The 132,095-nt window shown below is 44.6% G+C and overlaps 1 protein-coding gene and 1 pseudogene across 2 annotated transcripts; one reads left to right on the top strand and one right to left on the bottom strand.

Annotated features, from left to right (window-relative positions):
• The first annotated feature begins 47,931 nt into the window (after positions 1–47,931).
• On the top strand, positions 47,932–63,463 carry LOC136644151 (thyroid peroxidase-like; annotated as a pseudogene).
• A 7,222-nt stretch (positions 63,464–70,685) lies between these two features.
• On the bottom strand, positions 70,686–112,996 carry RAB3IL1 (RAB3A interacting protein like 1). 2 transcript variants are annotated; one of them, XM_066630013.1, is made up of 12 exons: positions 112,813–112,996; positions 95,687–95,936; positions 94,665–94,760; positions 91,578–91,655; positions 86,295–86,513; positions 85,693–85,818; positions 83,840–83,968; positions 83,590–83,702; positions 78,447–78,470; positions 77,658–77,757; positions 76,199–76,265; positions 70,686–74,540 (listed from the first exon to the last, which is right to left on the bottom strand). In XM_066630013.1, exons 1-12 carry the CDS (start codon positions 112,821–112,823, stop codon positions 74,458–74,460), a joined length of 1,296 nt encoding a protein of 431 aa, XP_066486110.1. In that variant the 5' UTR covers positions 112,824–112,996; the 3' UTR covers positions 70,686–74,457. The 2 variants fall into 2 exon arrangements, with proteins under 2 accessions (XP_066486110.1, XP_066486116.1); XM_066630019.1 differs by lacking the exon at positions 85,693–85,818.
• Between the last annotated feature and the right edge of the window lie 19,099 nt (positions 112,997–132,095).

Here is a 132,095-nt window from a genome sequence, read left to right as displayed (position 1 = left end):
ATCTTCACTCATGGTGGCTGAGCATTGACCCAGTAGGTTGAGATGTTTCTTCTGTTTGAAGGGTGGCAGATGTGGAAGTGAAGGAGCAAGTGGACGGAGATACACTTCTGTTCCTCTTCCTAAGACCTTACTACTCTAGTCTAAACCCAGTCTCTCAGGCACTTGGTTCACATGCACAAAATAATCAATCAGGGCAGCTTCTGCATCCTTTGGAATTGCAAACAAAATAAAGTAAAATAAAAGGAGCATGTCTGGCTCTTTTAAAAAATAAACCTTAAGCTATTTTAGGCCCTACTCCCCTTAATTATGCTGGCACAAGAGGGGAAGAGCCAAGGCAGGATAAGTTTACTATTAAGAATAACAATAATGTTTATTATTTATGAAACACCTGAAAAAAAAACTAGGTGCAGTTCAAATCTCACACACAAGACAGTTGCCCAGTGTTCCTCCAATTTAGATAATATACCAGAAGCCAAACTTACAAGTTTCCACTAGCAAACTCTCTCATCACTCATCTAAGACAGGATTCTCATGAGCAATTCTTTACTTTCCAGTCTCTGAAAGAGAGTTCAGAGACCCAGATATAGGCAGCAAGTCTCTGTCTGCTTTGCTTAGAGCCCTGTTGGGGCTTTTTGTACATTTCCTGACTTTTTCCTTTCTCTGATTACTGTACTGCCTAAATACATCTACATAGATGTACTTTTGCATTGAGCTTTCTGCAGACCAATTCTTATTATCTCCAGTGGGGATATTTCCTGTTCATTGTTTATTCACCCTGGCTCAGTCACCCCAATGCAACTGTGAGCCATGCATGCACAGGAACAGGCTTTCACATGTGTATTGCTAACTGGATAGGGAAGCATGAAGACAAATGCCTCTATGTGCTTGATTCACCAGCTTGGCTATACATATGCAACTCCAGTTGGAAATTCTGAACAGTGACAGCCAAGATGTTCAGAATGGCATGCAGGGGACGGTGTTTAGTTCAGTATTCAGAATCTCTAACCAGGGCCATTCATTTATAGGTTGGGACTGGGACCACTTAGCTTAGGTTGGAGGCCCATATCAGCCTTCTGTATGTAGTCTCAGTTTTTAAGGGTCTGGAATGAAACAGAACATTAACTCCAATCCAGAGAAAGACTTGTTTTAAAGAACAAGATTTGTTTCCAGATCAATTAACAGTAGTAGAATTCTTGGTAATTCATGTAGCATGTTATCATATGAGCAAATACTACAAGTGATTTCATTTCCTACTCTTTTGCAATTTTATCTAGTTTGCCATCTCTGTCAATGACTGCTTGGAGCACATGCCCCACAATGCTTGCAGCATACTTAGAATTGTGCCTCTCTCAGCTGAATGCAGAAGGCTCAAAGGGTTTTGAATAGAAAAGGTTTTGCCAGGCAATATTGTAGTCATTATATTTAGTTGGCAGCAAGCACTGTGGAATGCGTTCTAGAAAAAAGAACGGTTGCTTTGCCATCTCTGTTTGCATGTCAGTAATACCTGCAACCAAGAACAAGCCCTTTGTGGCTTTAGTCTTCTGTTAAATTCCAGAGACAGTTAAGAAATATTTTCATCATCAGTTTTCTTTGATATAGTTATGAGAGCTCAACCATACAAACAGAAAACAGTAATGAGCAACTGTTTGCAGGATATAAGACTTATTTGGCACAAAGACTGCCAAAGTCATTAAAAAAACAGAGGTAACCATATCAGGCTAGGCTATTCCTTCATCTAGTTGTCATTACGTTGCTTACATTTGACAATGCACAGAATTTCTGGGTATGGGAATTTACATAAAAGAAGGCAAAATATCAAATAACCCACTGCCCTGAAGGGCTTGCCTTTTGAAATCCTAACTGAGAGAGGCTTTTCTTTCTTTCTTTCTTTCTTTCTTTCTTTCTTTCTTTCTTTCTTTCTTTCTTTCTTTCTTTCTTTCTTTCTTTCTTTCTTTCTTTCTTTCCTTCCTCCCTCCCTCCCTCCCTCCCTCCCTCCCTCCCTCCCTCCCGTATTCTGCAGGATGAGTTTCTATATAGCCTGGATATTTTTCTGAGCTTTCACACTATTTCCTCTTCCTGTGAGCATTGCTAAGTTTTTTATCTTAAACTTAATGTGCTTCCCTACATGAGGTGTAATTGCCTTTGAGTCTCTCTCACACTGTTTATGTTAACCACTGACTGTTGGTCAGAAGAGAAAATGGAGGATTTGTAATGTGAATGAGCTTCTTGGCGTTACATTCTCATTTGAAAACTGATGAATTCCTGCCAGCCAGCACAGGAATTGCATGAGGCACTGCCAGGCCAGTGTGGGCCTTTGTGCTGGCCCAGCTGGCTCCTGGGTAGCCACAAATGTGCCTTATAGCATGTTTGTGACACTCTGAGCCATCACGGGGACAGCCGCACCAGCTCAACTTCTCCACAATTTGTGCCTTGCACCGTCCATCTGATTTACAGCCTATAAATAAAGTACATTATTCCTCCATTTATACTACTAATATCCAAATTCAAACCCAAGTGGACCATTAGTGGAAAGGTACCTTGCTGCATTCTCTCAATGACATTTGGACTAACCATTAAAGACTAGACATTAATAACTTAGATTGCAATAGAAGAATCTGCTCCTAATTCCTACTCAGTGCCTCATGACTATTTGGAAGTCTTACTTGTCACTGTGTACACAGCTACCACAGTAGTACTTTGGATCACATTCTGTATTTTGTATCCTTGGACAACATAGGAAATGAGTTAATATGATATTGTAGGTAACACAGCTGCATATTGCCTTAATGACTCTGGACATGACCTAGCCAAATGTAAGCAATTTTTAAGTCCAAATCATTCACATGTGAGAGAAATAACTATACAATAAACCATCCCATCAAAATCAATGGGACCTGTACAGGGAGAGGATTTGTTACATTTGGCCGAGTTGGGCCCTCTGACTCCTTCTGGTTCTGTGAATGTATTTCATTTTCTCTACTCCAATGGAAATGAACACAAAATATGTACTGTAGCATCTCCTATGCAACCCTCCAAACTGACAAATCACTTTATCTGAAGTCTACTCATTGTCATTGTTCCAGTCTTTGAATCCAGAATCTTTCTGTTGTTATTGTTGTGCTTTTTCCCTCTCAACCCACCCCAGTGACTCAATCTCCTTGCAATCCATCTTGTTGGAATATTTCCTATTGGCTTGGCAGTGCCCAAAAGTTGAGGAGTCAACCAGTCTGTCTCTAGTCCATAGCCTTATTCTCATCAGTTGATGGGAAGACTGAGTGTGTGATTAAAATAAAAATATCAGCAGAAGACTCTGCACTGACACTGCCTCTAGGAAATGACAATTGCATCTTCTGATAGCTATAGGTGAGCATTATGATTGAGAAGAACAGTGTTGCTGGGACAATCCATAGATGCAGGCGCCAGTATGCAGTTGCACAGAGCAATTCTTTTAGTGAAAATGTCATAAAAAGCCCAAAAGGGAACAATGTGTTACTGGAAGGGAATATGGTACAGAGATGTTTGTTTTCTCTCATCTATGACAAGTCCAACAGCTGCTTTCATTCTAATCACAGAGATGTTCTTATTCTTGGCAAAAAATGAAAAAAAAGCAAGCATGAGAGAGAATCAAGTAATTGAAATAAATGTTAGATTTGCATTTGGGAGATATTCTGAGTATTCTGTATCATTGCTCTTGTTGGAAGCCAGCATTTCTTTTCGTCCCAGAAGGTCAAGTAACTGATTCTGTGGTGATGGATGTGTTTTAATGGGAAAGCCCCAATGCAGTCGTGCCAATGCAGTCATGCCAGCAATGCTGGAAGTCAATGATTTGCCTCACACATTAATCACAGTGAATTATGCTCAAAAGCTGTGTGTTTCCCCTGGCATCAGCAGTCTTAACAAATAGTAGCATAAAGTATATCTCCCTGTACTCACCCACAGATGTGAAAACTATAACTGCTTGGTGTAAGTGGGTGAATATTTCTGCTTTCTTTTAAAGTCTTCAAATTGGGCAAAGTGGTGCTTTGAAGGGCAGAAATTAAATGGATGTCTATTTGATGTGTCTACTGTACATCTCTGTAGAGTATACAATATTCAAAAGGACCCAAATTGGTTTCTGGTTAATGAAGTCAGGGTAGATAAGAACCACATATAGCTTTCGCATTGAGTTCGACTTGCTAACTAGCAGCCCAATCCTGAGCTCCGGAGACACGCAGCTGCGGCGGCACCGAAAACGACTGCTGCCGCATCCTGCGCACCAGCGGCAGCCGTGGGCAGCACCTTGGGAGAAGGGGACTTTTGTCCCCTTCTCCTGGGTAAGGGAAGTAGCCCCACAATGGGGTTACTCAATTCACCGCTGTCCAAAAGGTCAGCGGTGAAGTAAGAGCATTCGTGTCAGGCACCAAGCCCCACACGAATGCTCTGGATCGGACCCACCTCCACTCTGCTCCACTGGACCCACCTCCCTCCCTCCCCCGGCATGCCTCCTCTCTGCCCTCTCCCAGCCTCCCCGGAATGCCTCCGCCCTGCTTTCCTCTCTGTGGCTCAGCAGTCCGTGTGCACGCCAAGCAGTGGAGGCCAGGCACTTATCTAGCGCTAGCTCAGCGCCGGCCAGCACTAGGTTTGCACAGGCACTCACCCAACAGTAAGCCTCATAAACATGCCTTATGGCATGTTTGCGACAGTGCATGCCAGCGGTACGCGTCGTCATAGGCACGTCGAGCCCGGGATTGGGCTCTAGGTTGCCTATGAAGCTCAATGAGATTCACCAGTAAAATTAGACCAGTATGATTCTGGGTTTGCTTACCCTTTTAGAATAGGAGCAAAGGCAGTGCTATCATTGGACTTGGCCAGTAATGCGGCAACACTAAGCCATTTCTGCTGCATTGGATTGTTGAATTTGTAAATTCAAATGTGGCATTCAAGCCACTTCAAAGTATGTTCCCACAGAAGCAACACATGCCTGGAAAGATCTAGTCCCTATCTGTCTTACCCTCCAGTTAGGGCAGATGCCTGAATATTTTTTCATTTAAAAGAAAATATTGTTTGAAAAAGGATATTGTGATTTTATGAATTTTGTAAGCCGCCTTGGGGACCCCAATAATCAGAGGAAGGTTAGTATAAACATTTTAAATAAATAAATTGGTAGATAATGGAGTATATTTTTGCTGTAGTTTTGTCATTTTATGAGGCAGGCAGATGTTCCTTCTGGATGACAGCAAAAAGGAAGACATATTCTAGGCATTGTTGCTTCAGTAGCAGTTGGAGGTTTCAAAGTAAAATGGAAGTAAATATGCCATTCTGAAACTAAGAGCATGTGAAAGAGGAATAGAGATGTGATGTGAGTGACAAAATAGTAAATATGAGAGAGAGAGAGAAAGAGAGAGAAATTCAGTCAAGAACTGACTGTACCATATTCTGGCCTAATCAAGCCAATTAAATAAGTGCATTATGAATAATGTTGCAATGATGCGCCGGGGAGGTGGAGAGGACATGTTTTCAGAGAGTGTCAGTGGCTTCTCCTACATGTTTGGGCCTAGATTCAGAGATCATTATGCAGAGTAGGCTGTATGTCTACTACTACCACTTTGCAGTTGATGAGCTCTGTCAAACAAATTCAGCCCTCTAATTCCTAAATAGGCAATCATCACTATCAGAGGTACACACCAAACTGAGTCAAGTAAAGCTCTCACTGACTTTAATTAAACTATGTGCATCTGACAACATGTCTAAAAGTTCATGAAAAATGTGGCATAATACTCAAAATGTGCCATCTCAGAATGCAGGTGAGGTATTCCATATTTGCATGTTCCTTGTTAAAAAAAAATTATTCCACATGGAAAGCTAGCACATTAGGGAGAATGTTGCTACACGCAGGACCCTTTTTTGCCTTCAGCTGTAAGATCTGAAACTACATAAGAAGACAAAAAATTATCATGTATTTGCATTAGATTCTTCAATATCTAGCACATGGCTAAAAGCATGTTCATTGAAACCAAGTGGAGTTTGGCAGACTGTAAATGTAACATGTTATATGATACTTGATTGTATCATGAATTATTTCAAATATATACAAACATCAGGTTTTAATTCACCAGTTTTTGAAGCATCTGCATGGGCAGATTCTGAGACAGGTGATGATTATTACAATTAGTTTCAGCAGTCATTGCATTTTAAATCTTTAGATGCTCTTCAAAGTAAGAGCTCATTTTTCTATAATAATTTCCCATCCCATTCTGGGCATATGGCTGGGCTGTTTCTCTGAGAGCTGCTCTAACAAAGCCCTTAAACCTACAGTGTAGTCTTTTGGTGGTCTAAACAGGCTTTATCCACACAAAATCTCCAAGTGGTATCAGTGACTTTGTTTTGAGGATATCAAATTACCTATTTTTAGTGTCTCTGTTCAATAAAAGCATAGCTGTTTGTTGGATTTAATGATGGTTTGTGTGTTAATTATCCACACTGAAGTATCTGGTGTTTGTATTGAAATACACAGGCGTACATGTCTCCTATGATTTCACAGTAAAACACAACCAGGTACATCTGGTGACAAGAAATGGATCTGTGGTACCTAGCTGACCTGGCTTCTTTATACCAAACTGTATTTGACAATCTGATTATGTGCATTTTTCATCATTTCAGTAAATATAAACTACACAGGAGTGTCTTTGAAGAACTTTAGCCTACAGCATGCAAGAACGAACAGTTCTATGATTTGTTACAAGCAGCAGCCAGAAGTAGGATCAAGGTCTTTAAAGATGCTTGCCATCAACTTTTGGTAAAGTTCTAAAAAAAATACAAGGAATGTGAAAGGTCACAACATACTGCAAGCTAATAAAAATCACATGCAACTACATTCTTCCACCATACATACTCACACACAGCAGTGAGAAAACTGATGAAAGACTAGTTGATCAAACAAGCAAATGCTATGCCAATGATGCTGAGCTGTATTGTAGCACCTAAATATGAAGTATGTGGGAAGTAAAGAACAATACAATTACGGCTGTTGGAAAACACTTGTAAAGGAAGACATAGGTTAAACAAAGCCTAGTGTAAAGGACCGTTTCTTGTTTTAAATTTGTTCTAGAGCAGTGGTTCTCAAACTTTTAGCACCCACTTTTTAAAGATCAGTAAGTCACCGGGCCTGGATGGCATCCACCCAAGAGTTATTAAGGAATTAAAGAATGAAGTTGCTGATCTCTTGACTAAAATATGCAACTTGTCCCTCAAAATGGCCACGGTGCCAGAGGATTGGAGGATAGCAAATGTCATACCAATCTTTAAAAAGGGAAAGAGGGGGGACCTGGGAAACTATAGGCCGGTCAGCCTAACATCTATACCGGGTAAGATGGTGGAATGCTTCATCAAAGATAGAATCTCAAAACACATAGACGAACAGGCCTTGCTGAGGGAGAATCAGCATGGCTTCAGTAAGGGTATGTCTTGTCTCACAAACCTTTTAGAATTCTTTGAAAAGGTCAACAGGCATGTGGATGCAGGAGAACCCATGGTCATTATGTATTTGGACTTTCAGAAGGCGTTCGACACAGTCCCTCACCAAAGGCTCCTGAAAAAACTCTACAGTCAGGGAATTAGAGGGCAGGTCCTCTCCTGGATTGACACCTGGTTGAAGACCAGGAAACAGAGAGTGGGTGTCAATGGGCAATTTTCACATTGGAAAGAGGTGAAAAGCGGTGTGCCCCAAGGATTTGTACTGGGACCGGTGCTTTTCAACCTGTTCATAAATGACCTGGAGACAGGGGTGAGCAGTAAGTTGGCAAAGTTTGCAGATGACACCAAACTTTTACGGGTGGTGAAAAACCAGACGTGATTGTGAGGAGCTCCAGAAGGATCTCTCCAAACTGGCAGAATGGGCAGCAAAATGGCAGATGCGTTTCAATGTAAGTATAAAGTCATGCACATTGGGGCAAAAAATCAAAACTTCACATATAGGCTAATGGGTTCTGAGCTGACTGTGACAGATCAGGAGAGAAATCTTGGGGTGGTGGTGGACAGGTCGATGAAAGTGTCGACCCAATGTGCAGTGGCAGTAAAGAAGGCCAATTCTATGCTTGGGATCATTAGAAAAGGTATTGAGAATAAAACAGCTAATATTATAATGCCGTTGTACAAATCGATGGTAAGGCCACACTTGGAGTATTGTGTCCAGTTCTGGTCACCACATCTCAAAAAGGACATAGTGGAAATGGAAAAGATGCAAAAGAGAGCGATTAAGATGATTGCTGGGCTGGGGCACCTTCTTTATCAGGAAAGGCTACGGTGTTTGGGCCTCTTCAGTCTAGAAAAGAGACACCTGAGGGGGGACATGATTGAGTCATACAAAATTATGCATGGGAAGGATAAAGTGGATAGAGAGATGCTCTTTACACTCTCACATAACACCAGAACCAGGGGACATCCACTAAAATTGAGTGTTGGGAGGGTTAGGACAGACAAAAGAAAATATTTCTTTACTCAGCATGCGGTCGGTCTGTGGAACTCCTTGCCACAGGATGTGGTGACTGGCATCTGGCCTGGATGCCTTTAAAAGGGGAGTGGACAAGTTTCTGGAGGAAAAATCCATTATGGGTTACAAGCCATGATGTGTATGTGCAAGCTCCTGATTTTAGAAATGGGCCAATGTCAGAATGCCAATGCGAGGGCACCAGGATGCAGGTCTCTTGTTATCTGGTGTGCTCCCTGGGGCATTTGGTGGGCCGCTGTGAGATACAGGAAGCTGGACTCGATGGGCCTATGGCCTGATCCAGTGGGGCTGTTCTTATGTTTTAGAATGAGAACCTGTCAGGACCCACTGGAAGTGATGTCATGACCGGAAGTGAGATCATCAAGCAGGAAAATTTTTAATGGTCCTAGGTTGCAATGCTACTCACACTTACCCAGGAGTAAGTTCCATGTACTATCATTGTTAAAAGCATATACACAGTAGCCTGCTAAAAGTACAGAGCTATAATTTCCCCAAATGCATTCACATACCATGATAGCATCAAGCCTAATATATTTAAAATAAAATATTGAAATGAATGGGGACCCAACTGAAATTGGCTCATGACCCACCTAGTGGGTCCCGACCCACAGTTTGAGAAACACTATTCTAGAGTAGTTCTAGAGCCACATCCACAACAGAGAGAAAGAGAGAGAGAGAATATATGCTCCTTGGTAGAGGCCCTGCATTACACTTCTTTTGGCTGAGGAGAACCTCACAATCAGGAAGTCCAGGAAACTGTTCCTACTTCATAATCACTTTGAGGAGATCCATCACATAGCTTGCTCTGACAACAAGCCTCGCACAGTTCACATGCTTGCATTTAAGTGCTGGTGCTGGTAAGCTCTACTCAGAGTCAGTTAAATTCCATTATAGTCAACGGATGTCTTGCCACTGATATCAACCACAATTTACATATTTCTAAATTGTAAAAAAAAAGGTATTATAATATTCTGCAAATATATTTATATTTGCAAATATAATAACTGCACTTTCTTGAGTTTGTCTCTGGGTTAGTGAGTGAAGGCCATCAGCAACAATTGGCATATATCTCCTCCTGACAGAGTGAGATGAGCTAAGAGATTTGGCTCAATCCTAACTGACATTTCCATTGAAAAGGAATGTCAAGGTTAACTCCTTAAGATGATTACATTCGAAATATTACTGTATTGTAGCAAGAGAGCTGAGGACAGAGGAAGGCTGTTCCCTGAACTACATTATTGCTGCCCTTTCATGAAGAAGGCTTGTAGAGTAAGAGTGTTGGAGTGGTAATTCCACAGGAAATATTGACCCTGGATACAGGCATATCCCCCATGGAAATGTGAAGACGTCACGTTTGACTTCGTTTGAAGAAGTCGCACAACTGTTTGCACAAAAATTATGTGTTCGTTTACCACTCCTACAACTGTTTGGAAGGTCTATACCAAGCTCTGAGGAATCAGCTGGATTGGAGCTGGATTGTGTTTGTGATTTTTCCTATCCAGCCCCCATACCTTTTAGCAAAGGAATGCATATGCCACAAATTAGAGAAATCTGCTCTTTGGTTTAGGCAAACTCCACTTATAGTTATAGACTTATAGTTCATATTGATGTTGTTTAAGTTATGTGAAATAGTCGGTTTGATATTGAGAACAATTTTCTTTTCTGAAACCCCATTTCAAATAGGAGATTCCAGTGATCTGTAAGCAAGCTTTGTACACATGTTAAATTTTATTATCTGGCCTATCTGATCTGTTTTGTTCAGAAATAATTTTCTTCTAGTTCAAATTGCTCCAAAACATTTAGGTTTGGGGTTAACCCCCCACCCTCCGATTTCCTTCTGCTGCATCTTATATGGCAAGAAGTTATGTCTTTGATTCATTTGGAGTTCTCTCATATAGTGCTGCTGGTTCTCTCCTTCAGTTTTCTTGTACTCCATTGTATTTCTGCACTGTGCTCTGGATGGATGATTGTCAGAGAATAAACAACCTCCCAGCCTTTCATTTTCATGAAAATTTTTCATAACCCAAATCATTGTGTGTTTTATCAGACCCCTTTTCATAAAACTTTCTTCTGAATTAGATTTTTCTGAGCTTACCTCTAGCAACAATCCTGAACACAGTTTCTAGGAACTAAGCCCTATTGAACTCAATGAAACTTATTTGTGAGTAAACATGTATAGGAGCAGGCCAACACTTTTCAGGAAGTAGACAAACACTGCTTTTCATTCCAATGAGATTTTATTATTTTAATTTGATTTTACTTCCAGGTTCCACGCTATGGAAATTTTTCTTCTTTTCATGTGCTTTAATGATTGCATTATTTTGGCTGCTTTATTGTACTTCTTTTAGGAATGTAATCCACCTTTTGCTCTCACCTGAGAGTAAAAACAGAAGAAAAATTAGGAACTGGCAAATAAAATGCCTAGCACTAAATTTCCCTACTTCTTGAGAAACAGCTGTCACCAGGTGGGTCTGTCAGTTTGTGTCATGTAAAGATTGATTTGTAGGTTACTGTGGTTCAGAGTCACCTTTCCCTCCCAAGGATGCTGTTGGCTAACTTTGGTGGGGTGACTGTACATTTACATAAGTTCCAGCTCACGGTTAACTTTAACTTCTGGTCTTTTGAAGAACGATATGTGACAGCACAAAGTCCAGCTGCCTTGACAGGGGTGACCTCTCTATTTCAGGGGTAGTTATCATTTTTTATCAGTCAGATAAATAACCTAATAGCCCTTGTTTAAACACTTAACAACTGAAACAACATCTCTAATCACAGGCAGAGAAAACCAATCCCTTAACAGATGTGGTGGTACAATGGGCAGCATCATCAAAACCAGTACTAGATCCTGAAATACCTTGCACATGAGCCTGGATCTGTATCTTCTTGCACTCCAAGCTCACATGTCTTTTTTTCTCATAGTCCTCTTCAGTCCATAATCATGTCTCTTTCCACTTTCCCTAGCCATTGCTGGAAATATTGGCCTATGTGTCCATCATAGTTCCTTGGCCTGGATCTTGAGTTTACCAGTGCTGATCTGGAGACAGTGTTCATTGCAATAAGAACTCTGGCACAGCTGTGTCACATCTCACTGCAGAACCTGTCATAGGCTACTCACCTGCCTTTCTGTCTCATCTTTTATGAGGCAAAACTAGAATTCTGTTTGCCACAGAGGATGGGAAAAAAGGGCAAATGAAGCACTGCAGCTTTGGAATGAGAGACGCTACTGCAAGAACTACACCATGCTCACAATCTACCCAAGAGCTATTAAAATCAAAGGTGCTGTCTCTGGATTGACAACTAGCAACACTTCCTAAGCAAAGATATAGAAGGAACTCTCCAGTACCGGACAGTAAATTACGAAAGATTCTTGTGAAGCCATTCCACAAAGGAGGTTGCTGCAGGAACCTTAACTCAACTGTACAGCAATGCTTTGGCTTGCAGAAGGTCCCAAGTTCAGTTCCTGACATCTCCAGGTATGGCTGTGAAAGACCACATTCTGAGATCATAGGGAGCAGCTGCTTATCAGTACAGACAATACTGAGCTAAGTGAACTCGATGTGTTCTGCATCGAGTGCCACATGTATGATTATATGCCTCTGGGGCATAAGTCATGGGTGTGTCCTCGGTGCAAGGAGCTCCAGGCTCTCAGGGAACGCGTCCGCTCCCTTGAAGCCTTGGTGGTCGACCTGGAGAAGCGCAGGCAGCCAGAGGAGGACCGTGGGGAGACTTCCGGGGACGATCAGGCTTCGTCCCAACCTCAGGCGTGCAGCTCCTCGGCTGCCCGGGTGGGAAGTCTCGGGACTGGAGGACGTCATCCTGGAGAGGAGGGAAACAATCCCCTAGGGGGGACCCCTTCTCCAGGGGATGGGCCCGTATCCGAGCGCACTTGGGATACTCCTCGGTGGGAGGGGGGTCGGGGGCTTCTTGTAGTGGGGGATTCAATTATTAGAAACATAGAGAGGGGGGTTTGCGACGGATGTGAGGACTGCATGGTGACTTGCCTGCCTGGTGCGAAGGTTGCGGACATCACTTCTCGTCTAGACAGGCTAGTAGACAGTGCTGGGGGAGAGGTAGCGGCTGTGGTGCATGTCGGCACCAACGACGTGGGCAAGTGTAGCTGGGAGTTCCTGGAGGCCAAATTTAGGCTTTTAGGCAGGAAGCTGAAAGCCAGGACCTCAAAGGTAGTGTTCTCTGAAGTGCTACCTGTTCCACGCGCAGGGCCAGCTAGGCAGGCGGAGATCAGGGGTCTAAATGCGTGGATGAGACGGTGGTGTAGGGAGGAGGGGTTTAGATTCGTTAGGCACTGGGGAACGTTTTGGGACAAGTGGGGCCTGTACAAGAGGGACGGGCTCCATTTGAACCAGAATGGAACCAGACTGCTGGCGCATAACATTAAAAAGGTGGCAGAGCAGCTTTTAAACTGATCCCTGGGGGAAGGCCGACAGGAGCCGAGGGGCATCCGGTTCGGGACTCCTCATCCCATAGGGATGAGGATGGGGAGATTAGAGAACAAGACAAAGGCAGGGTAGGAGAAGAAATTGGGAAAGGTAGGGTGGTGGGACAATAGACGGTTTGGCACAATGAGAGGATGCGGGGACAAAGGAGCAAATAAGCAGCCCATCCTGGGGCATTCCGTGTATAAATGCTTTTATGCGAATGCCCGAAGTCTACAAGCAAAGGTGGGAGAACTGGAATGTCTGGTGACAAGGGAAAATATTGACATAGTGGGCATAACGGAAACCTGGTGGAATGCGGAGAATCAGTGGGATACAGCAATCCCAGGCTATAAACTCTACAGGAGGGACAGGCAGGGGCGTGTTGGAGGTGGGGTGGCCCTTTATGTTAAGGAAGGGATAGAATCCAGCAAAGTAGAGATTGAAGGTGGGTCCGACTCCACCGTAGAATCTCTGTGGGTTAAATTACCAGGCTTGTGCAGCGATGTAATACTGGGGGCGTGCTATCGTCCTCCAGACCAGAAATCTGATGGGGACCTTGAAATGAGGAAACAGATCAGGGAGGTGACAAGGAGGGACAGGGTTGTAATCATGGGGGACTTCAATTATCCTCATATTGACTGGGTCAATTTGTGTTCTGGTCACGATAAGGAAACCGGATTTCTTGACGTGCTAAATGACTGTGGCTTAGAGCAGCTAGTCACGGAGCCCACCAGAGGACAGGTGACTCTGGATTTAATATTGTGTGGTACGCAGGACCTGGTTACAGATGTAAACGTTACTGAGCCATTGGGGAACAGTGATCATGCTGCGATCCGTTTTGACGTGCACGTTGGGGGAAGAATACCAGGCAAATCTCTAACAAAAACCCTTGACTTCCGACGGGCGGACTTCCCTCAAATGAGGAGGCTGGTTAGAAGGAGGTTGAAAGGGAGGGTAAAAAGAGTCCAATCTCTCCAGAGTGCATGGAGGCTGCTTAAAACAACAGTAATAGAGGCCCAGCAGAGGTGTATACCGCAAAGAAAGAAGGGTTCCACTAAATCCAGGAGGGTGCCCGCATGGCTAACCAGCCAAGTTAGAGAGGCTGTGAAGGGCAAGGAAGCTTCCTTCCGTAAATAGAAGTCTTGCCCTAATGAGGAGAATAAAAAGGAACATAAATTGTGGCAAAAGAAATGTAAGAAGTTGATATGGGAGGCCAAGAGAGACTATGAGGAACGCATGGCCAGCAACATTAAGGGGAATAATAAAAGCTTCTTCAAATATGTTAGAAGCAGGAAACCCGCCAGAGAAGCAGTTAGCCCTCTGGATGGTGAGGGAGGGAAAGGGGAGATAAAAGGAGACTTAGAGATGGCAGAGAAATTAAATGAGTTCTTTGCATCTGTCTTCACGGCAGAAGACCTCGGGCAGATACCGCTGCCCGAATGGCCCCTCCTAACCGAGGAGTTAAGTCAGATAGAGGTTAAAAGAGAAGATGTTTCAGACCTCATTGATAAATTAAAGATCAATAAGTCACCGGGCCCTGATGGCATCCACCCAAGGGTTATTAAGGAATTGAAGAATGAAGTTGCAGATCTCTTGACTAAGGTATGCAACTTGTCCCTCAAAACGGCCACGGTGCCAGAAGATTGGAGGATAGCAAATGTCACGCCTATTTTTAAAAAGGGAAAGAGGGGGGACCCGGGAAACTACAGGCCGGTCAGCCTAACATCCATACCGGGTAAGATGGTGGAATGCCTCATCAAAGATAGGATCTCAAAACACACAGACGAACAGGCCTTGCTGAGGGAGAGTCAGCATGGCTTCTGTAAGGGTAAGTCTTGCCTCACCAACCTTATAGAATTCTTTGAAAAGGTCAACAGGCATGTGGATGCGGGAGAACCTGTGGACATTATATATCTGGACTTTCAGAAGGCGTTTGACACGGTCCCTCACCAAAGGCTACTGAAAAAACTCCACAATCAGGGAATTAGAGGACAGGTCCTCTCGTGGATTGAGAACTGGTTGGAGGCCAGGAAGCAGAGAGTGGGTGTCAATGGGCAATTTTCACAATGGAGAGAGGTGAAAAGCGGTGTGCCCCAAGGATCTGTCCTGGGACCGGTGCTTTTCAACCTCTTCATAAATGACCTGGAGACAGGGTTGAGCAGTGAAGTGGCTAAGTTTGCAGACGACACCAAACTTTTCCGTGTGGTAAAGACCAGAAGTGATTGTGAGGAGCTCCAGAAGGATCTCTCCAGACTGGCAGAATGGGCAGCAAAATGGCAGATGCGCTTCAATGTCAGTAAGTGTAAAGTCATGCACATTGGGGCAAAAAATCAAGATATAGGCTGATGGGTTCTGAGCTGTCTGTGACAGATCAGGAGAGAGATCTTGGGGTGGTGGTGGACAGGTCGATGAAAGTGTCGACCCAATGTACGGCGGCAGTGAAGAAGGCCAATTCTATGCTTGGGATCATTAGGAAGGGTATTGAGAACAAAACGGCTAGTATTATAATGCCGTTGTACAAATCGATGGTAAGGCCACACATGGAGTATTGTGTCCAGTTCTGGTCGCCGCATCTCAAAAAAGACATAGTGGAAATGGAAAAGGTGCAAAAGAGAGCGACTAAGATGATTACGGGGCTGGGGCACCTTCCTTATGAGGAAAGGCTACGGCGTTTGGGCCTCTTCAGCCTAGAAAAGAGACTCTTGAGGGGGGACATGATTGAGACATACAAAATTATGCAGGGAATGGACAGAGTGGATAGGGAGATGCTCTTTACACTCTCACATAATACCAGAACCAGGGGACATCCACTAAAATTGAGTGTTGGGCGGGTTAGGACAGACAAAAGAAAATATTTCTTTACTCAACGTGTGGTCGGTTTGTGGAACTCCTTGCCACAGGATGTGGTGCTGGCGTCTAGCCTAGACGCCTTTAAAAGGGGATTGGACGAGTTTCTGGAGGAAAAATCCATTATGGGTTACAAGCCATGATGTGTATGTGCAACCTCCTGATTTTAGAAATGGGTTACGTCAGAATGCCAGATGTAGGGGAGGGCACCAGGATGAGGTCCCTTGTTATCTGGTGTGCTCCCTGGGGCATTTGGTGGGCCGCTGTGAGATACAGGAAGCTGGACTAGATGGGCCTATCCAGTGGGGCTGTTCTTATGTTCTTATGTAACCAATGGTCAGACAGCAGTTTAACATACAGTACTGCCTCCTTCCAATCAGGAGGCATGTTTAGAACAGTGACTCATAACTCATGCAGAGACACAATGGGTGGATTCTCTTAAGACCAGACATTCTTACTTTTTTTAAGCCTTTGGGGGATCCAAGAGTGAAGCATGCCTCTCATTGTCATTTAACAAAAGGTGTGTCTCCAAGATCAGATATTTGGAACCACTGAACTAGCAGACACAAGGCACATCCTTCAGTACTTTCCAGATTGAGAAGTATATACTGGCATTCAGTTCACTGATATGTTCTAGATACAGTTACATTTCAAAGTGAGGTTTGAGTGCATTCACAGTGCTGTATGATGCTTTTCTTAGTATATATGTCTGGTACTCAATTTCAACCTAAATGGCACCATGTTTCCTGATCTGGAATGCCCATCAGGTGAATGAGTCTTGTTCACAAAACAAGTTTATATCTAGCCTCTAACAACCCAACCAGTTCTAATCAAGATGTGGTTAAAATGTTGTCCATTGTTTCACTGATAAAAGGCAAATGATGTTTTCAAGCTTCGTGAAAGATTGTGCATATAATAGCCTCCATACTGGGAGCACACTGCTCAACCTAGATCACAGCTTCACCCCGCCTTTGAAATGAAGGGGAAATATTAATGTATGATACATCCCATTTAAAGAATGACAGCTTGTTTTAACAATAGGAGCAACTATAGTTAAGATAAAAACAAAACAATGGCAGTTTATGCTCCCCGCCCCCAACGCAGTGGAACTTCAGGCTCCATTCACCTGACCTGCACAGCTCTGCTAATTCAAGATATTCCTCTGGCTCAGGTGGGTTTTTCGTGACCACAATCATGTTTGAATACTTCAGTGATCTAGACCACCACTGAACTCCAATTCCACAGGTCTTCTGCTTCCCTCCATCTGCTTTTTCAAAAGCCAGGCAATAGCAACAAGAGCACCAGCAGCATGCTGGGTAGGGGGGAATGGGGTGCCAATCAGGCAAAGGGAACGGGCACCAATCCTCCTCCCAAGGCAACTGCCTCACCATACCTTATTAGTGGGCTTGTCATGGTGCTACCCAGGCATGTGGTTTCCAACCCTCACAACAAATGTTAGCAATGGCCATGCCACCATAAAACAAAGAATGCTCCTGACAGCCATACTGTCCAGAGAATACTGACTTTAGATTGACTTGAAGAATGTGATGATCACAGAATATTCCATGTCCACATCAAATTCTCTACCTAGCTGACACTTTTTTGCAACAGCTGTTGCTGTACGTTATTCAAGGTTCCCTGCCCCCACCCCATCTTTCTGATCCCTCCCATCTATATCACATGTGACACTTTGAGCTGATGCTTCCCTGTAACACAAATCTCTGATCTGCATCTCCAAGGACAACCTGACCTATTTTAGACTGCTCGCCTGCTTTAGAATCTATTTCAAATCTTCAGCGTCATTGAGCGAGGGAGGCCTGGGCAGCTAAGACAGTTCTGGAAGATTAGGGTCAATGATCAGCTACTACATCTGGACCTGAAATCCCACTTAAAATCTATATGCAATATACACAGTCACACTTGCATATGCTTTCTCAAACAAAATGAAATGAAGCAGCCTTCAAAACTGTTAATTTCTGATAGCCAAAAATACAGTTGTAAACCTCATTCTCCCCACAGCACTGTCAATGCATTTCTGGTGGCTCTCTTCTGCTATCTACAGTAGGAATGGCCAATTGATGTCAATGTTGTGACCTTAACCTGTGGAGAGGATTCCCTAAGGACATTTACAGGTTGCCAAGTTCAGAGCAGAAGATGTGCCTCTGCATACTTAAGGAATACATAGTATCCTCTGCTCTGAGCCCAACTTCCATCCTTTGATTCATTTTTCCCCACAGGCACCTAAGTGGTTCTCAATTAAGATATCTTTCAAGAAACAATTATACAGTGCAATTTTTAAAGATTTTCAATGATAACACTAGAGGAGATTGTCCATACTTTAAATAGGGAGAGTTTGCTGCTCCCATCTACCCCAGTGGAAGCTGGCTGCATCTGCTCTACAATGTAACATTTAATTCCCTGCTATGGCTATTAGGAAGGTTGTGTTCTGTTCCTTTGGCTCCCACTGACCTTGTGTGTGAGCTTCAGCAAGTAGTTTGCTTCCTAATATCTGCCAAAAATTTTTTGAAATGTATGGGTAGATAACTGGATCCAAAACCAAGGACCATATTGCTAATCTGTTTTAAGCTGGAGGATCAAGTTTGCGGTGTATTTGTGTCAATGTTTGACATGTACACACATAAGTTTGGCATCTACTCAAAAATTATAAGTCAGAAGAAGATCCCTAATTATGATGGCTTAAAAATAATAGGCATCACAAAGCACAATTAAGCTTGACAGCTTGTTTGCTTGCTAAACTCATCTCAGGAACCACAAGGAATAAAAAAATCACTCTTTGAAAAATGAAAACTATGATTCTTAAGATTCCAGGAAGAGCTCTTGAATCACACAAAAGTACATTAGAAAAGCTATGTGTGATTCAGAGCCTTTAGGTTGCCCATAGGCCATTGGTTTGCGTCAATTGATTCAGAAGGCCTAAGGGTTCAAAATTATGACCTTTCTTGCAAGGCTCCTATGCACTGGTGTCATTTTGCCTCAGCCCTGATGCCAACCATTGGATTTTAAATTAAAAACCATATACCATGTGTTATATATACTCAAAGATCTTAGCTTAAGATCATCCTGAGTGCAGGGGCATCGGTCACTTGATCAGCAGTTTTAGGGCCAAATCCTATTCAGTTTTCCAGTGCTGGTGCAGCTGTGCCAATGGGACGTACACTGCATCCTGTGGTGGGGAGGTAGTCACAGAGGCCTCCTTAAGGTATGGGAACATTTGTTCCCTTACATTGGGGCGCCATTACAGCAACACCAGTGCTGGAAAGTAGGATAGGATTGGTCCCTTAGGGCCCAATCCTATCCAATTTTCCAGTGCTGGTGCTGCTGTGCCAATAGGGTATGCACTGCTTCCTGTGTTAGGGAAGCAGTCACAGAGGCCTCCTCAAGGTATGGGAACATTTGTTCCCTTACCTTGGGGCTCCATTGCGGCTGCACCAATGCTGGAAAGTTGGATAGGATTGGGCCCTTATTCTACATAAATAGGTCTAACCTTTCTAATGTGCTGTTATATTTTTAACAGTGATTGTATGCCATGAGTTCCACAGGCTAAATGCAAAGATCATTTATGCCATTACTTTGCTCAGATGGCAGATTTTCAAAATAGTATGCTCCCCATTAATACGAAAAAGTTAAAAGGAGTAGCAGAGTTCCAACTGACCTAGTTTCCTCCATTGCCTTCAACAGCAGCTTGATCTGCAGAACAGATGAAATTTTGCACAGCATGGTAATGCTGGTATGAATTCTGCAAATTTAGTAGCAGTCAGTGACATAGGAGCAGGAACCAGTAAAAATTTGGTAACCCCATACTAGGTTTCATTTAATTGAGACTCTGCATCCCTGTCAATGCACTTTCTGGCTGCAATCAGGAGAAATGAGTTTTTGAGCTTACTCACATAAAGCCAAATTTAAACCTAAGGATCAATGCATTCCACTTTAAAATAATTTCAGTTCCATAAAATGAATGACTAACATATATATGCATCACATTCAAAATGTGATCTTTTTCCATGGGGACTTAAAAAAACATAATTTGTTTATAATTTTTTTCAAAAATCCTTTGCAGAAAACAAGACTTCTTTTGTTGAAATCAATTGCATGGATAATAAAACCATGGAACATTGCCTCATTCACATTCAGAATTGCTATTTTGCAATCTTTGAGAAATAAATTACTGCCCGAAGATCAAAAAGAGTGGATTAAGAACGGAAAAGACTGGGTATTTATGTGTTTTCCCCATTATGTTAAGCCTCCTAGATTTCACAAGAAAGGGAAAGTGTTCTCTGTTTGCAAACTGCATGTGGGGGTAGAGGGAAAGCCAAGCCAGGTGAGAGAGCATTGCATCCAGGCTCAAATGTGAAGTACACTGTATTAGCAACAACACCATACATAGCTTGCAAACTGCCTGAAGACAAAAACAGTACAGAGCAGGCAGTGGAAGAAACAATGTTATGAAACTGGCAGTCCAAATGAATGTTTATGAGTGGGGCAAATGTAATAAAAGTAATGATCTGTACTGTATTATGCTTTGGAATAAGCCTGCTTCTTGCTAATTTCAAAATAAAGGTTGAAAATTATTTCTGGGGAAAAACTTGCCTGGTCAGAAGGGATTGTTCTCACAGTTCTGTCAGCCAGTTCAAAGATCCATTGTGCATGACCCCACCTAAAAGCAAATGCAGCAAATAATTCGTATGAAGTTGCCATACAATGAATCAAACTATTAGCTTATCTAGCCCAAGGTTCTCTACTCTAACTAGCAGTGGCTCCAGCAGAGGCCTTTTCTAGCCCTGTAACACCACCGTCTCTTTAGCTGGAGCTACAAGGGATTAAACCCAGGGCTTTGCCAGGCAAAGCATAAACACACACCCTCAGTTATGATTCCATCTCCATCCAAATGTACATCAATTGGAACTCTTTTTACAAGGCTAATTTTCACATGTGTGATGGAACTCCTTGATTTCTCCTCATCTATCATCTGTTTTGGACTTCCTATCACCTAAGAGTCTTCTGTGATGCCTCAGCATACTAAACAGGCTGCTAAGATATCCAACAGCAGGGGCTATTGTTTCTTGGTTGCTGTTGATCTTCTCCTTCTTCTCCAACTGACTAATAGCAAAAAAAAAAATTGACTTAGAACCAGCTCATTGGACCATGAAGTGCACCTGATTTCCAGGAGTGGGAAATTCAGGGGCTCCTGTCACATATACCTCTGCATGTAATTCCCCAGGTCCAATATGTGAGCACCTGATGCTTCAAGGTGACTCACCTGCCTAAATTAGAGTGGGTGCAAGGACCTAGGCATGAGCACATTGAGTAGGGAACATACCCAGGGAAGTTGCATCACATTTCATTTTATTTGTTACTTGCAATTTTGGTCTGATAAATTACTCTGTTGCTACCTCTCATGCTTGAAACTCCCTGAAGTTCATAATACAAATATTTCAGTAGCATTTTCTGAGTATGCAAAGCATTTCACACATGTTAATACTGATGACCTTGCAAGGTAGTTAAGTATGATTATCCCATATTGCAGCTGAGAGGTAGAGACTTACCAATGGTCACAATGAGAATTCATGACAGAGGCAAAGTTTGTGCCAGGTAAATCTTCATTTACAGCAAAGTCATTCAAGGCTACAATCCTATGCACACTTTTCTTGGAATAAGCACCATTGCACACAGTGGGATATACTTCTGGGTAGATACATATAGGATTGTGCTGTCAGGTGCTATGATGTATCTGCTCTCAGTCCATGTAGCCACCTTTATATCTTCTTTCAAATTTCTCCTTGTAGTAGAGGATTTAGAGCTCCCCTGGAGAAAGAAACCTGAAGTTAAATGTAGCACCAGAGGCTATACAACATTACACCATGTTATCTGTACATTCAGAAGTGTTCATGGTTAAAATCTTCTCAGAAACTCCCTGTGAAAATCAGAGAACAGGGGACTCTGGTTGTATGGGGGTTAATCTGCTTCATGAAGGTTTCTCATCAAAAGTCAACTGTTAGAATGCCCATATTTGGACATGCTATCAGAAGTGTCTGAGGATAGTATATAAATGGCAGAGAGTGGATAACCTCAAAGTCTCAGTCTGGCTAAGAGCTTCTCAAAACTAGCTGGGTTCCAAGAGCTGATAACTCAGAGACTGGTCTTTCAAAGGCTGACTCAGGAGGCTCTTGTATATATGTTTGCCTTACCTAATAAATCTCCTGTTGCGTTGATCATACATACTTTGGTCTTCCACTTCCTTTGTTCCACCTGCATTTGTCTGCATTAACTCCTTAGGGCCTTTTCCTTTCCCTCCCCCACCCTCTCTGCTTCCCCCACTTTTGAATTTTAGCCTGTAAGTTCCTTGCAGCAGAGACTTGTATTTTTTGCTTATGAAATTGCCATGTACATTGATGATGATGCACTAAATGTAGTAACTGAACACTAACCTAACACACAGTAAATTGCTTCATGAGGCTTTTTCATGAATTGCTCAAACGACAGCTAAAATAAATGATTCTGTCTTTTGGCACTAGACTTCTTCCAGCTTTGCTCACCCTGGATCAGCCCATCCATGAAGCCTCAGGCAGCAGAATGATGGGGGCTGTCCATCTCTGTCTGCCTACTTGCTTCCACTGCTCCTCCTCCTACTTCCTTGATTGGAAAAGGAAGAGGGGGACAGAGAGGAAGAGGAAATGTAGAAGGGAAGAGCATGCTGAGCTAGACCATTGATGAATGAGAGGAGCAGAGACTGGCACATCATTGGGTAAGAGAAGGTTTCATTTCTCATGCTGCCTTAGGAGGTCTTGGGCTGGCCCTATTCTCACCTGTGTATGACAAGCTGCATCTGATAAAATCCTCTTTTCACAATTATTGAAATAACAATGAGCCTTGACTTTTGTGCATCTAGACATCCTACCAAAAACTCTAATAAATAGGCAAATATTTCTGTTATGCAGAGATATGAAACACTGTACATAGTGGTTTTAGAGACCAATCCTATGCATGTCTTCTCAGAAGCGAGTTTCATTATAGTCATTGGGGTTTACTCCCAGGAAAGGGTGGATAGGATTGTAGTCTTACACCACTGTGATGACTTTATGAGACAGAGGGCACAATCCTAACCAACATTTTAGGACCAAGGTAAAAGTAATGCAGTTCCAAGGTAAAGGAACAAACATTCCCATACCTTGAGGAGGCCTCTGTAACTGCCACCCAACTGCAGGATGCAGCACATGCCTCACTGGCACAGCTTTGTCAGTGCAGGAAAGTTGGTTAGGATTTGGGCCATAGTGGCTTTATACCAGTATATATGAGACTGCAGTGTAGATGAACTCACACTAGAAAGATCTGGATTCAAATCTCCACAGTCTGAAATCATGTCAGCTACAATCTCATGTATGTTTTCCTGGGAGTAGGCCCCATTGAACAAGGTGGGACTTACTTCTAAGTAATGTATATGGTTGCATCACTGGAGATCTTAGGCCTAACATACTTCACTAGTTTGATATGAAGAGGAAGACCACACTGTCTTGAGCTCCTTAGAAGAAGGGCAGAATAAAAATGAAAATATCAAATCCTTATTCTTTAGCACAGTGGTTCTCACAACTTTTAGACCGGGACCCACTTTGCAGAATGACATTCTGTCCAGGACCCACTGGAAGTGATGTCATCAACCTGGAAGTTATGGCATGGTCAGAAGTGACATCATCAAGCAGGAAGTGACATCGCTTTTCTCACCTAGTAGTTCATAAACTGCAAATGACAAGAGAAAATAGTCCAGCTCAGAAGCTTGTTTCAATTCTCACCGCACCCCCCCCCCCCATTGCTACCAAGCATCCCAGCTGTTCACTGTATTAAAGGGAGAGTATCTCATGGTGTTTTATTAGCTTGGGTTGGGTTATTTCTCAGCCATTTTCCAATAGCAAAGTATAAGGAGAAAAAACCCATTTAAATCTTGACACATATTTAAACCTATTTAAACCTCCCCCATTTCAGGGATCTGCAGAGGTTTAAGTGTCTGGAGGGGGGTGGGAAGGGCAGAGCTAGGCTGGATGCAAGTGGGGGGAGAGGGGGCTGGATCACAGGGCAGAGCTTGAGCTGGAAGGAGGTGGTGAAAGAGAAAGCAAAACAAACAAACCTGCCCCCCATTTGCAGGAAGAGGCTGCAGCTCACCTCAGGACAATCCAGCAGGGCTCCCTGAGACACTCAGCAGCCACACTCACTCCTGTGCGCCTGTGCAAGCCGCCCTTTTGGTCCTGGGAGGAGCTTTCACTACACACAGGCAAGCTGAGGCAAAGGCAGTTCCAGCTTCAGGATGGCTGCCTGCCCTGTTTGCCAGCCTCCAAGATGGCCACATACAGAGCATGCTTAGGCAAAGGCAGTTCCAGCTTCCAAGATGGTGCCAGCTGCCTAATTCACCAGTTTCCAAGATGGCCACCCACATCTTTCCACAACCCACATCTTTCCACTGACCTCCGTTCACGACCCACCAAGTAGGTCCCAACCCACAGTTTGAGAAACCCTGCTTTAGCAAAATATAGCCTTACATATAAAATAAAGATAAAGTTGCTACCACAAAGGAAGGGGTAATAGTTTTAGATTGTAACTCCTTGGGAAAGAAACCTTTTCCTTTTTACTTACTTTGTAAAGCATCATGTACATTGATGGTGCTCTCTCTCTCTCCACACACACACACACACCACAGTAATCATAAATTGTTATTAATAATGATAAAGTTAAGGGACACATTAATCAAGAAGAGGTTAAAAAAATCTCATACACTCACCTTTCTTAAGATGCTGAGCAGGGTGGCATAAAATAAGATTTATAAAAAGCAATAACCACCTCAATCTGAATGACAAATCTTGATAAGAATGTTCTTTATGGTAGGAAAGGAAGATTAATCTGAACTGGTTGAACAACACAAAGCAGCTTTTTCTGTTGGTTTTGCCTGCCGGCCACTGAACATATTAAGCAAAAGCTTCTCTGAGAGACAGCCCCCTCTGTACCAAATGTCAGGTAGCTGAAGGGAAGACAGAAATCTTTTTCTCAGTTAATGCTGAAGGCATGCATCATTCTTACGGCTCAAAATGTTTTGCTTTCAGGGCCAAACTGGATGCATTAGCTGTAATTTATTTATTTATTTATTTATATCCCTCCTTTCTGTCCCTGTAAAGGGCACTCATATTTAAACATGCAGAGGCTTCTTTTTTCCTGGTGGAGAGAGAAAATGATGGGGAACGCTTTACCTGCTTTAATGGGTTGCTGCTAGACAAGTACAAGAGTAAGACCTGTTTGGTTGGTTCTTATTTTAAATTGGCAACCTTATCACAAGTTGATGCCAAGCAGGAAGGAAAAATTCAATGCCCAAGTAGATTCAAAACTCTAGATGTCTTAAGGTTATCAAATTTGGTAAAATAAAATTGATTGTTATGCTTACATAACAACATTGCTGTACTGCTGAAGCATGCCTTTGGAACTGCAACAGAAGGCATCTATCTCTGGACCAGATCAGACAGAAAGCTCTTCAACCTCTTCAACCTCTCCAGACTGAGAGCAAAGTCCAAAGTCTTTGCTGATGATGCAGCTGTCACTACCCACTCTGCCAAAGATCTCCAGCAGCTCATGAATCGTTTTAGCAAGGCCTGCCAAGATTTTGGACTGATGATCAGCCTTAAGAAAACACAGGTCATGGTTCAGGATGTGGACTCACCCCCTGAATTACAATCTCTGTGCATGAACAATCTGTGCATTACAATCTCTGTGCATGAACTGGGGGTTGTCCATGACTTTGTGTACCTTGGCTCAACGATCTCTGACACTCTCTCTCTCAATACCGAGCTAAACAAATGCATCGGTAAAGCAGCTACCAAGTTTTCCAGACTCACAAAGAAAGTATGGTCCAACAAGAAGCTGACGGATCATACCAAGATCCAGGTCTACAGAGCTTGCATCCTGAGTATACTTCTGTACTGCAGTGAGTCATGAACTCTTCACTCACAACAGGAGAGGAAACTGAACGCTTTCCACATGCGCTGCCTCCGATGCATCCTCGGCATCACCTGGCAGGACAAACTTCCAAACAACACAGTCCTGGAACGAGCTGGAATCCCTAGCACGTATGCACTGCTGAAACAGAGACGCCTGCGTTGGCTCAGTCATGTTGTGAGAATGGATGAAGGCTGGATCCCAAAGGATCTCCTCTATGAAGAACTCCAGCAGGGAAAGCGCCCTACAGTTAGACCACAGCTGTGATACAAGGACATCTGCAGGAGGGATCTGAAGGCCTTAGGAGTGGACTTCAACAGGTGGGAAACCCTGGCCTCTGAGCAGCCCGCTTGGAGGCAGGCTGTGCAGCATGGCCTCTCCCAGTTTGAAGAGACACTTGGCCAACAGACTGAGGCAAAGAAGGAAGGCCCATAGCCAGGGAGACAGACCAGGGACAGACTGCACTTGCTCCCAGTGTGGTAGGGATTGTCACTCCCGAATCGGACTTTTCAGCCACACTAGATGCTGTTTCAGAACCACCATTCAGAGCGCGATACCACAGTCTTTCGAGACTGAAGGTTGCCAACAGTAATGCTTACAATAGTTGATTGTCTGCTCAGAATTCATGTTCATGCTTTAGCTCAGCGGTTTTCAACCGCTGTACCACGAAGCAGCCACAGGTGTGCTGCAGGGCCAGAGGAGGCAGGCAGCAGCCGCGGGTGGCTGCTTTGACCCTCATGCCGCAGGCGGAAAAGGAGCAGCCTCGGCTGTTTTGCATCTCCTGCTGCTGAGCAAGAGGAAGGCTGCAACCTGATCCTGTTGACCTGAGGTTTTCAAACTCTCTGGGAGTTTGAAACCCGCAGTAAGTCTTTGCGGGGGCAGGGGGGAGGCAGCAGGGGCAGGGACTGGTGAGTGCATCCCAGTCCCTGCAGCCCAGTCAGAAGGAAAAGCAGAGCGATTGTGCTCCACTTTTGCTTTTCCTGACCTGGGGAGCCCTGCCGAAGTTTGACATCACCGTTGCTGCCTTCCCCTTATCTCCTGGCTGCCCCTGCCCCTTAAGGGGGCAGAGGCCAGGACCCACAGGCTGGGGCATCCCGACACCACAGTTTGAATACCACTGCCATTGACTACTATGGGGCTTACTTCTGAGTAGACAGGCCTAGGATTGGGTATCAAGTCCGTTGTCTGCCCTGTGTGCTGTGTGCCCTGCGTGTGGAAAGAAGCCTGGAGGAGGTCTGGGTGGAGTGAGAACAAGGGAGCCGGGGCAGGCAAGCAGGTAGCAAGCAAGAAAGCTTCTTAAGGCCAGCAGCCTAAGAATGGGCTGGCTGAGGGTCCTTCTAAGTCCCTTTTCCTGGCCACAGTTGCCTGCAGGTCCCCAAAGCGACCCTCCCTGCCTTGCCTTGGACTTTCAGAGGAGGGGCGTTGGGCCACAATCCTATCCACACTTTCCTCAGAGTAAGCCCCATTGACTATAATGGGACTTCCTTCTGAGTAGACATGCCTAGGGAGGGACAGTAGGAGAGGTGCTAACTGCAGTTATGAGATGGGGGGAATATGCCTGTGGGAGGGGGTGGGGTGGGGTGGGGGAGAGGAGGAGAGAGAAGTGCCAATTGCCTGCTCCTGTATTTGAGAAAAAAGAGTGCAACCAAAAGCCCAATCCTAGGCATGTCTACTCAGAAGTAAGTCCCACAGGCACATTCCCCCCCAATGTCCCCTCCCTAGTCTTTGGCTGCAATCCTAACCACACTTTCCTGAGAGTAAGCCCCATTGAACAAAATAGGACTTACTTCTGAGTAGACCTGGTTAGGATTGTGCCCTTTGTCATGTAATGATTTAATTGTGTTAATTATATTAATTAAAAATTAATTGTAATATAGTAATTTAATGTAAGTAAAATAACTGGGAGTGTGTCTTCACAATTTTAGTGCCTTTACAGTGTGCCCTGAGCTGAAAAAGGTTGAAAATGGCTGCTTTAGCAGTTGATAAGGTATTTCTACAGCAATGGCTGCTCATAGCCTGCATTTTTATTTGGCCCAACTGCTGGACTGTCATTCAGGAGCTGACAAAAGCAAGCACACAGCCTAGTCCTATGGATGTTTCCTGGAAGCAAGTTCCCCAGTTTGTTCACTGGAATTTATTACCCACCAAGCATACGTAAAAGTGGAGCTGCTTTAACCACCAGAAGATCCAGCAAATAGTTTCAATCAACCAAGAGCAAAAGAGGAGGTTCAGAAAAGTTCTCAAGATTCAGGGAGGAAAAAAATTGCTGGGGAAAAAAATGGTTGTGTATGTTGTTCTTTTCACATACAGTAACTGCTTGTTACTCTCAGCCAAAAAACATGGGACTGCATTTCAACAGATCAAGGAGGGGAGGAACCAGGCAGATGATGGAACTATATATCACACATTACAAATGTAAAGTAGTTAATGCTCATATTAATACCAGAATAGGTTAAATGTTAGCCTTTTAAACCCATTATATACATCCCATGAATTATTTCGGTGGTTTCAATCCTATACACACCTACCTGAAAAAATCAACACTGAATTTATTGGGGTTTATGCTATGCTTACACCATATGTGAAGTACAAACAATTGTAGGTAGCAATGGGGGTCTATTAGAAAAAAATCAAAAAGTCTTACAGCTCAATTCTAGGCATGATTACTCAGAAGTAAGTTCCATTGTGTTCAATGGAGCTTACTCCAGGTAAGTGTGCATAGCACAATAAATATAGCAGAATAGTAATATCTTTATTAGGACTAACTAAAATTCTCACAAACTGTTAAGCAAGCCTTTTAAGGCTGCAATTTTATCCACATGTACCTGGGAGTAAGCCCTATTGACTATAATGAGACTTACTTCTGAGTAGATATGCCTAAGCTTGAGTTTCCCAGAACTCTTCATCAATCTGAATTTTAAGCAAAGCAGAAAATAAAAAGTGTGCTAAGAGGCAGGGCATATTACCATTGACTGTTGACCTGGTGCATCACCTTATTATTTGGTTTTATTATAAACTTAACTTCTTTGAACTCTGGAAAGGCAAGTTGTAAATCATTTCAATTAATTAATCTCCAGTTTTTAAAGTTAGATACTACTTTTCTTATTTACTTCTGTTCTTTTCCTGACAAGGGGCTTTTGTGCCTCTGCTAGAGTTGTGAACTGAATAAAATAATTGCCTTAAGTGGGGGCTACAGCCATTAATGCCTTGTCTTCTTCTCACCAGAAGGGCAAACTAAGATCATATTCAGGGCTGGACCATCTATAAAGCAGCAGATATGGGGTGCCTTTCACCTCAAGTCTCTCCAGCTCCCTCTAGCTGGCTGTAGATGAAACCAGGGCCTAGGAGAGGGAGGTAAAGGGGGTAATTTGTACCTGGACCTAGGGTCAAAAAGGGGACCCAGGAGCCTAAAGAGGGGGCCCAGAAATTTCCTGAGATCTTACATTTTCCTGTCTAGTCAGACTTGTTGCCTGCATGGGATGCTGGGGACACTACCATATCTGCTGGGCCAAGGAATGCATACATGACACTCCTTAACGCAGTGACAAAACTGGGAGGAAACTGGCCTGGTCCAGAAGCTCCTTGACTTGCAGATCTGCTTACCATGCAGGAGTGTATAGGAGCTCAGGGACACAGCTGCAGGGCTATGGCTGCTGCAGAAGCAAGTTTAGGTACACACAGGACATTTTCCATTCTAGTGTGAGCCTAAATATGATGATGCTAATTTTCTGCATGATTTTCTATATTTAAAAGATTTTAGAGAGACTTAGGAGTGGGTTTGGTTTTCCATATTACTGTATCTAGCTGTCAATGCCACATGGGTGGGTAGACCTGGGCTCCAAAGACTTTTCCAGCTGTCTCTACCCTCCCCTGACCCTGTTTTGCCCCTCTCTGCCCCCATTCTGCTCACCCATCACCACCCTCCCCCACTCTGTTTCACCTTTCCCCCATTGCAAAAGGGCCCAAAATAAATTTTGTACCCCTTGAAAAAAATCCTCTCTGAGGCCCTGGATGGAACTAAATTGTTCAACCCATTCATTAAAAGTGGGCAGGAAGGAAGTGGATCATTTGCTTCCTTATCTTGCTCCTTCCTCATGCAGTTCTTTTCCAACAACAGCAATGGGAGGACTCCCTGTTTTATTTAAAGAGATATAAAGCAGCCCCTTTCAGCTTTAAACCATGTAAAGAGGGAGCAATGTAAAAGTGCAGGGCAAGTGTTCATTCCTTGCACGGTCCTTTTAAGCTCGAAAGGTGTGAGGTAAAGTATGGTGAGATAGGGAAGAGAATTACTGCCACCTGCACCTGAGCCAGTATAGGGACTGTTAGTAGAGGATTTAGAGCTCTCCTGGTAAAGGAAATCAAAGGTAAAATTGTATCATTACACTATGTTATTTGTACGTTCAGAAATTTTTGTGGTTAAAGTCTCCTCAGACTCCCTGTGAAAATCAGAGTAGGGGGGATACTGGTGTGTAAGAGAATTAATCTGCTTCATGGAGGTTTCCCTCCAAAAGTCAACTGAAAGAATGTTGTACTGGACATGCTGCTGGAAGCTTCTGAGGGCAGGATATAAAAGGCAGAGAGCTGATAAGCTCAGTTCTCAGAGCCCAGTCCTATAGAGGTCTACTCAGAAGTAAGTCCCACTATAGTATATGGGGCTTTCTCCCAGGTTAGTGTGGATAGAAGTGCAGCCTCAATCTGGCTGATAACTCAGGAACTGTATTGGTCTCTTAGGAGCTGTACCAGGGTAAATTGGTCATCTGTATCAGCTCTCATATATGTGGTTGCCTTACATAACAAACCTGTTGTAATGATCACACTTTGGTCTGCTGTCTCCTTTGTTCTGCCACTGTCTCTTCTGTCTCTTTGTTCCACACACAGCCTTTGTGAACCATCATTAGGCCTAAACATCTCCCTGAGAAATTTGACCAACAGGCCTGTGAAAGGGAGGAGTGCTACCCTACTTCCTCACAGAGTCACTTTAAATAAAACAGGAAGTCCTAAATGTCCTGTTTTTGGAAGAGGACTGCACACAATGAGGAGATAAGGGGCTCTTTTGGAGAGGAAGGTATGTGCAGATGGTCAGGAGTGGCATCAGGCAGCAGACCCAGTAGTGCTATCCATGATCACAGTTAGCACCTAGTGAGGCTAATTGAAACAGAATCTAATTAATTCCTCTTGTGTTCCATTTTAGGACTGTTATTGCGCAATTCTAAACCCTTAAGTCAGTGCTTTCCAGCACTGACATAAGGGCAATGCAGCTCTGAGGTAAGGGAACAAACATTCCCTTACTTTGAGGAGGCCTCCATGAGTGACACCCAACTGCAGGATGCAGTATACATCCCATTGGCACAGCTATGCCAGTGCTGAAAAGCACTGACATAAGGGGTTAGGACTGCACCCTTAAAAACTTCAGATTTGAAGAGGGGTTTTTGCAATACCATACCCTGCCACAACCACCCCTTTTTCACTTTACTTAAAATCAAGCCTCATGAAGAATTCTGGAAGAACTCAAAAGCTTCCTATGATTTTGTTTTTGCTTTTGTCTTTTGGTTGGGCCTAATCTAGTATTACCAGATTTAGGGAGAAGTGCAATTTAGTTCACTTATATCAGGGGTGCCCAAACCCCAGCCCTGGGGCCACTTGCGGCCCTCAAGGACTCCCAGTGCAGTCTTCAGGGAGACCCCAACCTCCAATGAGCCTCTGGCCCTCTGGAAACTTGCTGGAGCCTGCACTGGCCCGATGCAACTGCTCTCAGTGTGAGGGCGACAGTTTGACCTCTCTCCTTAGCTGTGGGATAAGGGCTCCCTCCACCACTTCCTGTTTCACATCTGTGATGCAGTAGTGGCAGCAAAGAAAAGCCAACCTTGCTTTGTGCAAGGCCTTTTATAGGCCTTGAGCTATTGCAAGACCTACATTCATTCATATAAGTTCCACCTCTAGTATATTAATTTATGTAAACTTACGTAAATTTATTCAAATTTTAAATGTAAATTAATTTTTTCATCAGCCCCCAACACAGTGCCAGAAAGAAGATGTGGCCCTCCTGCCAAAAACATTGGACACCGATGACTTATATGATGAAAAATTATGCTCCAAAGTTTTTAAAAGGCAATTGATAACTCAGCTTAAAGTTGCTATGCTATGCATGCTTCCTGGGGAGTAAGCTCCACTGAACTTAGATTAATTGATTTTAAACATGTTACTTGACTAAAAAGGTGCCCCAATATATTGGGAAGCAGATTCTTATACTGTATATCTAATTTTTAAGATAGGTGCTTATAAAAACTGTAGATGGTAAATACTATTTTAAAAGGTATTCAGCATTTTCTCTGCCATAGGAAGTAATGCCTCTTTTAGATGAGGTCTGCTATGATATATAGGTGTATCATCTAAAGCAGAGATCTCCAAACCACTGGACCGCTGCATCTAGAAAATGCCTTCCCCACATGGTGCAGCACTTACCATTCCACGCTACAGCCACTTATCTTTCTAGCCTATCCCCCCAGAAACTTGAGCCAGGCAGCCACTTCCATAACCTCAGCAGGCTGTTCCCAGATTTCCAGGTGGAAATGGCTGCCTGGCTCAAGTTTCTGGGGTGATTGGCTGGAAAGATAAGCAGCTGCAGCTTGGAATGGTAAGCACCAGGCAGGAAGGCATTTTTTAGATGCTGGATCAGGCCTGCAAACTGGGTTTTGGTGCCCACTGATCTAAGCATGCTTGTAGCTTCCAAGCTATTGTTTTTACTCATCTGCACATTTAATTGATATATTAAGGCACTAAGATGTGTTTAACTGGGTAACACAGTACAAAGCCTAATAGAATTCTCTTCTGACTCAACAGAGATTGATTCAAGGGGTCATTTTTTCCCCACTGTAATCAGTGCACCTGATTTCTAAGTTATTGCTGCTGGAACCCTTTCCTCAACACTGCTTCTTGGGCACCTGCTGATTACTCTCATGGTCAAAATTCTGGGGAAGGGCAGGGAATGTGTTTGAGGCTGTTTCAGGTCATATCACCTGCGTGTTTGGCTTCCTCTTCAAAGAGGATGTTTCAAAAGGCCATTACCCTTTAATCTGAATCCAGGCCACATACCAGGGGAACGCTTAATTGGCAGGTCTGCTTCCTTCAAACTTGCTGTCATTCTCAGAGCTGTCCTCACTTGTAATTAACAGCCCTTTTCTTAGTTTCCAGGTTTCTGCTGGAGCTCCATTTTCTGAAATAGCTCAGTGACCTATAAGCCATATTCTAGCCCTGAGCAAGATTTAAGTTTTACATTCTGTTGGAGTGTATATTGTGCCCATTTGTACCTGTTGGGGACCCTATGCAGAAGTTTGTTTCAGAGCCCATAGCAACCTGGCATCAGCACTGAAAGGGATAGATTTGTTGCTGGATGATGCTTAAGAGGGGGAGAGGAAAAGATTACATAAGGTCCAAAGGCCTGTATTTGCATTTGTTCAAGGTTAAATGAATTTAACCTTGTGGTATATTCTAAAACAATTTGTTCTGATTGCTTTTTTTTTTCTATGTCAAAGTTTACCAGTTTTTTTATTGCTCTACTCCTATGCCTTTAATAATAATAATAATAATAGGTATTTATATACCGCCTTTCTTGGTCTTTATTCAAGACTTTATTCAAGGCGGTTTACATAGGCAGGCTGATTAAATCCCCGTAGGGATTTTTACAATTGAAAGAAGGTCCTGTCTTTCAAGAACCACAACAGTCCAGGTGTTTCACTCTGATCTGGTTTCACATTCTGGCCTCCATCCTCCCACGCTCAGAGCAGATGGAATCGCTCGGCTTCAGCTTGTCAGCTGCTTCAAGGTCGCACGGTGCCGGTGGCCTCGAACTGGTGACCTTGTGGATGTTATCTTCAGGCAGACGGAGGCTCTACCCTCTAGACCAGACCTCCTGCCCAGTTTAACAGTTCTATGACACACATGAATGTAGTATGTGCAACCTTTCCTGGCACAGAGATCAAGCAATGGTTAAAGCCTCACTTAGGGACCAATCCTATGGTTGCCCTGTGCTGCTGGAATTCACATTCTGGCAGCACAGGTTGTTTCTGGTGGCATGAAAGCTGGGCCACTGTTGTGCACTACCAGGGCACAGCCAAAAACAGGCAGCAGTGCACTCAGCAGTGGCTCCAGAGGCCTCCATCAGTGTAGGTAAGTTGTTGAGGGAGGTATGTCATAGACAGGAGGAGTTTGGGGGCAGTGTGGGGAGGGTGGGGTGGATCCTGGCAACAGCAAATTGTGCCAGGATCCTATCCCTCACACTTATGCCAGTGAAAAGGCCCACATAGGTCCAAGGAAACCCATAGGCTACTGGGCACCTTACTGGGTGATAAGTAAAATACTTTAAAAATATAAAAATATGTATACTTACTTCCTGTAGGTTGTCCAGTCACACACACACCACAGCATGCAGGGAAGTGTCCACTGGTGTACACTGTAGCTGCATGCTAACATGCAGTAGGGGATAGTATTGCGCTGTTAATTATTGCCTATTGGGCTGCTGCTAAGACTGCCAGAAGTGGGCTAGCATTACTTGTTAAAGATGTCGAGTCTGATAGCTAGCATGACAGAGTACAACTGGACAGGTTCATACTTAAATCCTCATTCAGCTATGTAGGCTACTGGGTGATTCTTGGCCAGTCACCATCTCAGCCCAGCTAATCTCACAGGGTTGATGTAAAACTGAAAGAGTAAAGAACCCTGTACATCACCATGAGCTCCCTGGAGGAAGGCCATGATGCACATTTAATGCAATCCTGTTTTTAACTCACAATATTTGTAGCAGTCCTCTCCAGACTGAGAGCAAAGTCCAAAGTCCAGCTGAAATGTCTGCGTGACTTCCTCTTTGCCGACAATGCAGCTATCACTACCCACTCTGCCAGAGATCTCCAGCAGCTCATGAATCGTTTTAGCAAGGCCTGCCAAGATTTTGGACTGACGATCAGCCTGAAGAAAACACAGGTCATGGTTCAGGATGTGGACTCACCTCCCTGCATTACAATCTCTGCACATGAACTGGAGGTTGTCCATGACTTTGTGTACCTTGGCTCAACGATCTCCGACACTCTTTCTCTCGATACCGAGCTAAACAAACGCATTGGTAAAGCAGCTACCAAGTTTTCCAGACTCACAAAGAGAGTCTGGTCCAACAAGAAGCTGACAGAACATACCAAGGTTCAGGTCTACAGAGCTTGCGTCCTGAGTACACTTCTATACTGCAGCGAGTCATGGACTCTTCGCTCACAACAGGAGAGGAAACTGAACGCTTTCCACATGCGCTGCCTCCGACGCATTCTTGGCATCACCTGGCGGGACAAAGTTCCAAACAACACAGTCCTGGAACGTGCTGGAATCCCTAGCATGTATGCACTGCTGAAACAGAGACGCCTGCATTGGCTCGGTCATGTTGTGAGAATGGGATGATGGCCGGATCCCAAAGGATCTCCTCTATTGAGAACTCGTGCAAGGAAAGCGCCCTACAGGTAGACCACAGCTGCAATACAAGGACATCTGCAAGAGGGATCTGAAGGCCTTAGGAGTGGACCTCAACAAGTGGGAAACCCTGGCCTCTGAGCGGCCTGCTTGGAGGCAGGCTGTGCAGCATGGCCTTTCCCAGTTTGAAGAGATACTTGGCCAACAGACTGAGGCAAAGAGGCAAAGAAGGAAGGCCCATAGCCAGGGAGACAGACCAGGGACAGACTGCACTTGCTCCCAGTGTGGAAGGGATTGTCACTCCCGAATTGGCCTTTTCAACCACACTAGACGCTGTTCCAGAACCACCTTTCAGAGCGCGATACCATAGTCTTTCGAGACTGAAATAGACTAACTACTATTTGTAGCAGTGGTATCACTTTAGGATGAAAAGCTAAATTTCTGCTTGTTTAGAAGAGGATCAAATCTCTTATTTCTGTATGCAAACTGAAAAGGGGAGACTGAATTTTAGTGCTGGAACTGCTCAGCCCAGTCACCAAAGGAATGAAAATAAAACATGTTGAAAAGAATTAAAGAGATAACCGTTCACAAAATATAATGGCCTGGGCAGCTATGTTAGTATCACTGTCTGTTAGTGCTGATCAGATTGTTAGTGATCAGAGAGCCAACTATAACTAAGAAACAATAGTGGTTGATAATACAGTTGTTGAAACAATGTTTCTTTTGGGGGCAAGAGCTCACCCTGCTGGCTGGCACTAAGGTAGTACTCCAGAGCTCTTTCACTTGTAGACTTCATGTGAAAATTGACACTTTTCAAAATGCCTTGCAGTTTTCAGGAATTGTTTGACCTTGAGATGCTTTGCCCTGTATTAAGAGAAATGAGCTTTTGCTTCCTTTGAGGGGGAAAAAAATTGGATCAAGATAAAATATCCTTGTACTTCATAAAATGAATTGGGTCTCTTTGAAGTCATCTTGAAAGGGTTTTTGTTCTGGCAAGGTGATAACATTCTGGAAATGCCTCCTAAGAAGTCAGGAAATAAAAGAAAGGCAGCTAGGAAGAGCCTCAGACCTTGCAAGGCCTTTAGGGGCTTTGGGGAACATACAAGCGAGAGGACACAAGGCATTGGTAAGTCACGGGGAAGATGGCACTATAAAGCCTTAACCACATTTTTATGGACAGGCATTTTGTCGTCTCATCACATGCACACAACGTGTAGACACAAACATTTAGAAGGAGATTAGTTGGAATTTGTAGTGGCTGACCTTATTCCTGGCCTACATGTGTTGATCTGAACTTCTGCACTGGGGCATATGCGCACAAACCCCTGCAAGTGTAGGCTCTGAACATGCCATCTGTTTCCTTCATTTTTGCAAGGTACATATGATGACTTCAGAGCATACACAATGAATGTGTAGAAGCTGGGGACAAGTTCAGAAGGTGCAATCCTGATTTATTTCCCTTTCACATGTTTGTTTATGCACACTTTGGCCAACTGCATAGGTAAACAGGCAAAACTATTCAGGTGAAGCTTTTCTATAAAGATAAAGCAAGGAAAGTTGCATTTGTTGAATTTGTGTGTTTTGCAGGTGTCAAAGACTGCAGTTTACTGTAAAACACCAAGCACAATTTGTAGTGCATTGATTTGTGTCTAAAGAACACTGAATGTAGGGGGGCTGATTCTTCTCCTTTTGTTGGTTCAAGTTCTGGTTTTGGTCCTCTTTTCTTCAGAGATAGGAGAAAGTGTGAAGCAGTCCCTCCCCCTATTCCTGCTTTTTTAAACATTGCAGAAATGTACATGCCACTATGCACCAAGTCTGTCTTGGACGTAAATCTGCCTAAGATTTGTTTTCGGCTCATTCATCTTGCACTTTCTTTAATTTGTCCTTTGATTTCATTATGGGTGAATTGTTACTGGTCCTTGCTTGTTACTTTGACCTGTATCTCATCTTAGGCCTCTTCTTTTTCATTGTTCTGCTCATTTTACGTAGCTTGTAAATATAATCCTGTTTCTCTTTTTCTTTGTTCATTCCCTTTTGCCTAGTCAGTTCACGATTTTTATTATTAACTTGTAAGTGCTCTGTTCCATCACTACTGGATAGCTTCTCCTTTGCTTCCACTTTTTCTTCCTCCCCTTTCTCTTTGATCCTTAGGTTATTTTTCTTCTTCCTTTTTGCTTTGAGACTTTTTGTGCTTTCGTTCTTGACCTCGTGATCTCATTTGCTTTCATTGCCCCCATTGTTTGGAATGCTCCAGCTCTTGAGATCTGATCACTTGAACCCTCCTAGCCTTTTAGAACAACCTTCAAACACTTTTGTTCCCATTAACATGTACTTGATTTTACTGTCAGATATTCTCCCCTACATTCTTTTCTTTTAATTTCATGTTGTGCCTCTATTGAGAGATTGTGACAGGTCCAGGTCATCCATGGTAAGAGATCTGATGGTAGTGTAGTAACTTAGAGACTGAGCTGTGAATCACTTCTACCGCAAATAATAATAATATCATCAGGCAAGCAAGTCTCTCATAGCCTCAACTTCCCAGCTGCGCAATGGGGATAATAATACTTAGACCCCATCCTATGCATGTCTACTCAAAAGTAAGCCCCATTATAACCAATGGGGCTTACTCCCTAGTAAGTGTGAAGTCTTAATTTTACAGGATTGTTGTAAGGTCCACCTCAAGATAATTCACATGAAGGACTTGTATGCTCTGAAAACTCTATATCAGTATTATTTTGCCTCAGACACCATCTGAACTTGGGTTTTCTTGTTGAAAACCTTCTTTAAGGAGGATAGAATGAATGCAGGACTGTCCTGCATTGCTTGCCCTTTGATATTACAAAGTCTGTAGTACCAAGTCTGTACAAAGCCAATGGTTCCCAAACATTTTCAGCTGATGGCTGCCTTGACCTACTGGGCCATTGACCATTGGCTCCCCATTAGGACTACAATTCTATACATTGTATAGGGTGGCAGGTTTTTCACAAGGATACTGTGGCTCCCCTGGCTGATTTTCAAAACTCCCCAGAGAGTCACGGCTCACAGTTTGGGAACCACTGCACACAGCCAATCCTTTGTCTCAGCCCAACAGGGAAGCTCCTTGACTCAGGCTGCAACCCTATGCATGTCTACTCTGAAGTAAGTCCCATTGTGTCCAGTTGGGGCTTACTCCCAGGAGAGCACCTGTAGGATTACAGCCTAATATGCTTCTGTCTCCTTTGCTCTACTTGCCAACTCACTTCCCCATGTCAGTTCACCTGCACTCTTTGACTTCCCAGCTTTAAGCACTTGACAGCATCTACCATTGATAAGGAATTGATAATAGTCAGACAACCTGGTGAGAGTGACTGCAATAAAATGTACTCAACTGAGATTATTTTTCATTTCAGCATGGCTCAGGGTGCTCTGAAATCACTCTCTTTAATGCAATCTAACCTAGCAAATTATCCATGAGATAGGAGATAAGGAAACCTTTCAAGAAGGGACAGTGGGGACACATGTAGTTCAGTGAGTTTCTAATAGTAACTTTCTAGTTAAAAAGTAAAACCAGAAACAGAATGCAGAAATGTCAGCTGAACTTTGTGGACAACGTGTGTGTGTGTGTGTGTGTGTGTGTGTGTGTGTGTGAGAGAGAGAGAGAGAGAGAGAGAGAGAGAGAGAGAGAGAGAGATGAAGTATCAAGATCAGTGTTATGATGCAATTAATTGAAAAATCCAAATATGTCAATAAATATTTATTATTACCACTGAATCCAGCAACATCAATCCACACATGAAAACAGGCTTTTCTGCACATGGAGTTGATTTTCAAAATGTGCAAGAATCAGTTGTGCATCAAGCAACTGAGCAGTGGGGGGGGGGCCCTCAGGCTCAGTGGCTACCCCAAAGTTACATCAGTGTTTATATAACCTGCTGTTTATATAGTGTTTACCCCTGCTTATTGGGTAAGAGGCACTTTTTCAAGTGGGTGCTCCTTTTTTTTTTTAGCAGGGGGAGAGTAACTGGCCCACCTCACCCCAGCACTGTCTGTTCTAGTGGCTGTCTGCTGGTATTCATATGCATTTTTTTAGATTGTGAGCCCTTTTGGGACAGGGAGCCATTTAGTTATTTGATTTTTCTCTGTAAACCGCTTTGTGAACTTTTAGTTGAAAAGCGGTATATAAATACTGTTAATAATAATAATTAATAATATAAAACTACTTGTTAAGACTTCCAGGTGTCTGGGGCAGCAGGCCCAATGCTGTCCTTACCTTACCTTGTGATATGCAGGGATGGGAACTTGAGTCAGCTAACTTGAGTCAGGTGACTCAAGTCCGAATTGTGAAAATCAGCATTTTCCGCTGACTCATGGAGACTCAAGTCACCTATGCCAATGACTCAGGAATTGATTCAAGTTTGAGGCCACTTGACTCAGCACTGATTCCCCATGCATGTGCACTTGAGTCTGTCTGGGTGTGCTTGCTTGCTTTTTTCGTGGCATGAAAGACCTCATGGAGCCATCATTCAGACCAGGCGAGCAGCAGGGAAGTTCCAGCCAGGAGGCAGGGAAGGGTTAATGCAGCGGTTTTCAAACTCTCTTGGAGAGTTTGCACCACTGTAAGTTCTTGCAGGGGCAGGGGGGACGTGGCGGGGAGAAGGCAGCGATGCAATCCCCAGGATCACGCCGCTCAGGGGGTTGCAGGGGCTTGGCTGTACTTACCAGAGCCTCTTGCAGCCTCCCAGGGGTGCGGGGAGCCCTGCGCAACTGTCTGCAGGGCTCCCTAAAGCTTCAAAAGTGAAAGTGGAGCGATCACACTCCACTTCCGGTTTAGCGGAAGTGGGGTGCAATCGCTGCACTTTCACTTCTAAAGCTTTGGGGAGCCCTGCCAAAGGTAGCAGCAGTCCATCCCACCCCCTCCTGCCTTGTTTACAGATGGGCAGGGACATCAGGGGAGTGTTTAAAGAGAACTCCAACACATACATGTTCTGGAAGCAGCCTTGTTTTTTCCCCCCACAGAGGGCTTTTTAAAGGGAATGACTTGAGTCTTTTTGAGTTGTGAAAATGCTTTGGGTGACTCAGACAGTTCCACTGTTATGACTTGTTGAGGTGCACCGGGGGGGGGGGTGCGGCAGAAAAGACTCAAGTCAAGCTGCACCTGACTTGCCCATCCCTGGTGATATGTCTGCTCCTCCTGGATTGGAAGAGGAAGCAGTGGTGTAGCTAAGGGGATGCAGAGGTAGCAACTGCACTGGGCAACAAATTTTAGGAGGGCAACAACCTTACCTTGACACTAGTGACCAAAATTGTGAAAACCTTGGTATTTTTGAATAATACCGTCATGTTATATACCATCGATGCAGAATTTAATGTAGAATGCAATTAAACAAACTGCATCAAAATATCTCTATTCTATCAAAAGTTATAGCCAAATAACCAGAAAATAAAAGCATAACTACATTATGTAAAAAAAATGGGATTTTAAGTCAAAACTGACCAATGAAACTGATTGTTCCGAGAGCCAGTTAGGTTATAACAGGGAACCAATAAAGTGTTAATGTGAGGGGGAGCCTGGGGGAGGCAGCAGAGCAGGTGGATGGAGAGCTGCCAGGAGGAGGAGGTGGATTTTCCCCCATTTTCACTTTTTAAAAAATCTGGGCACGATGTCATTTCTGGGGCATCATTTTGAGCTCGCCACCAGGCTACATGATCATTAGCTATGCCAGTGAGAGGAAATGTGGAGGAGAAGAAAGTGGTGGAGTGTCTCAGCCCACCACTGTCCTCTCCTCCACACTTCCTCTTAGTCCCCCCTCCTTTTCCATTTCAGAGAGTGGGAGGAACAAAAGCCAGCAAATCACCACGTAAGGGGGGCAGCATTTGGCATGGCATGAGGAGGTCTTGGGTCAGCCCTGCCTGTGTCAGACAGATCTACAGTCTCCAAATTGGAGACAGCAGTGCACCAGCAAAGCTTTCCTGGCATGGGCAGCGCTTACCATTCAGCCAGGCAGCCTGTGCAAAGCACCTCTGTGCACCCCGACTTTTCACCGCATCCAGCTGCTTCTGACTGGAAATCCAGGTGCAAAGCTTGCTGGGGCGTTGGAGATCAGAAGTGACTGATGTGACAAAGAATGGGGGTGCATGGAGGTGCTTTGCGGAGGCTTCCCGACAGAACAGTAAGCACCATTCATTCGGAGGAGGGCCTAGGAAGGGTGCTGGCTCCAGCCCACATGCCAGAGAGCCCTGATCTAGGCTATAAGTACCTTGGGCAGGACCCGTCTTTTCACTGTGTAAAGCACCATGTGCTTGGATGACAATTCTTTATTCAATAATAATAATAATCACCCATTTCTTTTTTTTTTCTAGTCTTTTAGGTGTTGCCCTCCCTTGTGTAGCAGTTTCTTCTAGATACAATACTTCATGTTTTGATTTTATTGTTTCAGTACATTGCCTTTTAATATTCATCTTCATCTGCATATCTTTGGGCGCAATCCTAACTCCTTATGTCAGTGCTTTCCAGCACTGACATAAGGGCAATGCAGCTCTGAGGTAAGGGAACAAACATTCCCTTACTTTGAGGAGGCCTCCGTGAGTGACACCCAACTGCAGGATGCAGCATACATCCCATTGGCACAGCTATGCCAGTGCTGGAAAGCACTGGCATAAGGGGTTAGGATTGCACTCTTAATGTACTTAAAGTGGAGTTTTAAATCATTCAGATAAAATTCACATAACCTCTTGTTGCTATTTTATTTTCAGCAGTAAATAATCCATATCAGATCCAGCCCACAGCACTTCAGGGCAGTTTTCCTATTTGAGACCATGGTATCCAGAGATGTGCCAATCATAATTTTAACAGCATTTGCTTTTCATGCTCATCACACGTACGCAGGTAACTCTGTGTTATTAACACATTCCTAAACAGTTTATTCACATTCATGTCTAGTCAAATAGCTGATACTTTCTGCAGATGCTCTTGCCTTGTTTGTAGGCCACTTATAGTGCAAGCCTATGCATGTTTACTCAGAAGTAAGTTTCACTGTGGCTTACAGCTCAATCCTAACTAAGCTTTACAACAGCAGAAAAGAGATTCTGCTGTTGTAAAGGGCTATACGACTGTGTATTATGTATGCTGCTGGCAGCCATTTCAGATCCACCATCACAAATGGTAGTGGGTAGTTGGCAGCTGGCTACCTGCAGGAGTGCAGGTGAGCCAGTACAGGGGGCAGGCGGTGGGAGGAATGAAGTGGAGAGGGAGAGGAATGGGGGAGTGTCTAGATAGGGAGGAGAACAGGTGGGAAGCGGAAAGGGGGATAGAGGGAGGGGTCCTACCAGCACTGGAGTACACCAGGATCCTATCCCCAATCCCTCTCCTCTTTCCTCTCCCTTACTCTCCTCAGTTCTGTGCCAACAAAATGGCTGCTGTAGATCTGAGGAGACCTATGTGGGCAATGCAGGACTGCCTCAAAGTAAGCAAATGAAAGTTCCCTTACCTTCAGGAGACCTCCTCAACACCCCACCGCTACAGAATGCAGTATGTGCTCCATTAATATGGCTGCATTGGCAGGATGATGGGTTTCATTAATATTGGGCTGTTAATCACTGGTAAGTTTGTATAGGCTTGCAGCCTCAGATGACAGATACCATGCAAATATCTAAGCACACTTAGAACACAGGTCCTTGTACCTCCATTCATTCTGTGGATTACTGTTTTTCCTCAGCCTCCGAAAATGAATGTGTGCCTGAAAGCCCATTGGTGAAGGAGGCCTTGGAACAGGCAAAGCAACTGGTCTCTTTTGCTTACAATCACTCGAAAAACAGGTATGATTCCTCTGATGAAAGCTGCACAATTCTTTCTTGCCTTTCTTGCTGGCTTTTTTGCTCATCCTTGTCCCAGATCTTGTAGGGTTTTTTTCCAGCCCTCCTATGTATAACAAACATGCATGTCTTTGATTTTGCAACCGCAGAAGGAAAGCCATGTTGGCCAAAGAATCACTGAGTGCCAGTGATCTTCTGAGTCTGTTTAAGCATCCAGAGGTTGAGACCAATGTGGCAATTCAGGCAGCTGAGTTGATGGACACAACGGTGGAACTCATTCGTCAGGTTGTTTACACACAGGAGAAGCAGTACAGCAATATAACAGGTTTGAATGACATTCCCTCTCCACAAAGTGGCCCCAATTCCCTTAATTACCACCTCAACTAGCAGTTTTTTTCCTCCCTTCTGTAAGGGGTCCTAAGTGGTCACGATCTCTCCATCCTGGCAAAAGTCACTGGCTGTGCTTCCCAGCTCCGCCCCATCACATGCTCAGATACTTGTTTGAGTGACAAGTACAGATCCGTAGATGGGACCTGCAATAACAGGTATATCTGATCCTGTTCTTAGACTTGCAGCTTGCAAAACGTTTGGCAGCATTTTTTTTTTTTTGCAACAGATCTAATAGAACCATGGCCACCTCCTGACCCCAGATGACATGCTAAATGTTGCCCCTTCACCTGATGATGTGCCAGCTTCTGTTCCTTTCGCTTTCTCAAGCTCTAGCTCAGCACTGTCCTCTCCTCCACATTTCCTCTTCCTTTTCCAATCCAGGGAGTTGAAGGAGGGGCAGTGGAGGCAAGTAGGCCAAGAGAGGTGGGTGCCCACAGCCACTCTTTTACCTGAGACAATCACTGCAGTTGGCTTCATGGATGCACAGAACATACAGCATGCTCCATCCTGTCCACTTTCCATTCACATTAGGATGTTCCATTTGCATCTTGATAGGATTGTTAGTTCTCCTGTGAAGTGAGTGTACTGGAAATAGCTGGGGGTGGGTAGCTGGGTTTCAATATATTAGTATTGCCTTGTTATAATTTAGTGTGCATGAGTGGGTGCCTGAGTGTTTAAGATGTTGAAGATCCAAAGTTCTGAGTAGAACAGAATGTTTAGAGAAGATTGAAATCTTAAGGCCAATGCTGAAGGAACAGTGGAGGCGGAGGAATGAATCAGGAAAAAAAAACACATATGTATGTCATTTGAGGCAACTATTTCTTGATATACATGTTTTCCTCAAACTTAATAACATATAATAATTTATTATTGCTTCCACTTGGTAAATGGATTGGATACCACTCCCAAGTCCTCTTGTCAAATCTTTAAGCACCTCAATAAGGAGAATAGTAATAGTTTAGTTTTGACATGGACAGAAATTTTCCATCTTTCCTCTTTTTTTTCATCGTCTTTACTATTTTGTGGCATACACAGGCATTTATACAGTATTGGCCTACCTGTCAGTTGTTCAGTTAGGTTTGTGCGTGGTAGCAAAGGAGCCCATGTGTCCAAAACTTTCTTCTTTTGTAGGCCTGTAGTTGCCTGAACTTTCTCAATTGATTTTTTTTAAAGGATTGTCATATCCCAGAATTGCTGAGATCCATGTGAGATTGTTGGGGCATGTGGAGATTTTTCAGATTTGTGGATGCTCAAAAGTTCATGTTCAGTTTTTAAACTACATCACAGAGGGCTGTCATTTATGCCGATTCCCATTTTGTATTCCTCTTCTCTGGGTTGATTTCTGTGACAGAGAAATATATGCTGTGGGCTTATCTGGCATCACTCTCTACCTTTTATTTGCTGCCAGTTTCTGAAAGGAAGGAGCATTTCATCATGTGATTCTCCATCTTTAGTCTCAAGTGCTAGAGTTCAGAAACAGTTTACTTCCCCCCACTTCCTGGTCTCCTATTTATGTCAACTAAATTGCCATCTTCTCATTTTCTGCTATTTGTGCTATGCAATATATCCTTCCTTCTCCTTTTCAGGAAAAACCCTCTTTGGGGAGCAGCAAATACAGCCTATGCTCGCTGGCTTCCTGCAGAGTACGAAGATGGGTTCTCCATACCAAAAGGATGGAATGAATCCAAGACTTATAATGGCTTTCCATTACCTTTGGTATGTAACAATGAGTGAGACTTGCACCACAATCCTATGCATGTCTATTCAGAAGTAAAACCCATTGTGTTCAATGGAACTTACTCCCAGGTAAGAGTGTATAACAATTTGAGAACTGAGATAAGTCATTGTGAGTGGGGGAATGACAGCAACATGAACACCAGGATTGTGCCATGACTGGAGACATTGGGGCTTTTTTACTTACCTCTTTCTGCACCAGCCTCTGGTGGGTATGGGGAGCCCTGTGAACCCCTATGCAGGGCTCCCTGTGCCTCAGAACACTGTGACCCACTTCTGGTTTTGGCGGGTCTAATGGGTTTCATATGGGTCCATGAGGCTCCCTGCACACCCCAGAGGCTGGCACTGACAGACATAAGTAAAAAGAAAGCCCCTATGTCCCCATGCAATCTTGGTGATCACATCACCGCCACACACCCCCACCCCTTAAAGGGGCAGAGACAGGGCTTCTTGGGCTGGTGGATCGCAACCCACCAGTTTGAGAACCACTGGTGTATAGTATTGCAGCCTCAGTATATTGTGGATGGTGATGCTGTGAGGGTTTGCTTATGCCAATAGATAGCATTTTGTAAAAGATAATATGAAAGGCCCTCTTTTCCTTTATCTCCTCTCTAGAGGATCTGACAACCCAAAACTTTCCTCCCCAGCATTTGCTTTACCAGAAATGGATAAATGAAACAAAACCTTTATTTGTATGAGATACATTGAACTGGATGAATATACTGAGTGGGCATGGAAATCTCTGTGCGTTTGTATGCAGGCATGAAAAAATAATGATAAATTTGGTAAGCCAGCTGTAACAGTTTTGTAATTTTATGTTATTTGCTCCTTAGACTAACAGATGGAAAAGACTGGACACATAATTCTAAATACAAATTTCACTTCTAAAAACGATGCAAAAATAATTAAAAGAAAAGCACATGCAAATTATTTGAGACTTGATAGTTGTTAGATCTGCTTTTTAAGGTGCGTCAGGTATCCCATGAAATCTTGCATACAAGAAATGAGAACATCTCCCTGGACAGCTCCTATACCCATATGCTGGTGGAGTGGGGCCAGTGGATTGATCATGACATGGATCTCACCCCTGAAAGTGCCAGTACGATTTCTTTCATGGATGGAGCAGACTGTTCCCAAGCTTGCATCAACCAGAATCCATGCTTCCCCATTCAGGTAACAAAAAGAGGCTTGGTCTTCAGGTAGGAAAAAAGATAAGTCTGTGTATTCAGCCAGGCTTATAATAAAGTCTGTTACCTTTTCCTTTTGCTGGTATGTGCAGCAACACCCCCCTTTTAGTGCCTCAGCAGTCTATGGCCTCATAATTAGGCCAACATTGTTGTGGCAACTAATGCCTCTATTTAATTTGTTAAATGCAAATACCCCAATTCCTGTGATGCCCATGTCTCTTTTTCAAGCTGCTGCCATCCCAGAAATTAGGGTATTTGCATTCAGGCAAACACTATGGAGTCATGGCCTATGAGAGGAATTTTAGCAGGGGGTACAAAGTTTCTTCTGGGCCCCTTCCCAAAGAGGAAGGGGGGCAATGGGGGCAAGCAGAATGGGGGGGCAAAATAGGGCGGGGGAGGGTGCTGACAGCCCCAATAGACTTTGGAGCTCAGGTCTACTAGGCTTCTTGATGCAGAGTCCAGGTCTACCTGACCATGGGGCATCAGCAGCTAGATAAAGTAATTTGGAAAACCAAACACACTCCTAAGTCTCTTTAAAAATTTTGAAATGCCAAAGAGCTATTGTAGCAGGGCAGTTTCCTCCCAGATTTGACACTGTGTTAAGGAGGGTCATGGATGCTTTCCTGGGCCTGGTGTGTATTGCTTGCAGCAGTAATTAACACTGCATGCACATGGTTGTGCCCCAGCATTATGTGCTAGCAGTTAGTTCAGGTAAGATAGGAAAATGTCAGGTCCCAGGAACTTTCTGGGCCCCCTCCTTTGGCTCCCGGGCCTCCTTTCTGACTCTGGGCCCGGGTACAAATTACCCTCTTTACTCCTCTATCCTAGGCCCTGTATGGAGTCACTAGTTCACATAAGTCTACACGCCTAGCTGATGTATAATGGGAGGAAAACTGGCTTTAGTCCTTGCTTCACATGCGCATGTTCAGTGATGGATTGGAGGGTTGGAACTGGAACAGAGAAATAGGACAGCAGTGTGGTAATGCTAGGAGAATACTGTGACTGTTGAAGGAGTGGGTTCTCCATTTCCTCCTCTGTGTCCCACCTGTCACATTGACATGTCTTGATTAATAACTTTTAAGCAGCAGCTATAGAGCTCTTTCCCTCAGAGTTAAAAACCCAGAACCCAGGCCAAGGATCCAAAAATATTAACCCCCCAAAGAGTGATCCCAGGAGAGCAAAAGCAAGTGCAGCGAGATACACTCTTGCTGCTCAGACTTTAGATATGGGTCTTGTCCATCTTGCACACATCCATGTTTTTTCTTTCATTGTTTTTCCTGATCAAGCCAGTTGTACAGGATTTTGAAGTGACACAAAAACGGGGACAACCTGTGAGCAGGGATTATAGCGGATAGATAGGTGACATTATTGTGCTCCCTGACTCTCTAAAAAAAAAAAATACACACACTTTGTCTTTAACCTGTGATTCTGTGAGGAAAACTATGGGAATTTTATCAGGAAAATGTGCTCTGACAGTAACTTCTCTATCCCCCATTGCCTCTCAATAAGGAACAGGATTTTTACTCCCTCCTAACATGTCTCTGCAGCGCTAGGCAGCAAGGCATTCACCACTGTGCTTCTCCTGTGCCAGATCCCTGCTGGTGACTTCCGTCTGGGTGGGGGGGAAATGGAGTGCCTGCCCTTTATCCGCTCCTCACCAGCTTGTGGCAGTGGTGAATCCAGCTTTCTCCTGGGACAGCTACAGCCTCGGGAGCAGCTGAACAGCCTCAGCTCCTTTGTGGATGGCAGCATGATCTATGGCAGCACAGTCTCATTGGCCAGGAAGCTCCGCAATTTCACCCAGGAGCTGGGGCTCCTGGCCGTCAACCAGGAATTATCTGATGGTGGCCTCCCACTCTTGCCCTTTGCTGAGAAGAAATTCCCAAACCCTTGTGCCATGACACGGAACTCCTGCCTTGCCAACACTTCTGAAGTGCCTTGCTTTTTAGCAGGTAAGAGGAACCTTATGAGTTGTGTGTGGAGAGATCATCCCAGTGGCTGTGTGCTGTATAGCTATCCAGATGTCAAGGGAGGCAGGACTCCTGTTCCTTTAGAAGAAGGGATTATGACACATTCAGTTTTTCTCATCTGTCATGACAAATTGTTTCTGCCCAAATGCCTTCTTTTACACAACTATTAAAGTTGCAGAAACCTTGCTTTCCTTTGCAACTTAGCCCTGTAGAAGGCTTGACTATGTGTGCTAACAATAGAAATATCCATGGCCCTGTGAGGAGGAGGAAGAGGAGTAAAGAAACCAGCAAGGAGAAGAACCACCATTAGGTCTTTCTCTTCCCCCATAGACACTGGCCCCATAAACACCAACTGCCTTGTAAGGAAGAGGATGAGGATGAGGGAACAGACAAACTTTGGGATGAAATGTATGCTTTATCATTGTACAGTGAACCCCCAATTTAATTGACTAATAGGGGAAAGTCCATTAAAACTGAAAGTCTGTTAAAACTGAATCCATTGGAGACATGCACAAAATGTATGTGACTAGATTTTAATGATGCTGGGGGGAAAAACTGTTTCCAAAGTCTGTTAAATCAAGGACTGTAAAATAGAGTTCACTATATTTGTAAGCTTCCATTGGCCTGAAATACCTTGGAGGCTTCTTCAGAGGCCAAAAAACAGAATAAGAATTGAATACACAAACAGCTGGGGTGTTTGTGAATGTGCTGATACAGCAACCCAAACCCCACCACATCAATTTTTTTCCAATCAATTTGATTTCCTGAGGACCAGAATTTTGAAAGATTCTATCACCAGGTAGGATTTTTTGAAACACTGAAGGTACATCCAAAGGGTACAATTTAAAGAAAGGTGGTATATAAATGTTATAGAAATAAATGACATTTGTCAAATGTCCTACCATGTGGTAGCCTTTTGTTGTCGTTGTTGACTTAAGAGTCAGAAACTACTGTTAGTTGAATAGGAAGAAGAATGCTTGATCTCACTTTTATTTTCTAGGTTCTAATAAGTTAAATAGTGCCATTTATTGGTTGTAGCTGTTTTTCCTCCTAGAATGGACTCTTGCTTGTCCGCAAGAGAGGTTTGCAGGCGAGTCTTCAGCATGGCAGCATTGGGTATGAGGAACAATGTGACAAAGGAGGACAACAGTGAGAAAAAGTGGCTTCTGCATCAAAGCATGGGGCAGTTGTTGGAGCCAGGAAAATTGACAGGCTTAAAAAATTCAGGGCGCAATCCTAACGTGCCCTTGGGCTGGTGCAAGTCCCTTAAGCTGGCCCAGGAGGGTTGCAAATGTGCCTTAAGGCATGTTTGCACCTCCTTGAGAATTGGCTAGGCCGGTGTGCAGAGGCGTGCCAGCCCACAGAGGCTGAATTCAACCTTTGTACTGATAGAGGGAGCAAGACTTGTGTCGGTGAAACTTGGCCGACACAAGGCTGTGGGGTGGGCAGGGAGGAGGCGGGAGCAAGGTGTTCTGGGGCGGGAAGAGGGCAGGTGGAGGGCAGTCCCAGGGGCAGGCAGGAAGCTGGAGGCTGGACTGGGATCCAGCTGTTATGCCAGATCCTAGCCCCCATACCTGAGCAGCGCGGAGCGGCTTCAAGCTGCTCCACTCTCATTGGACTTGTGCCACCTCAGGAGGTGGAACAAGTCTGAGGAGACCCATAGGGGTTGCAGTGGCTTACCTGGGGGTAAGGGAAAGAGTTTACACTTACCTTCTGCTGCGCCACTTTGCAGCCCTATCTTGCGCTGGATACAGCACAAGCCTCTTGGCTTGCCTATTCCAGCGCAAGATAGGATTGCGCTGTAAGTTGTGTTACCACCACCCAGAATATTTAACATCTTCTGTTTTTGAAGAATGCTTAAAAAGTAGTAAAGAACATTTAAATTTTGTCTCATTTACCCTGTGCATTGAAAGTGAGGTGTTTATGTGCGCTTCCTTTCCAGGAGACTCACGGTCCAATGAGCATTTAGGAATGCAAGTCCTGCACACAATATTCCTGAGGGAGAGCAATAGAATTGCTGCCACTCTGCACGAACTGAACCCCCAATGGAGTGGGGAAATTCTTTATCATGAGACACGTAAAATCATCAGTGCATACCTCCAGGTCAGCACATCAAACATTGCACTGCTTCATTCTTACAGAAGTGGCACCTCACAGGTTTCAATTCCCAGTGAGGGCCAAACTATCCATGAGGCTCAGGGCCTCTGAGAGGAATTTTATCAGGGTGGACAAAGTTTCTTTTAGGCCCCTTACCAAAGGGGGAGGGGATGAAACAGAGTAGGGGAGGGTACTGACATGGGAAGGGGGCAAAATAGAACAGGGGAAAGGTGGAAACAACCAGAAAAGCATTTGGAGCCCAGGTCTTCTGGGTTTCCCAATGCAGAGCCCAGATCTACCTGCCCGTGCAGTGTCAGCAGCTAGATACAGTAATATGGGAAATCAAACACACTTCTATGTCACTCTAAAATCTCTTAAACATATAAAATAATTGCAGATAATTAGCATTATCTGCATTGGAGGGAGGAGGTGCAACAGTCATGGAGAGGGGCGAAACTGCATGTTGCCCCTCCCTGCAGCCATGATTGAAGTTAGTCTAGCTGGTCGCTTCCAGCAGAACACACAGAACCACAGGTCTCGGCCGGCAGGAGGAGCTGGCCCTCTCCCCCTCCTGCAGCTGAGATGCTGGCAACAGACACAGACCTCCTTGGAGTCTTCCTTTCATGCACCTGCCAGCCCTCATTCCCTCGGTGATTTCCTCCACCTGTCCTACTCAACATGCTGCCCCCTGAAGCTCTATTTGGCTTAAATGGCAAGAGAGGTTTATGGGGAGCGGAGCAGAGCAGTGCTTGATTGTGTTTAGAGAGGGAGGAAGAAGTGTGTTGGTGAGTGGGGGCTGTTGGGTGCTGTTCAGGACACTGGATGTGTGTGTGTGAGAGAGAGAGAGATGGAGCCCCTGATAGGCAGGCATAGCCCCCAGAGACCCTTGTGGAGCCCAGCCTGGACTGAGGAGGGGGTTCCCCTTGTGCAGCGGGACCAGTTGCTCACCACTCCCCCGCCCTGCACTGCCTACTCTCCTCTGCTTGTCACAGTCCTCTCTCTACTTGCCTGTTCCCTTATCCTCCTCTCTCCTCCTGGCAAGGCTGCAGCAGCCCAATTGTCTCCGAAATCTAAGCCAGTAGGGCTTGCTCCTGAGTAGACATGCAGGAGATTGGGCTCTGAGGCTGCAACCCTATCCACACTATCCTGGGAGTAAGCCCCATTGACTATCATGGGCTTGCTTCCAAGTAGACAGGCAGAGGATTGGGCTCCAAGGCTGCAATCCTCTCCCCACTTTCCTGGGAGTAAGCCCCATTAACCAGTCTGGGCTTGCTTCCAAGTAGACATGCAGAGGATTGGGCTCTGAGTTGGCTGACTGTGATAGGTTACCTGCGCATGTGCAGGAACCTGAAGAGGGTAGCAAGCAAGGCACAGCAACCTGGGAGGCAAGTTGCAGCAGGAGCACTGAATAGCAAGTGGTTTGGCCTCATCATTTATTCACATAATTCCTCAATTCCACTTCCTAAAGGTAAGCTGCTGGCTCTTATGATTGTCTCCAGTCCCCTCCTGCACATCTCAAACTGTGTAAGGCTGCAATTCTACCTTACATCACTTACCAGGGAGTAAGCCCCATTGAACACAATGGGACTTACTTTTGAGTAGACATGAATAGATTAAGAACATAAGAACAGCCCCACTGGATCAGGCCATAGGCCCATCTAGTCCAGCTTCCTGTATCTCACAGCGACCCACCAAATGCCCCAGGGAGCACACCAGATAACAAGAGACCTCACTCTGGTGCCCTCCCTTGCATTGGCATTCTGACATAGCCCATTTCTAAAATCAGGAGGTTGCACATACACATCATGGCTTGTAACCCATAATGGATTTTTCCTCCAGAAACTTGTCCACTCCCCTTTTAAAGGCATCCAGGCCAGATGCCATCACCACATCCTGCGGCAAGGAGTTCCACAGACCGACCACACGTTGAGTAAAGAAATATTTTCTTTTGTCTGTCCTAACCTTCCCAACACTCAATTTTAGTGGATGTCCCCTGGTTCTGGTGTTATGTGAGAGTGTAAAGAGCAACACTCTATCCACTTTATCCTTCCCATGCATCATTTTGTATGTCTCAGTCATGTCCCCCACCCCCAGGCATTTCTTTTCTAGGCTGAAGAGCCATAGCCTTTCCTCATAAGAAAGGTGCCCCAGCCCAGTAATCATTTTAGTCGCTCCCTTTTGCACCTTTTCCATTTCCAATATGTCTTTTTTGAGATGCGGTGACCAGAATTGGACACAATACTCCAGGTGTGGCCTTACCATCGATTTGTACAATGGCATTATAATATTAGCCGTTTTGTTCTCAATACCTTTTCTAGTTATCCCAAGCATAGAATTGGCCTTCTTTACTGCCGCCGCACATTGGGTGGACACTTTCATCGACCTGTCCACCACCACCCCAAGATCTCTCTCCCGATCTGTCACAGACAGCTCAGAACCCATTAGCCTATATATGAAGTTTTGATTTTTTGCCCCAATGTGCATGACTTTACACTTACTTACATTGAAATGCATCTGCCATTATGCTGCCCATTCTGCCAGTTTGGAGAGATCCTTCTGGAGCTCCTCACAATCACATCTTGTCTTCACCACTCGAAAAAGTTTGGTGTCGTCTGCAAACTGAGCCATCTCACTGCTCACCCTGGTCTTCAGGTTATTTATGAAGAGGTTGAAAAGCACCGGTCCCAGGACAGATCCTTGGGGCACACTGCTTTTCACCTCTCTCCATTGTGAAAATTGCCCATTGACACCCACTCTCTATTTCCTGGTCTTCAACCAGGTGTCAATCCAGAAGAGGACCTGCCCTCTAATTTCTTGACTGTGGAGTTTTTTCAGTAGCCTTTGGTGAGGGACTGTGTCGAACACCTTCTGAAAGTCCAGGTATATAATATCCACAGGTTCTCCCACATGCCTGTTGACCTTTTCAAAGAATTCTATAAGGTTTGTAAGGCAAGACTTACCCTTACAGAAGCCATGCTGATTCTCCTTCAGCAAGGCCTGTTCATCTATGTGTTACCATCTTACCATAGATGTTAGGCTGACCAGCCTATAGTTTCCAGGGTCCCCCCTCCTTCCCTTTTTAAAAATTGGTATGACATTTGCTGTCCTCCAATCCTCTGGCACCATGGCTGTTTTGAGGGACAAGTTGCATATTTTAGTCAAGTGATCAGCAACTTCATTCTTCAATTCCTTAATAACTCTAGGGTGGATACCATCAGGGTCCGGTGACTTATTGATCTTAATTTATCAATGAGGTCTGAAACATCTTCTCTTTCAAGCTCTATCTGACTTAATTCCTTGGTTAGGAGGGGCCATTCAGGCAGCAGTATTTGCTTGAGGTCTTCTGCTGTGAAGACAGATGCAAAGAACTCATTTAATTTCTCTGCCATCTCTAAGTCTCCTTTTATCTCCCCTTTCCCTTCATCACCATCCAGAGGGCCAACCGCTTCTCTGGCGGGTTTTCTGCTTCTAACATATTTGAAGAAGCTTTTATTATTCCCCTTAATGTTGCTGGCCATGCATTCCTCATAGTCTTGCTTGGCCTCCCGTATCACCTTCTTACATTTCTTTTGCCACAGTTTATGTTCCTTTTTATTCTCTTCATTAGGGCAAGACTTCCATTTATGGAAGGAAGCTTCCTTGCCTTTTACAGCCTCTCTAACTTGGCTGGTTAGCCATGCGGGCACCCTCCTGGGCTTAGTGGAGCCCTTCTTCCTTTGCTGTATACATTTCCGCTGGGCCTCTATTACTGTTGTATTAAGCAGCCTCCATGCACTCTGGAGAGATTGGACTCTTTTTACCTTCCCTTTCAACCTCCTTCTAACCAGCCTCCTCATCTGAGGGAAGTTCGCCCATTAGAAGTCAAGGGTTTTTGTGAGAGATTTGCTGCGCAGAGAGATCCAGATTACAGATTGCGCTGTAAAAGTGCAGTAAGTTCTTTCAACAAGTGTTTGCTATTTTAATATATTAGCTAACATTTCTCACTCACTTTAACAAATAAAAAGACCCAATGTAATTAATTAAATCTGATGTCATTACTGGGAGGGGGGGGCTACAGAATTTTTTTTGCACCGGACAGCTACTTGGTTAGCTATGCCACTGACTGCTGCTGTTACCTATGCTGCAAACTTGTCTTGCTTTGCAGATTCTGCTCTTATCAGAGGAGAGTTGGTAACACTGAAAACACTCTACCTTGTTAACACACACGAATATGTTTATATAAGAGCAATTCAAACTCTGGAGGCCTCTTGTGAAGATATGCAAGAGCCACAAGCTAATGCCAGGGTCAAAGTGCAGTTGGCAAAGCACTAGAAAAGCTCTTCCCTACAGAAGACTGACTCTCTCCTTGAACTCAAGACTCTTCTATAGAGATTGCAGGCAGATCATGTGAGGAATGGAAAGAACATTTCCAAGAAAATGTTTTCTCTAATGCACAGTGCAGCTTCACCAAACGTGTCAGACCTTGAAAGAAAAGAAAGGCATGAAATACTTTTATTCTCACAAATCCAGATGTCTTTTTTTAACAATTCAAACAGATCAGTGGTTCTCAAACTGGTGGGTCTTGACCAGTTTGATGGGTTCTCAAACTGGTGAGTCGCTTCCCCTGTTAAAGGGGTGGAGGAAGGGGGAAGGAAGACTTGATCCCCAGGATTGCATTGTTAAGGGAGGGGGCGAGGGGGGTGTTTTTACTTACTGTGTGTTAGGACAAGCAGCAGGAGGTGCGGGGAGCCCCACACACCCTTCCACAGGGCTCCCTGAGGCTTGGAAACTTCAGAAATAGCAAGCACAAGCAACTTCCGGTTTGCGAATGCAGACAGGAGTTGGCTTGTGCTTGCTATTTTTGAAGATTCTAAGCCTTGGGGAGCCCTGCGTCGGGATGCACAAGGCTCCCTGCACCTCCTGCTGCTTGTCCTAACACACAGTAAGTAAAAACACCACCCTCAAATGATCAAATCATTTGAACTCAAGCAAATACCTCTTTTTAATTTTGTTGTTTGAATGTTTGATGTAGATTATAAACTGGAGAGATTATATTCCAAAGATCCTTGGCCCAGAAGCCACCAAGACCATGCTGTCTCCATACTCTGGTTATAATGAGTCTGTTGACCCCCGGATCGCCAATGTCTTTGCTACAGCTGCATTTCGCTTTGCCCATGTTACCATCAATCCTTTCCTTTCACGCTTGGATGAGAACTATGAGGAGAGCCCCAATCACCCTAGCATCTCTCTTCACCAGTCCTTCTTCTCTCCATGGAGGATCATTGAGGAAGGTACAGAATGGGGTGTTGGTTGGAGAGAAAGGGCATGTCTAGGTAAACATTGAGATATTTATTTTTAATCAAGGTTGAAATTGGCCAATGCTATTTCCACTGAGACCAATCGTCCCAAGGACTAACCCATTCAAAGACTGCGCTGAAGTCTAACGTTTTCTCAATTGTATGAATTCCAGAAGAATAGCCTTCTTGGTTTGCTGCAGCAAAACCAACAAAAAATTGTGTGATGTTGAGCCTACAGCTAGCTCATCAAGCCTATGGAAGCCTGTGCCACAACAACCAGAAAACAAACTAGGGCACAATCCTAACCACCTTTCCAGCATCGAGTTAAGGGCAATGCAGCTCTTGAGATAAGGGAACAAACATTGCCTTACCTTGAGGAGGCCTCTGTGACTGCCTACCAACTGCAGGATGTAGCACATGCCCCACTGGCACAGCAATGCCAGTGCTGGAAAGTTGTTTAGGATTGTGTCCAAAAACTCTCTAGATGACAGAACTTTTGCAAGTTATAAAGCTATTGCAGAGTTAGCACCATTTTATGAAATTTTAACATTTTTAAAAAAATTGATGTTCATGTTTTTAAATAATTTGGAAAAGAAATTAGCCAGAAAGTCTACTAGGCTGCCACTGTTAGATGTTGAGTCCAGCAAGCTAAAATAGTCAGTATGTCTAGGACTCCCCATCAGAGGGTAGGACTGAGTAGTGTCCTGAATGCAGGACCCATTCCATGAATGATGCTGTGAAGGATGTTAAGAGCATAGTTTCTAGAGTGGCAACATTCATAAATGTGAATTTCCTAATACCGTATTTTTCGCTCTCTAAGACGCACCTGACCATAAGAGGAACTTAGTTTTTAGAGGAGGAAAACAGGAAAAAAAATATTCTGAACCAAATAGTGTAATAAAATATGTCTCTCCGCTGCTCTGTTTCCATGCTCCTTAGCATATTTTACTACCTCTAGTTTAAAAGGAATTTTATATGCTAGCCTTTTCTGCTTTATCATCCTTGCACTGGTAGAATATATAATAATAATAATATACAGTATTTATATACCGCCTTTCTTGGTCTTTATTCAAGACTTTATTCAAGGCGGTTTACATAGGCAGGCTTATTAAATCCACGCAGGGATTTTTACAAATTGAAAGAAGGTTCTTTCTTTCAAGAACCACTACATTCAAGGTGTTACACTCCGATCTGGTTTAACATTCTGGCCTCCATCCTCCCACGCTCTGAGCAGATGGAACAGCTCAGCTGCAGCTTGCCAGCTGCTTCAAGGTCGCACGGTGCCGGTGGCCTCGAACTGGCGACCTTGTGGATGTTAATCTTCAGGCAAATGGAGGCTCTACCCTCTAGACCAGACCTCCTGCCCTGCAGAATGAGGTACTGTAGTATTTTTCTGCAAGTGCATTGTCACTAAGCTCTGAACATTTGCATTACCGTTAAGCGAAGGCATTTGCATTACCATTGCATTTGCATTTGCATTACCATTGAGCGCAGGCAGGACCCTGGTCAGGGGCAGAAGCACCTGCCAAGGAGGCTCTGCTGCCCTGAGAACGCCTGCAGCTTTGCAGTATTCGCTCCATAAGACGCACACACTTCCCCCCCCCACTTTTTTTGGGGGAAAAAGTGCGTCTTATGGAGCGAAAAATACGGTAAATGAGGAAATGTGCACTATTGTTTTAGGCTATTTAAATCTTTCCCAGACATTTTTCTTACTTGTGAATTCTGTGAGCAAATAAAATCAACCATTTGCTATGTGGTTAGTTAACAGGGTATAAACTTCTTAAGGCCCTCCTACCTGGGGGCTCTCTATGCTTTTGAGCATGGAACGTCAAAAGCCCTGGGTCTAGTGGGAGGATGCCATACTTCAGGTATGCTATGACTGTTCCCCACAACAGAGTTGCCCCTACTGCGGGGGCAATACTGGTATGGAGAGAGCTGCAGCCCATGTAACATGAGAAAGGCCTCTTATTTAGGTAAATTGGTTGTTAGTAATATCCTCTCAACAGATATGCTGGGCACAAAAGATCTTCTGCAAATGCCACATACGTACATAGATAATGGAGGTGCAGCACATTTTTGCCTATTTTGTGCTTGGGTGTTTCTACCAGAATACCAAAGATGCCATCTTTATTCTGCATTCTAGAGCTTTGTCACTGTGTCTGTTCATAGCTTTATATTCACAGGGTCTGAGCTCCTCAATTTTATCGCCAACTGTAGGAGGGATTGATCCTATTCTGAGAGGAGAGATAGTCGGCCTTGCGAAGCTCCAAACACCCACTCAGATGATGCCAGAGGAGCTGACAGAGAAGCTGTTTCATCCCAAGAGGGCTCTGTCCCTTGACCTGGCTGCATTGAATCTGCAAAGAGGCTGAGACCATGGACTGCCAAGTGTGTAACTTTTCAAGGAAGGGTGAAAGAAAGCTATCAGAAGTAGTAGACCTCTCCATTTAGAACTATCACTGAAAATTCAAATGCTGTTTTCTGGTGCCCTCTGCAGGTTACAACTCCTGGAGGAGATTCTGTGGTCTCTCAGAGGCTCACACACTCTCTGACTTACAGCATATCCTCAACAGCAGCTTTTTGGCTAACAAACTGATTGAGCTGTATGGGACACCAGAAAACATTGATGTCTGGATTGGTGCCATAGCAGAACCTTTTCCACCTAGGGCCCGAGTGGGAGAACTGCTTGCTTGCCTGCTGGGAAGGCAGTTCCAAGCTCTTCGAGATGGGGACAGGTAAGAAATAGTTCTAAGATCCAAAGTGACTTGAAACCTTCAACTGCTTAAGGGCACAAGCCTAACCAGGCCTACTCAGAAGTAAGTCCTATTGTATTCAATGGGACTTACTCCCAGGAAAGTGAAGTTAGGATTGCAGCCTTAAGCTGTCAAACCATATCCTGCTCTGGTATTACAGTAAAGAGACCCAAAAATAATCATTCTTCATGGCTGGGGAAGTGTAGTTAAAAGCATGCAAAGAAAAAAAACCTGTGCTAAAGTAAAGCTATTACTAGAATATCTCATTAGTATGATAAAGAAGGAAATCTGCCAAAGGCCTGCAGGTATCTTTAGGATGCACAACATGGGTCAAAATGGTAGTAATTTGGTACACTCATCAGCGTTATCTTGTGACAGTGGCAACACTACCAGTGCAATTAAATGTCTGAAGGTGTTCATAACCCCTTATCAGGGACTGATTCCCCCAAAATCAATGAAAACTTTTCAGGCATTTCAAGTATTTAGTAAGGCTTGCTCTTTTGTTCTGTGGGGAGGTTCATGGCAGGGAGAGGGGAGGATAGGGGACTGGAGGAGATAGGATAATTTTAATGAGGACAGGTTGCCATTAGCAACATTTATGGCCTAATCGTATTTGCAAGTTACAACTTATGTTCCACTGTCGTAAACTGCATGGGGCTACTGTAAATGGTGCATTGCTGCTGAGTGTGAGGGTGCCACCAGCGGAAACAACGGGCAGCTCCCCACATGCACCAACAGCCCACTCAGGCTGTAAGGTGGCAGAGGGGATGGGTCATGGGTGGGGATGGGAGGTTCACGGCAGGGAGGGGGAGAATAGGGGGCTGGAGGGTGTGAACTTCAGTGGCAGTGACTTGTGCTAGGCTCTTATCCCCAGTTTGTTACCCTGCCCCAGCTCTTTCCTCTCCTCAGACTCCTGCCCACTCATGGACCTCTTGGCATGGGTCCAAGAAAACCCATAGGCAACCAGAAGGCCTACCAAGAGATAAGTAAAAATGACTTTTATTCACCTTTTGTTGGCTTTCTGGTCCCCCCGTCCAACCATAGCATGTAGCATGTAACCCTCAGAGTTGGTTAAGAGTAATGGGAAAAACGGGTTTTCCCATTTTCAACGCCTGATTATGGGTGGTCTTTTTATTTTTCACACACCATGTGGGTGTTTGTAAATATACAACCAGGGACAAAGTTTATTTTGAATTAATGCGTGCTGCATTTAAAGGAGTAATCTTAAGTCATCTAGAGCAATAATTGATGGTTGATTCAAAATACCGGTAGTTTGAATGGGAGGGAGGAATTTAAAAATGAGGGGGAAAGTCATAATAAGAAGGGGCAAAAAAATCTCTGCAACTGGAACAGCCAAAGAGTTCATCTGAAATGGACCTAAGAAGCAGCCCTGGCACAAATTTTACCCCCTCAATGAGAGTTAGCATGCCAGTGCATATGTGTCAGCTTTATTACAGTTGGCAGTGAAGATTAACAGCCCCACTTTTGCTCCTTGTCCACTGGCAGAATGCACACTCAGCCAGCAGCAGTGCAGTGGCAGAGAGAGACCACGTTCCACTAGCACCAGTGAGTTGGTGGGGAGTGGGGGGAGTGGGAGGAACTGTGGCATTTCTGGGTGGGTAGAGGGGAGAAACTAGGGGCAGCGCAGGAATCTGGTGATTCCTGCATTTGAGAATGCGAAAGGATCCAGCAGCCATGGCACATGCTGCATACCCCCTTTTGCAAACCTCCCCACCCTTTTTCTCTCCTCATACATACACCACCAAAATAGATGACATATGTACAAGGGGACCTATTGGTAGCCTGATGGCTTACTTGCTGGCAAGTGAAAATGTCCAGTTTGCTTTCAGATTGCCTGCCTCCCCACCATAAGATGCATCACATACCTTTTCAGCAGGGCTGCTTCAGCACTTGTGGCAGGGGATATGTTTGAGCTGTAATAGGTTAAGACCTCATGGAAAAGATGCATTTTGAGGAGAAACTTGTAGGAAGATAGAAAGCAAGGTAGACCCAGATGCATGTTTTGGAATGAAGTTCAATGTATAGGGACCAGTGAGGAAGAATAGGTAATGCATGAAGGTTTGAGCATCCAAAGGTATACACCTGCATCAGGCACACAAAGAAGTCCTAAGAGAGCATTTGCACCTACCTCATCCTGGCAGTACACACCACAAAAGGGACCATCAAGGCATCATTATGTGACTGGTTACCCAGTTTCAAAAGGGGAAAGGTCCCTTCCTACTGTACTATGCACTTCCTTGGCTTTTGGTTTAGTCAGGTGTAACATTGCTAATCTGACAATGTGAGAAGCCACCATTTGAGCTTGGCAAATAAATGAACACTCTTTTATCTGGATGCTGCTGCATACATACAAAGGTTTTGCTTTCCAATGTTTTCGTTTGCAGATTTTGGTGGGAGAATAAAGGGATATTCACCCCACGTCAGCGAGAAGAGCTAGCAAAGGTGACTTTGTTCTGGATCCTCTGTGAGAACACTCACCTCCATCACCTCCCAGCAGATGTTTTCTCCAGCAGTCGTTTCCCAGATGACTTTGTATCCTGCAAGAGCTCCCCAATTCCAAGAGTGGACCTGACTGCATGGAGAGAGGATCCAGCAGGTAGAATGAGGAGTGACTGGTTTCTGAACTAGTGGGAAAAGCCGATTCTCAGCAGCATTCAGACACTTGAGAGGAATCTAGGAGTGGGGAGGGAAGTTTCCTTTCACATACCCTGTAGCCCAGGGACCTTTCCCACTCTGCTTTTGTTTTGTAGGCAGCAACTTGGGAAAACTCAACAACAGTATCCTTTTTACTGTTGTCTGTACAGGAAGGCAGTGTTTTGGTATAATGTTTTGTATATTCAACTCAGCACAGATGCTGCCCTTCCTTTGAGAAGTGTGTCTTACCTTCAGTTTGTTTTTCACTTTTTCTTAGTGTAAAATAAAACTCAGAGATTCACTCACTCCATTTTGGAACATGATTCACTCCAGCACAGTGCCACCTTCAACCTGATGAATTCCCTGATGAATCCCCTTGCCACATGCTTCTGTCTCTGCAGACACACCGTGTGGGCCAGTCCCTCTGGTCAAAGGTGCCTTCTTTGTTCACTGCAAAGCCTCTGTGTTCTTTGAGTGTCAGCCTGGCTATGTACTGGAGGGGCCATCCTCTATAACCTGCAATCTTGACAGTGGGAGATGGAGCACTGTGTTGCCTGTTTGCCAAGGTGAGGCCTACCACAGAAATAGTAGCAAGAGGGGGCAATCTGTAAAGTTTGTCACACTTCTAAATGCATCTTTAATCCTTCATTCTCACTGCTTTGCAGCTTCTTTCCTCCTCACCTGCTCTCACCTTGATGCATGACATACATAATGGACAGTTCCTTATACAACAATGTAATGAAGAGATGGGTGTGTGTAAGGCTGCTGGTGCTTGATTTGTGATGTATTCTGTGGAGATGTGTCATACAGATGTTCTGTGCATCATGGAGATGTTCTTTAGGTGCAACTTCTGCCATCACTGCAGTCTCTGTCCAAATCCTTCAACTCATCTTCAACTTTTTACATGCCACAATCCAAATAAATAAATAAATAGACTGGAGACCCATCATCAATTCCACCTCCCTCCCAGAACCTGCCCCTATCACTGTTCACTCCCTGTCCCCACCTGTCCTGCTTCCCCACCTCTTGCATCTTCACAACAACCCTGTGAGGTAGTAGCCTTAAGAGGGCTGACCTTAGGAGTCACAGAGCAAGACAGCAAGAAGAAGCTGTGCAGGATTATATCAAGCACTATTTTGATAAGGCAGTACCATTATTGAATTGGATTCAAGCCCTCTCTTACACAGGCTTTGAAAGTTTGCCACAACCCCCAAAATGAGGCTTCGTGACCCCATTGGGGTCCCAACCCACAGGTTGAAGAACACTGCTCCATGCCATGCAACTATTAAAAGTACAGAAGTCTTTTAGTGCATAGACTGTAGCAATATTTGCATGCAAAATTCTAAGAATATCAGACACCCGCCGGGGTAGGCATCCTACAGCTTTAGGACAGTGTTCTTCAACCTGTGCCTTTGGCATGCATGCCTAGTATATAGGCCTATTTTCTTGTTTATAAAAATTGCCCCTCAATGTGCAGAATCTTGTTGGCTAGAAATACAAATGCTCCCAAGAAATACTCAGATGTGGTCTGAGAACCCTACAATAAAACTATGGTCACAGCAGCAGGAAAGACAGCTTCTCAGATGCCCAGCATTTGTCCTGGCCCCTCTTTCAGTTGCTCAGGCCCCACTGTTGCCTTACTTACTCCCACGATTGCCTTAGGGCCAAATCCTAGCCGACTTTGAAGCACTCGCATCTGGCATTCTGAGGTAGCCTACTTCTAAAATCAGGAGCTTGTAACCTGTGATGGAATTTTCTTCCAGAAATTTGTACTATCCCCTTTTAAAGGTATCCAGGCCAGGTGCCATCACCACATTCACAGACTAATTACATTGTAAATTACAATTACAATGGCTAGGCCCTAATTTAGAATGCTTTTGTAAAGGAATTGGCCTAGCAGACTACCGTATTTGCTGGCGTATAAGACGACTTTTTTGCCCTGAAAAACATGCCTCCAAGTGGGGGGGGGGGTCGTCTTATACGCCGGGTGCACTTCAGTGGCGCTGGACCCACGCGACGGGAGGAGGGAATCTGCAGCGCAGAGGCGGGGTGAGTGCAGCGCTGCTGTCAGGCGCTGGAGGAGAGCCGCCGCTGGGTCTCCCCCGCCCGCTGCTCTGATGCCGGGGGCGTCCGAGCAGCCGGAGACCCAGGAGGAAGAGCTGCCGCCGCCGCAGGAGCAGCCGGCCAGGGAGGAGGAGCGGACTGAACCGCAGCCGCTGCCGAGCGAGGGGAGGAGTCTGGCGGCAGCCGAGTTCTCCGGGGGGCCGCGAGCGGGGCTGGGCCGCAGCAGCTGCCGCGGTCGCCGCCTCCCGCCAGCGGAAGGCCGAGTACCCGTGCCGGCACCGCAACAGCCCCGGCGCCCGGCGGAGCCAAGAGCGCGAGGAGCCGCCGCCCGCCACCGAGGCTGAACAGCTGCCTGGCACCGCCTGCAAGAAGGGGACCCCGCGCGGCGTGTGAGTCTCTTCCTCTCTGCTCGCTCGGGGCGGGGCTCATAAGACCTTCCCCCGAAGTGGCACCGTCTCTATTCCCACGTTCGGCAGGCGGATGCTCGTGGCTCGTGAAGGCGGTGATGTGCCTGGTCCGCTGTTTGACTGGCGTTCAGGTGCAGCACTTCCTGGCCTCGATAGAGGTTTATCTGCTGCTGTGCTGCCCCTTGCCAGGCCTCGCCGCCTGTGGGTTTCTGACCAGCCTCTCCAGTGTTGTTTTCCTTCCACATGCATTTCCTTGGCCTGCACCACAGGCAGGCCCCATATCCGCAGGTTCTGTGTCTGCAGCCACCATCATCCACATTTAGAAGTCACTCCTAAAACTTGAGTGAGGCTGGCTTCTGAGTACAATCCATAGGATTGCCATTTGGATCCAGATGTTAGTTTGCTGCACAACCTGGCAGGGTTGTCACTTAAGCTACAAGGAGAGTGAAGGAGATGAACCATAAGGCTGCCTGCCTGTGCTCCTGAGAAGCATCTACCCGTCCATAGGGTCCACTTGGAGTGTTGCTTGCGCTGAGGAGGAGAGGAGTGTGTTGTCTTTAGTGAATTACATTTAATAAACTTGCACTGTTTTATGTTTACTGTACATGTTTGATAACATACAGCCTTGTGACAGTTTTCCTGCATGTCATAAGCATTTGAATATAAATTAACATGTTGAAATCAAATCTGATGTTCTTTTACCTTTTATTTGGTGTGTGGAAGGTGTGCGGAAGAGGGGGTAGTCTTATACGGCGAGTATATAACAAACTCTATATTTTGAGTGGAAATGTTGGGGGGTCGTCTTATACGCCCAGTCGTCTTATACGCCGGCAAATACGGTACTTTAATTTTTTCTGCCTTGAAGATGGTACCAAGTTTTTAAAAGGGGGGGTGTCTGATTTTAAAGGGGGGGTTGATTTGCCAAGAAATGGCAAATCAGGACATTCACTGTTTTCTCCAGCTTTTCTCTTGCAGGATTTTTTTTTTGTGAGCATTTTTTTTCTTTCTCCTATGTCACACTATTTCATTTCAGACATTGATGAATGTGACCCCAGCTGGGGGAATCCATGCCCCTCCTCACTGATTTGCCGGAACATACCAGGAAGCTTTGAATGTACCCGTGATGGTTCTCTGACCCTGGCTCACAGTGGCACCACATGCATCAGTAGGTTGCAGGTCAAGGGGCTGCTGGGCTATGGGGAAGGAGGAAGCTTTTGCAAATTGAGTGCTCAAGTGAAACCTTTGGCCTTCTTTCATCACCCAGAGATGCTGATGTAAAGGATTTGGGCATCTCAGTGGATATTGGTCTTCTCATCCAACACTGTTTCTTTCAGTTTATTTGTGACTCTATATCCACTATACTTGGTTGCATAAAGGTTCAGCTGTTCCTTACTGTTACCATAGCAAAAACTTCCAGAACCTTGTAAGGGTTGTCAGTATGGTTTAGTAGTGGCAATGATAACAGTCCAGAATTCAGATGCCTTCACACATTCACTTTAGATTTTATTTAGTCTCTGCATGGTGTTCTCCTGATGTGCCTGAGAGGCATAAGTTTAATACAGGGGTCTCCAAACCATGGCCAGGTGCAACCCGTGGCAAGCCTCTATCTGGCCCATAGCCAGCCTCTTGTCCCCTGAAAGGCTCTGGCCCACTCAACTGAACATGACCAGAGCTGTGCTCTGGTTGTGTCTAGAGTGTTCTGAGGGCCGGAGAGGTTGAATGAATGACCCATTCATTCATTTATTCACTCATCTAAGTTCCATCTCTAATTTATTTATTTAAATTTTATATTTAAATTTTTTTTCCAAACCTCAACACCACACCAGATATTTGATGGGCCAAAATGTTTGGAGACCCCTGGTTTAATAAAACAGGACACCACATTCACTTGTCTCACGCTCCTGTTTACAAAGTCAGCATAAAGTAGATGTGAGATGTGCCACTTTATGCTGGCATGGTTTGCTGAAGTGTTTTGATAAAAGTAGGCATGGTTTGCTGCCTGACATGCATATCTGCAAGGCAAGGAGGTCAATGCAAAAGCCAAAGAAGCGAAGCTCCCAAGTGAATGCACAAAGTGTCTTGAGAATTCAGCTGCATCCAAGAGGACTAATGGTTCTGTTTTAAGTCCACTTCCAGTCAAATGTCACCTCTCAGAACATCCATTGCCTTTCTTGCAGTGATCCTAGACGTATAGCAATATTGTTCGATACAACAGTGTAGTTTGGGTCTTGCTTGGTCAAATTTTCCTTTGACGTCCCTGTGCTGTAGATCTGTGAAAGGTACACATGATCCACCCTACTAGTATGGCTATTTTTTCTGTTTTAGGGGACCCAGGTTTCTCTTCCACTTTACTGGCTATAGTGGCAGCTAGTGTAGCTGGAGTAATCTGTCTCATCGCTATAGTGGTGACACTATAGAGAAGGTATGATTAAATTCACCTACAGAAGTTTCCACTTTTTGAGTTTTCTTCAGTCATATCTTGCTCCTGTCAATTTCCTAGTGCAATAAATACAGGAGTGACTTGTGTTTCCTAGGCCTCATGCTAAGTGGAAAGATGTATGCCTCCCCCTCCCATCCTGATAAAACCCAGAAGACTGAAGAGAGGGCATATAATCCATTTCCTCTCTCACTGCTTCTTGGGAGTCCTAGATGCTACACATATTGCTACAACTTTCATGCACTGATTACATAGTTAGTTAATACAGTTATTAAATTTTGCAGCAACACATACGTGCAAATTTACTCTTAAATCTGTTTTCTTGAAGCAACAATGATTTCAATGGAACTTGTTTCCCCTATGTTTAATATTACAACCTTAGGTGCAAACTACAGTGTGAAAACTAAATGACTCCCAGTGATTTGTATCTCATTCTCTCTCCTTCCTCCATTGTAACATTTAGGCAGTTTCTCTGCTCCCATTCCATATCATTGGCTGCTCTTGCAAGGAGTAGGGTAGTTTTGATTGTTACAATGTTACTGAGAAGGCATGGGAAGAAGACCAGCTGCTGCTCACCAGTTACTGTGCCTCCTCCTGCATAGTTTGGATCAGAAAGGATGGGTTGTGCACAACCTGTGAAAGGGGCAGTTGTGTTTGTGCTTGCTCTCTGGGCTGATAGAACCAAGACTATGTGTAGTTCTGTTTTTAACACAATGGAGTCTTTGTGATATTGCAAACAGTGCATAAAACAAACATTAAGGCACAATATGGATCATTCTTCTCCCATTTACAAAATACAGTGCAGTGGCTGAGGATAGTAGCTGTCTTTTCAAGACAACATCCTTAGCCTTGCATATCTTTTTTTCCAATCAAAACAGAATGTCCACGTCAACGTTTACTTCTTTTGTTAGTCATTTAGAAAGAGCTTTTATTTATTGACTTATTCATCCATTTATAACCTGTCATTCTATCTCTGAAGAGGCCCCTGAGGCAGCTTATAATGTTTCAAAAAGTACAACTGTAATAAAAGTCTCAGGCCGATGCTGGCCTAAAGGTGCTAAAGGTGCTAAAGGCTCCTTTTGGCCTGGACACATCATCTTTCCTTCCATCAGGGCATGCAGTCACTGGGAAGGTGGGGGGAAAGTGCAAATGCTTTAACTGTGCAAATACTTTGCAAGTCCATTCCTGATTTACTCTGAAGTAATTGACCTTACTGCCTGCTAAGCAGTGTTTCCTTTAAGCTGTGTGGCTATGCAGCTCAAAGCCCTGAAAAGCTGCATAGCTTGGAGCTCAGCCTTCCCAGAGGTCTGGTGATGACATGTGATGTCATCAAACCATGTAGCAGCCAAAGGGGTCTGTGCAGTAGAGCAGTAAGGCAGCACTGTACCAGCTTCAGTCCAAGGTGCTACAGTCATGTAATGTCCAACACCATGTCTTGGACTTCAGGCTGAGTTTAATGCATGGTGCTACATTTCAAGCAGGAACATTTTCTCACACATGCCAGCATTTATCAGCTTTTAGAAACCTATCTTTAAAAAAAAACAAAAAAAAGGAAAAGGCATTGCAGAGTCTACAGGAAAATGTGAGCTGCTACTAAATCTGTGGCTAAGCGAGGAATTTAAAACCCATATCCACCCAATGGTTCATAAATGACCCACAGTCCAATCCTGAGCTGCCTGGGGTGCTCAGGCTTGGCAGCACCAAGGAGGGCTGCCACCGAATCCAGCCCCCTTCCTCCAAGTAAGGTAAGTAGCCCCACAATGGGGCTACTCACTTTACCGCAGACCAAAAGGTAAGGAAAAGGCACTTGTGTAGGGTGCACAGCCCTCCCCGAGCACCTTAGATCCTGTGTAGCGGAGCTCTGCAGATCCTCCTCCCTCCCTCCCCTGGCACGCCTCCCTCTGCCCCCCACCAGCCTCCCCAGAACGCCTCCTCCCCGAGAGACTGCCGAGCCATGGAACCTGGGCGACCACCCCATGCTAGCCCAGCACCGGCCAGCGCTGGGCTAGCACAGGTGGGAGCCCAGGGAACGTGCTTTATGGCACATGTGTGACTGTACTTGGCAGCACAGAGCCATGCCGCCGACCACAGGATTGGGCTCCCAGTGGGTGGAAGTGAGCTCACCCCCCCCCAAATTGTCTGAATTATTTCTGTGAAAATAGTGCCCAATATAATTTTTTTGAATTTTTTCAGAGCATTAATGTCACACCATTTTTGCAGCAAAGATAGCTGTTTTTGGTATTTTGAGCTTCTTGAATTGTTAGCAGGGTATACCCCTCCCCACTGTCAGTAAAAACTAAACTTTGGCTTATTTTGTATAATAAGGAACTACACTTTGAAATCTACTTTGTTTGCAACTCTTCAGTTGTAGGTAGGTACCTATAATCAGCTGAGAAACATAGTGGTTCACAAACAAACCACTAGGAGCAGAGAACAAATTCAGCCCTATTCAGTAATATATTTCACTTTTCATCATTCCACCCCCCCCCCCAAATTCTGAAATCAGAGTAGCAACTTGGGGGGGGGGTGTTGTTACAGAGTTGAATTGTCTCTCTCATACAAAAACATCTATAATCACCTCCTGAAGGTGCTGATGCATGAACCATTTTTGCCAAAGTATTATCTTTTGTGTTGCTGCAGGCTCATTCAGTCTCTTTTAACAACTAAGGGAATAGTAAGGTGGAGCCCCTTATCACTCCTATCACAGCACATGACTTCTCTGCACCTCACAAAGCCTCCCAGACACATCTGGAAGTTTTGGAAATTTGCTGAAAAGAGGCAAAAACCCATGTTTTGAAAACTTGCCAAAAACGGGCTAAAACTCATATTTTGGAAACCACCCATGTTTCAGAAACTTGCCAAAAGGTTGAGTTACAGGAATTTGCCAAAAGCAGGTGAAAGACTGTGTTTTGGGAATTTTCTGAAAGTGGGAAATGCCTTCCAGGCACCACTGGGAGGCCTTCGGAGAGGTGGGGAGGCTATTCACAGTCTCCCCCTGCTTCAGAAAGCCTTCTGGCCAATGTCTGGAAGACACTTCCTATTTTGGCAAAAACAGGAAGTGCCTTCCCAATGCAACTAGGAGGTCCTTGAGGCCCTCCAGACATGGGCTGGCCCCCCACATTGAGTCAAATCTGCTAGTCCAGAATCCATGGTTAAGGAAGTCCCACTGTAGCTGTTTTTTTGGTAAGCCTCAGGTGCTCCTCAACTGCAAAAAGGATTCTTTTCTCCAAGGTGTTCTTACTCAAGGACCCCCCACCCAAGACTCTACTGAAGATCCTGAAGTGCTGGAGCTGTGTGCTCAGTTAAAAAAAATGGGGGAGGGGGCTGTTTTCTTAGAAGAAGGCAGTTTCGGAATATGATTTACATAGGGATTTATACAGAAGCACCATGGACAGCTCTGGAAAAAAGCTTAATGCTCCCCCCCCCCCAATGGTTTGTGTTTGAACCACCTCTGATTTAGGTATGTTGAATTTTTTCTGAAGGCATTTCTCTCTTGGGGGGCCTAAGAAAGAGGTTGGTACAATGCAATTTTGGGAGTAGTGTGCAAATGCACCTCTGGGGGAAATGGGTAAGCAAAATATCCCCAATACCCTGATCTCTGCCCTGCTCCTTCAGCATACATGACCTTTGCAATGTGTTTTCTAGGTACTGCCGTAGCAGGAAGAATAAGGCAACATCCAGAAATGACAACTGTCCTCAGAACTGCTCCACCAAGGACCAGAAGTCCAATTCAAATTAACAAGAACCATATTGTCCTCCAGCCCAGGCCTCTCAGGAATCTTAGCAAGTTGAGCTTTGCAGCTATGACTACATCAGTTTTAAAAAATCCTCAAAGCATTCTTGCTAAAGAATGAATCTTACCATTCCAAACAAGACCAGGATGTGGCCATGGGGGATGAGACCCATTTTGTTGCACAAAACAGAGTGGATCACATGTGGATCACTTCCTCTCCACTTCATAATGGAAGTAAAACTACTGCCAACAGTGGTTGCCACACATCACGGTTTTGGTGGTGGTTTATTTCCCACCACCCCCTTCCAAACTCAGTAACTTGAACAGATATCCTGGGGGGGAAAAATGAAGTATTGGATGGTCTTAACCCTTATCTTGCCAGTCATTTTTTTTCTGCTCAAAATCACACCCATAGCTACTCCCCCACAGACATTTTGTTAGAAGAATAATTATGCATTTGAAATTTCATGGGGAAAATCCATCTGGAGGGGGTGATTTTGAACAAAAAATGGTTGACTGAGAAAGGGTTTTAAGCACCATCACCCACCAGCATTCCTCAACTCAAAAACTCAACTTCCCTAGATTGCTCTCCATATAACACTGTAAAAGTCTGCCAAGACTTCATTACACAGTTGCATGTCACATTTAGTTAGCCCTTTAATAATTTAACCAACCATGAACCAGGCAAGGCAGAAGTATCTGTTCTCTTGCCAGCCCTGGACACATGTGCCTTTGATTTCCCAGTTTGAGATTAGCAGTTTTTCATTGGTTAATTACTGCTTAATCAAGTCAAGCTGCAGCTGACAGGTAATCCTGACACCCCCCTCCCCGCAATTCTATTGTGTTCTTAAATTAATTCTTGGCACACCTCTGCTCCACAGGAAGCTACATTCTCCCCCCAGGTCAAGATTAAACCTTACAGGGGGGAAAAACCCACACCAAGTTCTGCTTTGAAAGCTTGCTGTTTATTTTACAACTGGAATACATGCAGACTTCAAAAGGAATAAAACAGCCCAATAAGAATGGGTGTCACTGTTGGTACTGGAGTCTATTTATTAAATAGAGATCAATATATTTTATTAAAATAGGAACATGAGTAAGGAGGAGATAATAATGCACTCATAATAACAGCGTAACAGTTGCCCCTTCTACATTAGAGACATAAAAACATTAGAGACATAAAAAAGAAAGGTGCCCTCCAGTGGCTTGGGAAAAGTAGGGATGGGAGGAGTAGAATGATTTTTGAGGAAAGCTAATGTTTTTTAAAACATTTTTGTTAAAAAAAAAAAAGATTTGACTGGGATCCCAGTTCCAGCATCTGTTCCATTCAATTGTGGCCAAGGATTAAAAATCCTGATTTTTCCTTCTGTATTATCTGCTCAAATACTAACCTAACTGAATGTGAGCTCTTAACTCTTATATACACTCCAACTGCTTTTTGGGAATGTCTTTTTTAAATGCATTAGTGTGCTCACTTGTGCCCTAGAGTTATCCTTTGAGGTTTAGATATCTTCTGGCTCTCTAGGAGTCTCTGAATGGAAGGATTTTGATTCTGGTGCTAATGCTGACACATGATGAACAACATCATGTAGGGACAGCCTATTTCACAGGCTGAAAATAATGGAAGTTCATTTTGAATTATTCAATTTGATGGCTAACAGAGTAAATAAATTAAGCAGGCAGAAAAAAGCCTTCATAAATGTAACAGGACTGCGACACCCAGTAAATGAACCCTGGTGCCAGGTTAAGGGTATGAAAAGTACACAGCAGTGTCTCTATTTCCATCTGGGAAATGCTAAAAACATGCTCTAATACCAGTTTTATAATTCTGGATTCAAAGGCAGCAGTTTCCCAGCAATGAGATATTATCCCTTCCACTAGAGCTGAAAATGTTAATATAAAGATCATATTGTATTACATGTCCTACTACAAGGACCAAACTTTCTTCTGTGGTAGCCGCTCACCCCCACATTGGCTTCCTACTGCAATATAAAATGCAAGCATGTGCACGCTAGTCACCTTTCTCACTGGAATGCAGCTGGGCACCACAAATGGGTTTGTTCACTCCATTCTACACTTGTAGGCAATCAACCTGGTGAAAATTAAGGTTTTTAAGGCATGGAATGTGGGAGGTAATCTCAAATTCAGTTTGAGCCCTACATAAACATGATTATGGGCAATTATCTATGAACATGGTTTACCCATGTAAATCACATCACCTATGCTGTATTTGCAAGATAAATGTTCAGTCTCTGTCTCACTGCTTTGTTCACTGCCAAATTTTATTCACCTTTGCATGCAAACCTAGTCTTCACTCAGGGTCTGTACCTCTTAAGAATATGATGGGAATGTGTGGTCTAAATGAAGCAATTGCAAAGTACATGGAATGTACTTGTCCATCCAAAATGAGTTGCATAGCACAGGAAACTACTGGCAGCCCCAAGAACCCAGACAAGAAAATTTAGATAAAGGAGGTTTGGATGCTCAAAATTCTTGCTTAACGCATTTGCTAGACACCAATTTGCTTTGCTATTTCTGCAGATGTGGAAAATGGAACTAGAACATAACAGGGATGGAAATGGGTCAAGCAGACTGATTTGAGCACTGCTCATCATTTCACTTAAAACGAGCATTGTCCACTGAAGCAGAAAGAAGCAAATGTTGTTGCAACCTGTTCTCCTGTAAGCATAATTCCAATAATATTTTCTCCCAGTTACATTTTTGGGGAGAAGAGTTTCTATTTTGTGTATACATATCTATATATTTACTATAATCCTTAGCATGCAAGTGCTACTGGAAGTGATCAGGATGGCACCAAGCTCTGGAACAGTAGCCATGACCATTGAGCAGCAAGGAACACAAAGTTTTCCCCTTCCCCAATTGCCCCATGTCCAACAGGACATCAACTTACCTGTAATACTAAGGAGAGTTACTTCAAAACAAAACACCACCTCCAATAGAACAAAGTAATCTCCGTTGTACACAATCCCAATGTTGTACTAACGGAAAGTGATCACTTCCTTCTCACACTCATAAAATACCACTCCTCCAGGGAGAGGAATTGGAAGTGCCAGAGCTAACAAAGAAGCAGGCATATGCTACAGGTATCAAATGACAAAACTGCAGCAGGAATGTGTTTACCATAAGCCAGATGTTTTTGCCCAATGGAACCAAAGGGGATGATGCTTAGTATGACCGCAGATGTTTTTAACACTATCTCTTTTAAGGGAAGGTTCCAACTATAGACTATTGTTTTCAGGGCTTAATCTCTAAACCCATGCTCATCTATGCGATTAGAATAAATGAGTGCATTAAGAGCATTCTTCCTTCATCACTGAGTAGCCACCAACCAGCCCACAGAGGGGAAATGGCTCTCAGGGCAGAGGATTCACCTTCCAGGTCAAAGACAGCCTCAGTATCCCTCATTTTAGATGACACACACAATGCCCTAAAGAAAAACCTCACACTTTTTAAAAATGTCCAAATCAAAAGCTAGGATAGACTTTTGATTTTGTCAGTAATCAACAGGTCTTCCAGATCCACAATTCCCAAATTCAAAATCAAGTCTTTACAATGCTCAGAGAGATACCGGTATCAAAACTGAGTTTTACAACTGAATCTCAATTATAATTTGATTGATATTATAATATCCTTATTTTTTTAAGAAAATGCAGAAACCATACAAACGCTTTGATTCTGACAAGAACCCTAAGATTTCAAGGCGACTCTGAACTTAATTTTTATCATTAGTTCTAAGGTTAATGACACAACAGAGCAAATGCTTAGGGCTCAAGACTTTAACATCCAAAGACAGGCATAAGTATCTATGGGACACTTAGAGCACAGCTGAAAATGAGCTACATGGGATTCTACAGGAACACTGTAGAAATAACTCTCCTGCTAGTGCTTAGATTGTAACAAGGTACACCGGAGGAACCCAAGTGCAGAGATCATTATGTCAGTAGCAGAGAGCTGCTGTTTGGTACACTAACATAGCAGCCAACTCTCTACCCCTGGTAATGTATTTTTGCCACCTCAGGCAGATTACTTCGGCACAATTACGAGCCACTGTCTGTTATGTAACTTCCCCATTCTTGAACCACAACAGAGGCTCTCATCAAGGGGTTCAGCCTAGAATAGATGCCTTCCTCCACAGGGCGAGGTATGGGATCTGCTACACAACCCAAATGGCAAACCCTGAGCTATAAACAGAATCAAAATAATTCTTTGTGACTCTTGCAGGCGCCCCCCCCGGGGGGGGAGCAGCCTTGGAAACACTGGAAGAACACAAAATTTGCAGCTATTAAGCAAAGTCATTGTGCAGTGCTGGCATTTGAAGAGCAAATGCTCCCTAGCAACAGCTGGAGCTAGCAGCTGGGCCATATAGTTCAAATCTTTCTGTTTTTGTGCGGGAATGCTCTTCTGTCTTAAAGCAGGAAGGAGATCATGAGCCCAAAGTCCAGCATAGGTCTCTCAGGACCAGCAAAAGGAGTTCTGGTAAGAATACTGGACACAAACTGGTTGTGGACTGGAATGCATAGAGAAGAAGAGTCCAGAGGGGTCCTCACTCAGTTATACCTTTTCCTGGGTCAGTCTGCATTTCATAGGCACTGTCAGGAAGAGCAGCAAATCATTCAACCGGGAAACCTGTGCTTTTTTTGTCTTCAGTTTACTGCAGACAGCTTTCATCATCAGCAGACATGCTAGCTTGCCTGATGGAGTAACTCTACCTTGATCCTCTACATGACCGTCAATCCCCAGCTACATCTCACTGGGATAGAACCCCAGCTTGGCCATGGACATTTCCTTTCTGAGCCGCATGATTTCCCAGTACATCAACTCCACTGCAAAATTAAAAAGAGAAGAGGGAAATAAGCCCGAAACCCCTTCAGCAAAACTAATCCAGCTTGTTCTGCACTCTCTCTCTCTCTCTGGAAACCCTCATGATCTGAAAAGAGTTCCCACAAAGCAGGAAGAAGTACAGCCACACTTCTCCTCCTACAGTGCTCCATGAAGAAGGCAAGAAACACCTGTCAAATAGCTACTGAAGGCCAGGCAACTACTACCTCCCTTGTGGAGCAGATATGGTAGGCTACTGCCTACCTGACAACTTAATGTCAGATATACAGTTGGACCTCAGATTCCACAGGTGATCCGTTCCTGGACCCTCTGCGGATACCAAAATTCACAAATAATCAAATCTGCAGGTTGGCCCTCCCTTTGCCTCCTGGACATGTACCTCCCTGTACCTTCAAGACTGGAAGACTCTTCCAGTCCCATCCAGCAGGGCTTCTGAGACCTGGGGAGCCCCAGCCTCAGGAGTCCTGCCAGAGGGCTCCAAAAGGTACTTCCGGCTTTGGATAGAGACCAGAAGTGCCTTTTAGAGGCCTCTGGCAGGCCTTCTGAAGACCATGAAGGCCTTCCTCAGCCTCCCTGGTTTTCAGAAGGGATCCCTCCCGGATGCAACAAGAAGAGTCTTCCCATCATATCCAGGAGATACAGCGAGGCCCTCCTGACCTGCACTGGGTCAAATCTACAGGTCCCAAACCCACAGACAAGGAACACTGACATGTAGTCATGTCCAGGATGCCCTAGAACAAACTGTGGGTTGGGACCCACCAGTGGGTTGTGACCCGATTTTTGGTGGGTTGCAAAACTGACAGTGACAACAGAAATATATTGAGCCCTATGGAAAGTGAACCACATATGAAGCATGGTCACCTACTTGCGATTAAATGCTCACTTCTTATCAAATGCCCGTCGTAGAGGAATTTTGGCCACCATAAATGTCATAATATGATGAATGTGGAGCTCAACAAATGTTCCAGAAGGCAGTCCCGTCCCCCCAACCATGGTCAAAAGGATAAAAATGGAAGCTTAAGCAGCTGGTAAAGTTAAACTTTTTTTTGTCTCATAAAGCTATGTGGATCCCAAAAGAGTGCCATTTTTAGAAGTGGGTCCCGGTACTAGAAAGTTTGGGAATCACTGCCCAAGAGAGCTGGCTCCAAATTGCTTGGCCAATCTACGGCTACCAAGGAGCATAGCACTCACACCCAAGCTTAAAAATATAGCTTGCCACCACTCTATGTACATTCATCAATTTGTCAGGTACCTGTAGACCTGAATTCAGGCAGCAGCTTTAGGCCAATCAACGTTCTTGACTGCAAGTGGCCCAGGTTCTATTAAGATCAAATGCAGGTTTCCAGCCATGTTAATGTCAGTCACTTCATTCCTTTTACACTGGTTTTGATTTTCACTGACACCCCCCCCCCCCTTTCAAACTGACCATTGCTTCCATCCCATCTTACACTTATACAGCTAGGAACAAGAGGAAGTAGTGATTCCCTCCTGTGAGTTCTAAATGAAAAGCTGCAAATTCAGCTCCAATTCAGTGGTCCTGATACAGGAAGTGGGGTGGTTGGGCAGACTTTGAGCTAACTACTAAAGAGGGAACCAGTCAGGCCTCTACATCCAAAAAGAGGGAGGCCACCTGACTACTTACGATCCTGTCTCACCAGTCCCTGCTGGATGTAGCGAATGTAGGTGAAGAAGTTGCATACTGCTGTAATCTGAAAAAAAGAAAAAACATGCAAGTTATGTGCAAATTTGTCATGGTCAAATACATGTCATTTCATATTCATGTAGCCTCCGCATTACCTGTGTTCAACACATGGAGGAAGGAGACCATGCATGCAAATGTGACTCTGGGCTCACTACATAATCAATATCTCATGGGGAAAAGAGGGCACCCAAGAAAAAGGGAAGGCAAATGCTATACAAATAAGAACATTTCCTTATATTGGGGGGGACGGGACACACAGTTTTCAGAGAAATCCAGAGTTATTTCTTTGAAGCAGAAACCTGGGCAATTTACAAAGAATATTTCTCTCCTTTTTTCTTTAAGGAGGACTTGGCATATTTCAGGATTATGGTCTTCTGAAGTGGGTTGTTTCTGTGCACTTGAAGTGAGCAATAATTTATTTCAAGGCTTTTGTCTTACGTGTTCACATGTCATAAAGTACAGGGACAGCCCATCCCTAAGGTGGACCTCAAGTTGCAGACTGGTAGCAGGCATCCCCTACATTTGAACACTCACCTGCACTGCTGCTACTCCTCCCACTCCTGGGTCTGGAAAAGGGATTGGGAAACAGAGTGGAAGAAGTGTGTGAGGGAGTGTTGGGCTGAAGCAACTAATTCAAGGAATGGGAGGAGCAGAGAGTGGGACATAACCAGGCAGGGATGACACATCCAGAGGCCAACTGGATCACCTCAGGCAGCAGACTGGCAGTGCCATCCACTTCTGTCTGCCTCCATTGACCTCCTGCTCCCTGGATTGGAAAAAGGGTGATGGAATGGAAGAGTAACTGTGGAGGAGAGAGTGGTGGGCTAGCATGTCAGATGAGCAGAGGCTGGCACATCACCAGGCAAGGGGGGTGGTGGCATTTGGCATTGCCTCACTTGCCTGGAGGTTTTGGGCAGCCCTGAAGAAGTAACAAAGCAGAAGGGTGGTTTTTAAAATGTGGAGGATGGCATATCCATAGATTCAGTTATCCATGGATTGGGTCTGCAGGGCCCCCCCACGCGCACCCCCAAGTGTGCCCCCTTGGTTCAGGAGGGTCCTGAGCCCAGAAGAGGCCATAGACATCCATCTGTGGGCTCTGCCAAGCTCAGACTGAGTACTAGAGCTCAAAACATGTGACTTCCGGTTTCATAGAGAAACTGGAAGTGATGTTTTTAATGCCTTATAAGGCACTATATTGCTATGAACTGCCTCCCCCACATGGCTTCCCTGCCTCCTTCTGTAAGGAAACTTCATTTTAATTCCAGACAATTGAAGAAAAACCCACAAGTGGCACTACTCATTCTAGTGTGAAAACAACCCAAGTGTTAGTTTTCCTACACACACTCAGGGGATTAGATGGTTTCACTTCCTAGCTGCCACTCCCTCTATGGATACTTACCCTGGCCCTGCAGGAAGGTGAAATATAGTAATAATTTCCAGAGTCCCCCAGTTTGATGCGATGCCTACAGGCTCGGGATAAGCCACTCAGAGCACACTTCCTGTAAGAAAGGGGAGGTAAGGAGGGGAGAAAAGAAAAACAACATCTCATAAGAAAACACCTCCTCAGAGGAAAAGAGCATGGTAAAAACCAAGTCAAGTTGGCCACAGCAAGCTAAACAAGGAGCAAGTAAAAAAGTTTTAGTATGGGAGCATTATGGACATGCAAGTTTAGAGATAATCATATTCTGGAGTCATCTCTTACAATCATCGCTTGCATAACTAGGCCTAAGGAAGAAAAACAATTACTGCTAAGTGCACTCAGAATTTCAGCCTTAAAGGACCTCCTAACCAGGTGAACATGCTTAGGGTGGCGCTGCATGAAAGCTTTGCAGACAGTTAAAAGTTTCCTGTGTCAAGTTTGAAATGTTGTTAGTCAAGTGTTACAGCCTGGAAACTGACTAGCAAGGATGCTTAGTGAGCTTAATATTCCAAAAACGAAATAAACTTTGAAAGCCACAGAGCCCAGAAGCCCCTCTGGACTTTTGTATCCCACATCACTGAAGGTCAGGTTGCAGATTTCAAAGACTGCTGTATCTGAGCATTACAGCAGCTCAGGCCTTCAGTGGAGTAACCAGCAGGATGTGGTACTGGCGAGCTCCAGCTTCAGAACCATTATTAAGTAGGTAAGTTAGTATCTGATTAGTGGAGCAAATGTCTTTTAACCATTGGTTTATAAATAGTCACTTACGTTACAATTTGGGACCGGAACTCACTGTGAGAAGAACAGAGGAGGAAACCAAATCAGGATAAAAATACAAACAGCACTTTTCTTGGCATGGATCTGACTCACAAGCAGACATGGTGTGGCTGATACTGAAGGGAACAAGCACACTGAGTGATCTGACAAACAGAAATGGTGGGGAGGGTGGAGGACAGAAAATCCCAGTGCTGGTACTTATAGCCCTCCATTAAGACACTGTGAAAAGTGACTTTTCATCTGCAGTATGCTCAGAAACATGGCGATATAATCTCTCTCCTATTTAGATCAGTCCAAGATGTCCTCAATACTCTGTTCTTCAAGGTAGTTCAGGGCTTGTCTAGTAAAGAGGTAATGAGAACATGGTTCCAGGTTTTGGAGATTTATGCCCTATAACACATACACATACACACACAGGATAGGGTCTAGAGTAGCAGCAAGAGATGACAGATCCTCTCTCCCGACCCCCAAGTTCAAGGGTCTCCCAGGCAAAAGCTACAGGGCACTATCAGAGAGCAGGAAACTGTCTCTACTGACTCAATGAGTGGCATCAAACAAATCACTTTATTATTCACATTTTACAAAGAGAGAACTAATCACTATCTGCTTTCTGAAAAGATGAAAATAAAGGGTGTTAATTTTGCTCCTTTGTAGGAACAATACAATCAGAAATAAGGCTCCAAGCAAGGCAACTTCATGCTAGGCTCTGTTCCTCATAAGAAATTGGTTCCCAGGATTGCTAAAGGTATCAGAAGCAGAAAGGCAGTTAAAATTCACCTCTTATATTGCCATTCCTAGGATGTCAGCACTATGAATAATTAGGTGGGAAAGAGTTTATTTGTCTGAAAAAAAAAGAGGAATTCATTTTGCTCCAGGACAAGCCTCACTGAAGAATCCTGAATATTATAGAACCAGTGAGGAAGAAATCTGAAACTGGCAGAATCTGTCATATGATATAGTGTGTTGGCAACCTTCAGTCTCGAAAGACTATGGTATTGCGCTCTGAAAGGTGGTTCTGGAACAGCGTCTAGTGTGGCTGAAAAGGCCGATTCAGGAGTGACAATCCCTTCCACACTGGGAGCAAGTGCAGTCTGTCCCTGGTCTGTCTCCCTGGCTATGGGCCTTCCTTCTTTGCCTCTTTGCCTCAGACTGTTGGCCAAGTGTCTCTTCAAACTGGGAAAGGCCATGCTGCACAGCCTGCCTCCAAGCGGGATGCTCAGAGGCCAGGGTTTCCCACTTGTTGAGGTCCACTCCTAAGGCCTTCAGATCCCTCTTGCAGATGTCCTTGTATCGCAGCTGTGGTCTACCTGTAGGGCGCTTTCCTTGCACGAGTTCTCCATAGAAGAGATCCTTTGGGATCCGGCCATCATCCATTCTCACAACATGACCGAGCCAACGCAGGCTTCTGTTTCAGCAGTGCATACATGCTAGGGATTCCAGCACTTTCCAGGACTGTGTTGTTAGGAACTTTGTCCTGCTAGGTGATGCCGAGAATGCGTCGGAGGCAGCGCATGTGGAAAGCGTTCAGTTTCCTCTCCCGTTGTGAGCGAAGAGTCCATGACTCGCTGCAGTACAGAAGTGTACTCAGGACGCAAGCTCTGTAGACCTGGACCTTGGTATGTTCTGTCAGCTTCTTGTTGGACCAGACTCTCTTAGTGAGTCTGGAAAACGTGGTAGCTGCTTTACTGATGCATTTGTTTAGCTCGGTATCGAGAGAAAGAGTGTCAGAGATCGTTGAACCAAGGTACACAAAGTCATGGACAACCTCCAGTTCATGCGCAGAGATTGTAATTCAGGGAGGTGAGTCCATATCCTGAACCATGACCTGTGTTTCCTTCAGGCTGATCGTCAGTCCAGAATCTTGGCAGGCCTTGCTAAAATGATCCATGAGCTGCTGGAGATCTTTGGCAGAGTGGGTAGTGATAGCTGCATCGTCGGCAAAGAGGAAGTCACGCAGACATTTCAGCTGGACTTTGGACTTTGCTCTCAGTCTGGAGAGGTTGAAGCGCTTTCTGTCTGATCTAGTCTGGAGATAGATGCCTTCTGTTGCAGTTCCAAAGGCATGCTTCAGCAGAACAGCTAAGAAAATCCCAAACAAGGTTGGTGCAAGAACACAGCCCTGCTTCACACCGCTTCGGATGTCAAAGGGGTCTGATGTGGAGCCATCAAAAACAACAGTGCCCTTCATGTCCTTGTGGAAGGATCTGATGATGCTGATGAGCCTGGGTGGACATCCAATCTTGGGGAGAATCTTGAAGAGGCCATCCCTGCTGACCAGGTCGAAGGCCTTCGTGAGATCTATGAAGGCTATAAAGAGTGGCTGTCGTTGTTCCCTGCATTTCTCCTGCAGTTGTCTAAGGGAGAATACCATATCAGTGGTGGACCTGTTGGCTCGGAATCTGCACTGTGATTCTGGATAAACGCTCTCTGCAAGTACCTGGAGCCTCTTTAGTGCAACTCGGACAAACAACTTTCCTACAACGCTAAGGAGAGAGATGCCACGGTAGTTGTTGCAGTCACCCCTGTCGCCTTTGTTCTTGTACTGCGTGATGTTTGCATCCCTCATGTCTTGAGGTACTCCACCTTCTCTCCAGCAGAGACACAGGATTTCATGCACCACTATCAAGCAGATCCCTGTAAAAGAACCATTGTTCATCCTCAGCGATTTCAATGCTAGAGTTGGTGCTGATAACAGTTCGTGGCCCACTTGCTTAGGTCAGTTCAGCACTGGGAAGATGAACGAAAATGGCCAACGCCTGCTAGAGTTTTGCTGTCATCACGGTCTCTGTGTCAGCAACACGTTCTTCAACACGAAGCCCCAACATAGAGTCTCTTGGAGACACCCAAGATCAAAGCACTGGCACCAGCTCGACCTGATTCTCACCAGACGCTCCAGCCTTCCCAGCATCAAGATCACATGCAGCTATCAGGGTGCTGCCTGCGACACCGACCACTCCCTGGTGTGCAGCAGAGTGAAACTGCAAACAAAGCAACTGTACCACACAAAAAAGGAAGGAAGACCTCGCAGTGATACCGGCAAGACCCGGGATCAGAGAAAAGTGGAGGAATTTGCATGAGCGCTTGAGGAATCTCTTCCAGGCCCGGTCGATGCAAACACATCCAACAGATGGGAACATTTCAAGAATGCCGTTTACAACAACGCCTTGTCCATATTTGGCAAGAAGACCAACAAGACGGCAGACTGGTTTGAAGCCCACTCTGAGGAGTTGACACCAGTCATTGAGGAAAAGAGGAGAGCTCAAGCAGCATACAAGGCCTGTCCCAGTGAGCACAACCTGCAGGTCCTCCGAGCTGCTCGCAGCAAAGTCCAGCAGATTACCAGGAGATGTGCTAACAACTACTGGCTCCAGCTCTGCTCCCAGATACAGACAGCAGCTGACACGGGCAACATCAAGGGGATGTATGACGGTATCAAGCAGGCCCTAGGTCCAACGCAGAAGAAAATTGCCCCTCTGCAGTCTGCCACAGGCGAGGTCATCCAGGATCGGGCGCAGCAGATGGAACGCTGGGTGCAGCACTACTCTGAGCTATATTCCAATGTAGTCACCAAAGAAGCGCTGAACAACATTGAGTGCCTGCCTGTGCTGGAGGAGCTTGATAGTGAACCAACCCTAGAAGAACTTCACGTGGCCCTGGACTCCCTTGCCTTTGGCAAGGCACCTGGAAAAGACAGCATCCCTGCTGAAGTCCTAAAGTGCTGCAAAGAGATCATCGTCACTGAGCTACATGAAATCCTCTGTCTCATATGATATATGACCATATGATATATATTTAATGATACACATAATCTATAATTACAATATCAGCAGCCAGTATGATGACTGCACTATGAAGAGAAAACATCTGGAGAAATGGAGGGTTCTATGAGATTTTCTCATGGAATAATATTTGAAAAATCATAATCAAAAATGGGTTTTATGCTTAGCCGGCCCATGTAAACTGCATTGAGTCTATGAGAATAGACTCAATAGTAGATAAATACTGAAATAAATAAATAAATATCAAATATAATCTATAAGCAGTAAGTCTAGCTGAGCTTAGTGGTATTGGAAATTCTTAGATTACCACTCAGAAGTCTCCAAACTGGAAACTGCTGTGTCCATAAAAAGCCCTCCCCCTCCCAAGCAACACTTACTGCTCTGCCGTGTTTCTTTCAAGCAGTTTGGGCACAGGGATTCAAAACAGTGCCACTCATGGGGGGCACTTTTCCAAACCCCAGATCTGACCTGCAGGCCAGGGTTCGGAGAGCCCTGCTGTAGAGAGGCACAAAGGGGGCAGCTCCAACGCATGCAAAATACGCATAGAGACAAAAAACCATTAACAGTGAACAAGATCTGGCAACTAGTTAAAAAATGTTGCTCCTGAAGATGCAGGAGCATCTTCACCATATCAGCCAGAGGAAAATCGAATTTGGAGAGGAGGCTGAGAGAAAACAGTGGACAGCAGCAGCAGATGGGAAAGGTCGCATGACAAAGGAACAATCTGAGTGTAGAAAATGAAGTAGGCCTGTATGCCATAGAAACAAAGTGATAAAGGCAGTTTTGCTTTCGTTTGCCTGCAGAACAAAGGCCATACTTCACCTGTGGGTTTACGTCATTACAGAAAACCTTGCTCCTAGTTCTCCAGTCATCCAAGTTATGATATTGACTATGAAGTACAGGACTCTCCTTGTGGCTGCACCATTCTTTAGAACTCCCCTCCCCCAAGGGAAACCTGTCAAGCCCATTCACTGCTGGGTTTTAGACAACTAGTTAAGACTTGTTTCAAAAAGATCTTCGGGTAAGCCAAGATTTACAGCTGATTTACTCATTCCATTGCCAATTTCACTGCTTAATGTTAATTTTAAAAGGGTCCCTTTAGGGAGAAGGGCGGGATATAAATAATTTTTATTATTATTATTATTATTAATTTTACCACTTTTTTAAAGCACTCTTAATGTTAGAAATGTTTGATTGGCTAGCTATTCTATCCTGCAAGGTGCACTCATGTATGCACGCATGAATAGCTAAACCAAGCGATTTATGTCAAAGGGAACTAGTGTTATAGTAGCAAGTTGACCAACAAATAAAATATGTCTCAGTGAAGGAAGAAGGCACCCAAGATGGTCTCTTACTTTGGTCCACCGCATTCCATGGCTGACACTTTCACCACAGGTAGCGCCTGGGTAGCCACTGGTTCAATGGTCAGCGTGTTTTGCTCCACAGCTGCCTGAATAAGTTCCGAGAGCTGGAGCAAGCAAAACAAAGACAAGAAATTCAAATCAGTAAGGCTAGGTTCCAAGGACTGAATTGCCATTAAAAGCTAGTTCTAGTGTAGCAAGACTTTGAGACCAGTGCAACTCTTTTTAAAAAAAAAAAAATTACCTCATGTTTGGTGAAGTCCAGACAAGGGCCCACATCTTCTTGGTAAATCCTCTCAAGAAAGGAACAGGATTTATCTAAAGTGGGAGATTCCTTCCAAGCCTGGAATTCTGCAAACAAGATGGAATCCATCTGCAGTGACAGAGAGAAATGGAATGGAAGACAAAAGAAACAAACAAACAGCAAAGAAGGCAGCAAGTTAAAATGTACACAATCCAAGGGGTTACCTCAGAATTAGTAGTATTTGTTGTGCAACCTGTGAGGTGAACAAGCAGAATAAGTGTGACCTGTGGCTCAGACAGACTGTGGACACCAATTGCCTAGGGATATAAAAAGTTCCAGACACATTGTAGTAACTACTGGAAGAAGAGAGAGGGCCAAGCTAAGGGGCTAACACCAGGAATTAGTATATCTTCCACCATCTTCCACGGAATCTGAATACCAAATTAATGCAATCCAACAAGGGCAACTTTATACATAAGCCTGTCAAATGACCAAGCTGACAGCACACACACCACAGGACACAAAGAAGGTGAATTCCCTCTATTTGCCTACAGTTCAACCTCTACTGAGAGACAAACAGGTTGGAAGCAACGAAGGAAATGAATTATATTGCTGACCCACAAAAAAGGAAGGAGAGTGTCACTCCATTGTGTGAAGCCACTCTGCTTCAATCAGGGAGGATCCACTTCCCAACCTAGCAAACAGGGGTTGCCAAAGATCAAGAAAAATCAAAGCCATTTCAGAAAGCCTGTTTGAATATTTGGTGTGCCAACCCTGGACCACAAATCAGAAAGGCCCCCAGCTGAAGCATTCTGGTCTTTGAAGATTATGGGACTTGTAGTAACTGGACATGCTGGAAGGGAAAAGCAGGACACAAGAAGGCCTGTGAACAACATGGAACATTACAGCAAGGCAAAGGGCAACAGGAAGTGGGCTTACAAGACCAAACATTCCCACTTGCATAGGGACAGGTAAGATCACTTGGCTTGCCTTTTGTGGAGGTCTCTTTCTAAGTTATTCAGCCTTCACTTTGTGCAACTGAGGGCACAATCCTAACCACATCTATTCAGAAGTAAGTCCTATTGTGTTCAATGGGACTTACTCCCAGGAAAGTTAGGATAGGATTGTAGCCTATGTGCTTTATAGGTAAAGCCCTTTTGAAAATGAATACTGCATTTCAGAATTCAGAAGCAACTTCATGTTTCCTTTTTCAGAGAGAAAGCTGCCATCCTGCTTCTCCAATTATTCCCAGCATGCCCTGCTCTAAAGGCTGACATCCTTCTTAGGAAGTTCCAGAAAACAAGGCAAGCTTCTCAGCAGCAGAAGATACTTTGTCAGTCTTGATGTATCTTTAAAAGAGCAGGCTGACTCCAAAAATTGAAAGTGTAAGAAAAAGAAAATACAACAAGGCATGAGAAGAACATAAGAGTTAATGAAGCTGCCCAGCCCACAGAGAAAGATTTGAACTGACAGCATACAAATTCTAGGCTACAGAGACTGCTCACCTGATGGCAGGAGACAACTTCAGAGCCACAATATGGAAAAAACACAATTAGAGAAAACAAAACAAAAATGGGTGTTAGTATTAAAGAACTGAAAGGGATGGAGGGGTAAGAGACTACACTGCATCTCAACTTTACTGCCTTTCCCCAGCCTCAGAACCTTAACATCCTCCAGGATGAGCCAATAGGAAGGAGAACAGGGAAACTGTGCCTGTAATACTTGCATAAAAGAGGAAATTGCAGGACAAGAGCATCTTCCACACCAGGATGACAAGCTGCCCAGTGACAACTATCAGCACCCTGTCTTCCTAGGCACTGGGCCTCCCTATTGCCACCCCAAATTGAGATTACCTGCTGTGAGAGAGAAGAGAAGGAAGAGTCTGTTGCCAGGGACTGCCAGCCTGGCTCATAGGTGATGTGGATGGCCTTCGCAGGGACGATACAGAGAAGCAGGGAAAGGAGAGTGGGCACCCCAGACTTTGAGGAAGGGGAGAGTCAGACAGTCAGGCAGGCAGACAAAGAAAGAGAGAGAGAGAAAGGAGAACAGGGAGAGAAAGCAAAATGGTGTGAGAGAGGGGGAAGATTTGGAAGAGGTCTACCCTGCTCATAAAGGTGCTACAGGCTAGAAGCTTCAGGAAGCCACAGCACTGAACAAAGTCTTGCAAATGAAACTCACCTACACTGCTAGCACCACCACTATTTAACAGTATTGCTGCTGATCTGGTACAGCTGAAGTACCTGGCAGCGCTCATTCAGTCATGAACATGAAACTAAGGGCAATGGATTCTTTTCTGCAGTGGAGCAGAGTAAGGTCTGCAAGCTCAAGACACAGGCTCTTAGATCCCCAATCTCATCATTCCCGCCCTCCAGTGGGAAGAATACAGCAGCTAGTACTTCATCCTCCCTGCCCCCAGAATCTCAAGTTGAAATGATGGAAAATAAACCTGACCCACCTCTTTGAACTCACTGCCAACTGGCTCCAAAGATGTGTTCTGGCTGGCAGTAGCAACCACACCAGTGCTGCTGGTGCTCTTGTTCCGTCCATGTCCTTTCCTGAAGACGGCTTTGGAAGGGCTTTGGAGCTGTGGATGCAATTCTCGATTTGGAGATGAAGGCGTTGACGTGATCACCAGAGTCTTCAGGGCTGTCACCTCTGCCTGTAGCATGTCAATCTGGAGGGGTAAGCAGTAGAACAGGAGTCACCAACACCATCTTTGACAAACTGACAAACAGGAAGCAGGGGATCCTGGTCTCCACTTGACCATTCTGGAGAACATGAAGTGGCTCACCTAAACCTACTCAACTCTTTGAATGGAGAGGCAATAGAAGAGATTTGAAGCCTTCAACTCTGTACTTCAAACAGCATGTAATCCAAGGAGGATCAGATGCACTGGATGAAGAACTCAGCACCCTAAGAATCTCTCCATTTTTTTTTCTAAAATGTGCTTCCAGTCCTCCAAGCAGCAAAGTGGAGACTGATAGCTCACAGGACATGCCTGGCAAGATCTCTGAAGCCAAAAGGTGGATCAGAGGGAGATTCTGGCAGGTAAACTCCAGTGGTCTGCTCCCCCCCCCAATCCCATGACTGGGGAAGCAAAAAGAAACATGCAAAATGAAACACACATTTTTGCATTACAAATATAGGTTGCAGAATTCAGCTGCTCTGTATACTTCAGTGCAACACAGCCCTACCAATGTGGGCTAATGCAGGGAAAACTACTCTGCACTGTTCCTCTCCCCCTACCAAAAGAAATGAAGTGGTAACTGTTTCCACCACGTCTCCACTGAAATAAGCTTCTCTACCTGCCTTGCAATCACCCACAGTTAGCGATGTAGCACCCCATGCAGCTAAGGAAGACTAAATCTAGATGCAACCTTCCACAGGGATATTCACATCTGTCTGTTGGCAGGAAAGGGTACCTTTAAGACTGTGCAAAGTAGCCCATCACCTCTATATTTTTAGGTCACCAAGCAGACAGCCTCTAAAACAGCTATTTCCAACATTTTTCTTATCATGGAACACTATAGACTTCTCTATAATTTTCATTCCTTGTGATATCGCTTCCAGGAGATTTGCTGGGTTCTGTGGCTCTAGGGCAACTGTCTGTGGTAACAAATTACTGCCAGCAGAGGAAGAGGGACAGACAATCTGTTACTACAGACCGTTGCCCTAGAAACAGAGCCGTAGAACCTGGATGAGTTTTTCCACCTATTTTCAGTGCTGTACTCCAAACTCCAGTGGCACAACTACGGACCTTTCACAGAACACCAACATGCTGTGGCACTCTGGTTGAAAATCGCTGCTCTAAAAGATATTACAGTCCAAGTTTCCACTCCTATAGAAATGCCATATTCCTGTCTGGGTGAAAAATCTAAAAAATTTAAAATTTCTAGTTAAGTTTCTGAGGAAGGGGACCCACACACAGACACTAATGCAGGCGGTTGTTAGCACCAGCCACAGCTCTGTTTGACTACTGGCCTCACCACTGCTGGCTGTTCTGTTAGAAGTCTAGGCCTGGTGAAGAAATTCTCTACTTCAGGCAATTCTGGAGAGGAACTCCGAGGGCAATGAGAATAGCAACTGTTCTCTGAGGGGTTTCATAACCCAGGCATCTCTTGTACAACACTTTACATCATTTTAAAATACACTATTGAACTAGTAGAGTCTTAGCCATCTTCTCTTTTTTCTCATCCGACACAGAACTAGAAGATTAAAACATCATAACACCAGGGTCTCAAAGTAAGCAATTATCATAAATCTGGTTTAATGACTCACCAAGAGTCCAATTATAAGAAGTGCTTTGCTTTAGCCCTGCCAACAGATGGCAATGTAGCCCTACTACAAAAAAAACTTTTTATTGCCTTTTGAACTACCAGCTACAAAACCCTTTCAGAAACCTTTTGGACAGATGAGAGATGCTAGATAAAGGAATTTGGCAGAACCAGGTTAAAAAATTGATTACAGAGACTATCCTATTACCTAGGAATTGCTTGACTTCAACACTCTCTCTCCTGCAGACTAGTTAAGCAAGATCTCACACTGTATTCAATAGTTGCATGCACATAATACACATACAAAACAATAAAAATCTGAAGTTCGGAACATGCATGCACCTTAGGGTGCAATTGTACTGCAGTAGCCATTGACTGCACACTCCACCCATGTGACTTCTGCAAATTAATCTCTATCAGAGAACACTTTGCCTTTTCTGTTCTCTACCTCAAACGCATTTTTATGAATTCCAATTGGAATCAAGACAGAGAGATGCTTTATTAAACATCTTCCAAGCTCTTTTCCAAATACAGCTTGGAACTGTGAGTGAAGGAAGCATTTATCTACACAGCAATTTCATACCTGCTTTTACGTAGGGGAAAAAATCCAACAGCTAAAGTTGGGTAATAGCTTTATTAAGATCAACTACAATAGTCTGCAAGCTTCTCCAGAATGCTTCTTCTTCAGGCTGAAACGCTAAGCAAAATGGGGGGGGGGGGGTTGGACTTGACAGAGCCTCACATAGAGCGCACGACAGAAATCCAATCTTGAAGTCACTAGGGCATGGACTGATCAACCCAAGTACGGCTTCAGCTGCTGCACTGCTGGTCTGCATGTCTGCTAGGTGCAAGACAGATTTTCAGTTTGCACTGCAGGCTACTGGGTCAGACAATTTTGACCCAGTTCTTCCATTTTGAAAATATAAAAACTGTTACACAGAGTAACTCTACATTCACAGTAGTCACTGCCAGGTAATACCACAAATTCTTAAGAAAAAAAACAAGCCCCAATCTCAAGTTTCAGAGAAGCTAGAAAATTGAATGGTTTTTCTGAGGATGGAGAACCTGAATTGGACTTGTCATATATATATATCTCTCTCTCAACCTCTTGAATCTGGAGCATATATCTTTCTGCTAAAGCTCCAGATTCAAGAGGTTGAGAAGGAAGCAAGAAGAAGGTAGCCATCTTACTTTCCCTCCTCTTTCAAGAAAAAAGAATGGAAAACAGGAGGCTCAGAGCTTGGAGGGAGAAACAAACTCATGCACAAAAAAACAAAAGTGTTGTTGATTTTTACACTGTGTTTGACCACCAATGGCACAGGCATAATTTTTTAGGCATAAGCCAGTGCTTTTCAAATTGGGGCGTCACGATGCCCCAGCATGCGGGCCCTGGCCCCTGCTCCCTTAAGGGGCGGGGCAGCCTGGAGGCAGGGAGGAGGCAGCGGCATGATCCCCAGGATCGCGCCGCTCAGGGGGGCTGCAGGGGCTTGGGTACACATACCAAAGCCCCTGCAGCCTCCCGGGAGTGCAGAAAGCCCGGCGTGACCTGCAGCAGGGCTCCCCGCAACAGTGAAAGTAGATGTGGAGCGATCGCGCTCCACTTACGCTTTAGCGGAGCGTGATCGCTCCGCATCTACTTTCACTGCTGCGGTGAGCCCTGCTGCAGGTCACACCGGGCTCCCCACACTCCTGGAATGCTGCAGGGGCTTGAGTACGTGTATGTGGATGTACATGTATGTGGTGGCATGTGGATGCGGGAGAACCCATGGACATTATATATCTGGACTTTCAGAAGGCATTCTACACAGTCCCTCACCAAAGGCTACTAAAAAAACTCCACAGTCAAGAAATTAGAGGGCAGGTCCTCTCATGGACTGAGATCTGGTTGAAGACCAGGAAACAGAGTGGGTGTCAATGGGCAATTTTCACAGTGGAGAGAGGTGAAAAGCGGTGTGCCCCAAGGATCTGTCCTGGCACTGGTGCTCTTTAGCCTCTTCATAAATGACCTGGAGACAGGGGTGAGCAGTGAGGTGGCAACGTCTGCAGACGACACCAAACTTTTCCGAGTGATGAAGACCAGACGTGATTGTGAGGAGCTCCAGAAGGATCTCTCCAGACTGGCAGAATGGGCAGCAAAATGGCAGATGTGTTTCAATGTCAGTAAGTGTAAAGTCATGCACATTGGGGCAAAAAATCAAAACTTCACATATAGGCTGATGGGTTCTGAGCTGTCTGTGACAGATCAGGAGAGAGATCTTGGGGTGGTGGTGGACAGGTTGATGAAAGTGTCGACCCAATGTGCGGTGGCAGTAAAGAAGGCCAATTCTATGCTTGGGATCATTAGAAAAGGTATTGAGAACAAAACAGCTAATATTATAATGCCGTATAATTTGTATAATGCTTACAAATCGATGGTAAGCCCACACCTGGAGTATTGCGTCCAGTTCTGGTTGCCACAACTCAAAAAGGACATATTGGAAATGGAAAAGGTGCAAAAGAGAGCTACCAAGATGATTACTGGGCTGGGGCACCTTCCTTATCAGGAAAGCCTATGGCGTTTGGGCCTCTTCAGCCTAGAAAAGAGGCGCCTGAGGGGGGACATGATTGAGACATACAAAATTATGCAGGGGAAGGATAAAGTGGATAGAGAGATCCACTTTACACTCTCCCATAACACCAGAACCAGGGGACATCCAGTAAAATTGAGTGTTGGGAGGGTTAGGACAGACAAAAGAAAATATTTCTTTACTCAGCATGTGGTCAGTCTGTGGAACTCCTTGCCACAGGATGTGGTGACAGCATCTGGCCTGGATGCCTTTAAAGGGGATTGGACAATTTTCTGGAGGAAAAATCCATTATGGATTACAAGCCATGATGTGTATGTGCAGCCTCCTGATTTTAGAAATGGGCGATGTCAGAATGCCAGATGCAAGGGAGGGCACCAGAATGAGGTCTCTTGTTATCTGGTGTGCTCCCTGGGGCATTTGGTGGGCCGCTGTGGGATACAGGAAGCTGGACTAGATGGGCCTATGGCCTGATCCAGTGGGGCTGTTCTTATGTTCTTATGTACCCAAGCCCCTGCAGCCCCCCTGAGCGATGCAATCCTGGGGATTGCGCCGCTGCCTTCCCCCGCCCCTGCTGCCTCCCCCCTCCCACCCACACAAGAACTTAGTGGCTCTCAAACTCTCCCAGAGAGTTTGAGAACCACTGGCATAAGCAATGAGGCTACAAGTCAACAAAGCACTTTTTTATCTTGGATGAATCTTTTATGGTTCCACTCCAAAACTTGCTTTCCCTCTTTGTCAAGAACTGTAGGTGCAATCCTATCACACTACTTCAGTGAACACAATGGGATTTACTGCTGAGTAGACATGTCTAGGATTGTGCTGCATGCCCAATCAAAAAGGTACCACCTATAGTTTTTATATGCCGCTTTTACTATAAAGCAGGTCAAGAGAACTCACCTTCCCTAGCGCCTCTCGCAGCTGTTTCTCCGATGCTGCCTGTTTGGTGTTTGCCTCCCGCACCATCTTGTGGGCTTCCTTTAGCACAGAGAGCAAGATACATGGAAAAAACATTGGCACTGATATCCAGGTCTTTATTCAAAACATAGAATTAAAGTCCAGTTATTAAGCAGCACAATGTTGTATTCCAAAACACAGAACTATTCAAATAGGGTATGTTTCTCAGATGTCTGCAATAGTAAATTTTGATAATATATTGTTCCTTCCCAATATTCCTTCCCAGTAATACTTCCTTCCCAGTATTCTCCCAATGTTTTCAGCGGACATCTTCCCCTTCTCAGACCTCCTTATTCTGTGACATCCTGGACATTCACACCCAGATGTATCTGCAGGAGATCCACTCCCAAACCTCCCCTCCCCCCCAAAGGATACCAAAAACCACAGATTATCGAATTCATAATTTTGGGCCTACCAAAGGCCAAGTTTCAGAAAACCTACCAGATGCAACCAGAACCAGGTTCCAGTTGCATCTGAGAGGTCTGTGGGAGGGCAATGTGGGGGTTCAGCATCTGCCATAAGGCAAATGTGCGGGTGCCAAATGTGTGGATAAAGAGGCCCCATCTGTACTGCAATACAGAGATTCTTATTTTTCTAAATAGCGGGTTGAGGTACACAAGCAAGTTCCTAGATTTTGAAGGGTTGTTGCTATGGAAGACTCCAGATTTGGGATGTGAGGGATATGGACTGTGATAGTTTCATTGCTATTTCCATCTTTAGGCCCAATTCTACCCCCAAGATACACCAATGTATCTCCTCATACACTGGTGCAACAACAGCCTTGCCACTGTAGAAGGCCACCTGCCAAAGGACAGACCATGGACCCTGGTACACCATCAAACACCACAACAAGGCAGGTCAGACATCACTCAGATACCAGCACTGAGACCAAAACAGGGAGGAAACGTGCATGATGTGGAAGGAACATAGAAAGGACAAGGAAGAGACAACATACACCATATTCTCACCCCTCTTCAGTCAATGGACATATCCCCAATGCCAGAAAAATGCTGTGCCATTAACAGATGTAGCGTAGGAAGGAGTTACCCCATAAAGAACAATGGGGAAGTTAAAAACAGCTGGTAGGAATCCTTTCTCCCCAGTCTAGTTGTTTCTTATCTCAGCTGGCCCAGGAGGGGGGCTCTCTATACTCAAGGTCTGCAGCATCCTCATTCTGTGACTTCTTGGGCCTTGAGGCTCCTTAGTGATCATGAGTTCTTGTTCTCTGAGGTTATGGTATATGGCAGGCAGTGGCAAAGGGGGCAGGATACTGACAGCCACAGTGGCAGGCACCATCAATAGGATGTGTGGGTGTGGCTTGCTGCGCAGGCTGCTGGATAGATGCCTGTGTCACATGCCAGTCCAACAAATGGCCCATGCAATGCTCCCTCTGAGAGGTCCACATGTAGCCTCCCAACCACATGTGCCTGTTTGAGGTGATGCAAAGTGTAAAATGCCACAGAGCATGCTCTGTTTCCTGCTATGGTTGGATGGTTAAGTGAGCAGCTTTGTAGAATGGCCACTGTGGGTTCCAGACCCACTTCGCTCTCTTTTGTCCCTTCCATGAGTGTTTCTGCCTAGTCATGCAAGGCGAGTGCCTTCCTAGTTAAGACAAGTCCCTTGGCTCAAACCTATCTTGCTTGGCTCCCAACCTGTGCTCACAAGCACCCAGCTTTGCAGTAGTCACCAGCAGTGAGTCACCAGCACCCTGCTTTGCCTGAGTGTTGTTGAGGCATCCCTAGTCAGCACTATCACTCAGACAAGGGCAGTGCACACCTATCAGTTGCAGGATATGCCTTTGAATGAAGAAATCATTATGGAGCTCCAAATAGTGCACTTTAAGACACTATCTGCCTAAGGGAAGGAATAATAAACACAGCACCAGCTGTGGAGATCTGCAGACATGCAGTTCTTGTCAGTGCTGAGCTACGTGATCATGAGAACATGATGCAGCTCTTGCTGCACATCACTGCTTCAGGGGAGCAGAGGGGGGAATATATGCTTAAATGCTCCTGCATATTTAAAATTCCCAGTACATGGAAAACTATGTATATACCAGGGATGGAAAAACCCAGGGTGGCACAACTCGACTCTCTACCCCCACAACCCGACTCAAAAATTAGTCATAATGGGGGAACTTTTTGAGTTGCTGAGTCACTCCTTCACAACTCAATACTCTAGTTGAGTTTCCCCTCCTTTAAAAAGCCCACCACAGTTTTTTACAGCAGACATGCAGTAAAAAGCATGATCGCTATGAACTGCCTCCCCCCCCCCACTTCCCTGCCTCCTTGCCCTCCCTGGGCTTCTGCAGCCAATCGTAAGGCAAGATGCCCTTGGTTCTTCAGTCTGCCCTACCTCAGCCACAGAAAATACCAGACTGCTCATCCCTTATCCAATGATCATCGAAGGAAAAGAGAGCACGGTCCTGCCTCCTGTCCTCCCCCCCATGCAAAAGCAGACATTAACCCTTCCCTGCCTCCTGGTTGGAACTTCCCTGCTGCTCGCCTGGTCAGAATGATGGCCCCACAAGGATTTTCATGCCCTGAAAACAGTGAGCAAGCACACCCAGGCACAGGCAGACTCGAGTCAGCATGCATGGGGATGAGTGCCGAGTCAAGGCGCCCCGACTTGAGTGTTTTTCCAAGTCTTCCATGCACACAACTCACAAGTTCATGAATCAGCAAAAACGCGCATTTTTGCAATTTGCATCTGAGTCATCCAAGTCGAGTTGCCAACTCTGTTACAAACTTCTATGTAGTTAACTGAACATTAAAAACTTCCAGACTAGGTGAGAACTCTCCTTCCCAGCATACTAGGTTTCTAAATACAGGAAATTTATGACTAGGGTACGTTTAAACACATGACAAAGTTCAGTAAGATCTGAACTATGAGATTCTGCTGCTCACTTGACTCTCAGAAGTCTGTTCAAACATGTTCCGATGAGGGATGAGCATTTGCACATTTACACATGTGTATGCTGGTCAATAAGTCTAGGGTGCATTTGTCCAAAGCTAGAGGATGAAACAGTACCTCAAACAAGCTTGCTGTTAACTCTTCCAGTTCCTGCTCCAGCTGCTCTCTAACCTTTGAAAGTCTCTCACATTCTTCATCCTTCAACTTTAACTCCTGCAGAAGGGAGCGCATGAGAAAGTGAACGTACTAGGCGAGGACTCCCCAGACATATTACTCTGCCTCATACAGAGGCACTACAATGGTCTGTCTATCCTGTACAGCACAGTGGAATAACCAGTTGCATTGCATTTTTTCTAAGAACTCAGCCAAAGGCTTTTTAACTGGAAAGGACAGTGCATTTCATACTTGAAAGTCTTGGCTTTGCTACTAAGTTATAGTTCCTCTTCCCTAACCACTCTTGATTCAGGGGTTCAAAGATGGTGTATTCATGGTGATTAAATACATGCAAACCCTCTATGAAAGCTTTCCCAAATGTAACCTAGGAAGAACAAAGGTGATCAACTGGAACAGTTAACTCTCACTCCTGACCAAAAGAAAAGCATATTCTAAGGAAAAAGAAACCAGGAGGGACAGTATTATGTCCATGTAAAAAATAACACATAACCCCCAAATGAAGAATGTACAGGTGTCAAAGTACTACACAGGACACCACCAAGAATAATCAGAGAGGTCAAACATACCAGTATAATCTTACAGACACATATGAGGCATGATGCAACTATACAACAGAAACTTAGTACAACCAGTACTGAAAGATAAAGGGCGTAGGAGTTATCTACAGGGAAATGCTGGTTTCTTCACTGCACAGCAACTACTGTATTCATAAACTAGTTTCTAACTTAAAGAACCAAATCAATGTAGCATACAAGAAACCAAAGATAAAGAGGGAGACATTACAAAACTGTCAGTTCCCCAATGGAACAGCTTCCTACTGATGAGCAATTCTGAAGAAGCTCATACAGGCACTTCACCGCAGGTATGCAAGCATATATGCTGTATTTGCCAATAAACGTTTGGGGTTTATACTAGCATTTATATGCAACTTGGCTATCCTCATTTTTTCCCAACAACAATCTTACCTTCTGGGCTCTATGGAGCTCCTCTTTCAAGAACTCGGACCCCTTCTCACGGATCTCCACTGAGGAGCTACGTAAGCGGGAGACATTGAGTTGAGCTACGGACTGGTTCTCATCCCCAACTCTTGAATCCTTGGCAGAAGGCTCTGGTTGCTGTAGCTCCTGCCCTCGGTTGCTTGGTGCAAGTGGCTTCCACTGTCCCACCACTGGCTGCTTTTGAAGCTGTTGCCTGGTCTCCTCAAACTGGGCTTGGCTGTGGGAAAAAGACCCATGAGCTCTAGATTCCCAAGAACCAACATTAATACATGGGAGTTCCTTTTCCAAGTTTGAAAGGTAAACAAGAACACAGATTTAAAAAGAAAAAGAAAAAAGGGCATTTGGGTTTTGGCATTTTCTCTTAAGGTGTCCCTTCTCCATCAGTGTCCTGAGGCAATCTGGGCATGCATAGAAGGAGGTCATCATACTGATACTCCTCAAAAAAGTCATCCCCAATCCACACATTTTCATGGAGTGAGACATCAAGGAGACTGATGCTAACATTGTAGGTCACGTGCTCCCAAGCTCAACAACTTCTGTGCCAAGATTTAAACTTGTATTACCTCTGAACTAACTTCCACAGATTTCCTTACCTGACCAATGTTCCTGTCACAGCAACTTGCATATATTCACTCAAAACCTGATATTATTTTACAAGAAAAAGGCAAAGAAGGCATGTTGAAAGTGGATACAGAGATAAGGACAGATACGTGTAGTGGTTAGCATCAGATTACAAGAGAAGTGACCCAGGTTCAATTCCTTGATTAGCTATGAAGTATACTAGGAAAGTGCTGTACTGTACAGACTATATACTTTCAGAGATGTGGAACAAGTCTTGCCTTTACCTTATTGTAAGAGATACAAGCTTTTAAAAATGTCCTTACAAAAGATAAAAGTGCAAAGCTAGGCTCTGCCTGCAAAAAATGTCCCACCAACTAGAAAGACTGAGGGCCCAATCCTATCCAACTTTCCAGCACCACCGCAATGCAGCCCCAAGGTAAGGGAACAAATGTTCCCATACCTTGAGTAGGCCTCTGTGACTGTCTCCCCACCACAGGATGCAGTGCACGCCCCATGGGCATGACTGCACTGGCACTGGAAAACTGGAGAGGATTGGGCTCTTACAGCCCAATCCTATCCACACTTTCCTGGGAGTAAGCCCCATTGACTCTAATGGGACTTACTTCTGAGTGGACATGCATAGGATTGGGTTCTTAATCAGCAGTTTATGCTGTTGTAAATTGTCACTATTATACACCTCTTTCTGTTTTGCACAGAAATGTTATATAGAACTTTGAGTTTCTTGGTCCTTTGGCCCCACTGTTTACAAATATGTTATGTGTGTACAAATACACACGCATCCCAACCAACTTAATGCATCTGATAAAGTTGGTTCTAGTCCACAAGAGCTTATGTTAAAACAACATCAAGTGGCACAATCCTTAATAAGCTATTTCTGTGCAACATTGCATATACACAACAGGGATCAAATGGGTACACCTGTGGGATGGGAAGAAATGGGTTAAAATAAAGACGTAGACTTTGGTTGTATTTGCTACAACAGAACAACGTATGTTCTGTCTCATCTCCCCAGGAAAAATTATCTCTTCCTGGTACTAGGCCATGGATACTTTTAATGTTTAGGGAACAAGAAGATTCCCTCTCCCCCGCCCAGGCTATCACCACTACAACAACAAAATCCCATTAGATTTTTACACTTATCATACTACTGCTGTAAGGGTTATGGTTGTAGCCTCCATTTGCCTGAAGATAACATCTGAAGGTCGTCAGTTCGAGGCCACCGGTACCATAAACGGCAAGACCTTGAAGCAGCTGACAAGCTGAGCCGAGTTATTCCACCTGCTCTTTGGAAGGAGCTGCTTGTCAGCTTGTGTGGGAGGAGGCCAGAAAGTGATACAGATCGCAAAAGTTCAATCTGAAATGTTGTGTGGTTCTTGACAGATAGAACCTTTCTTTAATTGTAAAAATCCCTACGGGGATTTAAACAGCCTGCCTATGTAAACCGCCTTGAATTAAAGTATGAGGAGAAATCTGACGACCAAGAAAGGCGGTATATAAATACCTGTATTATTATTATTATTTGTGATCTAAACCCATGACTCTGAAAAACAAAAGGTCCAATAGTCTGAACAAAATATTAGGAAAACAAATTTCATTCTGGCTTCTCAATTTCATGCTATAGACTAGAGTCTGCAAACCTGTGCAGGGACAGCACTTGGAACACCTGCAAACCTAACCATCATAATGTTCCTAGATCAGTGGCTCCAAACTTCTCCTCAGAAGTTGGGAACCTCATAAGTTTTTGCGGAGGCAAAGGGATGGCAGCGACACGATCCCCAGGATCATGCTGCTGCCAGGGGCAGAAGAGGTAGGTTTATTTAACCTAAGCAGTGCTAGCCTGCAAGGGGGGGGGCAGGGAGCCCCACAGATACCTCCGCAGAGCTCCAAAAGCCTCATAATAACTAAAAATAGCAACTGGAACCCATGTCCGGTTTTCAAGAAAGTGGACGGGGTTCCGATAGCTATTTTTAGTCATTTTGAGGCTTGGGGAGCCCTGCAGAGGCGCCCGCAAGGCTCCACATGCCCCAGAGGCCAGTGCTAGCTTACGTAAGTTTTTTTAAAAACTCTTCTGTCCCCAGCAGTGGCACTATCCTGGGGATTATGTCACTGCCATCCTGCCCTGGCCCTTAAGGGGCCAGAGTCGAGTGCTTCCCTGGCTGGTGGGCCCTGACCCACCAGTTTAGGAGCCACTGCCCTAGATGCAAGTGATCTCACAGTAATCATCTTAACTCCACACTGTTTCCTTATGCATGAGCTGCTAATGTGTTTCTAAGTCTCATATGTACATAAAACAGCCCCGTCCTGTCCCCCCTTCATAACAGTACAGACTTTGACAGGGAAATACAAACTCTACACTCATACACAGAGCTGAGTGGGATGGGTGGTTCCCCTGAAATTTCCAATGCTGCATTTAGGATAGGAAGTCTGATCCAAATTCTGGAGAGACTGCAGTTCCAAATAAAGGCTAAACACACAAACAAATCCTGGAAGGTCCACCCAATTAGCCGCATCTACTCCTACTTTCTAGGGAATATGGGAATGCTGCCTCAGATTCCATATGGTTATAAGAAACAGCTGCTCTGCAATCAGACCAGAAGTGAGTTGCTGGACAATATTCAACATGACTGGGACAAATCTCCCAGTGAGCAGAACAGCGCTGGCTCCAATAGGCTCAGGGAGTTATCCCAATGGAATGGTGTCGAGAGACTGGAAGCAGTCTGCATCTATGAAGAAAGGCTCCAGACATCCTTGTCAGCAGCACTGGTTAGTGATATGTACCTCACAGTGAGAGGGAGCATTATTCTCTTGTTTTAGAAAGAGTGGAAGAAGTTAAGACCAAAGACAATAAATATCTGACACCGTAAGAGTCATCTGAAATTGAAGCCCTATTGCTTAGGCCAGTGATGGTGAACCTCTTGGGCTCAGTGGGTCAAAAATTTGTAAAATGCCCGACTCTGCTGAAGTGTCACCCCCCCATCCCTGAACAAAAGGGCAACTATTCTTTACAAATGCAGTTATTTAAAAAAAAATATAAGCCAATCATGTGTGGTGCTATGTGTTATATAAAGAAACACCAAATAATTATAAAAATGAAATATTACAGGTGTGCAACACTTAACAAAGGGGATACGTTGTTATGCAATTAGGTCATTAAGTGAACATTTAGTCCAATCTATTGCCTTTGTTGTGTAAACAGACACTCCTTTCCAGACACTAGCTGACTGCACAGGCTACGGCAGATAGACTGCCTCTTCTTTGCATTAAGAGCCTCTCTGTTGTGTAAACAGACAATCTGCTGCAGGTTATGGGAGGCATGATTGCCTCATTAAGAGCATTTTTATTGTGCTTTGACCACCACCATATATGCAGTCTGTCATTAAGACACTCTTAAGCAGTGCATGCCTGTAAAACAAACTTGATTGTTGCCAGGTATTGGTGTATGCTGGCGTGCCACCCAAAACAGTGTGACATGTCACTGCGGACATGTATATCATAGGTTCACCATCTGGCCTAGACTTACTTCTCATACATAGCAGCTAAGGTGACAAATCTGCATCTGAGTGAACAATTTCAGACTACACATAGGGGATCATGCACCTGAATGCTCCTCCATACATATTTTTCACATATAGAAGGCTAGTGTGTCAGGGACACTGAAAGGCTAGAGTCGCTTTTTCTTGACATGCTAGTTTTCTACAAAGAAGGGTTTTATTTTTTTTCGCCCTATGAGATAATATTCAGCCGTACGACTCACAGGTTTGTTTGCCACATCATCTGCTGTCTGCGAGAGAGTGAACTTTGGATGTATGGCCTGAAAGGGGCCATACGAGGAATGGACTGAAGGAAGAAAAAAAAATTGTACCATCAAAGCATTATTTATTATGATAAAGGTTTGCTAAAAGAAACACGCGTACCAGAATACATACTATAAGACGATGTTTATGCGTGCTACAACACATGGCCTTTGCTAGGTTTGTAAAGAAAAGGTAATAAGCAAAAAATGAAAGTACTGTAACTGTATATGGCAACCCTATGTATGTTTACATAAACCCAAGAACTGTAATTTCAATGGGGTTTACTCCCTCCTTAGCAAGTGCCTCAGGATGCAGCCTTGAAACATACATACAAACAGGGTTTGGACATGCATAGGGTCTGATCTTCTTGTTTTCAATTGCCAGCACAACATGCTGGTCCTGTTATGTTAGGGTTACCTAGTCATTATATAGAAGAGAAAATTTTGGCAGGTGCAGCTCCCATGTTGAGCTGCATACAATGGTTAAAAGTACAGGCACTCTGTCCCACTTTGTATCTGGTAACCTTACATTATGTCCATGTGCATGTTATAATATTTTTGTTTTAAAATCCTTTGTTTAAATGAGGAATACAAAACTGAGCGATGATCCCAAGAGACAAGGATGACTGCAGGGATGGAATGTTGGGCTTGGCCAGAGCGACCTGAAATGAAACTCCTTTTTGGCCTTGGATGTCAGCCTCACTGCCTTCAGCTGCAAAATAGGAATGTGAGGGCAAAACACCAGAAAGTCTTTGAAGCCCTTTGTATGTTAACAGTGCAACATAAAGAACTAATAGCAAAACACTTATGGAAAAGAGGAAAAAAAGAATGCCTCGGGGTGGCCAGAGAGAAGAGACAAGCAAAGTAACTCATGGCTTTTTCAAACAATCATATATATAGTTATGGAAAGTAAGCCATCCAATAGTCAATTATAAGAAAATTCAGGTTGAGCTGTTGCTAGATCAGATCTTGCAAAGAGGACCTAGAATGGACAAGCACATGGTAATGTATATACACTGTGAAGCAAGTGATTCACAGTTGTTGTGCAAGTGAACAACAGAAAATCTCCAAATAATTTGTGGATTCAAAAATTCATGTGACTCAAGCACAAGGCCATCAGACCCAACTTGCCAAAACAGAGGCTGATCTTTAGAAATAAGCAAACAGATTTCTTGGAAGAAACAAGACAGGTTTGAGCAATATGAACAGCACCACAAAGGCTTGGATAAATGGCTATTATGTGCTGAATTAACATGACAGTAACAAGCACGTAGGAAAGGAAGTCAAAAGGGAACCAATTTGGCAAAAAGGAATAGGGTATTCAAATATGACAATTCTTGCTCAGTTAAATGCAACTTGAATTCCAAGTAAGATAGTACCCTCGACAGCCAAAGAGTACAAGCAGAACAGAGGAAAGATGTCCAAATCACGGCAAGACATTTAGTTCATGAATTCTGAGCCTGTTATTAAAAAGGACAAAGAGTGACCTGCATCACACACACAGGTGAAGGCTAGTCCTAAAGTATCAATAACATGGCATACACTGAACAGGGGCAGCCTGAAGTGTTGATAAGGGATCAGGAGCAGGATTGTGAACTCTCTCCCTTTTCCCAGCTTTATTTTTGTTCAAATATACATGTTAATCACAGGTTTACCCCCTTACCCAGGATTTATAACCAATTATCATCCAGTTCAAAGGGTAAGCCATTACCTTAAAAACCCTAAGTGGTTTGCGACAGGTAATCTATCCAAGAGAGCCCTTTTGAAGGTTCCACCACTATCCATAACTATAATGGAAAAGGGTATGGCACACCTCATCACTAGATATTGGCTCTTCAGTGGGTGGTTGAAGGTCAATGAAGAGGTATTTGTTTTGCCCTGCCTCTGACCTGACTTCTGCTTCATTCTCTTACTCACTGGAGATGTAAGCTTATGATGTACTGCTGCTGTTTCCTTTAGCTGTTCTGCCCTTTTTTGTTTTTAAAGTGTACAATATTCATTGTAGTGTTTTTAACCACCTTGGGTTAGCCACCTTGGGCACTCCATTTTAGAAAAAGACTGTAAAGCAACCCTCTCCTTCCAATGATCACCAGCACAGATTGAAGCTAGTTGCTTCAAGTAACCTGCTTAGCCTTAAGAAATACATTTGCAGTGATTAAGGGCCCAATCCTATCCAATTTTACAATGCCAGTGCAGCGGTGCCAATGGGGCATGCACTGCACCTTGAAGGACAAAGTGGATAGAGAGATGCTCTTTACACTCTCACATAACACCAGAACCAGGGGACATCCACTAAAATTGAGTGTTGGGAGAGTTAGGACAGACAAAAGAAAATATTTCTTTACTCAGCATGTGGTTGGTCTGTGGAAGTCCTTGCCACAGGATGTGGTGACAGCATCTGGCCTGGATGCCTTTAAAAGGGAATTGGACAAGTTTCTGGAGGAAAAATCTACTATGGGTTACAAGCCATGATGTGTATGTGCAACCTCCTGATTTTAGAAATGGGTTATGTCAGAATACCAGATGCAAGGGAGGGCACCAGGATGAGGTCTCTTGTTATCTGGTGTGCTCCCTGGGGCATTTGGTGGGCCGCTGAGATACAGGAAGCTGGACTTGATGGCCCTATGATCTGATCCAGTGGGACTGTTCGTATGTTCTTATGTAACAGTCACAGAGGCCTCCTCAAAGTATGGGAATATTTGTTTCCTTACCTCGAGGTTGCATTGTGGCTGCACTGGTGCTGGAATGTTGGGTAGGATTGGGCCCTAAGGCTACAATCCTATACAACTTTCCCCACCCGATACAATGGAACTTACTTCTGAACAGACATGCATAGAATTGTGCTGTAACTGTGGCTGAAACTGGGGTGAGGAAATTCACTCTCAGGAAGGAAAGTGGCCAGGCTGAAATGGGCTCCGTTGCTTGTACAGCACCCCTGCAAATTATATGCCCAAAATTATCCATAGCCTGGATTAATTTTAATCCAGAAGGGAGGAAAACAGACAGCTGAAATATTACTATTACATGAATTCTAAACTGGGGATAGAACTGTTTAGCATTCTTCATCTTCAGGTTTGGATACAGATACGAGATTTTTAAGCACCTTTTATTGAAGGAAAAGAAGAGTCTACAATCACACTGAAAAGTACTATTACAGCAATAGTTCTGGAGGGTGGGGGAAGGAATACATAATAATCCCTTACAAATCTTAATCAATGGAAGTTGCTTAAGAGATGATCTTTAAGAAAAATGATTCCAAGAATTAGAACTCTTCTCTCTTTACTCCCCCCCCCCATTTCCCAGGCCAAAAAGGAAATAAGATTCTTACTAACCTAGCATTATTTGGTTCCTTTTGCAAGGAGGGGGAACCTTAGTCCAGGACTCAAGTCACAGTCACCGGAATTTCAGCTGTATCCTTTTGGAAGTCAGTTTGATAATAACCCGACACAAGAGATCTTCAATACAGCATTTAGCACTTTCTAATTGCAGCAAACCTGGCAAGAATGTACAGACTTTATCTCCTTCTTCAACTTGTGTCCTCAAACTGTACTACCTACAATCATTTATCCTGTGCTCACCTTTAGCCATCAGATTTGTCAAAGCAAATGTATGTAGGTAAAGCAAAGCTAAAAATGGGGGGGGGGGGGTAGGAATGGCTGATCATTGCCAACAAGCTCATTAGTGACTAAGGGCACAATGCTAACCCCTTATGTCAGTGCTTTCCAGCACTGGCATAGTGATGCCAATGGGATGTATGCTGTATCCTGCAGTTTGGTGTCACTCACGAAGGCCTCCTCAAAGTAAGGGAATGTTTGTTCCCTTACTTTGGAGCTGCATTGCCCTTATGTCAGTGCTGGAAAGTACTGGGGTAAAGACATAAGGGGTTAGGATTGCACCCTAAGTCTCTGCAAATTAAATAAAATCAGAACTACTGAATAAAAGAGGAATGCTGGGATGGAGAGAAAAAATAGCCAAGAACTAAAACAGTAGCATTCCAAAAAGGCAAATACTGTATCTTTAGCCAGTATCACTGAGTAACACTAATTCTGACAGAGACAGTCACAGTTTTGGAGAGCATTGTTCAGATCGTGGGGGTTATTCTGCAAGGCATGAGCTCTTTCCACTGCAGGAGAAACAAGTAACCTAATTGGGGCTGCACTCAAAGGACTAACTCTCATTGAAATAGCAGATTTGTGTTTGGGTTGTACCACTTCAGATTACTGATTGTGGTACCCAGGAGTGTTCAGGGGAGAGGAATACTTTGCATCTAAAATCTAGATGCCAGAGAAAAGGCTAGAGTAGAACCTTTTCCTCCAAACATCTGGTTTTCTATGCAGAAGAGCACTAAATCATGGTAGTCCCTACCTGCATTCTAAAGTAGTACAACCCAGACATAGGTGACCATGTGATTAGAATAAGGCAAAAAGGATAACAGCCATCTCCAACATACTTTTTGATTTCAGCCTGTAAAATAATTTCACTATCGTACTTTTCCACTCATCTGCCATCATAACCACTCATGCAAGTTAATAGCGACGGGAGCAAAAATTGGGGTGATCCAAGGCTTTATTACAGGGGTGGCCAAACTTGTTAGACCCATGAACAACAAACTTCAGATATTTGAGAGCTGCAAGACATGTACAAATATAACACATGCTTTTTATTGTTATATGAACTTTTTGTTACAAAAATTTTTATATCAATATTAATACATGTAAGTAATATTTATTCATATATGTAATTTTTATACTGTTAATTTGTATTGGTTTCAGAAATCAAAGTAGAAGGGGTAAAACATTAATGCTTTCATTAATTTTGAATATTTATTTTTCTTAGTAAATATCTGTTCAAAATATGGAAGAAAATATGTAAGCCAATAAAATTAGATATCACCTTACAAAATTATAATCTTATAATATTTTTATGATGATAACAGACATTGCTATTAGGTTATTTACTACTACTAAATGTATTGCAAGTCTCCATCGTGGCTGTCATTGAAAATCTGCTGATGTCAAAGCGGTATGAATTAGTTAGATTCACGCCCAGTATAACATGCAGAGCCCAATCTTATTCAGCACAGGAGCAAACGGCTCCGCTGTAACCTGTGCTGGATTTGAGCAGGCTGAAGGTCTCCTTGGAGTAAGGGAACTTTGTCCCCCTGCCCCAAGTAAAGCTCCAGTTTGCTCAATGGGGCTTCTCAAAGCTAGCTATTTAGCTGGTGCAGACTCAACAACTCTCGTGTCAGGTTTTTGCGCCGGGGCGGGGAGGGATAGGATTCAGCAGAGAAGACCTCTGCCAATCCCATCTACTCCCAGGCCCACTGCACCCCCCCCCCGTTCCAGCCTCCCCCATGCTCCTCCTGCCACCCTCCCTAAGCTGCTCAGTGCTTACATAGTCTCCGCCTGCAGCTGGGGCTCCTACTGCAGCATAGACAGGGCAGCACAGCCACTTATGCCCTGGGTGGCATGAACATGTTTGCAACACCCAGCGCTTGTGCTACAGGTGCAGCACCAGCACTGGGGCAGTGCTGGATTGGACTGTCAGCTAATTTCACTGTCTGCAACATAGCCACACACAACAGAATCATGCAATTGCAAGCCATGCCCACTAAAACTAACCTTGTCAGCACCAGCTTGTACAATTGTTGATTCTTCAGCACAATTCCTCTGTAATCCATCCTGATCCAAAACTTCTTTAATCCCTGACTAGTATTAAAATTCTTAAATATATTTACTTATCATGAACGTTAAACTTATTTTAATCAGTTTATAACCAGTACATAATTATAAGCTTAAAATTTTTTATTTACCTTTTATATTAATTGTGATGCAAAAAGGAGTTCAGCCAACATATTTCTATGAGCTGTACATTATATATCAAAAAGCTGCATGTGGCTCACGAGTCACGGTTTGGTCACCCCAGCATTAATAGAAGAACTCTTCTATTTCTCTTTTGCTCAATAGAAATATGCCACAAGAATAGCAAAAAATAATAAGCACATTTATTTGAGAGGTAGACGGAAGACCCAGAGTAAATTATCAGACCACCAAAAGAAAAAGCTTAATGGAGATTGTGCAAATTCATAAACCAATATAAAATTAGGGATTCCTAATTAGCATGGTTAAAGCCCTGGTTTTAGGCTGATAAATTAACCCTCTGGCACAGATGAGAAAACAATTTATTAGAGTTTTGCTTAAAATTAGGAAAATGCTTTGGATGGTGTCACATGTGGTGATCCTGGCATATCTTGATTGGACCCTTAAGACTAGTAAAGATCAAGACAGAAATCAGTGTGGCTCAGGAATTCTGAGTTACTATCCCCAATGCTAAAGAACATTCTCCATTGTAGAAAGGCCCATGAGTTATTTCCATGTCACAGGAGAAACAGAGTCTGCTATTCCACTCGACAGTGGCAGAGCTGCAAGTTGTACCTAGGCTCCCCAGGTTCAGCTGGTTCAGGGCATTTTGCACAGTTACTGTTTCTCACAATGTTGACGCGATAATGGGTACAGAACCAACCAACCAAATATTCTTTTTGTCTTGAATCCCATATGGTAGAGACTCCCTGTAAAGTAGATTCTGAAATCAAACACCCAAAACTGACTGCTGCTGGTTTCCATTCTAGACATCATATCTAAACAACCTAAGGCAGAAATTCTTCTGCTTGAGTATAGGGGAGAGGGCACATGCAGTGGTGACAGGTCAGAGATGGCATCAGATCTGGTTGGGCTGTCCCTGCCTCTGTGTCACAATTAGGTACACAGAACATGGGCCAGATGGGATCCAGACATTAGAATACTAACTGCTGTTCCTCGTGTGGAAGAATCAAAAACCAAGCTTCCCCGACATGCTAATGGCTCTAATTCCAGGTCATCAATTCCCACAGGTGCATTTTTGAAAGACTTAAATGCCCTTAATCTAAAGTTAAGGACACTGTATGCTACAACAAACCTGAACTGTCAAATAATTCAACTTCTCAAAAGTTATTATTTTTAAAAATGTCAAATAGGCTTTGAGATTTATTCTATGGGTTTTGCACTCATTTTTTAATGTAAAATAGTACACAATATTTAAAAAATAGGCATTCTCACTTTATTGGTATCCAAAATGTCATGATTTCCAGAATGGCTACATGACTATCTTGCATTAGGAGATGGAGTAGGATAGATTTGTTCCACTTGCCTCTCAGCTACAGAAGCTTTCCAAAACATAGCAGCTTCCAAGGAATGTGGCTGTAATAGCTGAATGCCCATGGATGGCATGTTGGCAACTCCCCCCCATTATTGCCCCTGTTCCTACCCATTTCTCAGACACTTTCTTTGGATCTACCAACTATGGCAGCAGCTTCTGCAATTGCCACCAGATGGAAACTGTCAAAACTAAAGACAAGATGCAGATTTGCTTACTGGGCTCCTACTGCTACCCTTAGTCTGGATGCAGCCTGCTTTCTGCAAGTCTAATTAGGGAAGCCAGAGTGCATCAGAAGGTCTCTTCACAATGGGAAGTGTTAGCTAGATCTTTTTAAAATCAGATTTTGCCAAAACAGGGGAAAAAATTGCAGTATCTGCACTTTAACCAAGAGTCCCTGCCAATTTCCTGTAGAGTTGATCTGACAGGACTGTTTCCTGTATGAAGTGCCTGTGCGTCTCTTTCAGCAGAATTCTGCAAGGAATGAATTCAACAGGGACTGGCCCATGCACAGCTGGCCCATCCAGAAGCAATCAACATCATTAGCATCTGGTGGTGGGCTGGAGGGCAGGGCAAACAGATGACTGCCAACTCCCTCCATTCCTCCACCACAGATAAAGCCAGCCTCCTTACCTGACTCTTCCTCCATGTGGTTTCTTTAATCAAAGGAGGAAATACAGACCATGCTGGGATGGCTCTCAGTGCACCCTGCACCTTCTGCTTCATGTAACTAGCCTGCACAAAGGAAGGAGTGAGATTGCTGCATTCCAGTCCCTGGAGCACAGCTATCTGGATCCATCAGAACACAGCTATCCTGCCTGTTTACATGGTTCCTTTCTCTGGCACTTGAACCCAAGCATGAAATGTGAAACACACTGGGATCACTCCCAGAGCATTTTGCATTTCCCACTGTTTAAAGAGCCCAGTAGAGAAAGGAATAAGATGGTTTAAAAGAGCCTGCAAGGAAGAAAGAGCAAAGTAGAAAATGTAGAGAGTACTGGGAGCAATCCCAGCATGTTTCACAATTCCTACTTTGATTAAAGAGCCCAAGGAGAGGAAGGAGCCAGGTAAGGGATGCACACATGGGGGGGTGGCAGTGCTGGTAGGGAATGACAGCACAACAGCTTCAGCCAGCCTTGGGCCCAAGGAGTCTAATCTCTTCCACCTCCTCAAAATCAGCCTGGAATATTGTGGAGCCCTATGGAGTCAGAAACAGAAATATATCTGTGTTGATGGAAGAGAAGAATTGCTCTTTGTTCTGGGGTGCAGAACAGCAATTGATGCCATCCACGTTACAGAATGGAATGCATGCCCTTCTTACATTGACCTGCAGACACCATTATTAGTGGGGAAACTGCATACCCATTTCCCTCCTACTGCACTGATGTTACAGCAACACCAACTGTTACTGCAAGAAAAATACCTTACACACACACACACACACACACACACACACACACACACAAAACACATCTCTGCTATGCTTTAATTAGGCAACTAAATTACCTCTTCAACTTTTGCTCTTACATAGTTACAATCTTGCAAAGGTACTATATGCATCTCTCATTTTTTATTTGAAACTTGAGAACAATCTTTTGGCAACCTTAACAATGCAATCGTATGCATACCTACTGAGAAGTCCCATTGATTTCACTTACTCCCAGGTAAGTGTGTATAGGATTGCAGCCTAAACATAGCACTGAGATTGCAGAACAGACAGATAGACACAAAAGTGAATCTGACAGAACAAGAAGGAAATCAGGACTCTGGGATGGAAAAGGGAGGAGAGATGGGCATTCAGAATCTTCTTCCATGTTCTTCCTGGAGGCAGAACCACTAGGTTTAACCCTCCCTTTGCAGTATTGAGTATGAAGAGACCATAGTGCCCACAGCTCTTCCCCCAAAAGCAAACCACTGGTAAAACCCTTGCCTTCTGTACCTGGGCCTTTATTGCAGTCCTGTCTCTTAACCAGAACATGTCCTAACCATGTGCCAAATGCCAACAGAGCCTCTGCTCCAAGCTAGCCTTGCACAGAGATTTTGAGAATGCCACAGAAATACTAGGAGGGCACCGACAGCAACAGTACTTACACAGGGCACCTTCAAGCCTCATGTGCACTAATTGTTGCACAGACGATAACGACTGTTGACATGTGAAAAACCACATTAGAAAACTCCAGTATGCATTCTAGTCAATGCAGGCTTCACAGTCATATCATTAATTGATTAAACATAAAATTTGTAAAAGCATCCTTGATCAAAAATGGTAGAAGCAGCCCGGTTTTTTGTTTTTTTTAATGAACTTGGGATCATAAGAACAGCCCCACTGGATCAGGCCATAGGACCATCTAGTCCAGTTTCCTGTATCTCACAGCGGCCCACCAAATGCCCCAGGGAGCACACAAGACAACAAGAGACCTGCAACCTGGTGCCCTCCCTTGCATCTGACATAGCCCATTTCAAAAATCAGGAGGTTGCACATACACATCATGGCTTGTAACCCATAATGGATTTTTCCTCCAGAAAATTGTCCAATCCCCTTTTCAAGGCATCCAGGCCAGATGCCGTCACCACATCCTGTGGCAAGGAGTTCCACATACCGACCACACACTGAGTAAAGAAATATTTTCTTTTGTCTGTCCTAACTGTCCCAATACTCAATTTTAGTGGATGTTCCCTGGTTCTGGTGTTATGTGAGAGTGTAAAGAGCATCTCTCTATCCACTTTATCCCTCCTATGCATAATTTTATATGTCTCAATCATGTCCCTCCTCAGGCATCTCTTTTTTAGGCTGAAGAGGCCCAAACACCATAGCCTTTCCTCATAAGGAAGGTGCCCCAGCCCAGTAATCATCTTAGTCACTCTCTTTTGCACTTTTTCCATTTCCGCTATGTCCCTTTTGAGATGCGGCGACCAGAACTGGACACAATACTCCAGGTGTGGCCTTACCATCGATTTGTACAATGGCATTATAATATTAGCCATATAAATAATATTTTGTTCTCAATACCTTTTTTCATCAGCTTCTTCTGAGAGTAAGAAGCTGCAATCCTAGGCACACTTTCCTGTGAGCAAATCCCATTGAATACAATGGGACTTACAATGATGATGGAGACCTTAGGCTGGGCTATGATTCAAGTTGGAGACCAAAGCATTAGCCTGAATCAGGCCAGGATCCCCTACATTTAATGCATCCCTAACAGATATTTGGAGGATCTCCATATTTCAGCAGAATAGGAGCATATTGAATTCACACATTAACCTCCCTCAGTACCAAGTTCAAACTCTGCTGAAATGCAACTCAAGTATAAGCAGTGGCATTCACAGCACATTTTCCATCTGTCTCCTTTCTCTCTTTGTTGTCTCCTCATATACTGTCAAAAATTGACTGCAAGCTTCCTGGAGGCAGAGACCACTCTTTTGCTTACATTTCTCTTTTAACACAGACACAGATGGTGCTACATAAAGGCAGAATCTCCAGTTGAAGGAATCTGGGTTAGCTGGTCTGCAAAAGGTCTCTACCTGAGAACTTGGAAAAGCCACTGCTGGTCACAACAGACACTGAAGAGCTTCTCAGTTGGGAGACAGCTCCACATATCCTTTCCTCCCCTTCTCTGAATATCTCCAAAGAGGTGGTCTCATTAGCTCCACCCCCCAGCTTATTCCTTTACTGCTCTTATCAAGAGCTTTTCCCTATTCTAACTGCACCTCCCTGAAGTTTAAACCCAACAACTCCTGTCCTATCTTGAGTAAACATGAATGGACAGCTATTCATGTTACAGTTCAGTGGCCGGGGACAGGTCATTCTATGAGTCACATACGTTCCTTTCTGCAAAATGGGGATAACACTAACCTACTTAACAGGGTTGCTGGGAAGTTGAAGGAGGTTTAAAACCGACCACGTTAAGATTTCTAGGAATCAGGATGAATAACTTGGCTAAAAATATTCAGGAACTTGTTAGACTTGCTTCTCAAACTGGGGTGTCACAATGCCCCAGCCTGGGGGTCCTGGACTTTTTCCCCATAAGGGATGGGGGCAGGGGAAAGGCAGTGATGCGATCCCCAGGACCATGTTACTAAGGGCACTGCAGGGACTAGCATTTACTTACCAGCCTCCTGGGGGTGTGGTGAGCCCTCCACGACCCTCCACAGGGCTCCCCAGCCTTCAAAAAGTGAAAGCTGAGAGATAGCGATCCACTTCCGTTTTTTTGTCGGCAGGGCACAATTGCTCCGCTTTCACTTGCTGAAGGCTGGGGAGCACTGTGAAGGGTCGCATGGGGCTCCCTGCACCCCTGGGAGGCTGCAGCAGGGACTAGTAAGCATATGCCAGTCCCGACAGCCCCCTTAGTGACCCTGGGGATCATGTCGCTTCCTTCCCCGGCCCCCGCTGCCTTTCCCACTCCCACGCAGGCACTTACTGCTTTCCTCAAACTCCCAGAGAGTTTGAGAACCACAGTGTTAGACCATCACACGATACCTCCATATACGGTACATCAGTGGTTCTCACACTTTTAGCACCAGGATCCACTTTGTACAATGAAAATCTGTCAGGACCCACTGGAGGTGGTGTTATGACCAGAAGTGACATCATCAAGCAGGAAAATCTGTAACAATACTAGGCTGCAATCCTACCCACACTTACAAGGAGTAATTCCCATTTACTGCCATTGTTAAAAGAATATGCATAGTAGCTTGTTAAAAGTACAGGTCTGTACCATTTCCCCAAATGCAGTCACCTACCATGGTGGCATCAACTCCAATATATTAAAAATAAAAACGTTAAAATGAATGGGGACCCACCCGAAATTGGTGCACGACCCACCTAGTAGGTCCCAACCCACACTCTGAGAAACACTTAGTACATCGTTGACCTGCTTTGTTTCTTCCACCCAGTCCTCTATACCACCTTTCCTTCAAAGAGTTTAGAGAGGTGTACAGTACGGTATACATACAATGTTGAGATCTGGCCTATCTGGGGCTAGAAGGATGGGATACAAACAGTTTAAAAATAAAATGCATATCCTTACAACAACCCTGTGAGGTAGGTTGGGCCGAGAGACTGTGGCTGGCCCAAGGTCATCAGGTTGAGCTTAATGCCTCGTGGGGGGGGGCCCGTAAACTTGAACCCGGGTTCTCCTAGTGTAGGTCCTGCGCACCAAGGACCGCATCAGCCCAGCTCCCGCGGAACCCCCCGCCTCTTCCCCCAACCAGCAGCAAGCACGAGAGTCCTGCAGAAAGTTTGCGGCCGAGGCTGACGCGTGAAGGGGGGGAGAGGAGAGGGCAGCGCCGGGAGGAAGGGCTGCAGCCAGCGCCACCCCGCAGCCTCCTCCATCCCGCAGCCCGGGACGCCGCCTCTGCTCGCCCCCTTCCCCGGCTGCCACCCGGGCTGTGCCTACTCGCGAGTAGCGCCAACGGACATGCCGGAGGAGGCAGGCGCAGCGCAGGGTCTTCTCCCAGCGGCGGCGAAGGAAAGCCCCCCGCCCCAGCTGCAAACGCCTCCGCCCGGGCAGGCAGGCTGGCTACCTACCCCCGCCACATACTGGCTCCGCCGCGGCACTTCCAAGGACATTGCCCGGGCAGCCTCGCAGGGAGCACCGCGCAGCCTCCGCTCTTCCCTAGGCAAGGCTGAGCTCGCGGGCGGCGGCGACCGCTACGAGCCACCCCGCTCGCGCTCCACTGCGGCAGGCGCTGCAACCCTCCCAGGCTGCTGCCTGGCTCTGTCCGCAGCCGGCGGGGAAGACGAGCCGAGAGGGTCACGTGCCCTCTCGGAACCCTCTCCTCCTTCCCCCCTTCGCAAGATGCACGTGCGCACCCAGCGCAGCACCGAGGCACGTGACCGCCAGCCTGCCGGCCGCCCCATTCACTGCCGCGGCGCGCGCGGCTCGGGCCCCTTCCTCGCGTAAGTGGCGAGCGACCCTTCCCTCCCTCCCAGCTCTGGGACTGGGCTGCAGCCCTATGCACGCTTCCCTGGGAGTAAGCCCCGTTCGCTACTATGGGATTGGCTTCCAAGTAGGCATGCACAGGATTGGGCTCTTAGGCTGCAGCCCTGTGCGCACTTTCCTGGGAGTAAGTCCACTGATTACTGTGGGACTTACTTCCAAGTAGACATGCAGATCCTATTTTCCAGTGCCTGTGCAGCCATGCCAGTGGGGCGTGCACCGCGTCCTGTGGTGGAGAGGCAGTCCCAGAGGCCTCCTCAAGGGATGGGAACATTTGTCCCCTTACCTCTGGGTGGTTGCGCCGGTGCTGGAAAGTTGGAGAGGAGTGGGCCTTTGGGCTCCAGCACACTCCCCTGGGAGTAAGTCCACTGATTACTGTGGGACTTACTTCCGAGTAGACATGCATAGGATTGGGCCCTATCACTGCAACCCCATGCACGCTTCCGTGGGAGTAAGCTCCATTGAAAACAAAGGGACTTCTAAGTAGATATAGATAGGGTTGTGAATCCTCTCATCTCCCTTCAGGAAGGAGGAGCACGAGAGGACTCACGCTTTACTCACATCTCCTTAGAAGGTCCCAGAAGCAACTCAGATTGCAGTTCTGTGGTAAACTGCATTGCTTTTTTTCTGTGATATTGATCTGAAGGACCCTCTAAAGCAGTGGTTCTCACACATTTAGCATCAGGACCCACTTTTTAGAAAAAGAATCTTGTCAGGACCCACCAGAAGTGACATCATCAAGCAGGGAAATTTTTCACAATCCTAGGCTGCAATCCTACCTACACTTCATCTTCCTTGTTTTGTACTTTTACTCCTTGTAAAAGTCTGTACTTTTAACAGACTACTACATATATGGTTTTAACAATGATAGTAAATAGGTCTTACTCCTGGGTAAGTCCTATTTACTATCATTGTTAAAAGCATATTTATTTATTTATTTATACAGGTATTTCTTTGGTCATCAGATTTCCAAGGCAGTTTACATAGACAGGCTGTTCTAAACCCCTGTAAAAAGGGATTTTTACAATTGAATAGTAGTCTGTTAAAAGTACAGGTCTGTAATATTTCCCCAAATGCAGTCACATGCTGTGGTAGCATCAAGTCTAATATATTAAAAATAAAATATTGAAATGAATGGGGACCCACCTAGTGGGTCATGACCCACAGTTTGAGAAACAGTGCTCTAAAGCCCATGAGGGGAACCCTCTGGAAAGCTGAATCGGATTTGGCCCAAAGTCTCCTGCTTCTCCACAGCTAGTGCCTCAGGAAGCATGCTAGCAAGGTGCAAAAGAGGATCAGGCACTCCCAAATGTAGGACATCCAAGAAAAATGCAGGACAAGACAAAAGCTAAAAGCACTCATATATGGATTTCATATGGTTAATTTAAACACTATGGGCACAATCCTAACCAGGTCTTTGTAGAAGTAAGTACTATTTTGTTCAATGGGGCTTACTCTCAGGAAAGTGTGGTTAGGATTGCAACCTAAGTTACTTAATATTAAATTTAAAACTATATTACTTATAATTTATTACATAAGAACATAAGAACAGCCCGATTGGATCAGGCCATAGGCCCATCTAGTCCTGTATCTCACAGTGGCCCACCAAATGCCCACATTGGGTCAACACTTTCACTGACCTGACCGCCCCCCCCCCCCAAGATCTCTCTCCTGGTCTGTTACAGACAGCTCAGAACCCATTAGCCTATATGTGAAGTTTTGATTTTTTGCCCCAATGTGCATGACTTTACACTTACTTACATTGAAACGCATCTGCCATTTTGCTGCCCATTCTGCCAGTTTGGAGAGATCCTTCATCTCTCTCAAATTACAATATCCTTCAAATTCATATCCTTCAAATTACATAGAATTTATTAATTACAAGAAGGCTCTGCACTTCCTGCTCACAGGGTAATGGAGGACATTTAAGTTCTTTTCCAGGACACAAGGCTAAAAAGGAGAACTTGTCCTGGAAAAAGAGGACATCTGGTCACCCTTTGTGCTAGTCTTAAGGTGTCACACCAGGCTGATAGTCCACTGCAACAACCATCCATGCATTCCCCAGAACTTGACCATGAAGAAGGCATCTTTTCCTGACATTCCCAAGTCACACAGTGAGATCTGTCTGTTGAGCCCAGGGGTGCCCAAACCCTGCCCAAACCCTGGGGCCACTTGTGGGCTCAAGGCCTCTCAATGTGGCCCTCAAGGAGCCCTCAGTCTCTAATGAGCCTCTGGCCCTCCAGAGATTGCTGTCAGCATTAGGGCGACTGTTTGACCTCTTACGTGAGCTGTGGGATGAGGGCTCCCTCCACTGCTTGTTGTTTCACGTCTGTGATGCAGTAGCGGCAGCAAAGGAAAGGCCAGTCTTGCTTTGTGCAAGGCCTTTTATAGGCCTTCAGCTATTGCAAGACCTTCATTCATTCATATAAGTTCATCTTTAATATATTCATTTATGTAAACTTATGTAAATTTATTCAAATTTTAACTGTAAATTCTTTTTTTCCCCAGGCCCCCCCCCCCCCACAGTGTCTGAGAGACAATGTGGCCCTCCTGCCAAAAACTTTGGACACCCCTGGATTAGGGCATTGTTTCTTAACTTACTGTCAACAGATACAGTGAGCAACTGTTTCCCCTTCTTCTTTTGACACTCTTATAAACATTTTGAAAATTGTAATCTTATTTCTCCTCCTTGCTTCTTTTTAATAGGCAAAACATACCAAGTTTATGCAATGTTTGCTTGAATGATTAGTCTTTTAGACCTTTTATTACCCTCCTAACACTGCCTAGAATCCTTTCCAATTTGTCAACATCCTTTTTGAATTGTAATTCCTGGAACAAAACATCATCATCCCGTTAAGCTCCTTCCACTGTTGAGTGTTTGGACATTGTGCAATGACAACTCAAGCTAACAAACTAGGAAAAAGGTGCAAATGTAGAGGAGGGTAGCACATGGCCTCTGCTCCATTTAACATAGCTTTGGAGCAGACTGGAAGTCTCCTCAGGGTAAAGACAATGGTGCCCAAACTGTGAGCCGTGGCTCCCCAGGAAGCCACGGAAACCAGCCAGGGGAACTGCAGAATCCTCACAAAAAATCCACTGCCCTATACAATGTTTAGTATGTTGTAGCCCTAATGGGGAGCTGCAACCAATGGCCCAGTAGATCAAAGGAGCCTTCAGTCAAAAAAGTTGAGTGGGAACCCACTAGAATAAGGGGATATTTTCTTCCTTACTCAGACTAATGCCCCAGCCAGCCCTATTTACCTGGCAGAAGTCTGAGCAGCTCCATGTAAGACTGTCAGGCCCGGGAAGGGAGTTAGTGGAGGCCTGCTCCACCAATCCCAACCTCCTCCTGGGCCTGATCCACCCCTGCTCTGCCCCTAACCTAGAATCACCCCCTCTCCGCCACCCCCATGCCCCTCCCTCCACACAGTGTAAAGCTTACCTTTGCTGACAGCCAGCAGCCTGGATGCAGTGTCAGTGGGATGGTGCAGGCACTGCTTACTCTCCAGGTATTGCGACATGCCTTATGGCATGTTTGTGACACCCTCCACCAGCAAAGGGACCACTGCACCAGCAGTTCATTGGCATATGATTGCACTCTTAGGCTGCAATCCTATACCAACTTAAATGATTGACCCAGCACAGGCACTCCCTACTTGAAGGGTGCAGTTGCTGTAAACGTGCTTTATGGCATGTTTACAACACCCAGTGACAGCACTGGAGCTCAGTGCCAGTACTGGAGCTCAGCGCCAGTACATAAGAACATAAGAACAGCCCCACTGGATCAGGCCATAGGCCCATCTAGTCCAGCTTCCTGTATCTCACAGCGGCCCACCAAATGCCCCAGGGAGCACACCAGATGACAAGAGACCTCATCCTGGTGCCCTCCCTTGCATCTGGCATTCTGACATAGCCCATGTACTGGGGCACAATAGGAGTGGGCCCTTAGTTTGTACATACAAATATTTTTAATGGTGGTGGCATTTGGATGAATTGGGCTGTTAAAGATTGGAGGGTCCAATGGGTAGAGAAAAAAGAGTATTGTTAATTTGGGATAGAAACCATATGAAGATAATTTTCAAGTCTTGGTTTTACAATTGCATTACAAACCCAGGACCTACCAAAAACTGTCCAAATACCTTCACTGTCCATGTGTAAAGATGCCAGAGCTATGGATCTTGAACCAGCACCATATAACAGTTGAATTTTTAAAAAACCAATGTTTAAGAAAAGCAACACACAAAACAGATGTGCATAGCAAGAGCTGATAGTTCAGGGGGAAAGAATATGCTAATAAAGTACTTCTCAGTGGCCAAAATGTGAAGGGAAAAGAGGAGGGTTCTTCACTGTGGAAGTCACTTTGCAAAAGCCAACTCCAGAGCTACAACTGCACAGCTGGAGGAGACCATCAATGGCAATAACATATGGCTGGGGATTTAAATTGGCATCAGATCCTGCAGTTCCTTCCACACTCAAACACATCACTGTCTGGAATGCAGGATCCCCTCACACTAGTGCTGAGACATTCAGCAGGATTCAGCAGGAAAGACTGGAGTTCAGAGAAGTAAGAATGCACAGGAAATACACAGGGCAACAACTGGGGATAGAGACAGGAATCTTCAATAGGAGGTATGAAGGTTGGGCAACTCAGATTTGAAACCTTAAGGGAACAAAAATAAATCTGACAAGTGTCTTTGCAAAAGCCAGAGCAATAATGGTGGATGAAGCCAGACTGCCGATGTGGCACTGATGCTCAGGCAAACATTTTTTCTCACAAAGGAGGAGAGTCCAGAAGCACACGACAACATTCAACTGCTCAAGCTATTGGGGTGCAGTCACTCTGAGCAGTGTCTGGCTGAAAGACTACCTGGAGATATGTAGACCTCCCTGAAGCAGGCTCTTTGGAGGACACTCAATTATGTGACTACGAGCATTGGCGCTGGAAAGTTGAATAGGATTGAGCCCTACATCAGTGTATTCTTACCTGCAGCATGGCTTCTTGGGGGTATACACATCTATTATTTTTTCAGGTATTTATTAATCAATAATTATCAATTGCATAAGACAACATGTCAGTCTTGATGGTGACAGACAACATTTTGGATGCATGATGCTGAATATCAGTAGTGTACATGTCCTGTTTCTGGACTTTCCAAAGCCATGTGGTTGGCCACTGTGAGCAGCAAGATGCTGGACTAGTTTTCAGGGCTCTTACTTATGCAGGGCTGCCCAACTCCTCCTGGTGCCTGAAGCAGCATGTGGAATGCTGCTCCTCTTACTTAATGATGTGCCACCTCTGCTCCTCCCACTCTTCAGTGTTCAAGAGCAGCATTCTCTTCCCCTTGACATCCTCTTCATCTCTGTTCTCTTCCTTTTCCAGCCCAGGGAGTCAAAGGAAGAGGAGGAGCAGTGGAGGCAAATAGGTGGACAGAGATGGGCACTCCCAACCTATCTGCTGCCCAGTGGTGTAACTAGGGTTCATGTCACCCGGTGTGGGATGCCAGCACGTCAACTCCCATGCAGTGGGTGGGGCATGGTGATGTACATTCCAGGTGGTGGGCATGGTGATGTACCATCACTCCACCCCCACTGGTTTTTTGGCTGTACCTTTTGATAGAACAAAGATAGAACACATTCTGCATGACATTATGCATTGATTGATATATAACATGATGGTATTATTCTTCCAAATTTTTATTTTAGTGATTTTGGTCCCAAGTGGTGTCACACCGCCCCCCCCCAGGTGTCAACTTACTAACACCTTATTGCAGCAGTTCTCAAACTTTTAGCACTGGGACCCACTTTTTAGAATGACAATCTGTCCAAGAGCCCCCAGAAGTGATGTCATGGTGGAAGTGACATCTCAGGCAAATTAAAATAAATAAGTATAAATTAAAGTAAAACAAAAAATTAAATAAGCAGAAGCCAGCCCTGGTCCACCAAGTGATTTCCTCTATAGCCTGCCTGCAATAACACGCCCCCCCTTCCAAAATCAGTAAGGTTTTCAGCCCTACCCAGTGCCCAGTTCAATTTAAGAACTTCATTTTAAACCAGATCACTGTCAGGATCCACTTGGTTTTGCAAGTCTCAAAAAGGTTCACCTTATCAGCTGAAGCCTCTGTTTTGATCCTTTTTAGTGGGGGGGGGGGCTGCCTTCTGAAGCACTTGTTTAGCTGCAGGTGCAAAGGATCAGCACCATTCTGGTAGCCTTGCACTCTCCTTCACCTGATCTTCCACACCAGCCAAGGCACGTTTGCTTACTCACGAGTAAATGCAACTGTGAGGCTTAGTTTTGCTTTTAGTTTCCATAGGGCTCAATACATTTATCTGCTTGGAGGGAGGGAATTCCTTCTCAGGTGTTTTTGGGAGCTGCATTTATTGGATCAGAACCATTCTGGTGTTGTTGGATACCTCTCAGCCTGCCCTTTCCGACAGACTAAGGCAAGTTCACCCACCCGCGAATAAACGCGTGATACGGCTCACTTTCACTTTCTATAGGGATACATGCATTTTTTGTTCATCCGTTTTTTGGCCATAACTTTTGATAGAAAGGAGATATTTCACTCAGGGTTTTTGCATTGCATTCTGCTCAAAATTCCACATTCAATGGTATATAAGATAGTGGGGTTATTCCTAACCACCACGATTTTAGCATGTCACCCCCAGTGCACGTCACCCCCCCGTGTGCATCACCCGGTGCGGCCTGCACCCCCGCACCCCCCTAGCAACACCACTGCTGCTGCCTGCTTCAGTTGGCCTCATAGAGGGGATGGCCCTGTACGTACAGCCCTGTACTGTACGATCAATAACAATAAAACCCATCATAAAGCACAGGAATAATAAAAATGCCAAATAGAGAGCCAGGATGGCGCAGTGGTTCAGGAGCTGGACAGGCAGCCCAATCCCAATGGTGGCGGTGCCACTGCCAGGTGAAGCAGCACCAAAATGGCAACTGCTGTATCCAACGGGGCTGCCAGAGGCCTCCTTGGGGGAAGGGGACTTTTGTCCCCTTCCCCTGAGTAAGGGTGCAGGGGCCACAATGGGTCTCCTCTAGTTTGTGCTGGCTCTTTTGCCAGCACAGACTGGAAGAGCTCCATGTTGAACTTTTCAGCCTGACACAGAGGATAGAATCCAGCTTCCCCCTGCCCAAGAACACCCAGAAACTCTGCACCACTGCCTGGCAGTGTGCCTTACCACTAGTGCTCCCACGGTGTTGATCTTCCGGCGCTGGGCCCAGAGCTGGCACTCCATGCTCTCCCAGTGCCATAAACATGCTTTATGCTTTCTGTATGTTTATGGCACCCAGTGCTGGTGCCAGAACTCAGCATCAGTGTTGGGAGAGGACAGGGCCCTTAGAGCTAGAAGATTCAGGTTCAAATCCCTGCTCAGCCATGAAGCTTTCTGGGTGGGCCAGTCACTGTCTCTCAGCCAGGGTTGTTGTGAGGACAAAAGGAGGGAAGGAACATTGTACACCACCTTGTGCTTCTTAGAGGAAGGGCAGTATAAAAATATGAAAAATAAACAGCAGTCACTGCAATGAATCCCACAGGTCCCTGGAACACTGCTAAAGCCAATTCACAGCAAAGATTTAAAACATGCCATTGCAGTAGTAGCTCCTCATTCCTTGGTGTATTGACATTCAACCTTGTTCTACTTCCTGGAAGGGGGGGGTTAATTGAACACTACAACCATTCTATTTGACTAGCTGCTACTAAAGTAGCTTCTCTGCATGAATGTAGTTCAGGAATTCCTCTGGAATCCATAATTCATCAGTAAAAACTATTACTTCCTTGTTTCTTACATGTCACATAGGATTGGCACCCCTTGATGACATATGGATGCATTTGCAAACGTTACTGGCTTTATCTGGAAGCATACTTTTAATTATAACCCACTGTTACACTAAGGCCACAATCTTACACACACTTTTCTGAGATAAAGTCCCACTGAATTCAGTTAGAGTTACTTCTGAGTTGACATGCCTAGGATTGCACTGTAAGGACACTAACCTTAAAATAACCACTGACACTAGGTAGCTGATTGATCACCACTTGGTTACGTGAAACTGACTTCAAAGACTAGATATCACAGATAGAGACTCCTTATCACTTAAACACAATAGTGACCAATTCAGAAAAGACAAGGATGTGATAAGCTTATCACTTGATTACTCCCACTCTTACATCTATCATGGTTTATAAAGCATTGGTTGACTGTGAGGCTAGGGGAACCAGCTTGTCTGCTCATGTGAGCAGATGATGCAGTGATAAGCACATGCATCATGCATTGTGGCTGCACTCCCAGGCCCAGATTTGTGCATGTAGAGATTCCCCTTCCCACTGCCCCACCCCACCAAGATTCATAAACACATACACACAAGACATGGAAAAGGCACTGTTTAATGTTTGTCCCTTCCATAACACTTAGCCTCCCCACTTTTGTCAGGTTTTAATTATGTATAGATTAGGGTGGAAAACCACCAACCAAAGCATTCTGAAAGGCCATCAGGCAATTAATCTGACCTAGCTTTTCGTGGCATGGAGATGTAATGATGAAGAAGTCTGCAACTGTTGAATCTCTGCCTATTATGGAGTTGGCAAAAGTGTAGGAGTCTTGCTAGAAAGAAAGATGGTAATCTTAAGTAAGAGCAAAGTATCTGATCAAGTCCTGGCAGGTACATCAACCAGTCACCTGTAAGCTGTAAAGAGACAGAGACCAGAGAAATTAGGATACCCAGTGTCGTGTATTTCTACATATCTACAGTTATGCCACTCCCATCACAGAATCTGTGATTAACCTGTTGGGAAATTTGGCATCCACAGTATCTCTGTTTCCTGGTTGCTTTATATCAGCCATTTTCAACCACTGTGCCGTGGCATAATGGTGTGCCGCGAATGGTTTGCACGTGTGCCACAAGAGTTTGGGGGAGGGTCATTTGTTCGTAGGGCCACTGGGGATGTGAGCTCTCCACCAACAGCACGGCGTGCCCTGTCAATTGTAAAACACTGATGATGTGCCTTGACAATTTTAGTACCTTGGCAGTGTGCCGTGAGACAAAAAAGGTTGAAAATCACTGCTTTATATGTTAAAAGTACATTTCTAAACTAGCCCTCATAGCGGCAGAGAAAAAAAAAACCTAGAAAACTAGGAGGCAGCATCTATTGTAACTTGACAACAGAAGAATTCTCAAGCACTAGTGGATAAAAATCAGTGTCCTACAAAGCCCTTTTGCTCTCTCTGTGGCTCCTTAGAGCCTGCCCACGCTTTCCCTCTTGCTTGCTCCCTTGAAGTCTTGCCAAAACAATTCCAAATTCTGCATGCACAAAAATTGGGCATTTATGACCAGTTGTATAATCTGTTCTGAGCAGAAACATTTGACTTTTCTTAAGTCTGGTGTTGTTTTCCAGAGAAAGTCAAGCCCAGAGCCTATCACTGGCTGTAGAACTGAAGTTGGCCCAGTGTCCTGAAGCCTGTGCCTGGGATCCAACTGGCAGGCAGCCTTCAATGCAGTGAAAGAAAGAGGGTCAACATTATTACACAAATGACTTTATTTCTGTGATTAGTTCCTAGAATAGGTATGACAGTGGGCAATTTCAGAAAAAGAAGCATTGATTCCATACACAGAGAAACATCTATTTGTTGTTTATATCATCAGGGTGCATTGCAGAATAGTCAAAGCAAAAAGGCACTTCACTGCCCTGAGGAGTACACAATGTCAATCATAACTGAAGATGACACAACTTTTGAAGGACTTCTAGCGCAATCCTAACCAACTTTCCAGCACCAAGGTAAGGGCAACGCAGCTCCAAGGAAAGGGAACAAACACTCCCTTCCCTTGAGGAGGCCTCCGTGACTGTCACCCAATTGCAGGATGCAGCACATACCCCATTGGCACAGCTATGTCAGTGCTGGAAAGTTGGTTAAGATTTGAACCTTAGTTTTGAGGACTTGTGGAGGTGCTGAAAACTTCATAGAAAAGGAAGGAGCCAGAGGTGGCACTGTGCATCTGTTTGGGCGGGGGGGGGGGGTTTCCCAGACATATTTGGCAGCAAGGGAGATAGGGCAGAGGCGTTTAAGGGTTAAGTTACACATAACGCTAAAACCGAAAACCAGTGGAGAAAGCCCCCCCCCCCCCGTGTACCAACCAGCAGGGGGTACAATCAGGAACCACAGCAGTTCAAAGTCCTGAAGTTCCAAACCTTCCCACCATGACTCCACAAGTTATTTTTAAAAGAAAGAAAGAAAGAAACACATTGGGCTACATCACATATTTAGAAAAATGTGTAGTTTGGACCTAAGAGAGCAAGGAGACCTTGGGGTATGTGATGGTAGGCAAAGTGAAGGTCACAGGCAGGGATGCTTCTGGATATGACCACTGAAGAATAAAGGTGCCCCTCTCCAACTGGGTCGCAATTCAGTCAGTATTAAATCTGTTAACTCCTGGCATTAGACAGTTGCAATAGCCTGCTTACTTGCTGGGACACCCCCCCCCCACACACACACACACACACCATGGCCTCAGTACAGCTAAGGCTTGCAACAACTAGTGGCCCTGATGAGGATATGCATTGATATGGAAAGTCTCATACAAGTTCAAGGAGGTGCAGTCCAGCACCTGGATGCAGATGCACTTTGAGATTTGTATCTGCATCAGCTTTGTGCCCAAGAGACCTGCTTCCTCATGGTTCTCCCTGTGGCACATACCTATGAACTGTCCTTCCATCACAGAGAGCTGACCTGCAATTTCTTAGTCCACATGTAATAATTAACTCTCAGGGATGACCTGTCAGAGTGGAGAAAAGCTGGGACTGGGGAATGCAGAAAATTAAAAATTAATAAAGCCAAGATCAAAAGAGAGCGTAAATGGGGAGAGGAACGTTCTATGCCTGGTTTAAGAGGCAAGATTCAGAAAGATGGGAAGAAAAGATGTGAGTCCCTCATGCTGCCTCTTTTTATACCATCTGAAAGTAACTGTCAGAGGCTTTCTGTGTCTGCAGAAGGAGGTGGTAGAATCCCAGGCTGTATCACTTCCAGATTGCAGTGGGAATCACATTTCTGAATGCTCCTGGGGGGGGGGGGGAAGAACCTCTTGTCATGTAGTAAACTAGTACATCAGGGCAGAGACTATCTATATTAAATCTTTCTTTCCCTGAGGTGCTAGTTTACTTCGAAAGGGGAGGTTTTGTTGTTGTTTTTAAATGTGGAGTATTCACAAAAAGATCACACACATGTATGTGCACAATGAATGAATGAATTCTGCATAATGTGTTCTCACAAAGCCCCCATGTGTATAATGGGAATAATTGTGATGCACTTCAGAGCATTGTCCTGAGAACAACCTATTTGACACTAGGCCTGTAGCATTTTGCACATTAGAAGCCTCAGAAATTATTCACCATGATTTGGCCTGCTTTCACACATTCTGAAATCACTCATTTAACCTTGCATTTAACAATGTGGGAAGAAAGTGATCTCATCCTCTTGACTTGGGTTCACATGTTTGTAACACATTAAGATAATCTCTTGGAAGAAGAAGCCTATCCAGTCACAAAGATAATTCAGGGTGTCCTCAGAGTGAAACTACAGACCTCAAATCTATCTCTCCAGGGGCAACACAAATTCAGGGCAGGAAAATTGACCAGGAAGGGGCCCTTAACCCTTGCCACACAGGATGATTCTCCTCTGCAAATGCACCCCAGACCATTTGCCCCCAAACACTCATATTTCTGATCCCAAAGTTTATCTGAGAGGAAAAAAATGCTCTGGAAGTTTTTGCAGGCATGGGAAAAGTTACACACACACACACACCACCTGGCTGCTGATTCTCCCCTATGAAAGATCCCTCTTGCCCCAGTCTAGAACTACGAAGATTTGGAATCGGGGTTGCCTCTCTATGTAGACTTCTGCCCTGAAAAGCAGTGCAGGCAGACGTGTACACCAGCAAGGCGTGGAATTGGCTGATGAAAACCAGAGCCTTGGCACCTTCCTAAGTTGTTTCTGCGCATTTTCCAGATTTCAGCTCCTAAACATCACAGTCTTAAAATGCTTAAGATTTAAACAGTCTGCGGCCTACGTTTATAAAATGTGCTTGCTCCAATTTCTCTGTAACACACAGTGAGTCTTCCAGCTCCCCACCCTATGGTGGGACAGACAGCAAGTCAGAATCTATTACTTGATGTGGAAGACAACCAGAGAGCCTGCCTTTTGCTTGAGCATTAAGAGCTGCTGGCTGAGCCAGGATGTATTATCCATCACCAGCAGTTGAGCTGAAGCCAGCCAGGGCTTTGGTGTCAGAACCTGCAGCACTTCTTCTTGCCTTATCGCCCTTCCAAATGGAAGTCTGCAAGACTTGAGGCTCAAATCCTCAGAAATGGAGTCTGGAACCTAGAACAGCAGGGCCCCTGATTTGGGTCCAGAGATGCATATTATGTCCCAAAAAAACTCAGAGAGGGTGTGACTGCCAAAAAAATAGGAGAACAAAAACAAGGGCCTTAGAAACACAGGCTCTTGCCGCCCACATGTTCCCCTCATCCAGCTGGGCGGAATGTTTGCACAACTGGCTGGAATGTTTTCCCTGAGAACCCCCTGGGATCCATTCCGTCTAAGATCTCCAGTTTCAAAGAGGGGGTACAGGGAAAAGGAAATCAGCATTATATCCTAGTCAGCATTAAAGAATTTACATTCACTACAAAACAACTGCAGCTGGGGATCAGGAGAAGGAGCATTAGGACTAGGGAGTGAAGGAGGAGGAGAGGAGAAGCCAGAAGAGAGATGGTCCAGTCAGCCCTGATGGAGAGCAGAAGTGGAAAAGGAAAGTGGCCAATTGTGAACCGAAGGAGAGTGACGGCAAATCCAGGGCTGAAAATGGATATCAGTTTTTAAGAGCCGAAGGTAGTTTTGTGAGAGGAATTAGTTACATGCATACACATTTTCAATCCCACAATCCTCTTCAGTGGAACAAGTTTTGCATGTTCTTGGAACACTACAAAAATCTACTTACTAGAGGCAACAGTGTGAGTGTCCATGCCACAGACATCTCTCTTAGTGCAAAATTCTGGCTTAATTGGATCTTGGACTGCTGTACTAACATTTTTACACCCCCAGCTCATGTGCTTTTAACAGCAGACTGACATGCAGAAATTAACGAAGTGAAGCTTTCCCCATCGTTATCTCCATGCCAGGAAAAAAAAAAATTTACTAAATTTCTAAATGCCAGGCTGCTGTTAAAGTCACAGGAGCTTTAAAAATAAAAGAAGGGGCAACCCAATCTAAAGCTCGTGCATTAAGCTGTTCTAGTTATGTTAATCTGGTGTAGGGCTCTAGGTCCAGAAGTTTCAAAGTCTCTTCATGACTTGGCCCTGGAGAATAACTAATAAATGTGCGTGTCTCTGCATGAATCTAGAGTGTGACTAAATGCAAAGGAGGGTTGGACTCCCTGAAGAAGGAATTTTGGAACATGCCACTGCTCATACACAGTTAGGAAAAGCTCATACCTCTTCTGTGCAAGTATTGGAGCCTAAAAGGAGCCTTGTCCTCCTCTGTGTCTTAGGACGCCCTAAGTGCAGAATGTCTCACTCTCCGCACCAAGCGTGCACCCAGGCAACAATTTCATCTTGTTCTATGAACTAACTTGAGAGCTCTGATCAGCCTTGTTGTGCCATCCCATTCCCAAAACAGTGCTGTAGTGTACTTTGGGCAAGTCCACCCCTCTCTTTGGGGAGTCAAGGCCATGCACTGCGAAGGGTAACAGTGGCCTTTTCAGTGTGCAGGAGGAGGAGGAGGAATTGTTTTAAAAATATTTTAAGGCACCCTAAGCCTGTAGAATAGTGCTGGAGATACTTTTAAATACCTACATAAAACACATAAATAGTTTCTGCCCAGTATTGTATTACATTATTTGCACAGAAGGGGCAGTAGTGTGCCCTTGGAGTTAGTCCTGGGTGTTAATACAGCAAACCCCTGAGTTTAGTTTAATGCTTCTCTTACATTTAACACATACACACGCATAATTTCCAGGCTTCCTGCTTGACCTCAAACAAGATTATGACCTTGTTAACTATCATCTCTTGGCTCCATATTTGTGATCCCCAATGAAAAGCAGAATATCCATTTGAGTTAAGCTGTAAGCCTTTACAAATGGCTTTTGATATTGTGGTTTTTTCATGTTTTTTTCCTTTTACTAGTTGATTTTACTTGTATGATGTTTATAATTGTTCCTCTTTTTCAGTCTATGGACATATTGTAATTTATTGTTCTTTTATTGTAATGACCTATGGTTACCACAATTAAACTTTGACTGACTGACTGACTGACAGAATATCCATTCTGGAGGGTGCTGCCTGCTAGTCACACAAGAGTATTCCTGAAGGGATCATTACAGTGACACAATTACAGGTATATCACCTGGGAGGTAGCTGATCACACCACATCGTATATTAATCATGTATTTGACTCTGACGTGCTTATTTTTCAGTGATAAATTGCAGCTGTGGGATGGCTGGATCTGGGTTGTGACCATGGCGCAGGGAGGTGATCCCTCCCATGAACCCAGAAGGAAAGCTCCCATTGATTTTTCAAACATTAATCTGAAATCCAGAAAAGGCCTCTAGAAAACTTAATGAAGGCATTTTGGGGGAGTCACTGGCAACAAAGTGTTCCTTAATTTAAAACAATATACTAAATTCAGTGATCTGGGCTGTCAGTTTTTATATCATACAGTTAGACCACCACAATTATGGAACTCCCTACTGGGGGCATTAAGATCTACCCCCTCCCTCAAGGCATTTCAGCAAGGACTCAAAACCTTTTTATTTCGTTTGGTGTTTGAATGATGCGTTGTCTGCCTCCTGTGCCTCTATAACAGTTCCTTGAGTGTTAATAGTTTTGCCTCCCTCCAATTGGTTTTATTTTATTTGTTCATTGTTTTTATAAATTGAATTTTAAATAAATGAATAAATAAATACATCTTGGAAATGGTTGACCTTTTTCATAGATTGTTATGGAAGACAGTGGTATTGAGGGAGGGGGGTTTCGGATAACCAGGTGTTCCTTAATGGAAAAAAAATCATGCTGAATTCAAAAATCTAGGTTGCCAGATTTTATATCCCATGACTGGGTTCATGCCAGCAATAAAGCAGAATTTTCCATTATTAAAAATTGCTTAATATTTAAAGTTATTTTTTACAAATTGGGAAAACTTATTTTCATACATTACTTAGCCGAAGGGTTGTCAGGGTAGTATCCATCAACCACTCACAGACTTCTTGTCTTCTGAGTGCATTTTCTCTTCCAGTAATTTATTCCATGTGGAATTTTGAAAGGGCTGACGTCACCTGCAGGCTTGAAAAGCAGAGAGGCTGGAGAGTAGCTGTATTTCTATAAAAAGTAGCTGCCTGTATTCCTATAAAAAGTTCAACCAGACTGCATCAGTGATGGTCCATGGAGAGGTGCTTCTTCCCCAATCTGAAAGATCTTTATGGCTTTATCCAACAATGAAGTAGACCTTGCCAGTGTTTTGGCCATGACACTAATTGCAATAGTATAGCTGACATGGATATCGTAATGTCTGGACCAGAGGTTCTCAGACTTTTAGCATGGTGACCCACTTTAAAGAATGAGATCTGTCAGGACCCACCAGAACTGATGACCGGAAGTGATGTCATCAAGCAGGAAGAGTTTTAACAATCCTAGGCCTCAATCCTACCCACACTTACCCAGGAGTAAGTCCCATTTACTATCATTGTTAAAAGCATGTACAGAGTAGCCTGTTAAAGGTACAGATCTGTAACATTTTCCCAATGCAGTCACATGCCATGGTAGCATCAAGTCTAATATGTTAAAAATAAAATATTGAAATGAATGGGGACGCACCTGAAATCGACTCACAACCCCCCTAGTGAGTCCCAACCCACAGTTTGAGAAACACTCGTCTCAAGAATTCTATGATCCACTTGAGGTAAGAGCAGCAAATAACCTATTAGCTGGTGCTCCTCAGCAGCCTTCAAGTGAGAATGCACAATACACATAGCACAAATATATGCAGCCAATGTTCTTTGCAACATAGTTCCGATTTCCTACAGATACCAATGACCTAATACGTTTGCTTGCATAGATTGATATGCAGAGAGCTCTGGGCCAAATTGGGAATACATGCAAATGATGTAAGGGAAATCCATAAATGCTTACCAATCGATTGGGAGGCAGCGCTGTTACCTGCCCTGGCTGGCTGTGATATTACTTCCTACTTCTGCAACCTCACAAGGTGCCTGCCATCATCTGTTGAAGGGCTTCAGAGAAGGCAAACTGACACTAGATAAATTAATCAATGCTGAAAAATGTGTATGTCAATTATACAGTTATAATAGCCATGTGATGGCTATCAATCAGATTCACTTCATGATGTTTACCACAGCAGAGAAATCAGAATCAATGCCACCTACCCAGAATGCCTACATCAGCATCTTAAGGGGATTCACAAACACAGCATGGTGTGGAGGCAAGGAAATAAGACTGAAATTCTATACACACTTTCCTGGGAGTAAACCCCATTCAACACATGGGGAATAAAATCTGTCAACAAAGAGTACAGTTCTAACCCCTGGGTTAGGCTGGCACAAGTCACTTGTACCAACCAGGGGCATCACAAATATGCCGTAAGGCATGGTTATGCCAACTTTAGAGTCGGGGAAGCCAGCACAAGGAGTTAAGCTGGCCTCCCCACACCAGATCCAGGCCCAGCAGGGTAAGTTTGCATTGGCCAAGCTCGGCCAACGCAGGGATTTGGGGGGGGGGTGTGTGTGGGAAGGGTGGGGAGGAAGCGGAGAAGAGGCATTTTGGGGTGGGGGCGGGCGGGTGGCAAGCATTCCTGGGGGCAGGGAGCAAGAGGCAGGGCCAGCATCTGGCAGTTATGCCAGATCCTGACCCTGTTCCTGGGCAGCATGGAGCAGCCTCTGGTTGCTACATTCTACTCAGATTTGTGCCACTTCATAAGGTGGTGCAGATCCAAGTAGATCCATTGGAACCATTGCAGTGTGACACAGGGTAAGGGGAAAGTTTTACCCTTGCCTCTGGTTGCACTCAGTCTGGCCCCAAACCTGTGCTGGATGCAGCCTGATCCAGCACAAGTTAGGATTGTACTGTTAGATTTTTAAATTCAGCCCACTTCTTTCATAAAGGGACACCTGGTTGCCATCGGTTCAGCACCCCTGCTCAGACCTTCCTTAGCAATCTATGAAAAGGAGTGGCCAAAAATTTGGTGGCAGCTAAATCATGGGATATAAAAACTGACAATTATATTTAGAACTCAGCGCATTGTTTTGTGAAGAAACACCTGGTAGTCATTAATTCCCCTAAAATGCCTTCACCTTCCACATTTCCCTAACGTCTGACTAGTTTATTATTAGAAGGAACACAGATCTACTTCTTAGTACATATAGATGCAGGAAAAATCCAGATAAGACTGCAGTTGCAATAAAACTGTGCACCTACCTTCAAGTCAGTTCCATTGATATCAGTGGAACTTCTGAATAAATGTGTGGATAGAATCAGGAAAGGGCATCTTTGTGAGATGTGAATAATAATCAGACTTTATTCTGAAATACAAGTTTGACAATTTATTAAGCTGATCTAGAAAGGTGCATTTTTGGACATCCCTTTGATGATTTGTATCTGACAAAGAGGGGCATCATTGACCATTTTCCAGTCACTTTTCTATATGCATTTGAAGGAGGAGGAAAACATTTTGAGCAGGGAAAGATAACACAGCATTTTACTGTAAGATGACCTCCAAAAGTTACTTAAAGTTTTCATAGATGCACATGAATTCATGAGGGCAGAACGTCATCAACCATCCTCCCTCCCCCACAGTCTTGGTTTATGTCCAGCGAGATTAAGCAAGGAAGGGAGAACTACCTCAGTCCAATTACATTGTTTCCCAAGTTCTCTTTGCAGAGAAGAATGAGATTTGATCTCAAGAAATCCATAATGCTCAAGGAGAGCAGCACTGCAACAATCTGTTTCACTGCATGTGAAAGCTGAACTGCAGGTTCAGAAATATTGCATGACTCGCCTATCCCAGCAGTGTACCACTACAAACTGCAGGGGAAATTTGCGTGCTAGAATGTGCTCCCACTCCCTGCATGTGAAAAGCTAATATGTCAGGGAAGAAGAATTGTAACCTTCCAAGAAATTCAGGAGAAACTTAAGAAGCATATGGAGACGTGTCTCCAGGTTGACCTTTTTCAGAGCAGGAAAATAATAGTACTGGTGTTTGTGCTTATAGTGTGACCACAAATGTATATTAAGGTACGTAGAATTTGAAATATTTTTAAAGTGACTGGTGCATGAACACAAGGCCGTGTACAATTACATGTTCTCCTATTTCAGTTGTGCAAGAGAATGCTGCGGCTGCCACATATGGCAACCAGATTTTCAGATTCCTGTTCCAGCCTTGGAAAAATGCTGTGGCATTGAGGGAGGGTTTATTGAACGTTCTGACTTCTTGTACCATAAGGCAGGGCCTCTGAGAGGAATTTTATCAGGGGGTGCAAAGTTTCTTTTGGACCACTTTGCAAAAGGGGAGGGATGAAACAGAGGAGGTGAGGGTGGTGATGGGCGAGCAGAATGGGGCAAGGAGAAGGGTGGGGGAGAAGGGTGGAGATAGCTGGAAAAGTGTTTGGAGCCCAGGTCTACCCACCCATGTGGCATCAGCAGCTAGATAAAGTAATGCAGAAAACCAAACACACTCCTAAGTCTCTCTAAAATCTTTTAAATATAGAAAATCATGCAGAAAATTAGCATCATCATGTTTAGGCTCACACAACAATGGAAAGTGTCCTGTGTGGGCCAAAACCGACTTCTGCAGCAGCTGTAG

The sequence above is a fragment of the Tiliqua scincoides genome, chromosome 1 (assembly GCF_035046505.1).
Source record: "Tiliqua scincoides isolate rTilSci1 chromosome 1, rTilSci1.hap2, whole genome shotgun sequence".
In the NCBI taxonomy this organism is placed as follows: domain Eukaryota; kingdom Metazoa; phylum Chordata; class Lepidosauria; order Squamata; family Scincidae; genus Tiliqua; species Tiliqua scincoides.
This window is presented reverse-complemented; position numbering and strand designations above follow the sequence as displayed.

Coding starts and splice junctions, on each gene's coding strand:
- RAB3IL1 (XM_066630013.1), bottom strand. Junction 91,656..94,664: donor TAACAGCAAGCTTGTTTGAG/GTACTGTTTCAT, acceptor TCTGTGCTAAAG/GAAGCCCACAAGATGGTGCG. Junction 74,541..76,198: donor GGGACTGGTGAGACAGGATC/GTAAGTAGTCAG, acceptor TTAATTTTGCAG/TGGAGTTGATGTACTGGGAA.